Here is a 137,046-nt window from a genome sequence, read left to right on the forward strand (position 1 = left end):
GGCTGTACCAAGAGAGTCTGGAAAGGTTTGAAGATCAGTTTTCATGTGTTCCTGCCCCCCTCCGTTCGTTCGAGAATGTGGATAGTTGCTGTGACAAGAGCAAACCAGATGCTGTCGAACTACGATTGCTTGTGCGGGAAACACTTTGTGCTCGCCAGATGTAGTAGTTGTGTTCCAACATGAACAAGAGAAAACCGCCAAGTTGTCCGGACCACCCGCGGGTTTGGTGCGTCTTCAAATTCACACGGCCGCCTGATCGTTCGAACTTTCGTCTGCTCTTTCGAACTTGTCTGCTTTTTGTCGTCTGCTCGTTCAAACAAAAGCGGCCCGTCGACCAAATTTTGACCCGGTGATTGCAATAAGAAATAATTGCAGGCCTCAAAAGACTTAAGTTGGCTCGGTGTAAACAGTAGATACGAGATGTTGATCACTGGTACCAGTGGCCATCACCGACTTGTTACGCTTGGTCTGTTCCCGCTTCCGATTTTCAGCATCGACGTCGATCATCGCAGCTACCTTCTACACTTTTGCAGCATGAGCGACGTTGCGACCGAAAATAGCTAGAAGAATCTCATCATGGTGTTGGCGTCCACTCTGCGACGTTCATGCGAATAAATCGCCGCACATCAAATTATTTACGTAAAGTTTAGCGGCTTAACGAACCTTGATAGTTTCGCTCAGCCGTTTAATGTGGTAAGACATTGCTATGAGGACGTAGAATCTACAATTCCAACGCGAAAAAGAGTATGCATACTCACACAGATGCCGACGACGTGACATTCCAATGGTTTGTTGACGCGGGACGCGGTGCATCTTGCCCTCACTCTGTTGCGCATCCGCTCGAACTGTCGTCTGCTCTTTCAAACTTGTCTGCTTTTTGTCGACAGCTCGTTCAAACGACAGCGCCCCGTAAACTAAGCGTTGACCCGGTAATTACGATAAGAAGTAAGTGCAGGCCTCAAAACACTTTTGAAGGTTGGTTGGGGTAAGTAGGCTAAGTGTAAACAGTTGATACAAGAAGATGTTGATCACTGTTACCAGTGGCCGTCACCGACTTGTAATGCCCGAATCTACTTGCGGTTTTCAGTATCGACGTCCACCATCTCAGCTACGGTCCACGCTTTTCAACCCGAGCGACGTCGCGACTGAAAATAGCCGGATGAATCTCACCGTGGGAGTCAGGCTTTAGCGCCCATTCTGCGGCGTCCACGTGAAATGAATCGCCGCATGGCACAATATTCACGCAAAGTTTTGCGGTGTAACGAGCCTCGTGAATTTCGCTGAAGCCGCTCAAGTAGTCAGACATTATTAGGAGGACGTAAAATCAACAATTCCAACGTGAAAACAAAAAGCATGGGGACTCACACCGACGCCGACAGCAATGCAATTCAATGCTTTGTTTATGGGTGACGGCGTGCTTCTTGCCCACCGTCCACCGCGCATGCGCAGCACCGGTGGCGTCCGCTAGGGGCGCTCCGGTTTGTTTGTAAACATGAGTTTGTGTATAAAAGTACTAGCAGGGACTGCATACTAAAACTCTCCAGCAAAAAGATATCTACATGGGGCATGTCCATCACAGTTGACAGGTTGAAATTACACTGCATACGTTTGCACGGCAAAAATAACTCGACGTCGCGAAGAGCTCAAACTCCGTCAGAAGGTAGCCGCAGCCGTTCGAGCAAGATGCCAAAGTTTCAGCACCAATCGTTATTGTACTCAGAACTTGTAAGTGATTTTCTGAAATTTTCAATGGAAAAATGGGGCCCACTTTCGCCCATTTTCGGTTATGGCGCCATAGAGCTCCATTATGTGTTCGAGAGCTCCGTGGACCGCCATTTTTTCATTGAAACTTTCGGAAAATCGCTTATGAATATGATAACGGTTGGTGCTCAAACTTTGGAATCTTGCTCGAACGGCTGGGGCTACGTTGTGACGGAGTATGAGCTCTCCGCGACGTCTAGTTAATCTCTGCGGTGCAAAGAGCAGGGGTCGGTGTTCTCGCGGACATCCCGTACAAATGAAAAGCCTGCACCACTCTTGCAGCGGTGAGGGCGAGTTGCTTCAAACACACAGTAGGTCTGTTCGATTCGCCTGAACTGGCTGAACTAGTTCAGCAGTGCAGGTATTGGTGCATTCGATTCAACCGGAAGCTGCACGGCCGCTGCACTGGCGCGTTCGATTCATCCCAGTTCTGAACGAGTTCAGGCCCAGTTCCTCAAAATCTTGCACCGCCTCCAGAGTCAGTTCAGCGTCCGTGCAGAAGCAGACGAAAAGAGCAGAGGGCGATTGCAGACGACACTCCTCGTTCGTCTCTGCTCGCGGTGCCATTTTTCGCAGCTCTTGCTCAAATGTCTGCGATGTTTAACAATAACGCCGATACGACGTTGCATTTCATCTCATTTATGATAATAACGTACCCGCGGTGGACGCGGAATTGATATCATAACTGGGGGTAGGAATTTGATTGACTATGATATTCTGAAAGCGTTTTAGGCACCTGCTCGTGTAGGTTTGGCTACCTGTGGTAAGTGTTGAAATACTGGCTCACGTAAATTGTTTCTTTTTCATGCTGTGTGGGGATCCACAGTGTTGATATTCTCCCTTAGCAACACGGGAAAGGTAGTGCAGTCTTGATAGGCCCCGCCTTCAGTTGCTCTTGGATGCATTCTGACGAATCCAATACACTGCAGAGGTCTGGAATTTAGTATATTGGCCCTCGCATGCAGCTGAGCATAATACCGCATGCTTTGTCCGCTGATATCTGGAAGCCCACTAACGGGTCTGGGAAAAACGGCGCTGAGAATCGGCATTGGCTTGGTAGTTCCATGCAGGTCTTTCTTGAGAATCAGCATAAACGCTTCAGCTTGACGCCAAAGTTACGGTTGATAACTGTATTGGCCAAAACGCTATCGTGAGGCCTTCGTCTTCGAGGTGACCGCTATCGACCGCACGCTGCCGCCAGTGACTCCCGACGCAAAATCATCCTGATGCCGCGAACCTATCGTCGAAATGCGGAACTCGGGAGACTTGGAATGAATCTACTGTAGCTAAATGAATGTGAAGGACACGAGCGCTTATGGAAATGAGATGAACTGAACAGCCGTTAAAAATGCAGACAGAAACACATTTCGTGCAGAAAACGTTTTTAGTAGCCGCGAATAAAAAAATATTCACAGGGAAGATTCCGTTACTATACTTTAAAACTAAGGAAACACGAATGGCCTCATCAAACCGCGACTCAATAAAGGTCGCATCTAACGTGGCGAGGAGAAACAAGAGCCAACAGATGCAGACGACACCCATGCAGCGCTTCCGCTCGGAAAGCCGATCACAGCGCCAGTCCTAGCGCGGCGGCTGCACTGGTTCTGTGCCGCCGCTGCACGACTCCTGCACTCCTCTGAACTCGGACAGAACTAGTTCAGAACTTTCTGGCCGAATCGAACAGACCTAATAACACGCGCGCGGAAATTGCAAACTCGCACCGAAGCATTTCAGACCTCCGTTCGCCGAAAATAAAGAGTTGAGCGCACGATGATGCAGAGCAGACTTTATGACTCGAACGCACTGTAGCCAAAGGCTCAAAAGAGCGCAGCTCGCCGACGTGAACAATTGGACAGAATGCGGTCGCTACTTATAAGTGATCAAGTAAGAAATGAGCCTACAGACAAGCATTTACTGCAAGCAACAAGCGCTGTCAGGATGTCACGATAAGGCACTTCACGAAGAAGCCTGCGGCGAACTACAGTTTTCACTATAGTCTTCGCGTCATGCAACCGAAGCAAACAGCGCGCGCCTGCGTCTACATGTCGAGTAGCCATACCTTGTGGAAGTGTCGTGTGTCGTCGTTCCACCAGTCCGATATGTCGGTGTCACCGAGCGTCTAGTCCGCCACTTGGAGCTAGAGTCAACCCACAGCTTATAGCACAACTAACTGCGCACCAAAAACGGAACAAAAGCAGAAAAGCGTGATTACCGCCACGGCGAAAAACAGCCAGATAATGGATTGGATTGGCTTTGCAGGTATATCAATCATAATCACAATTAAAGTAAATCGTTATATTTTCGTTACGCTATAAATAGTCTAACCACACAAAAATATTTAAAAATCGTATAAAAATTGTATTTAAGTCGGATATAAATTGCGACCGACTAAACTTTCCTTCGACGAGGACTTCGATTTCGGTTTCGGAATGAGAATTTCTGACCTTGGCACGCTTTTCGATTTCGATAGTTCAACAGCAGTTATCACCGTTTGAGACAGATTCTACAAACATTTTATGCCGACGCTGCGAGCTGATAGGACCAACAAGAAAGTGTCAAAAGCACACCATCATGGTGTTCGTCGTGTTCCTGCACGCGTTATGTAGGCGCTGATCCAATCATAAACAGAAAAGGACCAGTGACTTCTGCTTCTGACGCTGCTTGACTGGGCTTATGACCTCGTAGCGTCGGTTGCGTCTGGACTTCAAAGGTCTCCACTGTGCCCCCAGCTGCACGTTTTAAACACACTGGGACGCCACTAGGCGTTGTGCTGTTATGCTGATCGAATTAAATTATGATTCACTAATATCTCATGACTGCTACTTGCTACGTGGCCGGAGACGAGACAAGACTACAGTGTACTAGAATACTTGGGTAGTGTTGGGACCGGGGGAGGGGCTCGCCTGAAGCGCGTGGTATTGATCGCGACAGGTGTCAACACCGGCACGTTATCCAGAAGGTGTGCGCATGCGCGGCGGCACGCGCGAAAATATGAATCTGTGGTGCTTCTTTGGTGGAGTGCACATAGATTTCTGACAGAGCTACGACCTGCCAGCGGTAATACCGCGGCATCAATTACGCGGTGGCACGATCGTTAGCAACATGATGCTTCAATGTATTGGACGATACAAGCTACATTACCCTCCTTTTACATAAAAACAATTGCGACTTTAAAGGGATACTTCAACGAAATTTGAAATATTCCCGTCGTGTTCAAAAATAGGTTGAATATGATCCACAATATCCGTAAATGACAATCGCACGTTTGTATTTTGATCCTGGTGGCTGTATTTTTCGTTATAAACGGCCCACTCTGGCAAGCGCTCGGAGAAGGCCCAGCTTAGAGCACGTGACATCCAACGCAATCATGACGTAGGTCGTCTCAAGACGAGCAAAGCTACGGCGAGGCTGACGTCGAGAGGATGACCTAGTCGTTCCAGCCACCGAAGCGGCTGCTTTTGTACGAATTTTGAGTGACGGGTTAATCTTCTATAATCTTCTAGGGGGACAATAGCGACTTCTGCGACACACAAAGGCATTCTTGGGAAGAGGGGAGTTCCTCCTTCCCCCCTTCTCTCGTCGTGGCCGGAGACGAGACAACCTCCGTCACTAGCTGTCAAGGTTCCTAGACGAGCATTACAAACGAGGCGTTAGCGACATCCACCAGGTGCTCTTTGCTAATCGTTTAATTCGTTTTAAAATTCCTTTTCGAGACTTTTTTACCAAGATATTGGTATGTTCCATGTGATACTGCTTTTTTGAACACATATGGACCAAAAAAATGAGCGCCGAAATTTCGTTGTAGTATCCCTTTAAAGAACCGGATTGCAAGTTGTTTCAGCATAGAATCAGCTGCGACTTTCGGTTTGTCGGATGGTGAGCATTTTAAATGAAATGCCCATTTCCTTGGTCGCAAAGGCCGAACATTAGATATTTAAAAGAAATATCTAAAACTCTGAAGCAGTTTTTTTTTTTTTTTCTATCATATTATAATGGAACGAAACGGCACATACTAAAGTTCAAAATTGTTTTAGTATGTTTTTAATGTCCTAGGTTAACTTCTCTGTCTTCTTTTCTGCCCATCTTCTTTTTCTTGACTATACACGCCTTGCAGCAGCCGTGCATGGACGCCGCCATAACTGACCTTCAGTTTTTGTTTCCTCTTATTTCGTTTATTTCACTTCATCATTACCATAGCAGGCCAGGTTATTGCCATATTAGATTCAACTGTGTCCTTTTTTAAAGCTCGGCCTTTGTGGAGGATCGTCAACTACCGTTTCAGTTGCTCGGCATCTCGGTAAGACAAGAGAAGGTCAGCAATGGCGGTTCTAATTTGGCGCGTGTGTAAAGCGTCTATACGTCGAACCACCCAAGTGACGGTCGCAAAGGGGTGAGAATCTTTTATTTCTTCAAGGCTGCCACAACCATCCGAGGACCACACGACGTTCACTTGTAAGAAATGGATTATAAGCCGTGACAATTTTGATCACGCGTTTGAACATTGAACTTAAAGGGCATCCCCGCCGTAATTTTTATAGTCACCGATTTCTATAAAATTTTCACCGTGTATTTGGATTCACTTCCTGAGCATGTGTACGAAATATCTCAGAAAAATATTAATTTTCTTAGAAGAAAATGAATTTTGAAATTTACACGTCCACACCCAAATCACTTGCTGCCGCCCTACTGGCAACACCGAGGAAGAGCGGCACACGGGGGCTGCCATGATGGCACTGACGTTGCCGTGACGTCACATGTTGGTCAGGGTGCTTGCTTTGGAGCTTGTTGGTGCTAGGACTGTCTGATTTTTGCTTATTTTATCGGTTTATACAGCACACGCGAGCGCGCTGATGAAATGCACGTTCACGAAGCCGAAGCTACATGCGCGAATGTTGTCTCAAACGACGCTTTTACAGCGCGAGAATGGAAATTGAGGTTACGAGGCCCTAAAGATCTTCCGTCCCCGCGCTCGTGCCTTCTGTCCATAGGGAGTTTTAGCAGATAGTTATCAGAGGCCCGCTAACCCTCCGGGCGCGCGCTGGAGCATGCTTGGAAGTGGCGGCGCGAAAACGTCGCCACTTCCAAGGCGTCTCTTGAAAACACGGTCTACTAAAACCGTCTATTGTCAGACACCAAGATATAACAAAAAGTGCCTCCAATTAAAAGGCATAACGTCGATCAGTTTTTCTTGGCGTGCTAGCAACAAAAACTGCCTTACCATTCCGCTTCAGAAGGGGCATCTGGTTCCACATGGCGGCGGATCACGAATGCAGCCGCCGCTGGCTTCCCTCGGAGGCGATGCCGGCGGATCGTATGAAAACGGGTATCGTCATCGTCCTCAAAATCTAGCCGCATATCCTCATCGTTGCTCGATTCAGACGAGCTTGATGAGTCCATTTTCATCCGCGGCACGAACGCAAAACAGTGACCTGCTGCCAGGCTGGCCAGGCTCAAACTGCACACGTGCGAGTGTTTATACCATATGTGACGTCACATCAAAATGGCGGACCAGTCGAGTGGCAATTTAGTTTCGGTTTCGGTTTCAGCGTATTTTAACGATTATAAATTATGTAAACAGTTTTTTAATGATTTAACCGCTGCTATAGGCTAAATTGTTAGTACCCTTTCCGAAAATATGTTTCGATAAAACCGCTCAAATTGACGGCGGAGCTGCCCTTTAAGTCCAAAAACTGAGACAACGTGGGCTGAACAAGCCCGGAGACTAACATTAAAAACGAGCGTGTTGGTGTTTACTCTGCTCGGAGACTAGTTGGGTCTTCTCCCGAAACGAAAAGTTAGCGCCGGCTGACGTGTTCTTTTGAAAAAGGGAAGGGGAAAGAGAAAGTTTGAGTAACTGCAGTAACCACCTCGATAGCTGCTCTCCCGATATGAAGCTCGAGGCATGTTACACTCTTAGAAAAAAGGGTCAGTATAGTCCTCCCTAAAGGGAGGAACGCTCTTGATACATATGTTCCTTCAGAAAGGGAAAACCTTTCGTCCCTTTAGCAGGGGAGCAAAAGTTTCTCCGTTGACTCCATCTCATTGTGGCGGCCACGAATCGAGCAAATCGAGCTCGATAAGGCTTAACGAGAACATTAAGTCTATTGTACAGAGCGAGAGGAGCAGCAAATAAAAACGTAACACGAGCTTTCCGCGAACTGTATTTATTTCCGAAGCCGACTTTCTCCTGCAGATAAAGAAATACGTTTCGAAAGCATGCAGTCACTCAGTCTTCTCATCGTCTGCACTGCGATGTTCAACGGAGACAACCGGCACCCAGTTCGCTTACTTTATGTCTTACCTTTGCTATTCCTCGAGCCACAATTCCTTCGTCAACCGTTGCGTCAACCGCACATCACGGAGGAGTCAAAATCATTCGCCCGCAAAACCAAAAGTCGCTCTAAAAAAAAAAAAAAAAAATCCGAAGCAACCTCTTGGCCTATCTTAGCACGGTAACACGAAATTATGGCGTAGCCGCGTAGCGTAATAGGATGTTAAATCGCTTACAACCAGATGGCAGGGTCAAGCATAGTAATCGCAAGTAGCTAGGTGGCGCTAGGTACCGCCCAATTCATGTTTTACAAAACAATATTTTTATTCTTTTATCCCACGATTGCGTTTCCCTTTCTTCGGGAATCTCTAACATATGTAGACACGTTACGCACACTACAAGCATCAGGTGAACATATATTGAGCGCATACACATGCATCGCACATACAAACATCAATACAACAGCCAACGTTACTAGAACACTTAGTTGGGAAACTCGCCGTCGAAACCTGGGCCGCTGGCGTCCACCGAGACCGAGCTAAATACGACAACAGCGCCACTCTTTGTCATTTGTCTGTACTGCTGTCACCTTGAACTTTTACATAGCATATTTTTGCGTAAACACAAAGGGAAAAGACTCTTTTTGTATGAAATTCATTGGAGTTTAGTACAAAATGATGGGCACGTGATGTTTTTAAAATGTTTAGTTTGCAGGGTTTTGCGGCACAATTAATATTGTTTTTATACAACCATGCCTCAGCGGTGCTTTCAGGTAGCGCGTCCCGACCTAGGTGCATTTTAACCTCGGTAGCAAGACGCGGCGCGTCCGCTGGGGAGACGGGGATGGCACCCCTGTAACCAAGGAGGTTAGAAGTACTAGGAGGGGGCACGTTGCAATATTGGTGACGCCTAGTCATAAAAAGTTTAAACGATTTTGTGGCCAGCGTGACCGCAGATCTCTCTGGCGATTGGTGCGCGTGACATGTCACGTGTAAGATGGATGGTTGATTGTAGAAGGACTCCTTGTAGGCTTGCGCGCGCTCCGTCCAGTACGTTTTATCAGGTCGAAGGCTAGACTGCGGTGTATTCTAGTACACTCTTAGAAAAAAGTGTATGGATAGTCCTCCCTTAGGGGAGGAACGGTCTTGTAACCTATGTTCCTTTAGAAAGGGAGAAACTTTCGTCCCTGAAGCAGGGGAGCAAAGTTCCTCCGTCGCTTGCATCTCAATATGGCGGCCCCGAATCGAGCAAATCGAGCCCAATAAGGCTTGACGAGGACGCTACGTCTCTTGTACGGGACGAGAGGAGCAGCAAATAAAAGCATAACACGAGCTTTCCGCGAACTGTGTTTATTTCCGAAGCCAGATTCCCGCCACAGGCGTTTCGAAAGCAGTTACTCAGTCTTCTCGTCGACAGCACTGCGATGTTAAACGGAGACAACCGATACCCAGTTACTTCGCGCACTTTGCGTCTTACCTTAGGTGTTCCTCGAGTCACAATTCCTTCGTCAACCGTACATCACGGAGAAGGGCAAACTCAATCCGCGAACCAAAAGTTCCAAAAGCCGCTCTCGAAAGAACAAACTCGAAGCCGCTGTTTACCGCATAGCGTGAAAGGTTGAATCGCTAGCCAAAAGATGGCGGGGTCGCGGGGTCAGGATCTTTTACTCGGAGAAGCAACTGGAGATAGCAACCAAACAAATTGAGGAATTAATTTCTGGCGATACCACAGCAGAATGGACTTACACAAATTTAATGAGATTATTTGAGCGAGAGCTATCCAAGGTCCGACCTAGAGAAAAAGGAAAAGGAAGGCATAAACCCAAGAGCTAGTGGGACGGGGAGGTTAAGAACGCCATAGAGAGACGCCAGGAAGCATCCAGGGAACACAGACATTCCAAGCAAAGGGGGGAACCACTGATCTCTATGACAATTGCTGGATCGCGCTTCCCCGCTTGTTCGCTGCAGCGCAACTGAAGCCACCGGGCTTCACTCGCTTGGGATACGATTTGCCGTTTTTGCTAGCCTTTGCTGCGGTTTTCCAGCGTGCTGACGACACGTTTTCTACTCGTTCGTCGTCATTCGCCGAAGAAGTTTTTTGAAGACTCTGTGTATTGTTGAGACTTGCCGTTGTGAACACGTGGAAATTTTTACGAAAGTGCAGTGTCGCAGGAAAAAGGCACAACGCGTCGAAAGGAAGGGCTGGCGGCGTGTTCAAAGCTTCCTTGGCACGCCGAAGTGCCGTGTCTCTGTGCCTTCGCACGCTTGGATACCGACCAAGAACCGACGCCGTGTGTATGTGTTCAGCGAGTTCAATGTGCGTGAAGCTGTTCGTGCCTCTGGATCAGCGTCTTTTCCCCTCGCGGTTTAGGAACGAGCTTAATCCAGCGTCCACTAGCGACGGAAGATGGAGAGAAGGTACGTCTTTTTTTCGTCCTTAGACGATTTACACAATACCGTGCACAACAGCTCCTCATCACTGATCAGTGCTGGCTTATTATCAACCTACTTAATTGCACTTGACGTTTGAGCGCGGCTCGCCTAATTGTAATTGGTCAACAGATTGCACACGACCATATCGGCCGCGCTTCAAAGATTTTCATTCTCGCCGTCTTGTACTTCTGCTTTCGAAAACCCCCCTGGCTCCACAACGTTGCCCTATTCGTGCTCCCACGGAATCTATTAGAGTAGATTTGGGACATAGCCATGGTTAATATAGTACATAAGAACACGTACAGATCTCCCCCTTTTATTGATTGCAACTCACCGGAACAGCTGGACGATCCAGAACTCCGTGGCCGATATATATAAATGATCTAAAGGCATCTACGCGCGACACATGTTCAGAACTTTGGCGCGGCGTCAATTCTTGACCGGTATCCAAGCGTGCGAAGGCACAAAGATGCATCACTCGGCGTGCCAAGGAAGCTTTGATCACGCCGCGACACCGGCGACACGTTTTCGACGAGTTGTACCTTTTGATACAGCTTCACGCACATTGCACTCGCTAAACACATTCACACGGCGTCGGTTCTTGGTCGGTATCCAAGCGCGCGAAGGCACAGAGACACGGCACTTCGGCGTGCCAAGGAAGCTTTGAACACGCCGCCAGCCCTTCCTTTCGACGCGTTGTGCCTTTTTCCTGCGACACTGCACTTTCGTAAAATTTTCCACGTGTTCACAACGGCAAGTCTCAACAATACACAGAGTCTTCAAAAAACTTCTTCGGCGAATGACGACGAACGAGTAGAAAACGTGTCGTCAGCACGCTGGAAAACCGCAGCAAAGGCTAGCAAAAACGGCAAATCGTATCCCAAGCGAGTGAAGCCCGGTGGCTTCACTTGCGGGAGCGGCAAGCGCGATCCAGCAATTGTCATTGAGATCAGTGGGGGGAACCAAAAGCCGAAGTAGACAGAAAATGGGATAATTTCATAATTTATAGAAGGGAAGCATCCTGTTTAATCAGTGAGAAAATGAGAACAAGGGGGTCCCAATGGTTGTCAAAAGTACACAAAAAGGATAAAAAGCAGCCAAGAAATTTTGGAAACATCTGAACTCCATGAGTAATAAGACAAGTTTAGAACAGAGGTTTATAGTTACAGCTCAAGGTACTCGACTGGAAGGGGATAAGGCAATGCAGCATATAGGGACAATGATGGCGTAAAAATTTAAAGACCGAAGGAATGAGGCACATGCTTTATCGCAGGAGAACAGACCGGTAAGTGCTATGGATTGGTTCGGACAAAGAGAATGGGAAAGGGCAGAGAAAAGAGTTCCTAGTAGCACATCGACAGGCCCTGACGGTATTCCCATTATGTTAATCAAGAACTTGGGCCCAAAATCTAAGCAAGCATTAAGAGAGGCAGTGAATAAAATGGTAACGGATGGGAAAGCCCCCGATGAATGGAGACTAAGCAGGATGAGCATGATATATAAACGAAAGGGGGACAAAGCGGACATAAACAACTATCGTCCTATAACGGTGACGTCGGTGATTTACAGGGTGGTGATGCAGATTATAAAGGATAGACTGCAGGCATGGGTGGAGAGCGAGGGGGTGCTGGGGGAGCTGCAGAATGGGTTCCGGAAGCAAAGGAGGTTAGAGGACAATCTGTTCTCTTTAACGCAGTGTATCGAAATAGCAGAAAAGGAACAAAGGCCCCTATGGCTAGCGTTTCTGGATATCAAAGGAGCCTACGACAGTGTAATTCAAGAGAATTTGTGGGGCATACTGGGTACATTAGGGGTAGAAGCTGGAGTAACTAATCTTTTAAAAGATATATATAATAGCAACAAGGTGCGTATAAAATGGGAAACAAATGTATCGGAGCCTATAGAGATAGAGCGGGGGCTTAGGCAAGGCTGCCCTTTGTCGCCTTTGTTGTTCATGTTATACTTACAGGGATTGGAGAACAAACTAGAGCGGAGCGGGTTTGGCTTCAACCTTTCTTTCATCAAGCAAGGTGAATGGATTAAACAATCACTACCGGGGCTGATGTATGCAGATGATATAGTGCTAATGGCCGACAACAAAGAAGATTTGCAGAAATTAATGGATATCTGTGGTACAGAGGGAGATAAACTAGGTCTTAAATTTAGTCAAGAAAAATCGGCAGTGATGGTTTTTAATGATAAAGATGGTGGCGAGCACAGGATACAAGAGGTCATGTTGGAGGTAGTGGATAAGTACAGGTATCTTGGGGTATGGATAAATAATGGTGTTGAGTATCTAACGGAGCATGAAAAACATGTAGCGATGAAAGGTAGCAGGAATGCAGCCGTCATGAAACATAGGGCTCTGTGGAATTACAGTAGGTATGAAGTGGTGAGGGGGATTTGGAAAGGGGTCATGGTTCCCGGCCTGACCTTCGGCAATGCGGTCCTGTGCATGAGACCAGATATTCAAGCAAAGTTAGAAATTAAACAGCGGGGCGTAGGTAGGCTTGCTTTGGGAGCTCATGGAAATACGCCGAATCAGGGGGTACAAGGCGACATGGGATGGACGTCATTCGAGGGCAGGGAAGCTAGCAGCAAGATAGAATTTGAGGAGCGTTTGAGGGAAATGGAGGAAGAGCAGTGGGCTAGGAAAGTTTTCAGTTATTTGTACATGAGGAATGTAGATACCAAATGGAGAAAGCGAACTAGAAAATTATCAAGCAAATATTTGGGCGGCAGTGGGGGCGCCAACCAGGAATTACGGGTTAAGAAAAGGATAAAAGAAACAGAGAAGGGTCTGTGGGAAACGGGTATGCAGACAAAACCAGCACTAGAGACGTACAGAATGTTCAAACAGGAAATTTGCAAAGAAAATATCTACGATAATTCTAGGGGAAGCTCTTTGTTGTTTGAGGCCAGGACAGGAGTATTGCGGACTAAGACGTACCGGGTTAAGTACCAGGAGATGGACACTTTATGTAGTGTGTGTGGGGAGCAGGAGGAAACGGCTGAACACTTAATACTTTTCTGTAAAGGGCTTCACCCAACAGTTAACAGTGACCGGGCGGATTTAATCAAAGCATTGGGTTTTAAAGACAGTGAAGGAAAAATAGAGTTTACACGGGTAGAAATAACCAAGCGGAGGTTATCAGACTGGTGGCTAAAATCGAGGCAGGGGTGAGATTTAATCTTGGAATTCAAAACATATAATTAGATTTATAATGTTGGCTAGGTGGCGCAACCCACCGCCCGATTCACAGGGTTTAGCCAGATCCATCCATCCATCCAGGCGATCTCACCGCCACTCGTACTGAGTTGCGGTGAGCGGACGTGTTTCCTGGTTCTCCTCGAGCATCCGAAGCTAAGTGCCAGTTTTTCTTCTTTTCTCTCTCTTTTTTTGAGAGTTGATTGGAAGTGACTATGCGGTAGCAGTATTAGGTTTGAACAGCAGCAGTTAACGTTAGTTTCGCAAAGTAGGCTCTGTTTGAATTTTTGGCGGGAAGGGACGGTTTGTTCCCGGTCTAGACATGGGTCTAGATTTGGGTCGGCATGACAAGGGTGGGGACGAGTTGGTGCAGTGCGAGGGGTGTGGGAGGTGGTGTTACCTGGAGGAGACGGGTTTCGGGAGCCTGGAGGAGGCGGCGGGGGTGAGTTTCGAGTGTCGGCTTTGTGTGAAGCTTCAGCAGGTAACTGGGGAATGGGAGGGTAGAGATCGGGAGATTGAGGCCCAGCTTAAGGCAGAAGGAGAGAAGCGGGTGGGTCTCGAGGCCCAGGTAGAGGAGCTGACTAGGCAGCTTAATCATGAGAGGGAGCAGCGGGTCGGCCTCGAGAAGCAGGGGGAAGAGCTGGGGGAAGTATGGAAGGCGGGTTTAGAGGAGCGTAAGAGGGAGTGTGACAGTAGGGTAGAGCGCCTGGAAGGGGTAATTCGAGCAAGTGAGAGTAGCGAGGGAAGAAAGGAGGAAGTGTCAGTTCTAGCGGGACGAACCACCAGTCTGCAGGCTGGGGTCCCTGGTGGTCGGGAGTCCGGCCTGTTGGCAGGCGGGCTCGACGACGCTGGAGAGCTGATTGAACCTCAGCTCAATGGCGCCTTCGAGCAGCAGGCGTCGGGCAGTCAGGTGACAGGAGATAAGTCGCAGGACAAAGGCGCGCAGGCACCAGGGGGATCGAGGGTACTGGTAGTGGGGAGCTCTAACGTAGCACGGGTTAGGAGGGGTGTACATAACAGGGTGAAGGGAGACCAGAGGGTAACCGTAGAGGTCCAGCCAGGGAAGTGTATGGTGGATGCTATGACCGCAGCACGTGAGGGGGTGTGGGATAACCGGGAGGGAAGGAACCCAGTAATAGTTCATGCGGGGCTTAATGATGTGCTGAAGGGTAGGAGCCAGAACCTCGGAAAGCAGCTAAACGTGGGAATACGTAAGCTGAGGGACGTGTCTGAGAATGTGCATGTGGTTGTGTGCACCATTCCAGAAGTTCGGGGGCAGTCCGGGTTAACGGAGAGGAGGGTTGTCGAAGCCAACGGAGTAATTAAGGGAATGAGTCGACAGCTTCGGTACGACGTAATGGAAGTAAACAGAGAAGTGTACGAGGCTGGCTCCCGCCCTTTTGCAGATGGCATTCACTACAGTGAGGCCACGGGTTACAGGGTGGGGGATAGGATGGGCCGCACGGTGACTGCTTTTTTGGGGGGACCGAGGGCCCTGGGGGCACTGAAGTAATTGAAAACCCAACGAAGTCAGGAGAGGCACCCAGGGTTAAAAAGAGGAGAAAACGTAAGAACAGGTATAAAAAAACAGCATAATCAGACATTGGATATATTAACATGCAGGGTGGTAGAAATAGGTTAAAATGGGAAGAGGTAGAGGAGCAACTAAGAAAGGAGGATTTAATGGTGTATGGGTTTGTGGAAACACATCTCAGAGACATGGAGCAGCCACCTTGCAACCCTGACTATGTGTGGGAAGAATGCAACAGAATGGAGGGAACGAGGAAGGGAGGTGGAATTGGAGCATTTATTAAGAAGAATATGAACTTTCAAAGGATCAGAAAGGAGTGCGCCGAACATTTGTGGCTGAAAGGAAAAGTCGCTGGGGAATCAACAGTCCTTGGAGTGGTTTACTTATGGACAGGGACAGGTGCTAAAGAGGAAAACAGAAAAATGATTGATTGCATATCAAGAGACATTAGTGAACTAGGGGAAGGCTCCGAAATAATTATTATGGGAGACATGAATGCCCATATTGAGGGTCTGGATGGGTATACGGACTCAACTGGAAGCATATTACTAGAGCTGGTGGAAAAACATGACTTAGTTTTATGTAATACCTGTCAGAAGTGTGACAGGCACATAACTTGGGAAACTGGCAATCTGCATTCAACTATAGATTACGTACTCATGTCACACAAAATATATGGTAAGTTACAAGTAATGAAAATAGATGAAGAAGGTTCCAAAAGTCTTGGTAGTGATCACAAACGTATTAAGCTGAATTTTGCCAGAGAAGTGAATGCTGAAACTAGACAACATAATTCAAAGCAAACTTCCTGCAGCGACAAAGAGTTGGAAATAGTTGTTGAAAGAATAGAGGCAGCAGTTTCAGGGCAACGGCATACAGATTGGACCTATGAGAGCCTAACTAGGCTTTTTGCTCTAGAACTAGACAAAGTTAAGAGTAAACGAAAGGGGAAGCAAGGACATAGACCAAAAAGTTGGTGGGACAAAGAAGTGAAGCAAGCGATACAAAAACGTCAGGAAGCCTCTAGAGAACACAGGTATTCCAAGCGTAGTGGGGAGTCCGAAACGGAAGTAAAAAGAAAATGGGACAATTTTATAACATGTCGCCGAGAGGCATCCAGTTTGATCAATGCGAAAATTCAGAGAAAGGGTGAGGAATGGATGAGTAATGTAAGTAAAAAAGATAGAAACGCTGCCAAGAAGTTTTGGGAGCACTTGAACTCACTCGGTGAAACAACGCAAGCTAGACAGAGGTTCATACTCTCGGATCAGGGAGATCAATTAGAGGGAGATGATGCGATACAATATATATAGGAGCAGTGATGGAGGAGAAATTTTGGGAACGGGTACATGTGGAAGATAGGAGAACCGAAGGAAGTAGCAGTCCAGTTTGTGACATCGCGGATTTTGGACAAAGAGAATGGGAAAAGGCGGAACGAAGAGTCCCTAGTGGCACGTCGACAGGCACAGATGGTATCCCTATCAAGCTGGTGAAGAGTTTGGGCCCTAAATCTAAGGCAAAACTAAGGGAGGTAGTGAGTACCATGATAACAAAAGGAAATTTTCCAGATGAATGGAGGCTTAGTAGGATGAGTATGATATATAAGGGAAAGGGAGATAAGTCTGATATTAGGAATTATCGTCCTATAACCGTGACACCGGTTATTTACAGGTTGGTAATGCAGATTATAAAGAACAGACTGGAGGAATGGGTAGATTGCGAGGGCATACTGGGCGAGTTACAGAACGGGTTTCGAAAACAAAGAAGGTTGGAGGACAATTTATTTTCTCTAACACAGTGTTTAGAAATAGCGCAAAAAGAAAACAGACAGCTCTGGCTGGCATTTCTGGATATCAAGGGTGCCTATGACAATGTGAACCAAAGAAACCTGTGGGACATAATGGAGAACTTAAACCTAGATGAAGGACTAACAGCACTATTAAGGAACATTTACAAAGATAACAAGGTGATTATAACATGGGAAGGAAAGGCGACAGGGAAAATAGAGATAAGACGAGGCCTTAGGCAGGGGTGCCCGTTATCGCCTTTGCTGTTTATGTTGTATCTGAGAGGATTGGAGGATAGACTAGAGAAGAGTGGGCTTGGGTTCAACCTTTCTTACAGTAAGCTAGGCCAAAAAATTCAGCAATCCTTACCGGGATTGATGTATGCGGATGATGTTGTACTAATGGCTAACAACAGGACAGAGTTGCAGGAATTAATGAGCATCTGTGGTAGGGAAGGAGAGGAATTAGGTTTAGAATTCAGTAGCGAAAAATCGGCAGTCATGATTTTTAACGAGGATGAAGTTGAGAGGCTGAAGATACAGAATATTACAGTTGAGAGAGCTAGTAAATACAAGTATCTATAGATATGTGATGGTGCAGAATATCTCAGAGACCATGAAAAGTATATAATAGGTAAGGGTAACAGAAATGCAGCCGTAATGAAAAATAGAGCACTTTGGAATTACAACAGGTATGAGGTGGTGAGAGAGATTTGGAAAGGGGTGGTGCCTGGCTTGACTTTTGGAAACGCAGTGCTATGCATGAAATCCGAAGTGCATGCGAGACTAGAAATAAAACAGCGCGGAGTAGGTAGACTGGCTTTGGGGGCACATTGCAAAACGCCAAACCAGGGAGTACAAGGAGACATGGGATGGGCATCATTTGAGAGCAGGGAAGCGGTGAGCAAGGTAGAATTTGAGGATAGGTTGAGGCAAATGGACGGGGAGCAATGGGCACGAAAGGTTTTCAGCTATTTATACATGAGGAGTGTAGACACAAAGTGGAGACAGTGCACTAGGAAATTAAGAGGAAAGTTTTTGGGCTATAGCGAAGATACGGAAGAGCAAGTCTCAGTTAAGAAGAAAGTTAAGGCCACAGAAAGAGATCGGTGGCTAGAGGGAATGCAGACAAAGACGGCTCTGGAAAGCTAGATTAAACAAAAAAGTTATTGCCAAAGAAAGCATTTATGACAATTCTAGGGGAAGCTCATTGCTGTTTGAGGCAAGAACGGGTGTTCTGCGAACCAGAACATACAGATTGAAGTACCAGGAAATTGATACAGTGTGCACTGCTTGTGGAGAGGAGGATGAGACGGCTGAGCACTTGATACTCTACTGTAAAGGGCTTCACCCTATGCCTACCGAAGACAACATAGATTTAATAAAGTCATTGGGTTTTAGAGACAGCGAAGGGAGAGTGGATTTCAAGACTGTAGAGATTACCAAGCAAAGATTAAGTGAATGGTGGCAGAAATCGAGAGAAAACTAGGTATTTTCTTATTCACTGATGGCAAGGGGGTTTCATAGCCTCACTTTCTTTGCACTGCGGAGTATGCGAGAAATCGTGTGTGGTGGCGCTTCGATACAGTTGGATATTCTTCTATATCCAGAATCATGGTCCCTTGCTTGGTTTTCTCTGCACGAGCTTTCTTCGGAACGCGCACGGCTGCGCCAGTTCTCGTGCAAGGGGGTCAGTTGCCACGCTCCGAACTCACGTCTCCAGCAAATGTAGGCAGAACAAAACGCGAAAATCGTCCTGAACCAAATGGCGAGACACATGCACAACAAAACTACCGACGCGTTGAAAAATATAAACTTGCCTGTGCGCCGTTATCGGAGATTTCAGAGGCCAATGACACATATTACAATGTGATCAGATTTATACTGATACGAATGAAGATGACGAGAGGATGAACAGTGAACTGAAAAAGAAAGGTTTAATCAGCGAACTTGTTCCAAACAAAAAAGAAAGTAAACAAAGAGCGTCGAGGCAGCAGAAAAGCAGGCGGCGATTCAGTAGCGTAACAAAGACCGAGAGCGACACTGACTCGACAAGGTCACTGGCAGCTGCTTATCTAGAGTGCGTCACGTCACCATCTCAAAAGTTCGGCAAAGAAGGTTTGAGCGTCGCGCGTTCGGCGCGAGGATGAACTGGCACTTTCGAGGACAAGAAAACAGGGCGAAAGTTCCGTCTGGTGGAAGAATAAACGCGAATCTTCTAGAAGTCCGTGACCGAGCGTTGCTTTCTCAGCTCTGCGGGCGGCAATATGACGGGCCGGCCCTTTTATCGTGCATGTGTTTGGACCTTTGTGGATTTCCAGCAAAACATGATGACGCCATAGTCTGGTTTCCAAAATTCTAGCTTGAGGAATTAACTACCTAAAAGAAAAGACTATCTTTTGGGCGGTCAGGTGTCTCATTTAGGTAGCTGGGTGTTTATTTTGACGCAAACCTCGAGACTGGAAAACACAAAAAATGACACTCAGGTTTAGATGTTGAGTTTGGTAAACCCAAAGTAGGACCGGTGCGGGGGTCATAATAAAAAAATTCCGAGGTTAAAAATAAACTCACAGCAATAAATAATAATTATTAATTTTAATACGAATACGGTGATAAATGCAATGACTGACCATGCAACGATTCTGGGTCTGTTGATAGCTTTTGCACATAGTTAAGCAACTTGCAGGGTGTCAGAAAAGAAAAAAATACAGGATTTCTTTTTACCGCAAGAATAAACTAGGCATCGCCGAACGCTCATTCTCCGGCCATAGGTAGCGCTAGAGGAACAACCAGATGTCAAAGTTTCAGCCCAATACGATACCTTCTTCAAAAATTATCAGCGATTTTCTGAAAAGTTCAATGGGAAAATAGCGGCCGACGGAGTTTTCGAATACACATGGGGCTCTATGGGCACCAGAAACGAAAAACCGGCAAAAATGGGCTCCATTTTTCCCATTGGAATTTTCAGAAAATCACTTATAACTTTTGAATAAGGTGTCCGTTCGGGATGAAACTTTGGCATCTGGTTGTGACCTAACGCTACCTTTGGGCGGAGAATGAGCGTTAGGCAATGCGTAGTTCATTTTTGCGGTAAAAAAACAACTCTGCAAATTGTTTTTGTGACATCCTTTGCCAGTCTTAATTTGGTGATTCATGCGCGCAAGTAGTGGTGTGCAAAAATGAAAACGATGAAAACGGGTAGGCTTTGACGTTGCATAAAATATAGTGTGAGCACGCACATGATACGCTGATTTAAAATGAAACAGCCCTACGTTTTACACTAGCGTTGAGTGTGTCGAAAGTTAAGGGTGCATCAAAAGCTAAAGCTTGTACACATATACTGCTCAGGCCATTGTGTTTGAATGCTCACAGTAATTTATTACCCTCAGATTTGGTGTAAGTTGTCTCCTGATTGCTTACAACAGAAAGAAGAAAACATTCTAACTCTGGATTGGTAGAAAAACTCCACCTGCTGACGGCCACCAATCATCTCGGCGCCGATTATATATTCACTGCATGCCAACGGTCGCGTGCTAAGAACGAGTTTTTCCCACGTGATTTCATACGATCGCAATTGTTCTTGACAAACAACAATGTTTAGTCAGGCAAGCGGTGATATGTGAAGCTTAGAATATTTTCTATTGATTGTGGCACACGTGGCAAGTTGCATAATTTTTTTTTCTAGAATTCCCGAAAAAGAATGCTCTTGGGTTACCTTGGTCTCTAATCATTCATCATAAAAGAGCACGAACTGAATCGCTGTTTGAAACGAAAACAATAATGATAAACAAGCGTGTAATCACGCGAACACTGAGGGCATTGCACATATACAGAAGGTAAGCTTTGTCTCACTAAATACATTACCAATAAGATATTTGGTTTTATCCTGCGAGCGAAGCGGAACATACAAGTGCGAGCATACTGTCCTCAACTACACTTCCAGTGAACAAGCGCACCATCCAAAGCACCGAGCTCGCTTTTATAGCGTTTGGTGCGCTCAACGATCCCCACTGGAACAAGCGCGCCATCCAAAGCACCCAGCTCGCTTTTATAGCGTTTGGGGCGCTCAAACCTTTGAAAACACAATTATAATCAATTCTCTTATTTCAATTATTTTATTAAGTGCGCCTATGCGTGTTTTCTTTCTTTTTTTTTTTTTTTACTTTTACATTCACGTGCCATTTTCTTAGTTATATATTATTTTCCCAGAAGTCTGACAACTATAGTCTGTTTCATTATAAGTAAGAGCCACATAATCAAAGATGTAGACAGAAAATTAAAAATAAAAAAGAACGCGAACACACAATAAAAATGCGATGTAACGGCGCATTCAAAATTAGTCGTTAGTTTTTTTAGAGAGCAGCAATTTCGTAGGACGACATTGTTACCCGATGAAGGTTATAAAAAGTGCAGTGCAACTGCTAGCTCGGGGTCTTTAACGTGCATTACGCGTATATGTGATACACGATCGCATGACGGTAGTATGCAGATGGGCGACTGAACCCAGGGTCCCTGCTAAAGCCCCTTGATAAAGGCGTTTTTTACAAGTACACTGTTAGCGAAAATGTAATATTTCGCCTGTTTACACCCCATTTTCACTCGTTAGCATATTTTTACACGCTCTGCTAGTGATAAATCGTCAAAAAATTACTTGGGGTCGTAAAAATTGGTGTTTCGGTTTCGGTTTACATGACTAGGCGTGTAAGCAACACTGAAAACACCCCAGCCCAACCACGTGAGCCCAACGAGCCCAACACCCCAACCATACCCCAAGACAAGACGTCGAGCGCCATGTTGCTTCTGCCTTGAAGCGGTACGGCGGACGTAGCAGCCGAAGGTGAGTGTTTGATTTTTTTTATCAAGTTTGTATAGAATGTAGCACGTCTCAGATTTTTATTACATGTCATTCAAGAACGTTAGATTTGCTTTGAGCAAGCCGGCTCAGGCGTTAAGCCCGATTCACACAACCGGCGTTTAGCCACCCCGTCGATTGGAAACGACTCGACTGCTCGCCGGTTCTTTTGCGCGAGCTTTCGCTCGGGCGCTGGGAACCCTATGAACTGTGGTGCTTAAAGCTAGCACAATTAGGCACGGCTAGCGTCCCGGTGGAAGCTGCAGAGAGCGGAAACCGAAGACACCGTCGCATAAGAGTGGCGAAGCCGCGATCCTGCGCTGATCGTTGTCCCGCCGCTCTCTCCGGCAATATCGACACTTCGCTGCTGGGTGTCTCGTATTTCGACGTTTTAGAGAAACTTGGCATTGGCAAGCGCGAGGAGTCTCTATATCGTTTTCTCCGTCGCCTGCGTGGAGGAAACACGGTGGCGATAGAAACATATGCTCATGCAGTCGGTCAACTTAGACAATCCCCCTGTTCCCTCAATCCTATCGCATTCTTTGACTGCGTTTGTGACAACAACGTTTCCCCAGTGTGAAAGCTTTCAGTCACAACGGGCTACAAACTGGGTTGTGCATTGCATGTAGCCCTGAGGGAATTCTTCGCCGGAGACACCAGCACATTAGTTTCATTGGTAAGGTGACCGGCCACTAACGTGTTTGGCAAATGAAGCGATCACGGGTAAGTAGAAATGCAAACAATGTTGAATGAATATTAAGGTGGTTGTAGCCAGAGCCTGCCAGTTGAAATCAACCTTTAACAATATAGTCTGCGGTAACTTCTTTTTGCACTTAGGATTGCAATTTTAAACACAAAGCCACTCCACATAGCTGTCGAAAATCGTGTAAACAACAGCAGTCATCGTCCCCGGTTCGGATGAGCGAAGCCTTAGCTTGATGAAAAGAATGGCGGTCTATAATTCTTGGTTGTTTCAATCACAACCTCGCACAGCTGAACAGACAAACAAATCAAGGAAATATATCCCGCGCTGGCTTGCAAATCACAGCACACAAGCAGGGTACGTAGCAGAGCAGAAAACACTGGCAATGAGCACACGGAGGCATGCAGCTTCCTTTCTTTTTCCCTCGGCGAATGATTGGTTTGCTGCAGCATTCCGTAAGCATGTCGACATTCAAAAGTTGAGCCTGATCTGTCTTGCAGTGCCTTGCGGAACGGCAAGTATCGCCCACCATTCCACAAGGCACTGCAGGACTCGCAAATGTGTGAACAGTGCTTTGCAATAAAGGCCATGATCGGGCAGCAGGTGCCCATCTAAAGACATTTAATATTGATTGGCATTGAACTAACCTTTGGGCTTCATCACGTAGCAAGCATGGGTGAGGTATAATTCAAGAACATTTAATGTTAATACGTTGTGGTGCTTTCCCATATGTTTCGGTGTCACGGAGTGGGGTTCAAATTAATAAAAATAATTCAATGATCCACTCTGAGAATAAACGAGAAATTACGGGAAAAGAACAAGAGAGCTAAGTTCGACCATTGACTAGCGCTAGGTCCACGCCTGGTGTACAATCAGTAGAGAAAGATGATGACACAGGGAGGATAAGCAAACAAAAGATTAGATTTAATAAAGTGAAAAACTAAGCTGTACACGGCAATAGAGCACTCAACACAAACCACACTCCAGCTCAAAGCTATGGAGCCCTGCGAGCCAGAAACTAATACTAAAAAGACTCGACGCTCATAAAACCGGAATGAGCCAACAAAACAGTGACGAAAACCCGACACTAACAACGAGAGCAAACCGAGATGGAGCTCGAACGTTACCGCTACACACATGGGATAATCCCCCAAAACAGTCGCGACAGAAAGTAGCACTGTGTAAAAATCTTCCCAGCATTCAACAATTCGTACTTCAGAGCCAGAGAATGCAGTAGACAAGTCCTAGAAAACCAGGCTTAGCTTTCTGGTAGGTGCCGAGTCCAGAGCAGTCCGTAGTCTGGAGTTGTCGGCCGAAGAACGGCGTCTCGAAGTCCAGCGGTCCAATTAGAGGCTTGATGAGGTCGACACCGCGCACCACACAGCCACACACGCTTCAGCACAACAAACTCAAACACTTGTCCGACAGGCAGGGCAGAAGCCAAAAATTACACGTTCCATGACTCATCTGCAGGGAGTAACCGCGTTGAGTAGCGACCCGGCCAGCTCTGGGGTTGGACTACCTTCTTTGTTCCCGAACCCCCTTTTATAGGCTCGTCTACCGACCAACCTCCCGTTTCCCCGCCTTTCGGGTCAGTCAACTTTCAAGAAAAACAAAGCTACACAGCAACGACCCAAATGGCAAAACCTATTACATTTTTCAGACAACCAAACATATGTGCCCATCCATTCCCCCGTACGAGTCCAAAAACATCAATTATCGCCGATATATAGAACACGACAGGCGGCAGACTGAGCAAAGCCGCCGCCTTCAAAAAGCGTGCTAGCCAGCGTAAACATCTTTGTATCCCGGCGGCGCCCCTGCATGTCAAATCGGCACCATACGCGAGCCAGCATACGCACCCCTCCATCCGCGAGGTCAAAGCCACAAACTGTGACCTGGGATGATCTACGTCGCCCGTTAACAAAAACCCATTCCGCAAACGAGCAAATTCGTTGGGGACTTAGAAAGGAACTACGACGGGACGAACTGAGATTAAAAGTGGCACCACACTCCCCCTTTTTGACCGTACCAAAACTTAAAGTGGTCCAAAAAAAAGATCATAAAAGTATTTAAAAAAATGAAGAGAAGCCTGAATTTGTGACACCCGGTTTCTCCATCCTGTGTTTTTTTTGTGCTTTTTCTATTACGAAGCGAGACATTATTCCAGCCGTAGGCACCAGATGTAATTCCCGTCTGCAATCATAAGATTATAGGATCCTAACTGCCGGCAGCTAAGTGTCAATTACATCCGGCTTGTGCATACAGTGCAACATCTTTTGCTATTCAGCCGATCATCACTTTACAGCCTGGGTATCTGTTCTTGTAAACGACAGTAGTGCTACATGTTAAACGGCTCTAAAGCGATAGAGCAAACTTCGCATCTCATTATCTTTTAGCTGAATAAACTGTTTGTTTGGTTATGCTTGTTATCCAATTTTTGTTTTAAATTTAATTTTCTCATATAAACACCTTACATTATAGAAAAAAATCTTTTTATAGTACGGAGGTGTCCATATTAAGAAGACATGACTGTATCATCTTTGAAACTAGTTTGCCACAGCCAGTGTTATAATATGTATTGATTTTTTATGCAGTGCCTGCCTTTCCTTGCCCCTTGTGAGGACGACTGAGAAAGCGACTTTGCGCCACAACGACGGATGGCAAGTGTCCCAAGTGTTGTCACCTATAGTGGTCATGTGCTATGTGTTCGCAGCATTGTAAGCCGACCGTGGAGCACTTTCAAAAGGGAACTTTCGCCATGTGCACAGTATGGCCGTGTACAATACGGGGCACGTACAGTCAGAAGAATTATGAGAGGGAACATGCGGGCGCGTGTCACTTGGTACAGGCAGAGCAGCCTAGCAAGTGTCATGCTTGTGCACTGAGGGGCCCTGGTTTGAAGAGCCGAGGCAGAAGTTTCAGCGGCGGTGTCACCGCCCTGGCGGCTTGTCGCCGAAGCAGAAACGGGGTTAGCTAGCTTTGCTCGTGGCTGGCTTTGTGTAGTGTGTGTAAACCGGGAACGTAGGCTTATGAACTTCGGCAACAAGAATACTACACGGCTTTGGTGTTTTGGTACGAGCAACAAACGTGACACTATCTGCTACGACTAGCTACGACCACCCACCGCAGCGGTGAAGGCATCGAAGAAGCAGAACCTGTGTATTACGCCGTTGCCGTAACCCAACAGTGCTCATTTGTCATGGAGGGCTTCCCGCCCAGAGACTTTGCTCGTCACTGAGTGTTATTTCCCGTGTTTCTCTTTGTGTGCTCAGTGGCTGGACGGGCCTCATACAGCAGTTCTTCAGGCTCAAAGGTGACTAAAAGTTGAGGGTGGATGGACTTGCAGCAATCCCCTCGGTTGGTGCGTGTGACAGAACCTTTGTACGGCATCATCGGGAGGATGCTGTTGTGAGTTAGCAAGTTGTCCAATTGTATGTTCATTATGCTAATATTTGAAAAAGCTTGTTTAAAAGGATGCTGGACCAAAATTTGGATTTCATAAAATAAGGTCGCGGAAGCTTTGAATGGGAGCTCTACAAACTCCGAAACATCACTCATACATTAATATCGCAAACGGATGGCCGTATTCTTGGAAAGGAAAGGGCACAATCAAACAAGAAATGTGACATCATACTTCTGGTACACTTTAGAATGAGGGGAAGCGGCCTCGCTTCTTTCATTCCCGCTTCGGTTCACCTGCTTAAAGGCCGGCCCGCAAGCAGAGAGAAGGAACCCGACCCTCACTTTCCTTCTCGCCACTGTGAAAGGACGAAATAGCCTCTCGTTTCCTCCTCGCCGTTTTCCGTTTTTTTTTTTCTTTTTTTGCTAACTGCTTGTTTTTTTTTTTTTGTTTTTTTACAAGTTTGGGGTGGAGGAAATGAAAGCTTCGAGGATTTGAAAAGATTATCCAGAAGCCAGCCGGCACACCTGCGACAAGGAGCTGAACCAACCGAGTAACTGTTTTGAGCGAGCTTGGCACTTGCTCTTCCCAACGAGTTGCATTGGCTCTTTTTTAGCATTGGTTTGGAAGACGATTCTTTGCTGTTGTGAGAGCACAAATACCTCGTTCTGCTCAAAGAAGTAGTCATTAAAGTATCAATTTTAATATAAATATCTGATCTGGCATATTTCGTTGTCGGATTCATGGTGACAACGGGAAGTACGAGCGGCGTTTTCTGTATATCAGGGATGGCACTCCATAGACCAGTGGTTCTGAATCATTATGGTTCGTAAACCGCCAGAGGTGACGGAGGACCCCATCCGTAGTGGGTCTAGCAGTTTTCGGCGTGGAGCGTTTTGCTGTAGGGCATTTCGGTGCGGACGTTTCGGTGCACGGACGTTTCAGTGTACGGACTTTTTGCTGCAAAGACTTTTTGGTGTGGGACTTTTCGGTGCGCGGATATTTCGGTGCACGGACATTTTGATACATGGACATTCGACGCTATGGTTTGCTCTCCGGTATCTCTTTTCCAACGTACGCAGACACGCTTCACATTGTGTTTGCGCGTTGAGTTGATAGAGATAGTCTCCTCTATAAGGTTTTTGCTTTATTATTGGTCATACGTGTAGGAAAGGACCCAAACAGCAAGACGTTTGAGGCTGTTTGTGTATTCAGAACAATTTTGAATATCTTCAAATGCGCCGCCTCCGCGTAATCGCACAGCTTCGATTGTTAATAATAAATTGTGATAACCTCGCACGACAAAAAAAACAATGTAATTATCACTTGTAACTCATTAGGGAATACAGGAGGCGTGTGCGGGTACAAGATAAGTGTAATAAAATCAAATATCGATTTGAATCAAGTAAAACAAGTGGAATTTGGTGAATGCTAAATCTATTTTATTTGGTATCAAATGTTTGCTCATTCTCGTACGAAAAAAACAAAACAAAAAAAAAAACAGTGACCATGCACAGAGCATACACAGCGTATGATCTGTGGTCAATGTCTCCTTCCATGCCGTAATGATGTCGCCGGACGTAAAGAACTGCCTTACAATCCTGCTTATTCAGGGCGATCTTTTTTTTTTAACGACTAGACATTTTTCTACAAAAGACGTTCGAGTTACGCAATTTCGGTTTGTGCCTTATCTGTAGTCATCAAAAACACCAAATCATTCATTTTTAAAGAGATGTAGTGCACGTGAAATGGTTCACGGCGTCCTAAAGAGCCTAATTTGGACGCGAATCGTGTTACCGCAATCTTTTCGGCCGCCGCACTCCTCGCCCCTTCTACAGTGGCGTTGTCTCAGCGATGCGCATGATTTGCCGTTTTGGCTTCATGGCGTTAGGCTGTGCCACGCGGAGATGGAGCCCACATAAAATCAGAACTATATTTTCGCGCCCAAATTAGGACGACGCCCTATCAAGACGCCGTATAACAGTGTACGCGCTTTACATCTTTTTAAGGATGGACGGTTTGGTGGCTCGCGATTACGGCCAACAACTTTCTAAATACACGATGTCGTTTTTTTTTTCTAACTAAAAGGTTAATTAGCGAATTTTAGGCAATCGATCGGTTTTAGTTGCGTTCTTTATTGAACCTAATCCTCGCCTGGCCGTATAGCTCACCTACACAAATCGCAATGGCGCTAATTTTCACTGGACAATTTGGTGGCTTTCGATAATGCCCAACAACTTTATGAATCAACTATCCCGTTTTCTTTTATATTCAAAAAGTTAATTAACAAATGTTAGGTAACCAGTCGGTTTTTGTTGCGTTCTTTCTTGAACCCAATCTTCACCTGGCCGTGTAGCTCACATCCACAAAACGTTAATTTGCATGTTTTTTTCTAATATCTTGTAGGTGAAAAAAAAAGAAAGAAAATCAACGCTGTATATAAAACAGAGGGCAGTTCTTTTCTGATATAAATAAAGCGTGAAGCACGTGCCTTGCATGCATCTCTCTTTTTTTTCCCGGCCTCTAAAAACAAATTTCTGGACATTCGAAATTGAGTTTATGATGGGGCGGGCGCTTTATCACAAGGTATTTTGTCATGTTTCATAAGCTTTGTTACAGGTCAGAAGGAAGCCACGGCAGTCGTATCACGTTGCAAACAGCTAATTGGGGTGTTTCTCAAGGAGCTCTAGGACTTTCCAATTAGCATTTCGGTTCTTAATACATTTAAAAAAGTTTGGTACTTAGTCCTAAACATTTAATTTATGAGGCATAATTAAAAATACTGCAACTCTCGCAAGACGTCTGCCCAAAACATAAAGTTCGTTTCATTGGCGTAAAGTGGCTGCGCTCTAATTTCGCGTTACAGAGATTTGCAAGCGTCTTTCATTTTTATGCTTGGTTTTTAAAGATTCGTGAAAAGCATTCTCGAACTTATCTGTCAAGCCGCGTACGCGGACAGCGCGGCCTCCTCGGCAAGTTGTTCGAAGACGACAATGAATAAAAGGTACGATCAAAGTCTTAATTCCTGAAGAAAGCGCAAGTTTAAAATAATTCTAGGAGCGTCAGTTGATTTTATTTCTACTATATTCAAATTTCAACACTCGTCGCAGGCAGCATGAAAAAAAGCACTGCACTCTTGGCGCAAACCAGTGCCCAGCCAATGGTCCTACACTCAAACACGCATCACAACCCGACCTGTTTGAAAAATAAATAATTTCCAGTACCTTGGTACAAAAGGCGACTTTTCTACTGAGCGTGATATTTTGTGGACCCAAAAGTCCTGTAGCCGAGATTTGGTAGTTCATAGCTTCAGGGAGACGAAGAATGACGGATGCATTATTTCCCGCGGAAGTACTGTTTTGACGTTGAATTCCACATAAAATTGTATTTGCACCCATTGGGTGGCACGATACCGATCATGCTTGATTACTTTTCTTTTAGAGACAACATAACAGGCATAATCTACAGATATTGCAGAATTTATTTTAATTCGCGTACAGCGCGAAAGACAAGTATGGACTAAAGACTACAATAGAGCTCTGCATTTTGTACTGCATTTATTTCTGTACTTGTGGACAGTTAGTCCGCATGACTATATTCAAAAATTGCAAAATCGTTTAAACCTACCCCTTTTTATAGTTTTTTTTTTTAGATGAATTGTAGCGAATCCCGTCTGGGGTTCGGGTAAAGATCTCGCACGTGTTCAAGGACGCATTTCGGCATGATTTCCCGCTTGGTGACAACGTTGAGCTGGCCGCTGTTCCGCTTCTTTTCTAACTAGGACGGGCAACGCCAGACGCCTAAATTAGCCAAGCAGCCCCAAAACTTGCGGTAGTACACTTTCCGAACACCTGGGTTTTTTTTGGAGATGGTCGCTGGCCTTCGCCCACCCTGACAGAGCCCCGAACAATTATGATGCAAGGGCTGCAGAGGCTATCTGCGCATTCCATTTCTTAATCAGCGAACAAATCGGAACAGAAGAGAATGAAAACTTCGTAATACCTCCTGTCTTTTAATAAATGGCATAATATGCTACTATTGCTAGTTGCACTATTTTACGTGAAGAAAATTGTGATATTGCGGTTCAATCTCCGTGTTTCCCGTTCTCTTTGCTGATACGCAAGATATTGGTCGGCTGTCGGGTTTTCAGTTACATTTGTTGACAGAAACTAAATGCACCTTTGGCCACGAAGAAATTTTTTTCAAAGGTAGGAAATATACCATAAACCGTTTCACTTTTTATGGAAGTTTGTTTTTACTCTTCTTAGTAGCTTCAACGAGGCGGCCGTCACTCTAGAAAACACCAGTAGTGCGAACCTATATATTATGCCCCAGAAATGGTCAGACTGTGTCCCTCTGACTGCAATATCTTTGATTTGTAGTTACTCATGATTATTACTTTGTAAAAAAACAGAAAAACAAAAACACAATAGTGATACAATCACTCTTCAGTGTGCCGTTGTTAGAACGACCAATATTCAACTCTCTGGGTAGAGCTCAAAGTTCAGATAAAAATACCCATCTTTTTTTCCTTCTGCTGTGATGTTCAAGTTCCGTTCACTCGAGAAAAAATATACCACCGTATACGGTGTTGTAGCGTATGTGGCCGCACGCGGAAGTATCTGAATGTAAAAGAACTTGTTGTTGGGCTAGTTGGTGTGACTATCTGAGTGTGTTTTAGAGCTGCAGACAAAGAGTAGAAAAAAAAAAAAGAGAAAAAAAAAGGAGAAAAGCGAGCCAGCCCGAACCCTTCCGAGCTCATGTCCAGGCTGCCTAACTAATCCCTGATGTTTGGGATTGAAGCAGAGAACCTTGAAGGGATACAGAGATTTTGTCGGGGGGCCGGTAAGCCCATTAGCACTCGTGCGAGAAGGCCAAAAAAAAAAAAAAAAAGCGAGGAGGAAAATGGAGGAGGAAAGGGGAGGAGGAAAAAAAGAAAAGAGGGGGAATTTCTGCCACGCTGAAGAAAATTTTGAGCGCCCGCCTTTAAGGGGATGAAGCCTAGAGGAGAGGGAATGAGAATTGCGACATCACATGTCTCGTCGGCCTTGTTGAATCCCACATGTTTCCAAAAATACGGCCATCCGTTAGAAATAATGCTGTATGTGATGTTTTGGGGGTTTTGCAGCGTCCCGCGTACCGCCCCAGTGTTGTTTTGCAAGCTTCGAATTTCGGTTAAGCATACCTTTTAATATGAATAATTGTGTCATCAGAATGTTAGAACATGTCAGTTCTAGACAGCTACTCTCAAACATTTTCGAGTGGTCTCGCCTGCCAGATTCAAAGGGGGGGGGGGGGGGCAACATGTACATGTTTTTATGTCTACAGCACAAATAGGTCCTATCATGCACTCTAAATAGCTGTCAATCGACAGACTGGGTAAAAGAGTGAGCACAAACAAGTCCAACTACCAACAATGCTGTCCATGGCGAATCTTGAACACCATGTCTTACGTTATGTGACCTCAGCGGTCTTTCTATAGTTCTTTTCATTGTTGCCGGTAGAGCAGCTACCGATAAGGGGGGGTTGCGAGGACATCAACTTTGAAATGCAGTTTCTTCACATAATGTTTGCACTTTGGGAAGTTTCTACACATATACCTTGAAGTCGCTATTGTATGGATGAAACAACTTTGTAAGAGTGTCTATGAAAACTTGGGCAGGGTTCTCTTTAACGTGCCTGACTTACAACAAGGCTGTCCAACTTGAGAAATTTCACTGGTGGGAAGCTTATTTTCATATAAGAATGGTGTACTTCTTCACAGCGCTGTATGTATCCAACAGAAACTCCAGATGTGTTCAATAAAAGTAGCATTTGCTAATATTGTGTTTTCTGTGTATCTGATGCTCTAGGTTGCATTTGTTTTGAACGCTTGCTACGTTTAGGCTATAAAAAATAGTCTAAATTTTATGCCGATAGCTTATTGAAAAAAAAGTGTTCGGTCTGAATAAAAGATTCCAGAAATTACACTAAAATAAATTGCTACTTGGGGTAGCAAAAATGGTGTTTTACAGTCGACTCTCATTATTTCAAACTCCAGGGCCCGTTTGCTCGAAGCGCTAACCGCGGCTGAAGTTAGCCGCAGTACCTAGGAGAGGGATTTTCAAATCACGTGACTGGCTCGGTAGGGATGCGGGGAAGCGTGGCGGTGCCCCGGTGAGTGACCGCCGCACGCTTTGGAACTAATATGTCGTTGTAGCTGCAATACCAGGCGCGTTAGTCAGCAACGAATGGTGCAGGAGGCTTTCGCTTTGCCTTACCTCACTTCATCACAAAGCATGAGCAAGGCTCTTGCCGCATTTTTTAGATAGTCTTTCGACTCTGGCCATTCCTAAGCCTAAATGAATGTGGTAATTGTCGGCTTAGCAACATCTTTGGAAAGCGGATTGTCTTGACTCTATCGGTCGGGTATTGATTGCTCACAAAAGCAAACAGCATCCCTATAGACCTTTTTCTAAATTACCCAAGCATCGAGAAGAACGCTGGAAGTATAATTCTGCGGTCCGCGCGCACTGGCCTTCCTCTTATAAAAGATTCGAAGTAAATAATCATAATAAATATTTGACCAATGCACGTGCAAGACAAAATTTGTTTTAGACTTTTTGCTTTAGAACAGTTACTACTTCAGACGCCAGCACGTGCAACGCGTGTAACTACACTTGTAGCATGCACCTCGGTGCTTGGGAAATTTAGAGAAAGGTCTAATATGGTCTATTGGGACGCTGTCTGCTTTGTGTGCTATTAATACCCGGCCGATTGAGTCAAGGCAATCCACTTTCCAAAGACATTGCCATGCTAACATTTATCGCGTTCATTTAGGCTTAAGAATGGCCAGAATCGAAAGACTATCTAAAAAATGCGGCGAGGTCATATGCTCATGCTTTGCGATTTAAATGAGGTAAGGCAAAGCGAAAGCCTCTGGCACCATTCATTGCTGACTAACGCGCCCAATATTGCAGCTACAACGACATATTAGTTTCAAAGCGAGCGGCGCTCACTCACCGGGGCACCGCCATGTTTCCCTGCATTCCTGCCGAGCCAGTCACGTGATTTCAAAATCCCTCTCCTAGGTACTGCGGTTAACTTTAGCCGCGGTTAGCGCTTGAGCAAACGGGCCCTGGAAGCCACACACTTTAGTTTGAAATATCAGAAGATTGAATTATCAAAATTCATCTAAATATTGTCACGAATAAAAACATACTTCTTTATTAAACTTAAAATCAGTGTGTAATGCGCCGAACTTGTGCTGAGAAACATAAATTAACAAAGACTTTTGATGGTGTCGAAAGGACAACTGCCTCAAGCAGCCAAGCGAAGGTACTTTTGTAAGCGCGTGGGTATCTAGAAGTTTCTGAGCTCGAACAAAAAAAATTTAGAGTCGTCTCATCATTCCAGTTACGCAAACAAAAGAAAGAAGGACATTCGCTGGCGGGGTAAGCGGCATGTTAGTCGATCACGCTGCTGACTCGGCTATTTGCACGTGGCATTACTCCCCTCTTGTGAAAGACTCGTCGTCTTTATGCAACACAAAATTGAATTAACAGCTTAAACAAGACTAGGTCAAAATACAGAGTCTCGTAAATAGCAGATTTTCACAGTCCTACCGAGCATACCTAGTTCAGTTGAGTCGGAAGACGTGAATCGCCTACGGGTCGCAGAGGGCAGCGTGACAATGTTGATGTGCCATTGGCCAACGACTTACAACTTAGGTCTCATGTAGCGAATAACCTTGAGGTCGAAGCACCACTTTAACAGTTCCTTGCTGCGACGATGAATTGGTGTTTAGATTCACAGTGGGTAGCCAGGCTGAAACTGGGCGTCGTGGTGACAAAGATTGTAGCAGTCATCGTCAGGAAGTTGTGGCTTGCATCAAAATGCGACCAAGCTGGCAAACTTCCTCCGTTCGTTGAGCATTCAGATCGCACTTTCTTGTTTTCAGGAAATGCGAAATGAGTAAGGTGGATAAGGTGATAACATGACAGTTGACCAAGAAAGGAGAAAAGACTTGAGACTTTCTCGGACACAGCTGCTTGCCATCTTTATGTGACTAAACCCGAGACGCAGGAGGAGGAAGACACGTAAAGAGGACACACACGGACTGTCCTCGTGCATGTCCTTTTTGTGGGTCTTCCTCCTCTTGTATCTATGTATAGCCATGTTAACTAGTCACTCATTCCTCTATCAGTTTTTGCTATCTTTGCATCTTCTATGCTGCATGCATCCTAGCCCATGCTTTATTTCTTGGCTATACCAGAATGAATGGCACCAGCGGGAGAATGGTGGCCGAGTGAGTGTGTTAACGTGCCGCACCTTGGTGTGCGTGGAGGAATCCTAGGTTCACTCCCCAGCCCTGCCTGTTCGATTGCACCGAGCATCGTACCGTTATGCATTCGTGTACGGTAATCCCTCGTTAGCTCGAACTCGGCTATCTCGAAATATTGGTTAAGTTGGAAGATTTCCTAGCCATAAAATGAACTCACATAGGCACAATTCATTTACTCATTGCTTATCTCAAAAAGGTTTCAGACCCACCTTGGATATCTCGAAATCCTGACAACAAATATTACAAAAAAAAAAAAAGAAAAACAGGCAGAGCACAGCAAATAATGACCTGGTGGCCTAAACATTGGTTCTTGAAGGAAACCCACAAACACACAAAAAAGAAAAAAATTGTGCATCATCGCACGTGTGCAACAACGCACAAAGAAAAAGAAAAAAAGTCCGTGTCATGAGTGCGGCAACGTGCGCAGGTGCAGCAAAGGCACTTCGTGGAGCAACATGTGCCTCAAGGACATTTGTTGTCTCACTTTCTTTTAATACGAAAGCATTAACCGGGTCTCATGGAGTGAACTGACGTCATCAGCTTTGAAACCACGCCAAACGGCATCTTAAATCCTTTCTCCAAGTGAAGCCAACTCCCAGCTGTGAAACCACGCGAAAAGCTAGCCAGCGGCACCAAAATTCTCCAATCCCAAAAGAGTGAAATAAAGCTGATGGATTTTCGGCTTCAATCCCATTGGCTGGCGTGCGTCGACGAGGCTCCCATTGGCCACTGCATGTCAGTTTCAACGACCGCTCACGCGGCGCTGCGTGTCCGTTAGCGTAGCGTTAACACGGAACGTCCAAGGTCAGCGCGCCCAGGTGAGCGCGTGCTGACCCGCAATGAAAAGTATGCAGCAGACGAAACAAGGGAGCGGACAAGCCGCTTGCATGCTTTGGCATTCGCAACTCATAAGAAGTGATTAGGTATACTTTGAGCCTTTTTCTTTCCCTAATATGGCTTGGTGGTTGGTGCCCCTGTTTCTGTCTCCCTCGCACTCAGCGTTATCTTCCAGCTTTATCCTTTCAATCTTTTTTTTTTATTCTTTCAATTTTTTTTTGCATTTTGTTTCTTAGTTTTGCTGTCTCTTCTTATTGATTTTTAATATTAATTTTGTTGCATTTTGTTTTGTTCTCCCCACCGCACCTGCACCTGCCGCATGTGTTAGCGCCAAGTCAATTGGCGCGATTGTTGGAAGGGTTCCATTTGCACAATGCACTATCAGTGTAATGAAAATTCGGTACCTCGCTTATCTCGAAACTGCTCTACTCTCGAATTTCTTTCTAGTTTTTATGACTTCGAGTTAATGAGAACTTGCTGTATAACCACCGCGTAATGCACCAAAAAGACCCCAGATTAGCGGCAGTACTGGCTTAATTTATTAGAAACACCAAGTGCCTGTCGGGGCTCACTAACTTCCCGCCGTTTAGTATACAGTCGAGTTCACTTATAACGATATCCAAGTGCCAAGAAAATACCTTCGTTATAACCGATAATTGTTATAAGCGGGTTGAGGAAAAAAAGACAAAAGAGAGATCAAAACATTTTATTTGCAGGCAAGTAAGGTTGTGCAAGTGCAACTACTTGTTTGCAGAAAAGCCATAGTCTGTCAGCTTTGATTGCTTCACGCGAAGCTGGCGCACATCTTTTTCTAGAGCATCTAGGTGCTCCACGTAGCTTAGCAGGAGGTCCTTCGCGAAAACAAAGTCCCTGAGGGACTGTATTATCCGCTGGGCCTCCTGCGATGACAGTACCTGGGTAGGCTCCTCAACCACGTCGTCGGAGTCGTCGGTCTCACCGTTGTCAGCAGCATGTACACGCGCGACGATCGCCTCATCACTGAGGCACTCGGACGTTTCCACAACATCGTCTGCATGAAGGAAGTCGTCCAGACCCGATCTTGCGTAGAATGCGCCGCAGACAGATCGGCCACGACGCCCCGTCCGCAGTGAAATGTAAAACGAAGTCGGAGAAAGATAATCTAAGCAGCGAGCACACAACAGTCGAGTGAGCGAGCGAGTGGCGCCAGTGCGCCGAGTGCGCGTGTGGTGCGACCGGGTGCGCGGACAAGGCCAAAGCGGCGTCTCTGGGAGGGGAGTTCGGAAGGAAAGCTGCTCCTCCTCTTGCTTCCTTCCTAGCAAGCGGCGCAGTCGACTCATTTTCTGAGGGGTGGAAGGGATGCGTGTCGCGGGGCACAGCATGCCGCGGAGAGCCGGCGGTGGCTGGCATTTTCGGCGCATGCTGTAACCAGAATTAATCGCTATATCCGATATCGCAGCCCTGGAGCATCGTAATAAGCGGTTTATTTTACCATTGAAAGCATATAAAAGTGGACGGTGCTATCGTTGTTCATCGTTATAACCGATATATTGTTGTAAACGGTATCGTTATAAGTGGACTCGACTGTACCCTCATGATTTAATATCACTGAACACTTCAGTTAGTTTTGATATGGGGCCTGGAACGGGCCTCCGACTGGTGCGTTTACCGCGTCCTGGAATGTGGTTCCCCAATTCTCGTGTAATGTGGTGGTAGAAGTGCCATGTTGTTGCCGGCTGTGGGCTTTGCCGTGGTGTGGGAGCGGAGGGTGGGGCAGCAGAATCCTCTTCCGCTGCAGTTCACTCTGCAGCAAGACGGTCCACGCAAACAAAAACGGACTTGAGATGGGACGCGATGACGACAATGGTCCTCGCATCCTGTCCCCTTTCCCGCCTGCATTAAATACTCCTTCTTTCCCAGAACCATAACAGAATGGAACAACCTACCTCATCACCTATTTATATCTGACAATGTTTTGGAGTCGATTGAGCATTTGTTTGATGTGTAACTCTTTGCATTGTGTTTCATTTTCCTGTTCCCCACTACCGCCACCCCTCCCAACTTTGTTGTGAGCTATTACATATGCTTTATTTAAATTTTTGCATAATTTTCCCCTGTTCCCCTCTCCCATTTTACGGATTACCTGGTGTTGCACTTTTTTGACTCCACTTTTGTAACCCCCAATCCTGCTTGGGCCGCAATCGGCCTGCAGTATTCCTAAATAAATAAATAAATAATAAATTTCTAGGACTAACAGCTGGGATAGCAACGCAGCATGATGGTATGCCAGTTCCTGCGATGCTGTCAGTTGCCGGTTCGGTACCGCTTTTGATGCATGAGTGGAATGGCACGCTAAACGCGCCAGTCAAACACTTATTCCAGGCACTGTAGCTTCAGTCAACAAAGGGACTCGAGTGTTCCATGGGTTCTTTATTTGGCGGTTGTCCTTTTGCAGCCTGTGACTGCCACCCGTCGGCGTCCCTAGGCGCTTCGTGCGACGCGGAGAGCGGGCAGTGCACCTGCCGGAACAGCTACGGCGGCCGTCAGTGCCTCCACTGCCAAGTGGGCTTCTACGACTACCCCACCTGCAAACGTGAGTCTGCTCATTTTTGCTTTATGTTGTCTCGGTCGATCGAATGGTTGCCCGATTGACGTACAAGTCGGTCGATTGAATGCTTCATCAAGTGAACGCAGAAGTAACGACGAACAAAGTTGAGGAAATGGATGTATTGCTTGGTGCGTCGATAAATCATTGTCGTAAATCAGCAATCGTCAGTTTGTCACTTACTGTATTTACTCGAAAATAGGTCGACCCCTATTTATTGAGCCCACCGAGAATAAAAAAAAATAATTCAAATATAGGTCGACCTTTCTTTTTTTTTTTAAGGAACAGGGGAAAGTTAGGGCAAAAGAAACAAACCTTTATTTACAGCACTCTCAGCTAAATCACAGGGCGATGTCAAAAAAGCTTCGTCAGCTTGGTAGACATCCTCGCAAATTGGCAACAATACCTCACTGACACCGTTGTAAAATAAATGACAACAAGAAGAAACAAAAGAAGGTGGAGACGGGCGAGCGACGAAAGATCAAACACAAAGACACGAGCAACGCTGCGAGCCCCTTGAGCAACACGCGACCCGCCGAAAAAAAAAAACAACTAAAATACCTCCAATGGTTTTTTTTTTTTTTTTTTTTTTTTGCGCGTTTGCGAGGGAGAGAGGAATGGAGCGCATAGGAGGGTAAAGTGCATGGCGCATCGCGTTCCTCTCCCTCGCCTTCCCCCTTGCCCAGCGAGGGGAACGCTACAGGCGTGATGGCGAAACTCGATGCCCGAGGAATGTGCGCGAGAGCCGTAGCGGGCGGTCACGGACTGTCGGCTGCTGCTGTTCGGTTCTTTTTGTGCATCAAAAGCTTTTTGAAACAAGAAGCCGCGCGGTTCTACCGCGACAACGGCTAGGTGATTGATAGCTCCATACCCTCGGTAGGGTTTCAAATTTTGGTTGCGAATTAGGTCGAAATTCTTTGGTCACGATTATAGGTCGACCCTTAATTTTTGACAACATTTCCGAAAAAAAAAAAGGTCGACCTATATTCGAATAAATACGGTAGGTCCTATCCACGCAGTTCAAAATGATTTCTGGGAGTGTGGTGGATTCGTTCGACTTACGTGCATCGGGCTACGGTGGTGTGGAAAACTGTAACGCGGTGCAGAAAATCGCGGGGCACTGTAGCTCCCCGGTTGAAAATCGGCCCACCTGCAGTTGGATGATGGAACTGGATGGAACAGCAAAGACCAGTTTCGTTATCCAGCTGCTGGTGGGCCGACTTTCGCCTGGGCCAGCAAACGCTTTCAGATACGCTGCACTCGTAAATCGAACACGACAACGTGCATCGAGTGCAGCTGGTGCGGGAGGCGTAGGTATAGATTGAACAAACCTAGTAAACTTTTAAAAAAATGGCGTGTCCTGACAATGGTGCATGCCCGGTGTCCGTACAGTGTGTTCGTGCGACCCGACGGGCACTACGGAGGAGGTGTGCAGCAACCAGACGGGCCAGTGCCTGTGCAAGCCCCAGTACGGGGGCCCACGCTGCGACCAATGTGCCCCGGGATTCTACAACTTCCCCAACTGCATTCGTGAGTACCTCCTGTGCTCCTGCGACTTTGCTCTTCTTTTGGAATGATTGTTGACTGCTTTTATTTTGGTGCTTCATGGTGAAAGCTCTTAAATAGTGTAAGTTGAAAAAGCTATCCAGGACAGACACAAAAATCCAACAAAAACACGCAGGAAAGCTTTGTTTATTGAACGGAGCACTATGGGCGCTTTTATTCATTTGTGGAAACTGTGAGTGTACAGTCACGCAGAAACTAAATAGCTCCAATCAAGTGTGTGTTCTCCCCTTTCAATCAGACCATGCTGAGAAGATGCGGATGATAACAGCGGTTTCTTTGCATTGATGGGCTCCCCCCTTGTCTGTTTCACATGGACGAGTCCTGATGTCAGCGCTAGTATGAAGGAAAACCGGCAGGAAAGCACTCCTCAGAAAAGAAACGCTCGTTCGCTCAGAGCAATTTAGTTTCTGCACGACTGTAGATTAGTCACATCTGCAATCTTTTGCACAAATCTTATTGCACAATCTTGTAGCCTGTTGAAATACAGGATCTGCGGAAAAGCTCTACCTTCTGCATGCACTCGACAACTTCGGCCCCCATCGAGCACGTGGGCTCGATGAGGGCCGAAAAAATGGATGTCACTTTACCTAAACACCAATCGAGCTTCTCCGCTGAATTTAGCGGGGAAAATCAACGTCACTTGACCTGACACCGCATGACCTACAAAAAAATTCAGTTTCCATGCTAAATTTCGCAGGGAAATATAGGCCATATGTCACACAAATTCCCTCTCCCCATTTTTCTCCTCCCTTCCCTCTCCTCCTTCTCCCTCCTCCTTCCTATTTCCATCTCTTCCCCCTTCTCCTAGGGTGCTCTCCCTTCCCCTCCTTCTGCCCCCCCCCCCCCCCTTGGCCATGTGACACCAATTCAGTGTCCCTGTTTTCCCTTCTTTCCCTCTCCCAGTGCCCTTCCTTGCAGTCCTACAGTGCTCCCTCCCCACTTCAGGTTACATGACACACAAATTCTATTTCCCCAAAAGTGATAAAAATATAGGTTCTTCACTGTTGCAACAACTGTTCAATCTCTCCCAAACAATTGAAACAGTCTCTCCTAAATACTGAATTTCACGCATTTTAGGTAGGTTTCCGTGTTTTCAGATAAATCCGAAAAGCTCGGAGAAGCAACCGCCAGCGAAGTTTTCGTCACTTCGGATTTATATTTGATAAACTCAAAATTTCAGTGTCCCAATGTAAAGAAAAAAAGTATCCTACAATTAAGTTTGATCAGTGCACAGGTTCAATGCTGCTGAGAAAATGCCATCTCGGTTTTCTTTCAAATCTAGGAATATTGACAAAAGTTGTTGCACCGTTCATCTCAGCCAAAGGCTCATTCATAACAATGGATCATTGTGCTCCCAAGTCACGACAAAAGTCACTTCCGGTTTCCAGTTTGGACCATATTATCTGGGCTTCTTAGAGGAAGGAGGGTTGTGTTTTTGTAGGAGTGAAATCTACGAACCATAGAGATTTCATGGGAAGCTGAAAGGCAGTTGAAGCATCTATATTTACACCCTTTATCACTCCACCCCGCACAGCCACGGGTAAGGTGATGGAATACGGTGGAATGAAAACAAGCTTTCCAGTGACTACCTCGAAGAATTTAATAATTATAAGGTATCGACGTTTATTAAGGCAACATTGTTTGCACGCTTTGTCTTGGGGCAGGTTAGTATTGCCAATAGCTAGGGTGCCAATGCCAAATCCATCGAAAGAAATATTATTTGATACAAGTGCATTCTCTTGAACCTAGCACAAGTATAGACCCCTATATTATTTATTTTTATTTTTATGTTTAAAAATAAAAGAAACATAATAAAATTAAACTCCAAATTTTGGAGAATTGGAGATCTAACAAAAATAAACTCCGATAAACTCGGACTTTTTGGCAAAAAGTAAACTCCGAAAAACACCCTCATAATTTTAGAAAAATAAACTTTGGAAACACGGAACCCCGATTATAGTAATTTAAAGCTAAAGGTCATTGGCAATTTTTTTTTGCTATTCCTACCAGCAACTTGCTGCCTTAACAGTTTGTTCCAGAGGCAATGTTTGGGCCGAGAAGACTGTGGTGCCTCGCAGTGTTGTGAGCAGCGCAGGGTAGCGCAGTGCACAGATTTTGCTTGCTCGTGTCGACGGTGGTCACACTGTAGCAAGGCCACGGGAGAGAGTGCCAGCAGTGGTCCGTGCTTTATTTGTGCAGCCTGTGAATGCGACAGCAAGGGCTCCCTGGGCAATTCGTGCGACAACGCGGGCAAGTGCCACTGCCTGGCCAGCTTCACGGGCCTGCGATGCGACCAGTGTGCCCCGGGCTACTACAGCTACCCAGACTGCAACCGTGAGTGCTTCTCTGCGATACATATAAGGGTGTAGGGGGGGCTTGAAATGGACTTTGCAAATCATTCTTTGTCGGCTTTGCATTCACATTCAAATTTTGTGAAAATTGAGGTCTTCAGTCTTCTCGCTCTAAATATTACGGACAAACTTCTCCAGCCAAGAGCTTAAGACCCCGGATTTTCTTCACCCTCTACGTAAAGCATTTGATCATCTTTGGCACAATTTAGATATCTTTCGAGCTGTCTCGCTGGAAAAGCATAAAGGTGAAAAGCGGTGCCTAAGAACTAATTGAAAACTTTCGTATAGGTGCCATTCCAAGGATAGGTGGGTTTGACAGGCTATGCCAACCTTTCACGAATGTTTTAGCCCTTTGATGCATAAAAACTATATTCTTTTGTCAGCCCCCGTAAGATTTTGTTTTTAGGGTGTTATATCACACTGGAAAGACAACTTTGAGCTCCACTGAAATAATCTACTGCAACGCAGTGATGGAAGTGCTGCGCCAATTGCGCCAATTTGCGCCAAGGACGCAATCCTGCTACATGTAGCGCCAAATTGTTATTTTACCGAAGAATTGCGCCATGCCTGCGCCGAGATGAGATGTAGCAATAAAAAATAGAAACTGAAGTCTTATCAGAGCGCGTGTCGGTACCACGGTATTTTCCGCGCCGCAACTGTTACGCAAACCGAAACTGCGAGGGCGCATTATCATCATCATTGAAAGGAACGTCAGCAACATCTGAGACCAAAGCCGCAGAGGCTAAGCGAAGAACCATCCCACTGAGCTGCCTATTTAAAAAAAAAAGAAAAAAGGCCGAGCTTGTGAATGTTTTCAATGTTGGCCCGCCCTGTTCCCGAGCGCTAGCTGCAAGCGAAGTCAAAGCTAGCGCGAGCCCAATGCTGTGCATTCCTAAGTCGCGCACAGGCTCGTGCAGTGTGGGCACCGTTACAAGCTTCATGCGCGTGCTTGCAGCTTCAGATGCGCTCGCACTGAAGCTGAAACGAAGTCTAGTTGAGTTGCACCAAACTCTGGATGTAGTGCTGGTAAAGCCTTACCGTCCTTTTCAGAGCACAAAGCACTGCGCGACTGCGGTGTCTGCTCCGCAGGTGTCGCTTCTCTGCACCGCGTCGGTGCATGCCAAGGAGCGCACTCAACGGGTTAACTCGCCATGATCCGATCGTGACTTCGCCAGCACATCGAAAATGAATCGTAATTTTTGAAGCGAATATCAGATACCGCAATATTTGAAGCTGCTGCCCGAAAGATAACTATAATCTGAACTAAAACATTCCACAACAGTAAGGGTCGTTAGATGCTGCTGCAGATACCTTTAAAGAAGTGCAGGGTAATAAAACTAAATATCCTGTACCATCAGAACTCAGTGTGACATATTTAATTGTATTTTTTTTATCTGATGAGCAGATAAACTTTATTTTAAAAAAAAAAGGTTTTTTCTGTTTACTTTGTTGAATTTGATATATCCTGTCTTAAAAAGGCGACAGACGCTGTGTTCCAACAGGGATGGGCTTTAATAGCACAGCAGCATTATTTCAATTTCAAGTAATATGCCAACATATGCCGGACCCTGCTCCAAAAGGGCCACTACCTGCTCCAAAACAACATTTTGCCTGCTACAAGGCCTGCTCCAAAAAGTCAAATGGCACTTCCATCACTGGCAACGCTACGTAGTTCAGTTTAAATGTGACGCTTGCGAAAATGTTGCTTGTTTGCTAAAACTTGATCATCTGTGCCAGGCCCCGTACGTGAAAAATTGCCTGGATGGTTGAACCGGTGTTTTGCAGCACTGGTCTTTATTCAGCATTATGCGGGACATTGTGAACAGACCAGATTGCTCAGCCTGAAGATTGAATGTGTAATAACTTGCGGTTTTGCAATTTGTGATTGATTACGTAAATGAAGAAAAGTGGCTTTCTTTTCAAAAATACAGTGAGTGTGCAAGTGAGCTGGTGGATGTTGGTTGTGTTGAAAATTACCCGGGACTGTGGTGAAAGATGGGAAACCTAAAGGTTTCCCATCTTTCACTCTGTAACAAAGAATGGTGCTGTGAGGTCGGTTATCAAGTGCTAGATTCGTGGCTGTATAGGAATTGGAGGAAATAAACGCAGTAGCTAAGTTTGAGACATTCCTTTTCTTGTGTCGCACAGTCTCATGTAATTTTAATCTTGACTTCCTAATTTTTGGTTTAGGCAATTTTGTCCTTCAACATTTCTGCACCGTCTGAGCTCACACTAGTGAGAAGTTGGCACGAAGGTCCTCTGATGCTTCAAACCTCGTGAGAACTGCTGCGCCCTGGAGTGAATGACCCTCAGTGTGTCCCCTGCAGCCTGTGGCTGCGACTCGTACGGATCCGTGGGACTGTCGTGTGGGAGCGACGGCACCTGCTTCTGCAAGCCCAGCTTCGACGGAGAGAAGTGCGACCGCTGCAAGAAGGGCTTCTACAACTATCCCCTCTGCGAAGGTATCCACACTGTCAACACATAGAAAATTGTCTCGGTTGTGCTTCTCTCGTAGCATCATAATCTGCTTTGCCTCTGTTTGTTGTCATCTTTTTATGTGTCTCATTGGTCTGATATAGCCGTGTACATGGCTGAGGGGGAACGCTACTTCATACCTAGGGTTTGGAGTTTTCGGTTAAAACCGATAAAAAACGATAAAAGTACGCCGAATCCATTTTCTGAAATTCGGTTTTAACCGGAAAAGGTCAGTTTTTTTAGGGCCGCGTCAAGGTGGATGGGGGGAGGGGTGGGGGGGAGAGGGCATTGCAGGGTTCAACATTGTGTGACGTCTTCTAGATTGCCCTCTTCCAAGGTTCAATATTCAACAAAAGAGGTCTTGGATTGGCCTTCACGGGACATCTGTGTCCTTTCTGTGATCGGGCTTAGTGTGTCAAAGTCTCGGTCCCCCAAAAAATGTTTGGATGTGGGCTAGTATAATGTTTTATCGCTTCATGCACTTCAGGGGACATCCAGGAAAGCCGTTAATACCTTTCTTAACACCCTCTCTCAAACTTCCCTGTGGTTGAGAACATAAATAAAATGGATTTGTTTTGCCATTCCGCTGGTCACTGTACGGTCATCACCTCAGACGGTCACGTCGTCAGAATGGGAAGGAGAAAGAAGCGCGCGGAAGGTTATGCCCGCAAATTTCGCGATTTTGAGGTGTATCCTGACGGAAGTTGTAGCGAAGACCAATTATGTATACCGTATTTGCACGAATATAACGCGACCACGAATATAACGCGAGGGCAGGTTTTGATGCCCTCAAAAAGAAAAAAAAATATTATTACTATTATAATGCGAACCGAGGCCGCGTCAATTTCTTGCACTCGGGGGCATGGCAGATGTGAAAAGTCAATGGAAATAGAAGAAGTATCAGTTTATGTTTTGACTGCACTGATCCTCACAGCTCAGGTCCTTCCGTTTACAGTCCACTTGGCGACTACGCAGGTAAGCAGCAGCACGGCACCTGCTTGTCTGGTAGTTCCTTTTTCTTCTGTGCGAGCTCCTCAGCAGCCCACAATCCAAACAAGGCAGAAGCAGAAGCACAAACACACAAACACCGGATCACTCTGGAGCAGAAACTAAACAATGCGCAGCAGAAAAAAAGACTGCTGAATCCTATACACGGTCATACTTCTTGTTATGGTCCCTCTGCATAAACAAATGCCTCGTGTTGCACGACTGCGTAAACCTTGACGTAAACGCGGTTAGTGGTCTTGGCTTGGCTTGTGTTGACTTGACTTGGCCTGGCTGGGCTTGGCTCACATTGGCCGGTGCCCGCATTCCCGCATGGTGTGTGCGCGCGCGCGCGTGCTGAGTTTCTGCGGCGTGCGCGCGTTGTACAAACACAAAAATGATAAAAATGCTTTTTTTTTTTTGTTTTCTATTTGTCCCTTCACGTGGCCCAACAGCTAATAAATTCCCTTCCACACCCCCACTTCTTTTCCCACCGGATATTTTGCATTGAGCCGAAGGGATGGCTTTCTCCTCTGGCTTTCTCCAGACTCGCGCGCCTCGTGGCTGAACTCGATTCCGAATATAACGCGAGGTGCGTTTTGGAGCACGTAATTTCGGAAAAAAACTCGCGTTATATTCGTGCAAATACGGTATGTGCCGTTATTCTTTGAGTGATCACAAGTATCACAGCTACAAGGATCATCTGATCCGGTGTCCGATGGTGTTTTTTTTCATATTCATCGAAAAAAAAAGGTAAACTTTCATATTCACCGAAAAAAAAACGAAAATTAAATTTTAAAATAGACACCGAAAAAAGTATGCCGAATTTTGAAAAAATAAAAACCGTAAACGCGGAACCCTATTCATACTTGTAATGATTTGTGTTTACTTTTACCCCCAATGTTAAAACGCTCGAACATTCTAGGCCGAATGTTTGAGATCCCGAGGGTAATAGATAAGGGGCCCAGCACGGCCTTGCCGACTCCCTCTCGCTCCAGCCAGCTGTCACGCCGACACCTCGATGCTCGCTTCTGCTTTTTCGGCGATCTTTTTTTTTGTTTTATTTTACTTCTGGCGCAAGTTTGCGGATAAATCCTTTATTTTCGGTTTGACGCTTGTCTATCCTTTTTCATCCGTGACAATATCATGTGCTCAAACTCAGTCCATTACTATAACGGACAAATTGGCATAAGGTTTTCACATTCTTGCTATGTATCATGACTGACTTGAACTTGCTTATTGGCATCACTGTAATTGACATTAACACTTTTTTGTTAATTCCACGAGCTAAGGTTTTCGAAAATGCAGTTTTTGTAGTTCTCTAGCTCTTGTTTGTTATCTTTATATTGACATATTCAACAAAAATACACAAAAAACGCATTATTCGTTGTGATGGTGAGAGTGAATGACAGAATGGAGTTCGGACCACGCGCTGTCTCTACATAAAAAAGAGGTGTTGTGGTACGTCTTTTCTTAAAGGAATCTGATTTTTACGGCAGTCATTTTTATCTGTAATGTTGAAAGAGCTTTTATATATCTCTGCTTGTCAAGACCAGTGTTTCAGCGATAAATATTTTGAGCAAATTTAAGACGAAAAACCTAAATATTGCCATTTGGGCTTACGTTCACACTCTGTCGTACCTAGTCACCCATTGCGAGCTTCCCAATACAAACTTCAAAGCCGAATCTTGAATTTTTCATTGTGTACTTTTTCTGCCTTACTAGCTCAGTTTTGTATGAACATAGCGTGTACACTGTGCGACACTGTTAGTGCGAATACACCATCGGCACTTTTTTTGCTTTTCACTTCAATCACGTACCGGCGGCCACTATATTTTGCCGTTAGGTGAGGGCCCCAGACGAGTCCTTTCCACCACACTAGTAATTTGTATCATGCTCTTTCGATTCTAAAAGACAAGAAAAACTGCCAATTCTTTGTTTTCTCTAACAGTATCTTGCAGTGTACATTAAGCTATTTTACGTAACAGTTTGTAAATGTTTTTGCCCCTTCAATCTGTAAGGCATCCCACGGATGTTTTTGAGAATTACTAAGCTTGTTGTCTGCGAGGGTGTCTCAAGGGGAAGGGGGCGTGGCTTCCCGCAGGCTGCAACTGCAACCCGGCGGGGATTCTGGCGACGTTTGGCGGCTGCGGCAGCCTGACGAGCGGGGAGCTGTGCGAGTGCAAGGAGCGCGTCACGGGACGCATCTGCGACCAGTGCCGCCCGCTCTACTGGAACCTCAAGCCGAGCGACCCGCAGGGTTGCGAGGGTGAGGCTCGGGTGTAGTCTGGCATAGAGACACCGTATACACTTTTGGCGTCGAGGTCAAAAGCTTCTGGAGGCGACATGACACCACGCTTGGTCCCCTTCGGGGCCCCGGCGGTGACCAGAACAGCTGTTGGCGCCAAGTCATTTCTCCTTTTCGTACAACGGCGTCTCTTGGTTTTGGTCATCGTTGAGGGCATATCCCTCCACACTTCTGGCGTCACCTCTCGTGGCCTCATGTCGCGTCCAGGAGCTTTCTGCCGCCATAGTTTTTGGAGTGTCGCATCTCTCCTCCCTTTGCCGACAATTGTTTTGTTTGTGTTTTGTTGCGGTTGACAGTGCAGTCGCCATATTGGGTTTCGAGAATTCGGTTCAAATGGCAGCAACTCGCCATTCTGCTGAAGGCATGTCTCATTAATGTTAGCGTCTTTGAATCTGCACGTGGAATTGTCCACTTAGCCATTCTTATCTTTATTGATCTCTGAAAAAGAACTCGTCCTTCCTTCCTTTGTCTTGTTCTCAAAAATGACTTTTCAATACTGCCACCACTGCCTAAATTTGGCATCATGAGTGATGGCATCTGGTGGAGGCAGTGCAAACTCTGTGCACTCATGTGCCTGGCTTTTTCTTTTGTCTAAAACAGCATCATTTTGTTTTTTAGACAAAAGAGGAAAACAGTGTTTGTAACTTCCGCTGTCAGAAATCGGTAAAGAATGGTTGAGGCACCAGGACCACCTGTCATGACGTTCCTTAGGGTCAATGCAAGGAGGTCAGCCTGAACATTAGACAAATGCAAAGAGAGAAAACAAACATACAGACCTCTCTGTGTTTGTCTAATGTTCAAGCTGACTTCCTTGTATTGACAAGTACCAATTAGCTCAACCTAAGCCTGTTATTCAAGCCTTACGGTGTCGGGTATCGGTTAAAGAAAAGCATAAAGAACCCAATTCTGCTTGCTCGCATTTGAGGGGAGGAGATGCACTTGGTCAGGTTGTGGTTTTCTTGGCAACATTATGAAACCATCCAAAATCTGTGCAGCACCCCCATGCTCTTAAAGTTAATCTTGCCTTTTGTTAGAGACTGCACTAGAAGAATGGGGACAAAGTGAAGCACAAGTTCTCAAAACTTTCTGACCTTGAGGAACCTTTATCTGGCTCGACTGAAGACCAAGGAACCCCTCCTTATGCAATAAAGCAGCACAAAAGCCCACAGGCCTTCTAAACAATCATGCACTTACTAGATAGTGCTTGGCTCATAGCTAAGCATCAATCAATGGCTCAAATCTGCCTACTTAATCTGGAAAGGCACTTTACTTTGGGACAAGTGCGGTCGAGGAAATTGGGGAGCTTGAGAGTGCTCTGGGGAACCCTCGAGGGTGCTCTGGAGAACCCTTGGGGGTGCGCCAAGGAACTCTTAAGGGTGCTCTTGAGAACCCTCGAGAGTGCTCTGGAGAACCCTTGGGGGTGCTCCAAGGAACTCTTAAGGGTGCTCTTGGGAACCCTCGAGAGTGCTCTGGAGAACCCTTGGGGGTGCCCCAAGGAACTCTTAAGGGTGCTCTTGGGAACCCTCGAGAGTGCTCTGGAGAACCCTTGGGGGTGCTCCAAGGAACCCTTGAGGCTGCTTCTGGAACCCTTAAGGGTGCTCTGGGGAACCCTGTTTGAGAACCCACGCTTTAAGGTACAATGCCTCAAAACCGGAGCGCTCGAGGTGGTTTGCTAACGCCGCCGTTCCCTCCCCTTGCGCAGACTGCGAGTGCCACTCCCCGGGCACCCTGGGGGGGCTGCGGGTGTGCGACGGCCAGAGCGGCCAGTGCCTGCGCAAGCCCAACGTGGGCCAGCACCAGTGCACAGAGTGCCTCGACGGGACCTTCCACCTCCAGGACCAGGACCTGCTCGGCTGCCAGGGTGGGTCTTGGCCTCTGGGCCTTGGCATTTTACTCCCGTCTTCTGTAGATGGGCATCCAGGGCAGTGGGGTGCTTTCGGTCGCTGACCGGACGGCAACCTTCTTTTCCTCACTGCTTGTCTCATACTGTACTTTCTTTTGTAGTTATCCTCTCTCTATTTCACTGACTGTGCAGGTATTTGCTCGCGAACTTTTTATTACTTGTTTATTTATTTATTGCAATACCCTCGGGGCCGAAAGGGCATTACAGAAGGTAGTGGGCAACTGAACACAGTAAAAAGACATACATATGAGTTGAACGCGGTTACGGGATTTCAAAAGTTATTATTAATGGTAGTTTTAAACAAATCTAACGATGGTATTGATATTATAGATGCAGGCAGGTGGTTCCACTCTGATGATGTTCTAGGTTGGAAGGAATCGTTATAGGCTGAGGCCTGACAGTGAGGAATGCCAACTTTGAACTGATAGTCGAGGAAGAGTGTTTCTTTTAGGAGAGGATTAGTATGATATATTTTGTAGAGAAGACATAGAAACCTATGGCACAATAAAAGAAGAGGTAAAGAGAGGTTAATTTTCATGAATGAAACACTGGGTGTTTGATGATAGTTGGTTATTATAATATGAGCACTGCAATTTTGAAGTGACTCCAGGTTAGCTGTGAGGGTGGTCTAAACAGGACACCAGATTGCAGCAGCATTATTTGAGCACAAAAAGCTTCAGGGAGACGGGGGCTAAAGGAAAGTGATATGTCAAAGAACAAAGCTCTGCCCAGAGGATATACTAATGGGTGTGCAAAAGGAGCATTGTCTGCAAGTTGTAGCAATGACTGCCTTGTTTTTCCTGCGACTGCCAGAGATCCACCAGTTCTTTACAAAGCTGAACTTGGCCTCTGAAACAAATGTACACGCCTAATCATGCTGACAAAAACCTGTGTTCACAGAATGTGCTGCAGAAACCACACTTCCATGTGTGGTTTGTGCTAGATCTTTAAATCCTTTAATCTCTCTTTTTTTTTTTAACCTTTTGTGATGTTAGGTGCTAGCCACCATAAAGGATGCTGTCTGCTGGGGAAAAGTTGGCTGTACACAATTATTTATCCTCACTGTTTTTTGCACCTCCTTTCATATGTGGTAGGAGGCATTTTAGTTGACTTGTTCGCTGTATTTTATTTTTGTGAATTTGGTGGCAATTTGTGTTAGAGGGCAGCTCCACTCAATTCAGAAAATTTCAAAATTATGAGTGATTTCACATTTAAAAGCACCAATAAAAGCCACTACATCATTTGCTTCTCAAGAAATGGGATATATTTTGTGAAATCTTACTTTAAACATGAGCAGACACTGAAACCAAAACTTTGGCTCCGTCAGGCAACATTGGCTTCCGGCCGCCCAAAATATAGCTATTGCGTGGTACGTGCGGTCACATAATCTTCTACGCAACAATGGGCGGGATCAGGGTAAGTAACTTGGGACGGGTGTGTGCAAGGTGCAAGTGTCTTCTGCACTGCAGTCTTCACCACGTTTTGGTGTCTACGATATCTTACAAGGTCTGCATAACTGCGGCATCAGTCTGTGCACGTAGTGTGTACAAAACTCGCGAGAGTCAATAATTGCGGCTGGCGAGGCGATGATGACGACGGTTGAGACGTGTCAGACGGCGGTAACAGCAGGACGGCTGGACGGCTCTCCCAAGGCTGAGAAGCGGGCTGCGCAGGCGTGTTTAGCCAATCACGTGGATACCGCCGAGCACCGAGCAGAGACGCTGGTGACGTCCCCCATTACGCTTGCCGGGGGAAGTAAAAACAAACAAAAAGTAGACTTCGTTTCAGCTTAAGTCCTGATGCAGCCGACGCTACAAGCTTGAGCATGTGGCCCCGAACGGTACTTGCACTGCTTGAGCGTGCGTGCTTGGCAGGAACGCTGAAAGCCTGCCAAGACTTCAGCTTAAACAAAGTATTGCAATATTGATGACGTTTAACTCAATGTCGGCTACGACTGCGCTGTCAACAGTGCCTCAATACGCCCGTTAGAGTCGCCCAATTTTGGCAACTTGGCACTTTCCAAAGTCAGCCAGACCGTTTAAGAAACATTTAGAGAGAACTTGGTCGTAATATTTTACGTGTGGCCTTCGTAGAGAATACTGAAGAGGACTGCATTGTTTTTTCAAAACTGAAGCGTAGTTGTCGTTTAAGCATAGGCATAAGTAATAGTTTGGCAACACTGTGCCGCTCCTTTTGTGTTGCGCAGACTGCCAGTGCGACGTGGGCGGAGCGGTGGGCAGCTCGTGCGACGCCCGGAGCGGGCAGTGCCAGTGCCGGCCCCGCATCACGGGGCGCCGTTGCTCGGAGCCCCTGCAGGCGCACTTCTTCCCCACGCTGCACCAGCACAAGTACGAGGTGGAGGACGGACACACCCCCAGCGGGGTCAACGCCCGCTTTGACTTCGACAGCGGCCTCTTCCCGGGCTTCTCCTGGAAGGGCTACGCCATCTTCTCCAACATTCAGGTGAGAGACAAAAATACTCTACTCGCTACAGTGCAATCCACTTATACCGATACCACATAAAACAATGTACTGCTTATAATGATCAGTTTCTAGGGTTTCTAGTTCAGATACAGTGCTAACCTTTTAAAACGATTGAATTTTCAGGTTTTTTAATTATCGTTATAAGTGGATTGCACTGTACGTTGTACAGTCATGTGTCGTTAATACGAACCCCATTAAAATGGATGCCCCCTTTATATAGGCAAGGTTTTCTAGGATGAATTGGGTAAATACACATTTTTTTGTCTCGTTATAATGAACAACTCGCAATGTTTTGGGGAACGGAGGCGTCCCTATGGACGAGACAGCACTGTTATACCATATAACCTTACAATCTGTTACGGGAGAGTCTGTATAAGAAAAGACACAAAAATGTGCTGGATTATGGAACTGGTCTTAGCTGGATCCGGCTGGGACCAGTTTCATAATGCAGCTGCGGGTGAACTGTTAATATATAATTATAGCAAGAGTGACATTGCAGTGATTCATCAGCATCACATGATATGGTGTGTTGCATCACATGACGCTTCGCATGACGACGTTGTTTGGAGCACCACGCAACACGACATGCAATGTCTTGTTATTATGTCGCCTGACATGTGTGGTCTCAGATGCCTCCAGCTGAAAATCAGACAATCTGAATGGATCCAGCTAAGACTGGTTGCCTAATCCAGCTGAAAGTGGACTGCATGGTTTTCACCTGGGACGGGACCAGCACCTGGGAGCTCTCAACAGCGGTGTTCATCTTAATGTGGGCATTACCCCGATCCTTTAGCACAGTTTTCTCTCGCAGGTATGCGCAAATCACCAAACTTTAGCACTAAAGTTGGTACCGTATTTGAATCTCTGAGAACTAGGAAACTGTCCATTTGCTTGTTGGGTCTGACTGAGTCTTACTCTATACTTGAAATGGAACGGGCCCAAGACCAGGGTGTAAGGTAGACAGGTGGGGAAACGAGAGTCAGATGAGCGACCGGATTGTGTCCCCCTCGGTTTTCTCTTTTTCTGTGGCGCCATCTATGTGGAGCACCGCAAACTCTCACTCCGGGTGGGCGACCGGTGGCGACCAGCTAAACTGACGGAGATGGTTTCTCGTGGATTTTCAATGGGGGACTGTCGTGCTCTCGGTTTATTTTGCGCACTCTCCCGTAGAGTTGCACGCAAATCCGATTCCGACTTTTTTTCCTCTCGCCGCAGCACCATCTGTCGCAAATCGGGGGTACCCGCAAGCAGACAAGTACACAATCCGGTCACGGCGCTGCGGTAGGCTTCTATGGGCCGTTTCCCCACCTGTCTATCTTACACCCTGCCCAAGACTAAGATCGTTTTCCACCTTGCCCTATTCGCACTGCTTAGAGGGCATCTACATCAGTATACAAAGACACAATTCTTGACAGTATAATGCAGGGACTAATCCTAATGCTATCATTTATTGAGCATATAGGGAGTATTCACTGGCGGCCATAGCTGTGTGCGCGACTGCTGAGCGCGTGCTGATTGCGAGCTTCCACAGTCCTTTTGCAACGTGCATTCCGGCCCATGAAGAGTGCCGGTCTTAGCAGCCTATTGATGTGAGCTCGTTCGGAGCATGCGCTCTAAACAGCACCCACAAATGTGGCGTCCAGTGAATACTCCCTATAGGTATACAGTGTAGACCGCATATAACGTATGTCTGGGGAGTCGCGAAAATCCGCACTATAAGCGGTACCGCACTATAACCAAAACATCAATTTTTCAGGCCAAAATACATGCCATGAGACAACTTACCTTTGTAAAAGAATTTATTTTATGTTAGATGAAAAAATAAGCTTAGTTTGAGGAAAGTCTTTATTTCAATAGACTAGTACAGTTATGTCTCAAGTGCGTCACACATTTTAAAAGAAATTAGCGGCTTTTGCCTGGCGCAGCCTTTTAATGGCGTCGCGGGTTGCGGACGGACGTTGCGAGCGTTCAGGATTGCTAACCCTAATCACTTTTCTCCGGAGATGAAAACGCGTGAAAATTCGTATCCTTCATACGCTACGCGCCAGTAATACCTTGAACTTGAGCACCTGCATGAATTGCGCCAAATAAGAAATCCGGGCGATGTTCGAGGACACAAATGCTTAGAAATCACCACTGTAGTCGAAGTAAACAAACACGACGACACGGGCGTTTTTGCCGTCTTGAGAGCGCCGCCACGACATCGCCGCACGAGTAGGTGCTGGTGCTGCCCCCGAGCCGAGAGCCCCGCTTCCAGGGGGTGGTGGGGCAGGACGGGGTCACTGCCCTCCCCTTCGTGCTGAACCCCGGCCGATGGACCCTTTCCATCAAGGCCCCCCGGCCCGTCTTCCTGGTACGTAGCGGATGCGTGGTCCCTGCCTGCCCGGGACGCGTCTTTGGCCGGTGTACTTAGCATCCTGTCCCTCCCACGCAGTGAAGTGGTCCCGAAGTGGCTACAGAGTATGTCGCGGGAGCTGGCATGTCACGTTGTCGGACGTTGCAATCCTGGCAGTTGGTCGTAGAAGTTTTGCAAAAAGAGGCAAGCGAGCGAGGGTGGCGTCGTCGTCGTGGCATGCCAACTCCTGGCTGCTCAAGCGTCTGTGGATTGTCAAGCTCGTGTGCGACCTGCTGTAGAACTCCACGGCTGCGACGCCGCCGGGGGTCACGGCAGGCGATGGCGCGCCACTTCTGCGATGTCCTCAGTCAGAAATTGAGAGAGGACGTGTGAGGATGCAGTAATTACACCAGTCGGAGACACGTTCTGCCACCATACCCACGGGGAGGAAGGCTGCGCGTCGGCCTGCCGCCTTGGTGGTCTTGAGGCAAAGCACCGGCCTACGGATCCCCAAGTGGCAGGTCCGAATCTCGGCCGAGGTCCCTGCAATTTGATGGAGGCTTATTGCTGGGAGCCAACATTTCGGTTGCGTGTAAAAAGGTCCCCGGGCAGTTGAACTCGATCCTCGGTTATTTAGTACGCTTAGGCGTACCGAATGCCCTTCATTGGTTTGGCACGTAAAACTTTGATTTGATTCGCTGGGTCGGCCCCCCGGAACGTGGGAGTGAGTGTGGCCCCGCATTCCCAGGACTACATGGTGCTGCTGCCCGAGGCCTTCTACGAGGCGACGCTGCTGCAGGAGCGGGTGCGCCACCCGTGCCTGCGGGGGGGCAACATGGCGGGCCCTTGCCGCCAACTGCGCTACCCGGCCCTGCCGGACACGGCCGTGCCGGTGGCCGCCGCCCAGGGAGCGGACGGACAGGGTGCCCCCGTGCAAATTCTCGACGACGCGGACGTCCTGGAGGTACGAGAGCTCGGCTCGGGCCGTGGCTTGAAAAGCTTTCTTGTGGATATCTCCAACTCGTGTGCTTTGTCTGAGAACCGTGTGGCAGCACTTCAAATGACGCTTACAATGTAGGTAGGCGTCAATAGTAGGTAGATAGTAGGTAGACCTCAATGTATCTACCGGCCCTGGGCCGGTTTGCTGATCAAGGTGGGTATCGCTCTCGACGGGTTAACCACCCGGAAGAGGAATTTTGAAGTCACTACGCGGGGACAAGAAACCAGGGTATCTAGCGCATAGGTGTACGGCTGCCGTAATTTCCTTCCCTCTTTGAATACTAAAGTTTGATTCCAGGCACAAACACAGGAACGAACTCGATTATGGCCGCCAGTGAAGGTTTCGGTGTCCACGGTCCTCCAGAATCGATTCGACAAACGGCGTCGACCCACACCCTCCTCAACTCTGAGTTTTTGAAGAACCGGTGAAAACACAAGCTTGGGTTGCGCAGCAGGTTGTTTGCACAACCCACAGCTTGGCAAGGAGTGCTCGGCATTGTGCAACGATGCCAGTCCCTTGGGCTCCTCGCACTTCGGCAGCACGACCCGATTGAGCGAGCAGGGAGTCGAGAATCTTTGTGCACGGTCGCTGAGGAGCACTTACAATCAACAACCACTAAAGCGTAACATAACGAGCAGAAATCTTACGCTGGGACAGCTGAAAACAAAGCAGAAAAGCATGGTAAGGGAAGTGGCAATACGAACAAGTAACCTGCTTGAGTGCGGACGTGACGACGGGGCCCAAGGTTTCTTGGGCCCCGACGCCAACTCGCCGAATGCCCGAGGATAAGCTGGTGGTAACATCTTTAATATCGGTTTTAGAGTGGATCGCACTTTCTCATTAGCGTAATATTTTGGCAGTGCTCGTATTTAGTCTCCGTGAATCGATACCAGTCACTTATTTTAGTTCGACAACTAATTCGAGTTACCCTTTAAGGGAAGACATGGGTCTTTGGCACTAAAAACTCCCTAAAATATCATAGTTTTGGAAATTACTATTTTAAAAATGCAGCTATTTTTTTTTGTGATCTACCACTTTTTCATTTTTTAGACCAGTATTTGAGCCATGATATAATTTTATAGTACCGCTGCGGGCTGAATTTGCATTGAAGTTCGTACTAAAACAGTGCTTTCTTAAGAGGGATTCACCGGCAATTTATTTGTAGTCTCTTCCTTCTAGATGGTGCTAAACTTTTCCGGAACAAATGACCTGCTCCCAGTTGGGTATGCAGCTCAGGGTTGGCTTGGGACACAAGTTGTTGACCGTCGATTTAGGCGAGCTGTAGATATTGTTCGCGGAACATGAGCCAGTGATGTAGAACTGGCTCCAAAGTTAGAACCACGTTTCAACCATTTGAATGCACCTATTTAACGTGAACGCCACATTTGTCGATTGCGTTGTGCATTGGTTGTATACGCTGGTTGTCTTCATTTGCAGACAACCTCTGTACTGTCACAAGTTATGGAGTCGCCAGCACAACCGGCACCTTGATTGCATGTACCGGGCTCGTCTGGTGACAACAAATAGGAGGCAGTGCGTTGCGATGGAGTTTAGCAGCGAGAATTTCGCTGTTAAACTTCGCTTCGTGCAATCCATTCTTTAGACGTGGATAAATGATGACTATCGTTTGATCATGTACAAATTGCAATCGTAGGCAGAGAAGGACTTTTGACCGGTACAGTTTTCAATGTTCGTACTTATGCATGCATTACTCGCTTTCTGTTGCAACGAACATGCGCATGCTAGGCCATGAAGATCGCGAGCTGAGCTGTGTGGTGTTCAATAGCCGAGTAGTTTGTAAACAAAGGGCTTAAAGCCGGTGCAGTGCTCAATATTCGTGCGCATGGTGGGTGCTTTGCTCGCTTTCCGAATCAATGAATAAGCGTGTGCTCGGCGGAAAAGATAGCATGCTGGCTGTGATTTTGTAAACATCGGAACGGTATATAAGCATCTGTCAGCGTCTGCTCTTGCACGCTATATGGAGCACAAAAATTTAACGAAAAAGAGAACACATCCTTAGCTTCTTATATCAAAATGATAACAATGCTTTCCTTTTGGCTTTTTATAAATATGCATATAAATGTATATACATACGCAGTTATCCCGTGTTGTAGCTGTGTATGCTTCCATCACTGTTCCGTTCGCAGCAATATAACCTAGTTTGGACACAGTATAGCCTACAAAGCAGTTCTTTTTTGCGTCATAAGACCCGTGATCCCCATCATTGTGGCGGTCGTCCCCAGGAGCTGCACAGCGGGCCCATGGCTCACCTGGACGAAGACCACGGGTCCCTGCGGCTGGACCTGCGAGTGCCCAGGGCCGGGCCGCACGCCCTGGTCTTCTTCTACCACTCGCTGGACAATGACGGCTCTGTGGCCGCAGACCTGGTGCTGTCGGGCGCCGACCGGCTGGCCACGGGCAGGGCAAACTTCCACCACTGCAACTACAACCTGCTCTGCCGACAGGTGCGCTGCACGGGCTGCTTTGCTTCCGCCGCGCTCTGCACACTGCTCAGATGTTGTGTCCATCCCACCCATTCCATGGCTTGGTTCTGGTGCCGAGTAAAAATGGTGCCATCGTTTTTGCGAGATTTGTTTAGATATTTTGTGCCCTTTCAGCCTGTTCTTTCGCCGGGAGATCATCCTCTCATCTTGTTCGATTGATTACACAGTTTTATTTCTAGCACTGGCCTGTTGCACAAGTTCCAATACAACACGTGTCTCTCAGGTCACATGTCATACTAAAAGAATGTGATGTGTAACCTAGTTTGGTGCATTTTGCACCATAAAACGCTTCATCATCAGGTTGCTTTGTTTGGAGGCTAACCTGCGGAGTTGATGGCCTTTCTTAGGGCTAATATGTCATGTGCATAATTCATTCCTTGAACATTGAATGACTACAATTACTTACCTGCATCACTTGTATCAGTTGTTGACTACACACTTTTGTCGTACAGCTATTGCTAACTATCAGTTCCTTATTGTTTAAAAATTGTACAAGGCCTCTCCGAAAAAAACTTTACACTCTTTTTAGTTACGAAAATTACCTATACACTCCGTGCGGGAACTATAGGGGGCGCTTTGAAAAACGCGAGCAGCGCCGCTAGCGGAGGAGCTGGCGTTCGACTGTGAGACGCGTTCAGCAGCCTGCGGCGCCTTTTCGCATGCCAAGCTGTGGCGGCGGAAGCGCGCACAGACGAAACTTTTGCTTTTTGAGCTGATAAGTTGAGGGTGACGTTGCATGAGTGCTGGGGCAGAAGGGCATTTAGCTGTTCTCCACTTCTTATATATTGAGTTTGAGTCGTAATTAGGGGTAATTTCTCTAGTTGCGGCCGAAAAAGGAGTTGGAGTAATTTTCCGAAAAACAAAGAGGGCCGCCACCTTAATTGATCCGAGTGGGAAATTTATTTCGCTCGTCACTGTAAACCTAGGACTGCTGCAAAGATGATATTTGGAGGCGAGTGAGATGTTCACTAAGTTTGTGCACGAAGAGTGCCAAGTTTCTTTAAGACAGCAGGTGTGAAAGTTATGTTTTTAACGAATAAAGAAATAAAGCTGTACGGGATATCCAATATTGGTCCCTAAATGTGCCTACCCGGTTACCACGGGGATGCCACCAGGGGGAACCACGACAACTGCCTCATCTGTGCCTGCCCGATCCCGTTGCCCTCCAACAAGTGAGTTCCAGTGACAGGAAATCGAAGACGACTGCTTGACACCCGCTTCTTTTTATTTCTTTTCCAGCTTCGCCGACAGCTGCGAAGTGTCTCCGAGCGGACAAGAGATTAGCTGCAACTGTAAGAAGGGCTACTACGGACCTCGTTGCGACGTGTAAGCATGACCTGTCTTGTTTTAACCTGTTAATGGGCCGAGGCATCTCGGAGTGTGTTGGAACAACTGCAAACTCGAGCAAAACTTTGGATGGACAAAACTGATGACCTATTGGTCTGTTGATACCTTCTATTGGCATAGGCTCATTGGCTGCTTCGGTCTATCAATGTATCATTCTGCACGTATTTGGTCTTTTGACATACGAGTCCCATGCATAGACGCACGACTGACGTCGCACCACTGCCATGACGCTGCTACGGGCGCAGATACTTTATGCGTGAATCTGGTTTCTGTGCACACGCAGTGCTCACACCTGGCGTTGGCAAACACGGACTTGTTTGTAAACACCCTGATGTTGGTCTATAGGCATTTTACCGAGAGTTTCACGAGAGATTCAGTTTCTCCTGGATATGTGCATTTTTTGAGCCTTAATTATTTTTCTTTCATGCATGCACGCTCTTTGTTGCACAGTCACAAAGCAGGCTCACAGAGTTTTGGCTAAATGAAAAAACCGGTCTTCCATGCAGCTGTGATGCGGGCTACTTTGGCGAGCCCGACGTGATTGGCAGCAGCTGCAAGCCGTGCGAGTGCAGCGGCAACATTGACCCGGCCAACCCGGCCTCTTGTGACTCGGTGACGGGGGAGTGCGTGCTGTGCCTCAACAACACGTCCGGACCCGCCTGCGAACTGTGCGCTCCGGGATTCTACGGCGACGCCATCTCGGTCAAGGACTGTCGCAGTAAGCGCTTGCCTGCTCCAACTGACAGTCCAACTAGGGAATGGAAACATCTTAAATTAAGATGCTTCCCTTCGCTAGGGTGTGAGAATGAAACCTTTGTGCACTGTTACTGTGCAGATATTGTGAAGGATAGCGTATTTGCAGGTTTAGTATCTTACAAAGTGTTCTGTAATAGTGGCATCATCATTGGGTGAGAAGTTGCGGGACTTATGACGCAGGGGGTAATTTTTAGAGGTATCACCATTTAAAAAGAAAGAACCTGCGTAAGGGTTCTTTTATCTTAGAAACTAGGTTGCTCGAAATGTCTGTTGCAGTACATCGTAACGCCCATTGTGGTACATTGTAACATGAAATGTTGTAAAGGGATTACATACGCAGGCATTTACTCGCAACATTGCACTCGATCGTTTATTGTGTAAGAGGGCCCCGTAGCTTTGAAGCAACTGCATCCATTGCCGGCAGTGTAACGGGAGCCTGCGTGCTTTCTCTCGCAGAGTGCTCCTGCAACCAGTGCGGCATGCACTCCTGCAATCCCCTCCAGGGCACCTGCAACTGCCACTCCAACGTGGAAGGGAGCCTCTGCGACCGTTGCGCAGTAAGCTGCCGTAGTTGACCGCTCATCACCGCAATATCGCTGTGTCATCCTGCACCCTCTGGCAGTATGAGTGGTATACGCTGTCTCGTGGTGGCCTCCCATTTGGCCGAGTGAAAACTGTTCTGATGTTAGCCTGAGACTGAGGCAGGAAAAGAGGAAGTTTCAAAGTAGAAGAAAAAGGAACAGTCGAGGATACGTCTCTATGAAAACTGTAGTTTCATTGGAAGCATACAAATAACATTTTATCTTTTGATGGGAAAACAGCTTGGGGGTGACTAGGATCGTAGAAATTTTCAAATAATAGTTTCGATTAATACACTATTCAAAATTTGCTTCCAGGTGACTGTGATATTAATATTTCTTCAGTGTTGATGACGGCGGGTCAATCCCGAGTACTGTGTTTCTTGCCGAGCACTGGTGCTCCGTGGAGAAGCAGCACCCGCAGAAGGTAGCTCCGTGGGTGCTGTTTCTCCGGAGCGTACCGGTGCTCGGTAAGAAACCTGCTCAATGGGGCTATGCTGCCGCGATCAGCGCTTGGAAAAGTAAATATTGGAGTTGCGTGAGCTTTGTGAACGTTATCATCTGTGTAGCGGTAAAATGAAAAGAATTAGACTGTGCTTATTATGCAGGAGCATATATTAGAGGGCAACCTGCGTTTATCATTAGTGACTGCCTTTTCGTTGTACATAAAATACGAGATTGAAGAAAAGATTTTTTTTATGCACAAAGATGTAGTATAAATCCCCTCGATTACCGTAAAATACCGATCAAGCAGGTACTCAAAATTTGAAGATAATCGCGAAAAAATAGGGGATGGGCGCATGTGAGGTCATCAATTTTACATGTAGGGTGGTTCAAGTCACCAGGCTTGATCTAAAATGGACCGTAAAAATCGACTCCTGCACGTAGCCATGTAAACTTTTCGTCAAAGGTGTATTTCACAGGTCGGTTTTTTCTTGTAAAATTACAAAAGCGTAGCTCTCTTTCTGTAAACATTAAGGCCAAGAACCTTGCCAGGGTCTAAGGCAGGCAGCAACGCAGATGACAGAGTTCCGGTAGCGGGGTGTGTTTGGCATTCGTATTGATAGATGGCGCTCCCTCCTGATTGCGACGGCTCGCGACCACCGTGGTTTATTAAAATGAATATAATCTTTTTGAAGTGTACCTTCGGTTAAAAAATAAATGCAAACAATAAAAGCAAAACTTAAGTAAAGAAACGCGTCTGCATAACGGTGGCGCTTTTTCTGCCAACGGATTTCGTCTGCTATCTTTCGCTGGTCGGCTGCACCTTTAGGCACTGCTCTCCGACGCCATCTATCAATACGAACGCAAAACACACCCTGCTACTGGACTTGGTCGTCTGGGTCGCCGTCCGCCATAGACCCTGGCAGGTTTCTTGGCCCAATTTTTTTTACTAAAAGAGAACTACACTTTGTAATTTTACAAGAAAAAACCGACCTGTGAAACAGATACACCTTTGACGAAAAGTTTACATGGCTACATGCAGGCGTTGATTTATATGGCCCATTTTAGGTCGAGCCTGGTCACTTGAACCACCCTTATATATATGTCCTGTGCATATTTTTTTAGATATTTTAAATTTTGAGGGTAGGCGCTTAGTGCGGAATGGGTGGATGCACAGTATTCTACGGTAGGTATTTCGGGGTATCTCTAAAAGTTTAAAACCTTAGGCATTAAACTTTCTGAGGCCGCAGTCCATAAATATAGTTATATATGAATTTAGCTTAGAAATGGACTTCTAAGTGAAAGCTTGGGAACACCCTTATGAGTTCAGCAGGATTTTCGTTTAAGCATGGTGCAGTAGTGAAAGGCTCAGAGAAACTCTTCCATATTCGATTAGAAAATATTCGGCCAAAATCACTATCCGCATCAAATTCGCTTTGAACTCAAAATCCCCTCGTGCCTAGAGTAAACCCATGGAATCGGTATGATGCAAATGAGAAACAGATGTCTTGTGTCATCGTCAACGAGCATATGTATTGGTGCCGTGGCATACTTGTGTCGGAGTGCTTTCCCTAGTGGAGTAATTTTCGAGCTTATCAGCTTCTCATCTTATGACCATAACCTCTCTGTTTGTGGACCATTTAAAAAAATTCAAACGCCAAAAGATTTATCTCGTCGAACTGCATGTGTTAAAAAAAATGTGCTTCAAAAAACTACTTTCTTTTTACAGCGGAGCTGTTAAGGGCTAGTTTCCCCAGCATCGTGTTCGTCAGCAAACAAATGATGACACAAAACTCTGGACAGCTACCACCATCTGTGAGTGACGGTGGCAACCAGACAACTGGCTTGCCGGTTGTCTGGTTGCTACCGCCGCTCATAGATGGCGGCAACGTTTCCAGCCTTTTTACTCTGGTTTTCACCAGAGTGGAAAGGCTGAATTTCTGTAGGCGTCGTCTAAGAAGTCGTCCAACAAGTTGTCCTTGAGGTCGTCTGACCATAGTACAGCTTTGCTGGTCTTCCTTCTTCACCAGAGTGGAAAGGCTGAAAGTTTTTTATGTAACATTTGTTGAGAGCTGAAAAGTTTCTGTTTACGTGCTTCAAGAATGGTCAGTCGTGGCTTGATGGGACATATTTTCGGCCTTTGTTGGCTGCTGAAGATGCTCTCGAGTTGACCGACCGGGTTCTTTCTATTGCACCTCATTTCTGGGTTTCGGCACCAGATGAAAGGACTTCTGGTCGTTATTTTAATCGGCAGTAAACTTTTACGTGTCATTTCTGCAGTGAAGGAAGGATGTCAGCCAGTTGAAATGGTTGAAGCTCATGCTGCTGGTTTTGTTCCCAGTGGCTCTTTCCTCATCGCTGTTTTGCCTAGAAGTTCTAAAGTACCGGCGTGTTCTTCTTGGCCCGCCTTTTAAGGATGCTCAACATTTTGGGCGGACAAACCGCCCTTGGGCTTGCGGTGAGTGAGTGGGCGTGTGTCTGGCCGTGCAGCCCAACCACTGGGGGTTCTCGGAGTGCCGAGGCTGCCGCTCGTGCGACTGCAGCCTGGCCTCTCAGTCCAAGCAGTGTGACCTGAAGACGGGACAGTGCCCCTGCCAGCCGGGGGCTGGAGGGCCGCGCTGCGACGTCTGCGAGCCGGGCTACTGGCGCTATTCGGCCGACGGACGCATCTGTGAGTGGCTCTTTCGCGAGCGCCCACAATACCGGCGCATCTTCAATCGTGGCGTTCATTGCGCCTTTATTTCTGGTTTCCCGATATTCGCCTCTTGGTGCCGCCTCATGTGTTCGTCGTGTCCTCGTTTTTGGCTTTTCAATCCTCGTTTTTGGCTTTTCAATTTCCGCCTCGTGATGTCGCGTTTAGTTGCTGACTGTGATTTAAGCAGGGGTGAAGCGGCAGTTATGGTGGACGTCTGTTTTGCTGTAGGGTCAGTCGACGGAGACTCCGGCAGCCAGGAGTTGAAAGGCTGTGACAGTGGCGACCCGTTCGTAGCTTCGCCTTCTTTGCTCGCACTTTTGAGACCAACAGCGAGAATTGCGACCACTGGCGGACCCTGCCACTGCCTCCTGGGTTGTAATTTCTTGCCGCTTTTGTACCACTTTGCATGCTCGTGCAGTATAGGACATTAAACGCACCTGTTGGAAACTTGTTTCAGTTACTGTAGTGACAAGTCATTTATGGGTGCCTGTAATAGTATTAGAGGAACGCAACTATGAGGGCGTAACTATCGAGAAAAATTGTTTGTGGCCAGTGATTGAACTTTGATTTTGTGCAAAAACCACCTGTGGAGAATCCACTGTTTGGCGCTTCCCCCACTTTTTTTTTCCTCAGTCATGTATGATAACGATGAGGGTGCAGACCTTGTTATATTGTTGGATACTGTAAAGAACTTTATCTTTGCGAGCTCAATATTTAGTCATTTTTGGAGGCACAAAGTTTTGCGATTTGGAGTAAAATGTTATGGGAAAGGGGCGAATATTACCCCTTTCCCCATGGGGTGATATATTCGCGTAAAAGATGTTTTTGGAAATTGTTCAAGTTGCGAAATTGGCAAAAATTAGGTCCTCAAGAAAATCAAGTAATGTGTAGCGTTGAATGCTGAATAGTGACTGCGAGGGATTGTCGTTTGGCTCTAAAAAACAAGGTCAGATGGGTAGAGAGAGCAAGCTGGAGCAAAAAAGGCAGTTAGAGAATGGATTTCGTCGAAGCCAGTCGACCTGGCTTTCGTTAAACAATCTCACCATCACCAACAAAGTCGTCGGCCCAGGGGAGCGCTTCAATTCTCAATATGTATCTTAGAAGTAATAGGCTGCCTGAGTCAGATACATATTCATTAATAAATATATAAAATCCATAACGCACAATTTTATTACCACTGAAATGCAGAAAAACATGTCAATTTAGATAAACTTTCAACAAAAAGGTTCAGGGGACTGAAATGACCCCAAGGACTTCTTGAGTCTGACATCACATTCTTCTCTGTCCTTGTCCTCTGGTTTTGGTTCGAGCTTGCTTTTTATAGAAACTCTATAGAAAAAACATATTTGGGGTAGTGTCCTGGCATCATATTTCAGTGCTTTGCATGGAAAAGTAATTTTTATGGTTCGTCGGAGGGCGTTTCATGTGGCAGATGCTCTCCGAATGTCGTCCAACAATGTGCCTCGTGTTTCAGCGTGCAACTGTGCGGCCAAGTTTTCGGCGGGTGCCGTGTGCAACCAGCAGACGGGCCAGTGCCAGTGCCTGCCCGGCGTGGAAGGGGACAAGTGTGACCGGTGCCCCTACCGATGGGTCTTCGTGGAGCGCGAGGGCTGCAAGGGTGGGCTTCCATTCACCAGCCATGACAGGCTCAAATAGGGCGCCTTAAATGCGTGGTCACATTGTGAGGGTTTTGTGAATGTATGAAGAGTTCGCAATGTCATGTGATGTCATGGTGTGACGTGGCGTCACCTTGTCAAGTGACGTCAGGCTTCCTAATATCTGCACTACTGTTGACAATGTTCTCTAGGCTTGTGCACTGCTTTGTTGTACCACTGCCTCTAGTGGGAGGGGTTTTCTTTGCTGACAGTCAAGAGAGAGGGGGGGTCTGTCACAAAGTTTCAGAATCCTTGAACACAGAAAAGAAAGACGCGTCGTGTTATGTTGCAGAATGACCTCATGTCATCGTCCTAAGACAGATGCCTGCAGATGAATTGCACCCTATAGATTCAAAGAATAAGTGCCAGAAAAAAGGAAGCAAAAGGAGTAGGTGTCCTTCTGTGACAGAACACGTAAACGTTGCAACCAATCGTATAAATCAAAAGGTTAAAAAGATTTTTTTAAGGTTTGTCATAGGCTGACAACCTCTCTGGGTGGCACATATAATTCAACTGCTTTATTTTAATGATTAAAAAGCATGAGAGGACAACGGACACAGAAGGAGACACAGACACAGCGATAAGCACTGTGTCTGTGTCTCCTTCTGTGTCCGTTGTCCTGTCGCGCTTTTTAATCTTTAGGAATCACCAACAAGCCCAACTTTCTACTCTCGTCTGCTTTAGTTTTATTGCGCACATCACGTGTGGTAAAGGAACCGTTGCGCATTACAGCCAGTAGAATTGAAGAAGCAGTTAAAATATTTAGACTGAACTATGCGTGGTGCGATGGATGGCCGAGTGTGTTATTGCATACCGGCTCGTAGCATGAGGAGCGAATGCTCGTGCTGCAGACCCCAGGGATCCCGGGCTCAGTCTCCACCGCTACCCATTTCTATCTTTACAAACATCGTACCGACGTGCGGTCGTCTGTCACCATTGCGCAGTGCACGTTAAAGACCCCAGGTTGGCAGTTGTACTGCACTGGATAAATTTCTCAGCTACAGTTCTAAGAAATCTGAAAAGTCTACATTCCAGTCGTTCTGATTTACAGAGCGAGCTTGGCAAATGATGAGGCTGGATATATGTTAAGACTTAAAAAGCATTGTGCGCTGCGCGACTGGGCATGACGTTTCATCGCACCTACTGTCTCAGCAAAGACAGTTCTTTAAGCCTAAACATAGAGTTTAAGCTGGTTATAACAGACTTTGATTTTGACCGAGATTTCGGTCTGTTGTAAGAGGAGTATGTTGTATCAGATATGAAGTTGAGTCAATGGCATGTAAAGGAAAACCAACCGAACTTCATAGATCGGTATGTTATATCCAAATGTTTGTTGTAACGAGCTTAGACTGTATTTACAGCCTTGTCATTTACCGAGCTCTCTTTATGGATTGCAGCGATTGACTCACCCAAGTGCTTTGCAGGAAAGTAGGGACCAGATGTACATTGGGGCTGTCTTCACTTCTTGCCGTCTAAATGTGCACACAGCACAATTCACCGATGTGCGTTGCTTACGGACGCAGAGTGTGGCGAGTGCGTGCACGCCCTGCTGGATGACACGGACAGCCTGGAGCAGATGATCGACAACATCGGGGACGAGATGCGTGACATCTCCTCCACTTACCTGGCCAACCAGCGGCTGCAGCTCGTCAACCAGACTGCGCACGACCTGAAAGTGAGTCCCTTGTTTTTTTTTCAATTTATGGGATGTACTTGTATTTCCCCAAAGAACTGTAGTCATCAAAATTGGCGGCATGTTTGGTCAACCTCCCAATCGCATTTAAATGCTGTAGCTTTAAAGGTTAAGCGGTGCTTATAGTTTGGATGGTGCCTGGGGCAGGGTTTCTTATGGAAACGAATTGCATCACACCATTGTCTCTTTCTGACACAGAGCGCGCTTCCCTTCAGCACCCCCCGGATGCAAAGCCTTTGCACTGAATTTTCTGGGTCACCTAGAGAAGTGAAGCACGCTTTCTCGCTCTTTCCACCCCTCTGCTCTTCGTGCCACCTTACACCACCTGCTTCTGCTCCTTTCGTTTTTGCGTGCTGGGCTTGTAGCTCGGTCAGCACCGCACTCGGCTTCCACGCCGGTGGCGGGTTCAATCTCTGGCACCGGTCGCCGCTCTTTTTCGGAATCGTCTAGTGGTTAGAAACTGACCTACCTACACATTTTGTGCTTGGGCAGCTCCTGAGGTTGGCTGGCCCTATAACGCTAACGCCTTAAAAGTGCAGCTCCTTGCGGAGCATCAATTATTTTCTTCTTTATGTAGCAAATTAAAATATATCTTGGGGGCATTTAGATTAGCTGTAAATTATTTTATCAATTAAGACATACAAATTCCAAAGGCCAAGAGCATTGTTTCCTTCTTCCACAATCAAATCTTGTAAGAACTACCTCGCGCTACGTATGAACCGTGAGCAAAGCTTACTTTTTTCTTGAGTTATTGAGAGCAATGTTATTAGGTGCACTCAGGTGCGGAAGTTTGCGTAGGCGCTCTGGACCAGTTTCATGTAACATACCGTAAAATACCGAGCAAGTGTCATGCAAAGTTAAAGATAGCAAGTGGTGGTTTGGGCTGGTAGGTCTGTCGTGTACGAGAAAGCGGCACCTAATAAACGTAAGGAAAAAAATAGACAGAAACAGTACAGAGTGCTCCTGTTTTGTCTATCATTGCCCTGGCATTTATTTGGCACTGTTTTCTTGTACGGGAGATCATTTAAAAATATGGGGATGAGTGCTTGTTCGGTTTGAAAGCAGAAAAGCTACGTGGTAGGGCAGGTTTTTGTTTGATCCGATTGAACAGTATAGGAGATATATAGGGGTCTGGCAAAACCCTAATTTTCAAAGCAGACATGGCACTCTCGTCAAGCCTGCTCTACTGCATCGCGCTGTCTTCTTGAAGAGGCATCCAGTGTGGTGAAGCACTTCAGTTAGCTCGGTGGGCTCAGAAGTTTGTTGGGATGGACACTTCATATTTTCTCGGCTTATATTTGAAATGTTTCTGTAGTAAGGGGTGGGCACTTATTGAGACATGGGTGCATACTCGGTTTTGAATGCGAAAGCATTAACTGTCTCATGAAGCGAGCCGACGTCATCACCTTTGAAGCCACGCAAACGGCTCTTAAATGCTCTCCAAATCAAGCTAGCTCCCATTCGCCGGTTAGCCATGGCACCTTTTACGCCGTTTCGATCCCATTGGCTAGCGCACGTCGACCAGGCTCCCATTCGCCGGACACGCAGCGCCAGGTCAGCGCCAGCCGGCGCGCCAACACGCGTAGAGCAAGAATGATGCACATGCTTTCGCACTCACAACTCATAAGAAGTGCTTAGGTGTACCTCAGTTTTTTTTCTTGGTATTTCAGGCTTCAAATCTCACCGGATTTCATGGTGGACACCTATGCTCTGTGTATTATTGGTCACAAAGGCAGTGTTTTCCAGCTCGCTCAAATTTCCTTCTTTTGTAATCGACTGCGTCTGATGGAGCAGCTGATGAGATAAAAGAGCTTCGGGTGGTACTCAGTTTTTATACATACCACTTTTTATTATGGCTAAGACGAGCCGGCGCTCGAGAAGTCGGCTTGTTGAATGAAATGGCTCCGGCATATGCTGCCGATCTAGTTCTCAAGGGGGAAAAAACGGAGTACTGTTGGGTTTAAAGGGATACTTCAACAATATTTGAAAGATTCCCGTTGTGTTCAAAAATAGGTTGAATATGATTCCTAATATCCGTAAATGACAATCGCACGTTTGTATATTGATTCTGGTGGCTGTATTTTTCGTTATAAACGGCCCACTCTGGCAAGCGCTCGGAGAAGGCCCAGCGGAGACCACGTGACATCCAACGCAATCGTGACGTAGGTCGTCTCAAGACGAGCAAAGCTACGGCGAGGCTGACGTCGAGAGGATGGCCTAGTCGTTCCAGCCACCGAAGCGGCTGCTTTTGTACGAATTTTGAGCGACGGGTTAATCTTCTATAATCTTGTAGGGGGACAATAATGACTACTGCGGCACACAAAAGGCATTCTCGGGAAGAGGGGAGTTCCTCCTTTCCCCCTTCTCTCGTCGTGGCCGGAGGCGAGACAACCTCCGTCACTAGCTGTTAAGGTTCCTAGACGGACATTACAAGCGAGGCGTTAGCGACATCCATCAGGTGCTCTTTGCTAATCGTTTAATTAGTCTTAAAATTTCTTTTCGAGCCTTTTTTACAAGATATTGGTATGTTCGATGTGATGCTGCTCCTTTGAACACATATAGACCAAGAAATGAGCGCCGAAATTTTGTTGTAGTACCCCTTTAAGCGACCCAAATACAGCCCCAATTCTTCAGTTCTGTCATTGATCGAGCTAATAAACAATTCCTTACATGCAAACGAGCAGGGAAAATAATGGAAAATGTTCCCAGCTTTATATTTGGATATATATAAATTTTATTATGCTCACAATGGTATGGTCCCTTTGAATATATTATCTGAAATGGGCTCATACTTCCCAAGTACCATGTTGAGGCCGGACTTCATGGAGCAAATACGGTGAAATAACACTCAAACAAACTTTGAGGGACCTAAAAAAAAAGTTTGCTAAAGTGGGAGTTCACTTAATTGGATGCAGTGGACATAGTGCTGTTTTGCTGGGCAAGTTTACAAAATTTTCTTCAGCTGTTTGTTTTAGTGGTGTTTCACCGTATGCCGCAAACAATCAATGAACTTTACCCGACGGCGCGTTCGCTTTGTGCAAAGTCTAACAACTGCCGTTGCGATGCCACGTGCAGAGCAAACGTTGGTGCACCGAATTTGTCGCCTCTTTTTCTCGACAGAGTACTCTCCGTGCTTTGCGAGACTACGAGAAAATAAAATAAGACGCTCTTTCCCTCGACAGGAGCAGCTGATGAGCTTCAGCGGAAAGCCCGCCTCCCTGGACGTGAGCCCCCTGGCGCAGAACGTCAGCGATCTGGAAGCACTGGCCTCGACAGTGCGCAAGGACGTGAGTCATTCTCTCGCCTTCATTACTATGGTGCCTGGAAAGCTTCTCCGTCCACCCACTCACATCATGAAGTGTTGTCGCCTCCCACGATCCACACAAAAGCGGAGGTAGATGCGGTAGGCTGCTCTCTGGCTTGACTCTCCACAAAAGCTTCGGCGGCCATTAGTTGCGATGCGTTCGCTCCTAGTTTTTTGCCAGACCTTGTGGTTCTCCTTTGGGCCACTGCCTTTGGGAGTACCACGTTCGCGGTGAGACGCTCTACCACGAAGCGAGTTCGTACTCGCATGGCATGCTGCTCTTTGAGCGCAATCAGACACCAGTCACGTTGGTGACGGTGATAAACTCTGTTTATTAACAACGGAACAAATAAGAAAACAGCGGCTATCAGCTGGTGAACGCCGTTGGTGTGGAAATCGCCCACGGCCGAACAGTCGTTCACAAAGATACAAAGGACGAGGTAAATGCTCACCGGTGCGCCGGGCGGTTCCCCGTTGTCGCCGCCGCCGAATCCCAGGAAGAAGAGAGAGAAAGATCTCGCTGTTCGCTGGTTTTAAGATAACGGCGGGGCGAAGTGGCTAATCAAGAAGCGACACGTCGATCTCCTTTCTGCGGGGGTTCATTACGAAAATCGCCCCCAGGGGGGAAAGGAGGAAGCCACTCAGTGATAAGCAGTGCCACCTCTCGCTACGTCAGCGCGGCCGCCACGGCGCGCCAAAACGCTGACGCGACAGAATGTTCAGGGATCACGATCCCCACAACCTTCTTCGACAAGCTGTCAGGATCGCGACGTCCGACAGCACGACATGATGGCTTCTGCAACGCCAGTTGCCACTCGGAGCCGCTTTTGATGCATTGCCAGTATGGGATGCGAAGCTCACCGGTCAGAGACGCGTTTCGGGTGCACAACGCCTGGAACACGCCTTTGACTGGTGTGTTTACTGCACTACACTCTCTGTGTGTTGCAAGTGGCTGTGATGTGGCCTCAGATTAAGTCGCAGAAGACAGTCTGTCATGCTGTTGGATGTCGCGATTGTGACGGTTGGTGGTAGAAATGCCGGCAAAAAAGGCGATTGGAAACAACGGTCCCCGCCGTCCCAGTGTCCCATTTCGGGTCTGCTTCGGTTTCCATCGACCGTCTGGCTGCTAAACGAGCTGCAGCGGAACAGGCATCTGCAGCTCATGCCGCTGCTCCGCCACCGCTGGGATCACGCCGGCGCGACAGACGTGCAACGTGATCGGGTGGAAATGGAGGAATCGGCAAACCGAGACGTCGTAAATCACGCCACGCGTAACGGGTGCTGTACCTCTGGGGAGGGCGCGCAACCACCGACGATTTCTGCTCTTTTTCGTGCAGGCTTCGAGCCTGGCGCTCTCGGCTACGGCGAACAACCACACGGCGTACAAGACCAGGCTGGAAGCCGACCGGGAAGAGCTCAACGTGGAGAAGACGGTCCAGGAGATGCGAGGTACCGTTTTGTGCGTTTTAATTTAAAGCTCGGCTGCTTCCGTCGAAGTAGTTGACGACGTGTCACGACGGCCGACGAACGAGGAAGCCAGCGTGGACGAGGGTAGAAAGGAAAGCGGCTGGTGAGATTTAAGGGTCAGCCAGGTGTCTTTTTAATCTTGACAACCGCTTCCTTCTTTCCCTCGTTGGATTTGTGTCTTCCTCACTAGACCCACTGAGTAAGCTACGCTTGGCGTATCGGCACTGTATTCCCCCGATTGTCTTGCGGGCATTGCCATTTTGTTGCCTGTGCAGAGCGGGTGCAATGGGCGGCCATTACGATTTGAAAATGCGGCTTTTCGCACTTTAGATACGGCGTATTTCCTGAAATTTCAGATAATGTGTGTCGTAAGTAGGGCTCGATGTTTTCGATGACGACTGAAACATTGTGAAAAACTGGGCAATTGTGTTGCATGTTAAACGTGTGGCATCTATGCTCTCTTTTTGTGCGTTAGTTTTTGTGAGCTGGCTTAATGCGTGGCATGTGCACTCGATTCCTGGCGCTGACCCGGGTTTTCAAAAGGTGTGACAGGGTGTCCAGTTGACATCTGCCAGACGCAGAGTGGACGCCCTGCAGGGCTTTTCTTCCAAATAGCAGCTCTACTTACGCCGACGTGTTGTGACATGCTGGAAAAACGCCCACTTAATAAATCTTAATGGTCTGGGTGCGATTTTCACTAAGTGCAAACGCACTTTTACTGCCGATGGCCTCTTCCCCCCGCTCAAAACGAATCAGTGTCAAGCCTTACAGCCACACTTTGATCCAGGTTTTACTTTTGGGCTTCACGAAATGCAGAGCTCCTAGCCAAAGAATGTTTTGCACTAAAAATTGGAGGAAACACCAAAGAAACCCTAATTGGAGCTGTCCTTGGATGAGAGAATTCCAGTAAGCTTTGGAGAAAGGAGAGCCTTATGTACAGCTTTATTCTGTACTGACCCGGGACAGCCCCCTGAACTGACCCTCATTGCAGCTGCTTTCGTCAAGAACTGTGCCATGCCAGTTTTCTCCTTTCATCTTCTCATCGGTACTAGGATGTTTTACAAGTATTTGCATCACGCGTTTGTTTCGTTGAGGAGCGAGGAATTCGACGTCCATGTCTTATTTTTTTAACTTAAGCACCCATAAGTGCAGATTTTTTGCCTGACATCCAAAATTTACTATGAAAAACACTGAATCCAAGAAGAAAAATAAACCCAGAAAAAACAGCCCCAAGCTAAGAAAAATAAACCCCCAAAAGTGTGAAGCATAGCTCTTCTAGCTGCTCCATTCTGCCCCGTCTCTTTAGACATTCTGAGCAGCCTGACAGCCTTCTCCGAGGGCCTGGGCTCGACTTCTACCGCCAACGTGGAGCCGCTGCTCGACGAAGCCACCCGCATCGTGGAGCTTCTCAATGCCACCGAGTTCATGAGGCCCTTCGCCGAAGCAGAGGAAGAGCTGGCGCAGGCCGGAGAAGGTGGGTGTTTCGTTCACTTCTCCGCCGCCGCGATGGATCGATCCATTGCTTTGGTTCTAATGGCACTAAGGTTGCCTCCGTCGGCCAACCGGACACGCGCTTCGAAAACCGCGCCGGCGATTTAAGATGGCTCCAAATCTACTGCAAAGATGTGGCACCTGCTATTTTTGTCGTCTTAGCATGTGGTAGACAATTGGCCGAGTTAAAAATTGGCTGTCTCTTTAGTAACCCTGTGCGAAGAGTGAATCTTGAGTTGGAAGCCATTTCGAAGCGAATGGCGATTTTGACCGAATATTTTTAAATCGAATATCGAATAGTTTCTCGAAGTCTTCCACTACCGTGTGCCATGCGTTTAAAGAAAACTCCAGCTCAACTCATAAAGGTTGTTCCTAACCTTCCACTTGTCCGCATCTAAGCTCGGTTAATTTTATTATAGCTATGTTTATTAACTATGTCATGTAAACGACAAAATTGTCACAGCTATCCTAATCGAGGGGTGTTATAAGTCGGCTTGCTATATGCAAATATTATTTTTCCAAGTTCCAATTTGGCAACAAAAAAGGCTTCTTATGAGTTGTGAATGCGAAAGTATGAATGTCGTTCTTGCACACGTCCTCGTGAAGTTGCCGCGCCTCGCTGACACCGGCCGTGCCGCAGTGGCACAGAATCAGCTGCAGGAATCGGCCGGCATGCTCCGGCAGCCGTGCCGCCACCCGAGCGCGCCAGCCGATTCCATTTATTAGTGCGCTGGAGATGCGGGCAGGCAGCGCCATGGATTGGTGCTAATTGAAACTGACGCGCGGCGGCCTCATTTATTGGCCGTTTTGTGTGGCGTTTTATGCGGCTTCAAAGCTGGGATGCCTCAAATCGTGGCTTCACGAATTTATCTGCCATTTCGCACGGCTGATGACATCGGCTCGCTCCATGGGACAGTTAATGCTTCCGCACTAAAAAAAAAAAACGTTCAGCCTTTCCACTTTAGTAAAGAAGGAAGAGCAGCGGAGCTGTAGCTTCTGTTCTCGGTGATGTCTTTCCAGGCGAGCAATCTGCTCTTCTATTCCAAGGGAATCTGAGCCGTTCGACGCGGTGGAACTTTGGGTGATAGCGGCTTCGCAGCAATTGCGAAACCATTCACGCTGTTGCGCACATCGCCGCTCGTTCCACTCCCACTTTTCTTCCTCCGAAAAAAAGGTTGCTGCCATCTACGAGCGACGGCGGCAAGCAGTTGTGTGGTTGCCGCCATCGCTCATAGATGGCAGCAGGTGTCCAGAGTTCGGTGTCATCATTTCTTTGCTGGTGGACACGATCCTGGGGAAACTAGCCCTTAACAGGTCCGCTGTAAAAGCGAGAATATCGCAGTTCATCTCGAAGCAGATATTGAATAGTGTATTGTTAATTGCAACTATTAGAATATTTGTTCAATAGCAGTCTTTGGCATTTACCTAAGGCGTTGTAGCATTTAGAAGCCCCTTTTTTGCTCCCGTCCGTCTAAAACCAGTCTGTCTTGGACGTTATCGCCATACTAAATGGGTTATATATGTAAACTGGCACTTGAACTGCCGGGCGGCCACTAAGAGCGACTGACTTTGTGTCACTACTGGGTCCAGCACTCTCCTTTTGGCAGCCGAGTCCCTCGCTGCTCTTTTTTCACCAAGCTGCACCTGCCGTTGTCGCTCCTGCAGGATTTTGGTGATATACAAAGGCTGCAAGCAAAAGCTTTCATATTGCTTTTGGTCTGCTTTTCTTCTGTTGAGCATTTACCGAGAGAAGTCCTCAGTCCAAGAACAGATGGGCGACTGATCGCTCTTCTCCATCGAGGCTACATCCACGGCGCCAACACGAAGAAAGGGTGACCTTAATAATGCTATCTAGTATTTAAAGAGCAAAATAAAATTGCAATAAAATTTCAGACAGACAATAGGCCAGTGTAAACTGTGATGTCACGTATGCTGCTGCAACCTAGCCTTAATATTATCATTGCAGATTTGTTGAAGTGATGGCTTTTAGGGGCAAAGCTCCTTAGGGTCTAGCCTTGTCCGTCCGGTGTCCGTGCTCACATCGATCTTGCTGGTGCTCGTGCTCGTGAGCTCACGTGCTCACATGCTCGTGCAAAAAAAAAAAAAAAAATGAAAAAAAAAAAAAAAAAAAAAAGTTTGCGCAGTGGACAGGATTCGAACCTGTGCTGGGAGACCCCAATGGATTTCTAGTCCATTGCCTTAACCACTCGGCCACGACTGCGGCACGAGTAGGGGGCTCTGAGATCTGGTAGTAGCTTAAGAGCTGGGGGTGTCATGGATGAAAGGTTGCATGTAGCCGCTCAACGTCTATACAGGAAAGGGCGCTGCGGTCAAATGCGTATATAATTGCGTTAAACTTTGCATGCATTGGCTCAACGTTAATAGACGAGAAGGCGCTGCGGTCAAATGCTCAAATGCGTATATAACCACGTTCCATACTACACATTCTCTTTCTGACATGGATGAAAAGGAACGAAATGCTCGGCATGCTGCGGCTCAGCATCTGCGCAGACAAGCACCACCAGAGCTTTACCCCAATCAACATCATTCACCACGTGGAGATGCAGTCAATTTTTTAGAGCGCAGCTCTTAGGGGCCCGTTCCCGGCTTGAGCGGCGTCGCCGTCGGCGTTGGCGTCGCCGTCGCCGTCGGCGTCGGCGTAACCAAGGTCATCCCAAGGTCACGTGACCCCCAAGGTCACGTGACCCCTCCCAAGGTCATCTCAAGGTCACGTGACCCCACGTGACCCCCTGAAGGTCACGTGACCCCTCAAGGTCACGTGACCCCTTCCAAGGTCATCTCAAGGTCACGTGACCCCAAAATGACCCCACGTGACCCTTTGAAGGTCACGTGACCCCCAAGTCACGTGACCCCTCTGAGGTCACGTGACCCCCGAGGTCACGTGGTCGCCTCCCCAAGGTCACGTGACCCCCAAGGTCACGTGACCCCTTCCAAGGTCATCTCAAGGTCACGTGACCCCTCTGAGGTCACGTGACCCCTCTGAGGTCACGTGACCCCCCGAGGTCACGTGACCCCTCCAGGTCACGTGACCCCAAGGTCACGTGGGGGTCACCTTTGGGGTCACGTGGCCTTGAGGTCACCCCCAGGTCACGCCTCCCCGAGGTCACGTGACCCCCTCCCCGAAGTCACGTGACACCCCCCCCGGAGCATATTAAAGAATGAGGGGAGGAGGAGGAGAAGGGGGAGGGGTCTACCCTTTCTCAGTACCCTTCACTCCTCCTCCTCAAGAGCTGCGCTCCAATTCGGCGTTACAGGGATTTGTAAACGGCTTTCACTTTTTTTTACCCTCCTTTTAGCTCTTCCTTTTGTTTTTATAGAAGGATGAGTGGCCTTGGCCCTGGCTAATCCTCCTTGTAATAAGTCGCCGAGTGCTCGACATCCGTGCCTCTCTACTCTCTGCTGAAGGTGCCCACTGCGTGCCGTTGCAGGCCTGGAGCGTGCGCAGAACTTCTCGCTGCCGGCGGTGCAGAACGACGCAACCCTGGAGGACCTGCGGCAGACGATGGCGGAGGAGCTGGAGGGGCGCCTCTACGAGCTGGCCAACCACACCCAGAGGGTCGAGGACATGGTGCGGGAGGTGGCCCACCTGCAGAACACGGCTAACAGCTCCCCGTTCAGGGTGAGTGCATCTGCCATCCTGAGCCAGAGGCTCTGCTCCATGCTAACGTGCAGTGCACCATATTAAAAATCACGTTGCTCCGAGAGCAGTTGCCCTCCACAGACCTCTCTTTCTCATGTTGGCATTGATCATGGTAACAAGGTCCCTTGTAGTCGGCGCCCATGGTTCCCAACCTTCCGCTTGTCCACTTCTAAGCTCGGTTAATTTTGATATAACTATATTTATTAACTGGGGCATGTAAATGACATATTTGTCGCAGCTATCCTAATTGAGGGGCTTAATAAACCAGCTTGCTGTATGCAAATGTTTTTTTTTTCTATATCATATTTGACAAAAAACACGGAAATCGTAAGTTACTCCACTGTGTGAAGGTGCATGACCTGCGAAGCTGTTGAGCACACAAAACAGACCCGCCCTAAGGAGCTGGAGGAAACTAGACATGCACAACAGGACCACCCCTCCGGGAGACAGGAAGGAAAGGAAACTAGGCAGGCAAGAGCTGAGAACGACGACTAAGAGGGGGGATTCAATGGCCGAGTGGGTTACAGTGCACACCCAGCTTGACGCGCGTAGAGCGAAAGCTCGCGCTGCAGAAGCCAGGGTTCAAGCCCCACCCCTGCCCGTTTCGATCTGGATGAGCATCGTACCGGTGTGTGGTCGTGTATCACTACTGCGTGATGCACGTTAAAGACCCAGGCTAGCAGTCGTACTGTACTGGCAAAATTGCTCATCTACAGTGTAAACTAGTGTCGCCCCCCCCCTGGCAGAGCGACCTTACGCTGTATAAACACTAAACATCCAATTTGGCTTTTTGACTTTGACGACAAATAGAGGGCAGTGCGAGCGTAAACATGGCCGACGCTGGTCGCACAGTGGCAAATCTTCGAGAAACTTTTATTATCTACCTGGGAGTCTACTGATCTTGAAAATGGTGCCTATTGATAACTTATCTACTTAATAGACCTATTGCTAAATTACCCAAGCATCGAGGAGAATGCAGGGAATGGTGTTCCACGCGTTGCATGTGCTGGCGTCTGTAGCAATAACTGTTCTAAAGTAAAAGCCTAAACAAATGGCATCTTGCATGCACGTTTGTCAACGCTGAGGCATTCTGCTACAGATCTAGTGAAGAAAAACGTTTGGTATTACGTTATTTTTCAAACGATAGTTTTCTCAAACAAAGTCAGTGTGTTTCTGATAAAAACGACTATAATTTATTTGACAATTCATGTATGCAGATGAAGCTTTGCACTGCATTCTGCCTCACAACTGCCGGTATATACTGTAAATTTAATTCATAATAAGCAAAAGGTTCAAAAGTTAACTCTTTTGGGTAGTGTCCCCCTTAATGTAACCAGTAATATAATGTGATTTTTGTTTTGTGTTGTATTTTGCAATTTTTTCTAGCTGCATTGTTACTTGTTGTGTAGTGCACTTTCAAACCTTCTTATCTATTTATTTATTCAACATACCCCTAAGGCTCTCCAAGGGAGGATATTATGTAGGGTACAATATAGAATATATTGTATTCACGTCTAACGGGACATTTTGTTTGCTTCTATGTTCACCCACTGTGCAATGCCTCGAATCCCGGAGAAAAGCTCACCGGAGAAAAGCTCACCGGAGATAAGCTCACCGGAGATAAGCTCACCGGAGATAAGCTCACCGGAGAAAAGCTCATCGCAAAACCGGCGGATGCGGAGAAAGCTCACCGGCCATTGAGCGTATGCGAAGAAAAGCTCACCGATTTTTTTTCTTCTTTTTATATGGAGGCTATTGGATCATGCGTAACATATATCAATTTATTATCATTAAAATTTGTCAGCTTTGTAAAAAAGAAAATGTCCTTTTTTTGTATTATTTGTTAAGCTTATTAGGTATATTGCTCCCAAATTAATAATTGCGGGCGAGTGTTTTCTGTGGCTTACTCTGTAGGCAACGAAAACCCAACTCAAATTTGTATGAACTTGAAAAACAGAAAAAAGTTCGAAAACTTAATAATGTCTGCCTAAAACCTAAAAATCAAAACTGTAAATGCCAAAGATCCGAAAGTGCATGCGGACAACAACGCGGTGCTTGAAATTCTCTTTGAAGCTTTTGTTAATTTTTGAAAATAGGACAAAACAGTCAGCAGGATATAAAAACTTTTTTCTTTCACGGAGAAGCACGTTTTCTAGCCGTTCGTGCTGGTGTTTCTACACGTTGCCTTTGTGTGATAGTGCCTTTCTACGGCGAGGCACCAATGACCTTCAGAGCTGCACACTGGCACCGTTGTTACTCGTGACCTATATAAGAAGTAGTCTTCTTTAAGGTGGCGAATAGGGCGAGTTGGTAAACGTTATACATGATAAAAACCGCTCAAACGACGACGACGGAGTGAAGACAACAAACACGACAGGACGAATCTGTTCTCGCAACTAAAGTTTTGTTAGTGAATTTAACAAAAAAAAAAAAACAAAAAAAAACAGCGTAGCCGATACTGATACATCAACAAACACCTACTTACCTATTAGGCACTACACAATATTTGAAACTGAAACGGTTCACCACACCGCTATTCATATTAGCTCACAAAGAACAAACATCTTTATTTGACAGAGCTACCGACGGCACCTTGCCAGTTGCCAATAAATTGTCTTTTTCACCGGTGTACGATGTTATGATTTTGTACTATGCGAATTATGTTAAATTACAACGTTTGATGCAGAATCCGCTAAGTTAAAGAAAAAATTGGTGAGCTTTTTTCCGCATCCGCTCAACAGCCGCGGTGAGCTTTTCTCCGCATCTGCCGGTTTTGCGGTGAGCTTTTCTCCGGTGAGCTTATCTCCGGTGAGCTTTTCTCCGGTGAGCTTTTCTCCGGTGAGCTTTTCTCCGCCGCCCCAATGCCTCACCTCTCTCTCGGATTCAGTCATTCTATAACGCCATTGCTCCACCCCACCTTGATATATCTGCAGCTGTTCAATGTACCGTCGCCATTTGGATAATCTTACATTTGTCTCTTAACTTTATGTGTGTTTAGGATTTTTTGTTTGTTTGCTGGTTTTGCTGTTTGTGTTGGTGCACCAAGGGGAAGACCGATCTGGTTGTTTTTGGGCACCCAAAATAGAGAATATTATTATTATTATAAAGTAACAAATATCTAAACATAACGGCAAAACAAGAAAAATGTACAAAAACAAGTTAAAAGGATTAGTAAGATAGGTAAGACAAGTGAAACACAATTGAGATAAATTGTATGTTATTGTCACTCTACAATGAGTTCATGGAATTTTGTTACCTCGTCTTTGGTGGCTCTGTGTGCTGGCGGATTATTCCAATTGAATATTCTTTGTGGCTTGGTTCAGGGGATCATTGCCCAAAGCGAGGAGCTCAAGTTGCAGTCCGAGGCACTTCAGAAGGAGGCCAGGGAACTCCTTCGGGCCTGCCAGGACTACTACCCGGACGCAGAAAACGCCTATGAGGTGAGCACCCATGCTACCTTACTGAAAGCGATGGCCTTTCACAAGGAGTGTTGGGAAATGCGCTCAGAATCTTACATAATATGCTTGCTAGTGGAGTAAACTTAAATCTTTCTTACTACAGGAAAAGAGGCTGTTATGGGGTGATCTCAAGGAAAAATTGTTTAGCTGCAAATATCCCTACTAGGTATAATTCTGTACAAAGCATACCAAAATGTAGCTAAAGGAATTCTCTTTTCAAAAACGAAAATGTCATTAAGATATTATGTAGCACAAAAAATGTAATGTCAAATTTTGTGTAACCAATGCAGAAGTTATTTTAATTTGATGTACCTTGCAAAGTATTAGGAGTAAAAAAAATTAAAACATATATTTTGTAGCTTACTTTTCTAGAAACAACTCCTGCGAATTTGAACAGTTTCCATGCAAAACCTCTCTTTTTGTGACGACCGTACCATTCCTTAAAGCCCCACCCAACTCGTTCCATGCTACTCCGTAGCCTGATGCCGAGGTCAGGACCGGGCCGCTTTTTCAGAGAAAACTCCACTCGTTTTCCTGCTGACAGCATAAAACCAATTGTACGTAAGGTTGACGCCCTGCAGGTGAAAAATAAAGCGTTTCGAACACACCCACTGTGTCCACAGAAGCTCACGGAGGCAAGAAATGCCTTCAGCGAGCTAACACGAAACGTACCGACAGGCACCTGTGGATAATTCCTGCTGGTTCGACCCACTGCCACAATTGAAACTAAGATCCAATGAAAGTCATCTTCTGACTCACTGCTGCCACTTTTATCCAGAAAACTAATTGCATATGCACCGGAATCACGAGACAGGTGATGTTGCTGAGGGGCGTCGGCGTGCAGCGAAGACGCTGTGCCTGTACGATCACTCACGATCTTGGAACTTTAAAGTCACGCAAAATAACGCCCCCTCGCAGAAGAGAAAAAAAAAAATGAAACGGAAACTTAAAGCAGAGTTCCTTCTTAATATCCCAGATGGCATTGCATGTCTCAAAATGGCGCTGAACATCACCGCGAAGCGACGAGGTGCATTCAGTGTCACTACTGCCCCTGCCAGAATAGTGTGCCCGTCGGTTTCGTGAAGTATAATGCGGGCGAATATGGAATGCACCTTTGACGATGCAACGCACCTCCAGATTATGACCGCCCCGGCCCGTTTTGCCCCCAGGGCCTGCGTGAGAACTCTGCCCGTCTGCGAGACATGGTGGACCAACTGCAGACGTTCCTGGAGAAGCTGAGCCCTGCGACGGAGAAGGCCGTGCCCTACGTGCGGGAGGCGGAGATCCACTCGCACAAGCTCCAGCAGCAGGCCAGGGAGTGCCAGACGTGAGTCCCTTGCGTCGGGAGGGCACGGACAAAGGCGGGAGCACGGTGTAGGAAGGCTCTTTAGGTGTGGAGACTCCTCTCCTCGCCCCGTCGGAACGGCGAACACATCATCTCCCCTCCTTTCCTATGTTTTCTCCGCCTGCCCCTAGAGGGCGCCAAAACGTTCAGGCCATCCGGTCGCCGGCCCTCTGCCGAAACGTGGGCCAAGTCACCCATTGCTTCCGCCCCCTCTAATTGTTTCCAAATTTTTTTTTTTTTTGCAATGGTGAAAAGAGCATAAAAGAAATGTAAAAAACCAAAGATCCGAACTTGGAAATGGCCAAACATTTGAATGAACACGCCGACTGCTCTCCAGCCTGGGGAAACGTGAACATTTTAGAAAGGGAAAACAATGACATGAAAATATTAGTAAAAGAGACGATCAGGATAAAGACGTCTGCCGAATGCATCAGTCACATGCTCGGTTGTTCTTCTTCTCCGAATTGAGGGCGACTAGTATGGGATTGTCTTGCATGCGGTAGACGCAGACACAACAGACTGCCCATCTGTTCAGGGTCGGATTCTGTCTGGCGTTCTCGTGGAATGCAGACACCTCCGTGGAAGGCAGACGCTTCTCTGGTTTCAGTCGAACGTGCAAAAGGGTTCGGATCGCATGAGAATGCAACAGGACTTCAAAGGAAAAAACCGAGATGCAAAGAAGCAGTCTCGAGAGAAGAAGGAAGAGTCCCGACTGTGCGACTCGTAATGTGGAAAAGAACTCCAAAAGCAACTATAGAGTATGTCATACATTAAGCAATGTTTGAACAGCATCTCTTTTTACAGCAATTTTTTTTTTATTTTTTTTTAAGTTTGTGATTGTATTATTATTATACTTATATCAGAAGTGCCATTAATACAACCGGTTTGTTTTCCTTGACGAGTGTGGTGACTATAAACTTTTGTTGCAATCTGCTACATGCCAACGTAAGTGTACTAACAAAGTAAACCTTTCAAAGAAAGCTGCTTTCATTAAACTGCGTGCAAAATGTGTAACTTCGTGCCAGTTCGGTCAGCAGTTCAATTTAGCAGGACTCAAAGGCTGCCTTAATATGTAAAAGAATAATCACGTTAGCTGCCCCGCATGTTGAAAAAAAATTTTTTTTTTATTAGTCCAGTTGAATTAACAGTAATTTGCGAACCCAATATATATATTTTTTTAGAAAAGTCACGCGAACGGAGCTTAAAACAATTCAGTTTATTATCCGCTAACAAGGTTTGTGTTAAACAGTCTTTATTTTTGTGCATTCTTTTTTTTTTCTTTCGGTCGCACTCAAGTTATCGTTTACCTGCGATGCATTCAGAGTTTATTCATTTTACAAACGCTTACCGACGTTAATGTAAGCTAGGCTAGAAATTATCTACAGCAGAGGGATATTTCTTTCTCACTCGTAGACCCCCGCGTCAGCTGGTATTAGGGAGTTACTCTTGTTTGTCCGCCTGCCATTTTTCGGGTTATGTAAACTTCAGTGTGCTGAGAGAGATGATAGTGGCCCCACCTACATACCACATCGTACGCGAACCCGTAGCCACCGAAAGCAAGCTGTACGCCGAGCAGGCAGCTAGCACAAGTAGCCCGGTACGCTGCCGGCCTGAAACTTACGGCGCCATCTAGGGGTGGCTCCGTGAAGTGAAGCGCGCAGGGTGTCATTATCTGGTCGCAGCGGAGAGCGGAGTCTCTACACCTAAAGAGCCTTCTTACACCGGGGGCGGGAGCTAGAGTGTTGCGACAGCAGTGAATGACCACTTCATTACAGTGATACATTCAAACCCGTATATATAGAATTCAAAGGGAAGTGTAAAATATTTTGATATAATGACAATTGACCCGTAAGTGATGACGTCACAACATGGCGTCTGGGTCCAAACAAATCGTTGCTAGGGACGTTGCTATGGACCAATGCATGGAGACTCCAGATGAGGCTAAATGTTTGCTTACGAGTAAGTAAATAATTTTTTGTAAGCAACCTAACTTTTTGATATCTAATTATTAAGATGTTATTGTCGTCTCAGTGTCGTATTCCGACGATGAAAGCCATTTTGGGAGTATTACACTTCGCTTTGCTTTGGTAGCAGACGACACGGTTGCAGCGGGCGTCTATTGCGGCAAAAACAAGTGCATCGCTATGGCAGTAGAGGCCTCCGCATTGTGCGTTTTTTTCTGTGAAGAACCGAGTTTAGTTGAAAGGGGTGAAAATGCCGTTAAGTCCAACCATGTCATGCAAATCAGTTACGACGACGATCTTAAGTGCTTTACCGGCGTAGTGCAGGCCAGCATGAAAAACAGATCGTACGCCGTCGAGGTAAGTCGTTTATTATTATTATTATTAAGGTTGTCAGGTTATTAAAGAATCGCATGTCTATCGCAATTTCGCACTAGTTTGCTTTTTTTTTTTTTTTTTTGTATACATCAAATTTTGTGGATGTGATCTTTTGTTGAAGATCTCCATCGAACCCGCGATGCGAGTACAACCTGTAAAATGCATCGTAATTTTAATAACTGTAGACTAGTGGGCCCCTTTTTAGTGTTGTTAATTTCATTGTAGAAGGCTGATTTTTTAATTGTGTGCAATTAAAAAGACCCCTCTTGTAATCATTGATTTACGTTGAAACCGCGAAAATATATAGTTCAATGTAAAATACATTGTAGTTATAAGAACTTTAGACAACTTAGAAGACCCCTCTTAATTGTTTTCATCTATCGAATTGAGAAAATAACATATAAATACATTTTAGAAAATTAATTGGGATATAGCTATATGTCGCTGTCAAGCTTCAAAGAAGCATGCTCGTGAAGCTGAGTAAGATTTTGCAAACAGGAAATTCTAATGACAGGTACATAGAGCTGAACTAGGGAATTTTATAAAAAAATCTTTTTCTTCAGGTTGAAATGACGAACCCCAAGACTGTGGCCAGGGCCACCTGCAACTGCCCTCGAGGTTCCCTTCGATGCCATCACATGGCAGCTCTCCTCCTCTTTGCTCATAAAAATATTTCCTGCACAGATCGAGCTTGCACATGGACCATGAAGACGACTTCAAAGGACAGACAGGTTGGACCAGTCGAGACTCTGATTCCGAGTCCATGTACTTCCGCTTCACTGAATCGGCCCGTTAGTGAGGAGGACAAAGACTGGATTAGGAGTTGCCTGGATGCTCTTGGGGCCACAGTTGGCTACACATGGCTGTTGTCCAGAGAGCCAGACATGCCCATTCATGTCACTATTGAGGACCTAATATTTAGTGATGAATACACCCAGGCAGCCGACCGAACCGCCTATCTGGTTGAGAAAGCCGCAAAGTCACGTGAAGAGATCCAGCAGCTGGCAGAGTCTACAGCTGGACAACGCACAAATCCGCTGTGGCAAGTGGAGAGAAAGCTACGCCTGACCGCGAGTAACTTTGGAAAAGTCCTCAAGGCGTGTGAGAACGACAGCTTTCCTCCTTCACTCTTTCGTCACCTACTTGGCGAATACTCACTGGAAGGTGTAAAAGCTGTCCAATGGGGCATCATCCATGAACCAGATGCTATCAAGGCATTTAGCGAAGCCACCAGCCTGACGCCAACGCCAACAGGGCTCTGGCTGCACGAGTCGGGCCTGTTAGGTGCATCACCAGATGGTCTTGTTGGAGACGAGGCTGTTCTTGAAGTAAAATGCCCATGGAAATTTCGTGAGGGGTCGTTGCTATGCCACTTGAAGGACGCCAAGGACTACAGCCTACGTTATGATGGCAGCAGCGTGCTTGTGAACAAAGGCCATGACCACTACCACCAACTCCAAGCTCAGATGTATTTTGCGAAGCGAACTAAGGGGTACCTCACGATCTGGAACCCAAAAGGCAGTATCACTGTTGGCATTAAGAAGGATGCAGAGTGGGCAGCTAATCTCGACATTCTACTGCACTTTTATCATGACACTTTTATTCCACACTTATTCACGTACTAGCAATATGTAGATCATGATTAAAGTAATCATGATTCTTGTCTCACGGTTACTACAGTCATGATAGCTGACCAGCTTGCGTGTACTTTAATCAGTGTTGGGAAGTACTTTAAGTACATTGTACTTAAAAGTACTTTTTCAAGTAGGTTTAGGTAACTTGTACTTTACTTGAAGTACATTCTCTGAGCATGTAGTACTTTACTTAAAGTACATTGTATTTATAGTACTTTACTTCAAGTACTGGCCAGTGTACTTACTACTTTACTTAAAGTACATTGTATTTATAGTACTTTACTTCAAGTACATTGCAGCCAGTGTACTTACTACTTTACTTGAAGTACATCACGTCTCATTTACTTTGTACTTTACTTGAAATACTTTTTAGGTGTACTTTACCCAACACTGACTTTCATGCTCATCTTACGTATGTCACTGAACTCGAACACAAAGGCATTTACAGGTGCTGCTCTTCATCATCACACATTTGGTCATTTGTTTACTACTTCTCATGTTAGGAGCATCTTTTTGCCACGAATTGATACAAAACATGTTTACTAGTATTGCTACAGAGGGGAACTATGCACATGCTAGTGTATTTTTAGCTCCACATTCTCAACTCAGGCAGTCTAAACATGACATTGCATTTTCTCGCATTTAACCACAAATATAAAAGCCATTGTTCATTTGTTTATGCCTACTATGTCATGCTCTGTACAGTTTGTTGTCTATAATTATTCATGCAAAATAAAAGAAACTGAAAATGATCCAGTTCAATCTAACGAATCCTGTCTTTTCTACACGAGAGACATGGCTGCATGCATTTCGCACTACTACACATCAAGAGACATCATTCAATGAGTGAAGACGAAGGAAGACATGACCAGCCCAGCTGTTAATCATTACTGCAGCCACATATATTTAGTTTTTGTCTGAAGCATATGACTTCAGTATTTTTTTATACTAGCTGTGTCTTTCAAACAGTTACATCTCTGACCTGTCAAGCTTCCATTGTGAACTATTTAGTGTTCCTCAATAATCTCGCTCTGTATTTTATACTTTGTTTTTTTTTCTACAGAGCTCTCTCCATCAGTGAGCTGAATGCAATGTTAAATAGGTAGGGACTGGAGCAAGCAGTACTCACTGGCACATATTTATAGGAATTCATTTGGAAATATTTATTTACATATACCTCACAGATACAGGGGCTTCCAGTTCCACACTTAAATTCTCAAATATCTTTTAAAATAGCAGAAACCCCCAAGCAACCTTCGCTGAGAACAGAGAATTGAGCATTATTATAATTAAGAGACTTCCAAATCTTGTTAGCCACTATGTAAGCTAGTGAGGAAGCTTATAATCAAAGGCTTAAATGCATGGCTCAGTCATGTCTAAACTGCCTATACACCTTTCTTAGGGTAAAGACAGCCAAGAAACTTTTTTTTGGTCAAAAAATCCTTATGCATTCAGTATTTGAGTAAGGAAATTAGGGAAAGTATGGATGGCAACTGAAATTATACCAAGTTATCCGTGTTTCATTTATTGTAGAACATCCATGGCCTCTCGACTATTGTGTTTGAAATATAGTTTAATAATCAAAAGTTCATCCAAGAAAAGAAGTGCACATAACAACATGCAATGCAACATGCCATGCGAGTTCGGTTGGTGTCCTGAATTACTTTCCTTGTTTCTTAATAACGCAAACCTCTAAAGAGAAACACCTGCCTTTAGTAGGAATACAAGGGTGACTTCCACTTGTGATGACACACACATTTTTCACCAGTACGAGAATTGAACACATAACACAGGGGCCAAACTGGTGAAATGCTGCTGCACCCACAATATATTTACAAGCTGGGTTGCTAAAAAGGCATTTTTCGACATATAGAACAATAGGTGCATGAAAAACGTAAGCTAAGGTGAGGTTTCTGTGCGTTTGGCCTAGAACAGTCTAAACTCGTAATTCAGACCTTGATGATGAACAACATTTTGGTACATTGTAAAAAGAGTGGGCACTATGCAGATCCAAGGTTGAATCACCGGCAGGAAGAAAAACCAGCCAAACCTGGCAAATAAGTATACAAATGTCTGCTTCAACCAGATTACTTGTAATGAGTTTATAGTGGATGTGCACGCTTTACCTGGGAGTAGCTTACCAGTTAGGGGTGCAAAAATCTGCATAATTTTCTAATAAGGGGTCAAATATCGCCCTATTCGATTCAGCGTCTTAAGCATCTGAATCAAATGTTTTCTAAAGTTTCAAATATTTTTCTAATAATTTTCGAAGATTCAGTACCACTCTAAATGATTCATGCCACAAATTTTTCTTCACAGGCCTTTGCCACACACCTATACAGGATGATCGCGAGCAGTACCGGTCAATGTTCGTATGGGGTCATTCTACCTGTCTTCTACTGCGCGTATACTGTTAACTGCACACTTTTTCATGAAATTAATCTTGCATGCTTTGAATTATAAATCTTCAACTACTTCTATCCCAATGTGGCTTGTGGAAAGACGTGTAATTACAAGTTGTATAATTTTTTTCTTGCAATTGTTTCTGCTATCTGAGTTGTGAGCTCACATTCCGCATCTTGACCTTGTTCGTTTCTTCTGTTTTGGGTATGTACTTTGTATTGACTGACTCCGAGTGGCCTCTTGATGTGATTTATATGCTTCTTTTGCACTTTACATTCTGCCAAAATCCTGCTGTGGCAAGAAAACTCGTACAAACTGTTATAGTTTCTGCCTCTATCTAATCACACCTTTTAATTCTAGTAATTTGTATATAGCATTTTGTTCTTTTAATGCTTTCTAAAAAAACATAATAATTTATAGTCTGCACCCAACTCTTCGGTAACTAATAGAAAATTATTCGATTCGCGCTCGATTTGATTTGGAAAATCATTATTCACACCCCTTTTACAAAAGCTACTTCCAGGCTAGTTCTTCGGCCTGTAAAACTGTTCGACTTCCTTCAGAAGTGGATTTTGGAAATTTGTTAGAGCAGCACAGACTTCCCAGACTTTTGAGGCGATGGGAAAAAATGTAACTGGAATGTATTCCAGTATCGTGTAGCCCTTAATGCGACCGATCGCCCTCTCAACGTGCACACGGGCCCTGGCAATTGATTTCGTCAGCAGGACCTGTTGTGGTGTGAATTGTGGCGTTGAGAGGAACGGTGGTATGTTAAGGCTCACTCCAGGAGGGAGGAGGTCTCTGATCAGGAAGCCCTTGTCTGCGAGGACAAGGTCCCCTGGCACCAGTTGTTTTAGCACGCCACAGTCCTTCACGATATCTTTGTCCGTGTTGGATCCTGGGTAGAGTTTGCTGACATACGTCACAACCCCATTTGGCGCCACACCAACCAGGCCTTTCAGAGTAGTGCTGCGCTTGTAGGGGCTGTACAAGATGTTCTGGAGTTTCATCTCCTGTTGCATTGTAGAAAAAAATGAAAACAAAGTTATTGAGGATTTTTGAAAGACAAATGAGCAGATTAGCTCAGACTGTCCTGAAACACAATAGCACTCAAATTATATCTCTTGAAGTGGCACGAGTGGGTCATGTATACTTAACACCCTCCGCCACAAAGTGGGTAAGTAATTATACATTTTAAGGTAGATTATCTTACATTTATAAAATATAAAATTTCACTCAGTGCTCTTCGGAAAACCTGGGCTAAGAGGAAACACATAGGTTTGAGAACTTATATACCAGCTTCTTAAGAGGGAAGTGCGCTTGACTGCAGCAAAGACGTGTGTGATTTTTGTTATGTTTTGATGGAGATCTACCATGATCAAGAAAACCAGCAGATCGAGGCTCAGCCGAACTGCTGCTTTCCCACGGTGCTTCCGCGTGCATTGGGAGAAGCAGAAGTTCCAGGAGTTCATGTAGATATTTATGCACATGTTTTATAAAAGTTTTGAGTTTTTATATGGCATCAATTATTTACTTAGCTATTTCAAACTTGTCTCTCACAAGATTATCATTAATCATCGCACTTTGACGTTCTTCACAAGTTACATCACCACTTGGGCAAAGACAGCATCTGCTTTCATGCAGTCCTGTATGTGTTGGCAACATTTCTTGCCAGCTACATATAGGCTGTTACAAATTTGGGCTGAGGCACCCAATATTACAAGCACTCAAAACACATGTGTTGCGAAACAATTGCTAGAAATATAGGTCAGGCAGGAGAATGTGATATGTGTGAAACATTGAACGGTATGTGAGCTGTGTACGTTCAGGTCCTGTAGCAGCTGCAATTCTTTCTTGTGTTTTTTTTTTTTTCTGACATTTTATATTTGACATTGTATTACTTCTGTAGTTTATAAAGTTAATGATTGCCAAAAAACAAATCGGAGGCAGCACCCTGAGGCCCGTGACCTAAAAATTCACTGCTAGGAAGATAGAGCAGCTGTCCCAAAGGTATTAAATACAACTGAAGTTTTCAGCTTAGCCATATGAAGGAAATATGTATTATATTCTGCCATATCACACAAATACATTTCATTGCCTTAGTATCGAAGAGCATTCTCTTCGATACTAAGGCAATGAAATGTATTTGTGTGATATGGCAGAATATAATACATATTTCCTTCATATGGCTAAGCTGAAAACTTCAGTTGTATTTAATACCTTTGGGACAGCAGCTTCAACCTCTGTGCAGTCGAGGATGATTCTGCAGTTGGTGAAGCTGGCAAAACATGACGGGAGACAGGCCTTGTTCACCGAAGGAATCTGGCCCATCAGCCCATCGCAAAGCACCTTGTGTAATATGTTGACCTATGTGAGCACCACATTTGAGACTGTGGCAGTGCTGCAGCTGAATCGAACAGCAAGGTCAAGGTGGGTGGTGTTCGAGCGCAGCTTGACGAGAGTCATGAATAGCTGGTCAGCCAGCTCAATGGACTGCACCTGCCATCCCGCATGGTAGCTTATGGTGAACCTCTGGCACAGCTCTAGCAAGAGATAAAACATATCTTTGTGTGGCAGCCCCGTGTAGAGAACGACCAGGTTGGTTTTCTCCTCAATTGAACTGAAGGTGAACCGTCTTTGGTGTTCTTTCCCGGAAGCCTCTTCCTCCTGTAATATAATTTAGTGAACCTAATATATATGATATATCATAGCAAAATATGTACTCAAATTACAGTATGTACGACTTGTAACCCCCCTCTGACCTGAATGGAACGAAAAATGTGTGCTATAACTGATGCTGTCAAATTGTAAGCTCGCTTCTCAGTTTATGTATACTTTAAATGCAGAGTTGCATGCTATAATAATATTCTGTGAATGTAGTAGTGCTGACAGTAAATTATGATCGCTGAGGATTAGTTTAGTCTATTTTGTGCCCAATATACATGGGTTTCCCTTAAAATCTGCGGAGGAACTTTGACAAGTCATAATCAGCATACAAACCGGAGAAAAGAAAATATTTATCTTAATTTGGCAACTGACTCAAGTTTGAAGTGCATCAAAAGTTAAGATCAGAGCAAACCCTTCTTTGAAGTTTTTCCCAGTTAAGTCTCTTATTTCTAGTTCTCAATCATTGTTCGCTATACTATATAATCTGCCGTGTTGAAGCAGCTGGTGATATTTGAAGTAATACTAGTAAGATATATTGTGCAAAGGGGGCTGAATCAATCAACCCCACCCCTGTCACCCCCCCCCCTCCACCCCCTCCCCGCACAACTCCTGATGCCACTGTCTTGGATGTGAAAATATGTGCATGTAGGCATGCTAACTTAAACCTTCAGATGAAAAATCATGGTTATGATTCATATGTTAAAGAGGCATGTTTGATGTGACATCTTTTCAATTAAAGAACATATTAAAAGCACACATACTCTCTGCAGGAAGTAATTCTCCGCTTCTAGTACAGCTCTTGACGTGGTAGGTTTGTGTGCCTGCTGTGGTGTGTGGGGTTCTGTTCGCTTCCTGCAAATCACAATGTGTGCAAAGCATACACAAAGGTTATATGCTACATCAAACAATATTTGTTAAATATAAAGAGATAGAAAAAATTAATTGTGTGTTATTAACCTTATAATGAAATATAACGCATATTCAGGTCCTCACCTCCGTCCACATTGGGTTTCTGGAAATTGGAAACGAGTTTCCTTATTCCAAGGGAAAATGGTTGGCATTTTGCTTTTTTTTCCATCCTTGAAATGGCAACTGCAAATGCGTGCTTGTTGCCCCGGCTCGCTGTCTGCTCTCCTAAAAAAATAATAATAGTCAATCAACGTTTTATTGTACCCATGAACAACCTTGCAGTTGTTCCTCAATAAAATAATAATAATAATATATAGTTAAATAAAACACTCAATTAAAAGTATATATAAACAAAGGTGAACAAGGAGAACGCTATCCACCAGTCTTGTACTAAATATGCTAAATTCAAGAGCTAGTCCGTAAAGGGGAACATATGAAGAGCACAATGAAAAAACAACAGCAAAGGTAGATATATAAGCATAAACAAAATAACCGGATAGCGCATGGACACAGACATACTTCTTAACGCTGCTTTACCATAGCAATGTAAGACTACTGCAGGTTTCAGCTGGATTTTACTCTCACTACTACTTGCATGCAACTACTTTATCAATGTTATAGTAATAATATATAAATATAGCGCCATATTTTAAGACATTATGACCGAACAGAATACGGGTTTTACGTGCTCTCGGTTGGTTCGGTCCTTTTTTTTTACACCAAGGCGACTGTCCGCCAGTGCTACATGTACTCACCTTATGTTTTTTATCCAGTACTTTCGCGTTTTGGGGTCTTGCGGAAATCTAAAGAAACTACAAGAATCTTTCTCCACGCGATGGTTACAACCAGGTACGAAGCACCCTCCCATAGCGCGAGTCCTCAAACAAAATTTGGGAAGTCAACCGATCGCCTGAAGTGCTTTTCTCACGGGTGCAAATGTGATCTTTGAGCAGACGATCATCTCGATCGACGCCAGGACTTTCGAAAAACCATATTTTGCATCTTATCCCACTATGAATTCTTGTAAGTGTCTGAAACTCATTATATTTCAAACAAATGCAATATCAGAATATCGTCTTTATTCACGCGATTCAAACGACTGCGCCGGCTTCGCCGGCCGGCGTGTGGCAGACGGCATACTTCTTGCATTCGTCGTCTGCTGCAGGCATCTTAAGGGGAGACACTGCCCAGAAAAAAAAATTTCTGCAAAAAGAGTTGATTTTGAAAAATTACATTTTTACATCCACCAACATCTACAGAGTATTCCCAAAAAGTTTCATTAATTTTCACTATATAGTTAATTTTTTATAAATTATTTTCTGTCCACCAAAGCTATAGAAAAGGTAGGGTTTGGAGCACTTTGAACACATTTTTCTCCGTTCCACTTTTTGGTATAAATTCCATTTTAGTCAATCTATCGTTTGATAATGGCAAAACAGGGAAAGCTCATTCTTCCCTTTTCCTGACTGAAATTTAATAAGGAGTGCGGCTATGGAACTTTTTCGTCACTTTACGGATGTCTTTTGTAAAAAATGTTGACATTTTGTCGAAGGCACAGAAGACCAAAACGTTGACCAATTTTGCAGAAGAGAAAATTTATAGAAATAAATTACTTTTTAGAAAAAAATGTTCCATAGCCGCATCCTCTATGCATTCTGCTACATATCTAGCAAATAAAAATTTTTAATATCGCAACAGTTTTCTGACGATAGATTAACTAAACAACGTAGGCGTGTTGCTGATAGAAGCTACCCTTATTTCCTTCTCACTTAACCGACAGACCTGAAATTTTGTTATACACCCTCTAGCATGACCACCAGCCTACCCTGTAAATTTCATTAATTATAAGACAAGGGTTCGAAAGTTGACCCCCCTAGGGGGTGTGCCCCCTTAAGGACCGGAAGTTGCAGTCGTAAATATTTCAGAAAGTAGCGATTACCGGCACACTTCTGTCGAAGCATATATGACATTCAAGCTTTGTATATATGTGATTTTTAGAAGTTTGAATCCTACTCCTGATTTTTGAACGCTCAAGTTTTCGCAGCGAAACCGAGCCACATGTATTTGTCCATAACAACGACCCTAGCAACGATTTGTTTGGACCCATGACGTCACACTTACGGAGTCAATTTGATATACGAAGACACATTAACTTAAGCTCCAGTTTCCGTGCATCTCTACTAATGCTGGAAAAAATATAGGAAGATACAATGTGTGATAGCAGTATACCGTAAAATTCCGAGAGATGCCCCACCCCCGAAAAATAGCCCTCCCCCTACTTTTGGCTTGATTTCCTATGTTTTATTAAACACCGTGAGATAGCCCAGTCTAGTACAAGTAGTGTTGGGATCAATGATGGCCTCAGCATAAATGCGGCTGGTTAGCTTTGGCGAGGTATAAGCGAACGTTGCTGACTGGGAAGTACAGTCATTTTTGCTTTGTTGTCCCTCCCACCATAAGAAAGCTTGGAAGGGACACAACCTAAATATAGCAATTTTTTCAAACTTTTCTCGATCGTACTCCGAAAGTTGGCCCACTCCTATATTTTCACCCGCTCTCAATGTTAGGTGGGCTATCTCGGAATTTACGGTAGTTATCTCATTTTATTTTCGGCATGTCCTAACCCCTTAAAGAAATGTGTTTAGAAGACATTTTTTAATAAAAAATGAGAAACATTATATTTGGGTTTTATTAACTTCAGATGCACGGTTTCAGCAAGTTTCATTTATAATCATGTAGGATTTATTTCCCCAAAAGTTTTTACCATGCCAGTGGCTTGCTGAGCAAGCAGGCCATGAAGTTTTACTTTTTCTAGCTGGGACTACCCTGTGCATGCTCAACAGAGCTAAAACATGTTAACCCTCGTTAGAAGTGGCATTTATTCTAGTCTTCACCTCGGGAAGCTTTCCACAATCGAAGAGTGTCAGCGTCCGAGGAAAACTGATACATCCAAACAGGAAAAATGTGGCAAACATGATTTTAGCGAGCTAATTGGTTGTCATCCAAAACAAGGCTTTCAGTTTACCCCGTCCAGTGACACTGTATTGCGTCATCTTCATCCGCGAGTTTTTGACAGCACCATTCACTTCAGGCCACTAAGTGTGCAACCTGCTTAGAACCTTTAATGCGAGCAACACAAATATTGGAGAATTTCTGTTCTGGTTGTAGTTGGCCAATTCATGGGCAGACAGATCTGAATTGTATTTGGCCGAGGGTGTTTTGCTGTTATTACCAGACGTTCTGGTGGACGTCCAAATGCTTTTATGCGTGGCTCCGTGTGGGAGACGACGAGGGTACCTACTGAACAAGTACTGCTTTGCAGAATCCTGAACTCCACGCAGCAGACGTCTTCTTCGGCCCTGGCCTACGACGAGATTGCCAAGATCATTGACGAGGCTCAGAACATCTCGGAGGCGGCCCTTGCTACTTCGAACGAAGCCCACGACAATGTATGTTCTATTTGAATGTACTTGCATGTGCTCCTTCTCCAGAGCGCACTCCTTGTAGAACAGCTGAGACCTTTATTCTTTTACTTTCGTGTTCCAGAGGTAGGACTTTTTATGAGGCTTAACTTTGTGTAGTTCAGTATATGTGCGCTGTACTGTTCAACTATGAAAGCTATAAAATATATACCGTAATATCCCGAGTCAACGCCCCCCCCCCCCCCCCCCCCCCCCACCGCCTGAAATTCTCAAAAATTGTGGGGTGGGCCATGACTCGGGTACCGAGCTCGAAAAGTTTCACAAAAGTTTAAAAATGTGATTTTTTTTGGTCTGTGTATAGCGAAGCTAGACAGGAGATTAACTGAACTCAAATCTCGGGTTGGTATCTTACTTGCGACTCATTTTACTGTCGAGCAAAATCCACTGCTTCACGGGTAGCTCGTTTCCGCCTCCTCCGAGCAAGCGCAATTCGAAGCCACGACCGCTGCAGCCTTCGGTCCAACGTGAACGGAAAAAAAAAAAAAAGAAGAGAATCATTGAAAAAAAGAAAAAGAAAAGAAAAATCACAAGAAGCCATTGTGACCGAGCAAAGGTGACGAAAGCTGAAAGGAAAGCGGGTCCCGCTTCCTTTTCGACTTCGGAACCAAGCAAACCGGCAGCCTTTAACCGACGCCTAAAACAAACCCAGTACAAAAGCAAAAATAAGATAACAAAAGCGAAAACCATAAAAAGGCTCTCTCCGCGGGCGCGACCGTTGCCGCGGAAAGCGCGCGCACGCACAAACTCAATGACCTTCCAGTTTGTGGGTGCGCGCGCGCGGCTCCAGGACAACTTTTTCATAAAGTGCAGTAGCCACCACGGGGCTGCACTTTGCGGCCCCACAAAGGCACTCACAGTGACTCTCTAAAATGTCGCCTTTATCGGAGAGCGTCATTTTTACTGCGTAGCTACAATTCTTAAACGACGCCTGTATATTCGCTACTAGAGTGAAGCTCTTCGCCTCAAAAGAAAGGACGTATCCTACAAGGTATTTTCCTTCGCCTTTTTCGAAGGCCGCATTCTTGTCTGTGAAAAAGCGGTGAATCTCCGACAGACGCAGGAAAGATAAAACAGCCATTGCTTTGACTAACAGACGTAAAGCAGACGATGTAAACTGCGTCAACCGCGCCAACCCGCTGAAGCCGTTAAAGGGTGAGGAGTCTCGCCGTACACGAAAAGAGGGAACTTGCGGACGGTAACCTCCCTCGTTCTCGGTTCTTAGCAAACAATCCTTGGCGCGTCAGCCATCTCGGCCGCGAGTCCTTTGGCTTCACTCCTTGATGTGTGTCTGCTAGTTGTTAGACAAGAACACATCTTACCTCTCAAGTTATTTCGTCTGCCCTCTCTGAAAGGTGAAGTCGAGCTCGCTCGTAAAGGTAAGACAGCTGTTGATTAGCAGACGACGTTGCAAAGGAGCAGACGACGTTTAGATAGTGGGTCGTGGCGACCCACTATTTTTTCATTCGAGCCAATCAGAGCTCGGCGTTCTGACGTTACTGCAACCCCTGCACAAGAAGCAGACGAACTTGCTCTCCGCATACTTCAAAGAGCAGTCGACAGGAGGCCCTGATAGTACCACGGGCCACGCAGAGATATGTTCGCACTAATGTAGATAGTTATAGTACAAGCATGGCGTCTATGTAACGCAGCATCGTGTTGGTAGTACTCAAGTGGTCTGGGGAATGCGAGATGTCCCAGGGGGCTGGAAAACCAATTGCTACACGGCATCTCGTTGTCTTTCCCGTGTAGATTATCTGGGGAGGCAGAACGGCTCCTCCCAGTGCAATGGACTTCTTCCAAAACCGACGCACCCCATTGCGGCGAAATACCACGCAGTGCACTCTGGGAACTAGTTGGCCACTCAGTTTCGGTTTCGACTGAGCAGCTCCATCTCATGCTATCACGCCGCGACCGAACGCGCTGCTTGCGTTTTCGATTATCTGACTTGTCACGAACGTACAATACACTCATTCTGGAGCGATACAAAACAAAGACCGGGGCAATTTCCTTGGTTCCCGAAACACCGGATATTGTGCGTGCGTATGTGAACGTAGTAAGTCGTGGCTTAGTCACCTCACCCCACGAGTGCATCTTTGAGCTAAATGTCAGTAATCCCGTCTAGTACCAGTGAGCTACAACTGAAATTTGTTCGTCTGGAGCCTTACACGCATTTTGTTTGCCAAACGTCCGCTTCTTGTTACTTCATTGGGCGAAAAGCAAGCCGCATCCTCACAGGATATCAAAGTTGAGGCCAGCGTTTACGCATGAACTTTTAAGGAAACGCAATAAATTCGACCTCACTACTGCACAAAAGTTACTATGATGTCTTCCTCATGACATCATGTATCTCCCACTCAAATTTTATGCTGATAGAAGATTAACTTTTCGCAAACGCTGAGATCGGCTAGCTACGACGGAGGCCCTAACAAGCGTTTCCTACTCCTCGCTAAGCCTTTTTGGACAAGCTTTTACTGACGTCCGAGATCTGTGCCGGGAACGGTGTGTCTGAAATTATCTCGGCATAGTCAGGCAGGAAGAAAGCAAACACATAACAAATATTATGGCCATTAGCAACCGTCAAATGCGCTTTGAATTCGTTCGAGCACTTGTCTGAAGAATGTCGCACCGTGCGCCGGACGGGCATGAACTCCAATGCGGACCGCATAGGGGTTCATGCCCGTCTGACGCACTTCCGGCGAACGGTGCGACATTCGTCACACAAGTGCTCGACTTTTGCATTCTTAAAACGGTCTGTATGCGCGAATGTGCTTATATGATTGCAGGATAACTTTATGCGCATACGCGATGTTGAATATTAGTGAAATGCAAGCGGGTGGGGACTTCACTTCGTGCAGTGCTGCGGGTCAGTACAGATAAGAGGTAAGTAGTGTGTTCAAATTGAGCTTTTCAATGGCACCTCCGAGTTTTACCTCGCATACTCAGGCACATTAAGAAAAACAGTAGTTGCAAAAAGAAATATTTCGTCTATGGACGCACGAAGCAAACAAACTTCCTGATCAACAACACTAATGTAAAGGCGCGAGCTCGATGTATGCATACTTATTGTTTGCTACAGCTTGTTGGTTCGTACACAAGCAAGATCCCCGAGCACCCGAGCTTCGCAGCGTCGAGACTCCCAGCACTGGCTCGTCCACATACCTCGATTGGAGCGCTAACAGGAAGGCTCAAGTACAAAAATAAAACAAGCATGTGTTAAGACAAGCTATACGTCTCGGGCTTGTGCTAAAGCTTCGAGGTCTGGCCATTTAGGTTAGTTTAGAGACCACAAATGACGCTCTCGGGACCAGAAAACAATCTCTTGTCGACGTGTCGATCGAAACCGAAACCATGCCACCCTCCTCCCTGGCCAACTAGTTCCCAGAGTGCAACGCGCGCCGTGTTGCATGCAGGGCTTTATGGAAGTAGTCTATTGCGATCAGGACAGTAATCACTCTCTTGTTGTCACGTCCAACCAAGGAGATTTGTGGAGATCCTGTGGAGATCCAGTGGCTTACCAGGCTTAGCTTCGAGCCAGTTTGGTCCCAGTTAAGTACCATGTCTTTCGGAATCTAATTTTCGCGCACCACGTCTTCAACTCTTGCTAGAAACTCGCTCTTGATGTCTTCGAAATCAGTTGGAACTTTCCTGGCTGTCCGCGTTACTTTCCTACGGACGAGGTTCACTCTTCTTATCATGGATTTTGCCCATTTTGCCGCAGCAGAATGCCTGGAGAGCGCAGCTGTGAAAGGAAAATTTCCATAAAGTAATTTACTTTATACTAACATTGCAGTGAAAAATCAAATAAATTTTTTTGCCTTTTATGTCATCCACAAAACCTTAACATCTTTTATAAAAGACATCCACAAAGTCAAAAAACAATTCCATAGTTGCACTGCCCATAAAATTCCACTTAGGTAAAACAATAAGCGAGTCTTTCCTCTTGTCCCATTAACAAACAATAGTTTTCCTAAAATGAAATTTATGCCAAAATGTGGAACGGAGAAAAATGTGTTCAAAGTAAAAAATTTCTCTCCAGATGGTGGTGGATGTAAATATGACATTTTTCAAAAATCAACTTTTTTTGCAGAAAAAAAATTTTTTTTTTTTGAGTAGTGTCCCCTCTTAACAATTCCCCAACCAGTGACAATGGTGGTCGTCTGGTTAATGATGCCTCCCTTCTATCGGAGCTTTTGAATGTAATCTTGCACGTCCTGATCCAGATTCCCCAATTTCACATTTGTTTTCCCATGCTGCATGCAGTAGGACTTCAAGGGATGACTTGCTATACTTGTTTTTACGTGAATCTGCATGCAAAAATACTCTAGAAGCCGGGCGAAGACATGATAACCAGTAACAAAGTCGGCTTGACACAACGGAAATAATAATTTAGCTAAACGTTTCACCTCCCTTGTGGGAGGCATCTTCAGTAATGCAAAGAGCAAATGAGAGTTGCTTGGAAAGTTTGGCTATTTAGGCACGAGGTATTTAGATTAAAAAGTTAAAAGGCGCGAACGAACAGGACGAAAAAAGAGACACATACGACACGGACAGGCGCATTCCAGGTATTTAGGTTCTTGCATGGCTTGGGGTGTCTCGTGAGGTGGGCAGCACCCACTGGACCAAGAACCATGACACATACCTAGCTGGTGAGGCTGTCGCTGCATTGCAAGGCAGCTGAGAGTGACGAATGCCTCATGCATTAACTTAACAGAAGCAACAGAATATGAGTTATTGAATTTCGACTTACATTTCCATGAGGCGGGGCTTTGTGCTGCGTCAGGCTGCAACACTGACTGATGGTGTCTCATGCACCCTTGCACAAGGACCACTCCAAATTAAAAAAAGGTCTCTGGCATGGAACAGAGATGTCAACAGCACACCAAGTCCACAATATTATAGGTCACCTGTGCCTCTTTCAAATCATGTCAGTAAAAACATCTTAACACAAGATAAATTATTGCTTTTAATTTACTCTCATAATCTTGGTAATTACCAAAGGAACAAAAATCTCACTTATCCTCGTTACACGCACTCACTTGACTTTCAGAATGTAGAAACAAGCTTGGAACTGCTGGTGGCTTTCTGTCTCCTCCAGTCGTCAGAGCACCTCGTCTGGAACTGGGAGGGTTGGAAGTGGTCCTGCAGCGAATAACGTTTTGGTAGACGTCAAAGCTGTGTATTCAGCGGCTCAAGTCATAGTACAGTTATTCCGCTGATGAGAGGCTCATGCTTTCAAAATATGCGGTCTTACAAATCCATCATCGCACGACGCCACAGGCCTGAACCACTCGTCTTTCTGCGGTGAAGCGAAAGTACACAGGACGCTTCCACGGCAGTAGAGAAAAGATCACAAAATACGCGGTTTGGTCGCAGTGCACTTGTGTCCACCGTGTTCGCGTCACAATATTAACAATGAACAATACCTCGCCTCGCAGAGGTACGTCCAGTTGGGAGGTTTCCCCCCCGTGCCACGCTTGATTCTCAAAAGCCACAGTTTCCGTCTCCTCTGGGATTCCGGCAGCTTCAACAAGCTAATTCCCCTGGAAGCTCTGTTCCGGCACTTCAACGCACAAGAACTACCCATTTTTCAGACAAGACCGCAACTCCCGCGGCTACACAAACTTTTTTTTACGTCATTTAAACGCACATGTCCGCGTGTTCGGTCCTCTTCGATTTGGTTGGCAGGGTTTCGAGTGCACATTCATTTATTCTACCATTAAAGAATGCTATGACGAAAAGCTCACATGCACCAAGTTTTCAGTCACCAGGCACTTAACTTTTCTAACTCTAGCGACGCTAAAATGAATTTACCGAACCCTGCTTTACCTGTAACGCTCACGACCACCGCTAGGGGAGGTTTTGCGGCTTCTGATTGGTGACGAGTGGCCTGCCAATCAACTTTCCGGCCAATAGCGCTCCCCGATTTTCACCCCATTGATACCAATGAATGGCCAAACTCCTAATATATGGCTCTGGTTTCACAGAGTGTACATGATTGTACACAGTGTGTCTTCAGGGGTACAAACCACATTTGAAGAGTAGATAAATTTGCTAAGTCCCGTACACAAATGTGTACACCATGTCTGGAGGGGATATTTTGGTTTTTGTTTCGTGGCTTAAAGAAGAAAAAAAATGTTTTTCTCTCTTCCATGTCTCCAGACCGCTAATGGCTGCCGCGAGCCACCGTGCATATTTTTTACGCAGCGAATCTACAATGGACCGGTTGAAATACATAGAGCGCCAGCAGCAGGGGATTGTGGGAACCCTTCGCACAGATCACACACTTTCTCGTTGCGTCTCTGTGACTGCGCGTGATTCATGGCAGTTTCACACACCCCAACCCCACAATTAGTGGTACCGTGAGACCACGTGAGCAAACGAAATGCTGACGACGTTTTTTCTCGTTAAACCCGATCTGTAACCTCACGGCATGACTCGTGAGCATTTCTGGTCCTGACGCCAGCTCTAGGCGCACGTTAGTCTTGTGCAGGTTAGCTTTCTGCTCTTTGCATCGTTCAATCAGGTAGGCCCCACTAAGCGACAGACTCGCACTGGTATCAATCAGTGCTGCCACAGCTATTCCGAGCACTGTAACTGCCATACGAGGCTCAATTAACTCAGGGTCAGGATGGATTAGACATACCAATTGAAGTTTTGCCAGGTTGTCCATGGTCTCTCTTTTTGTGATCACATCTCTTTTTGTGTCAACATCTCTCTTCTTGTGATCAGCATTATGTTTGCATCTTTCCAAGCTTGCGGTACCTTTGAGGTTCTTAGGCATCCCGAGATCTCTGCCAGCTTTTTTAGTACAATAGCAGTAATTAATTACCAACCACACTTGAAGCATACAGCTGATCAGCTAAAAAGTGGACCGGACAGTTGTACATTTGGTATAGCTTGCCAATGAGAAAAAATAAATAGCTTGAGCAACTATAAATAGCTGGTATTGCTGGACCAGTCCTTTTAGTGTTGAGTTTACCTCGCCTGTTTGTACCCACATTTCAGCATCAACTCACTTCCACCTTTAGGAAATACCAGGGGGTAGGACGTTCATCCCGAACAAGTTCCCACCTTGAACAGAACGTCTGTAATTGGGCTTCAAGGCGGGACAATGATCACTGAAAGCATTGCATGCCAACGCTTGCAATCCGAAGTCAAGTAAAAAGGAGGCTATTTCTTTGCATTTTTCATTTTTTTACTTTTGGGGTTTAGATTTTAGGAACTGCAGGAAATCCCACTGCAGATCATTGGACTCCTGCACAATTGCAAACTGACGCTGCCTTTCCCTGTGTGTCCTTCCTCTTGCTTCACGAAGCTCTTGCCTCTGTGCCCTTGTTCCTCAAGGACCAACATGAGAAGGTCCACCTGCTTGCAGGAGGACTTTTTTTTTTGGGTGGTTTCTCTTGCGGTTTTTCAGGAAGATCCACCGTCTCATTCACATCCTGTAATTCCTCAGGGGAGTTGTCTTCAAGTTCCAGATAATAGCCATGTGCTTATCAGAAGGGCCCATGATACATGCATAACTTAAAAGGGTCATGCAGCGGTATTGGGTTTGAATGTTTCTCACCTTGCACCTAAATATTGTACCTAGCACGACCCAAGCATACTCGAACGCGATGCCATGAATCCAGAACTTGTGTTGTCGCGTTTTAATTGTAATGTAAACAGCATACTACTGTTTTCAGTCTCCGGTTCGAAAAGCTTGATGATTCGGACGTACCCTTTGCTTGTGATGACAATTGGAGACGACTCAACTTCAGCTCGTGACAGTGAAAGCCTCGGCGAGCATTCGGGCAGTGACTCGTTTTTAATCAAAGAATGATGAAAATAGTCAAACTTTAACAATGTGTTGAGCTCAGCACATTGTTAAAACTAAAACAGGATAGAAGAAACAGAACGTGCATGAATGGCGCAGACTAACGAGTCTAATTTCTTTCTCCTCTTTCTCCCCCACACCATATTTTGAAAAATTATTGTGGCTAGAAAACCCCATTATTTGGTGCCTTGCTTTTTTCTGCTTCCGATCTCACTGGTGTTCGCAATAGCCGCCATAGACATATGAACCTGATGGTGAGCCAGTCTCCGCTGCATTTACCTAGGAGCTGTGTTTTGTTCCAACATGCTGTGGTACCTTCTTTAGTAGCTCTACTTTTTGTTTCAAAGCTGTTGATGGCACGCTGACGCACGTTTTGTGTTGTTCTGAAACCATATGTAAAGCCTCGATGGTTTTGCGTGTCGTCCTATCTTAAGATCTGGCCAAAATAAAGTGGCTTTAGCGGAGCTTCGCAGCTGCATTTTGTAGAATGCCCGGCTAGGTTGCCTGGTGCTTGCAGTTGACCGCATGCCTGTTTGTGTTCTCCGAGTCGTTCGTTTACACATCTTCCGGTCTGCCCGATGTAGGATTTGCCGCACGTCAGTGCTATCTTGTGTATCACCCCTTCAGCACATTCAACAAATTTGCGTTTGTGTTTCACTTGACACAATGTCTTGCCCTTCGTTTCGTCCTCCAGTTTATTTGCTTCTTTGCATAATCCTTTGAGCTTGAAAGGGGCAGATAATGCCACCCTAACTTCAAAATTTTCGGCGATCTTTATTTAATGTCAGAAATTGTGTATGTACGGCAGTACCACCAGTGGCCTTTTGTCCACAATCTGCTCCATAGTTTTGCTTTTTCTGTGAGATTGGAAATGTATTTTTCTGCGTCGGCGACCAGTGAGGGTTTAGGGTAACCGCTTGCACTTAGTCTGCGTGTCTGGCTCCCGAGGTTTTTTAAGACTCCGTGGTGACATGATATTTTTTGTATAGCTTGCCAGATGCGTCCTGATCCAACACTTTTCTTGACTAACTTGGTGTGTCCGGAGTCATACAGCAGTACTCCTTTCTCACCTCTTGTTTTTGTACACCCAGCACATCTGTGTGTTCTCGAAAGTCGTGTTCATGTCCAAGCATTGTTGGCTACCTCCCTCAAGTAATTCAGAGGTGAATTCAAGTCCTTTGTGCGCCTCTCGGAACTTCTTTATGATCGTAAATATATAATTATGACAGTGCGAACTCTGTTTTAACTATATGTTAACTATGCACCGCCGACTAGCCCACGTCCAAATATTACTTCTCCATGATCTTTGAGCATGATGTGTCTGTCATTTGGTGTATTGGGAAACAAACCAAAAAATAGACAACATATCGGAAGCACCTGCTGACTCCATTCTCCTGGAAAAACTGCTGTAACTCCGTTTCCTTTTACTATAAACAGGTCACATAAAGCTGGTGCTATGCAGGACCCTATGCAGATCCCTTCTTTTTGAGTGTATACATTATCTTTCAACGTGACATTTAGAGAACTTAAATAGGTCTGTAAGAGACTTAGCAAATCCCTAATGCTGATTCCGCACTCGTTTTGAAAACTTGAAGCCGAAAGCGTCGAAGCTCTTTTCCACTGCCTGTGTTGCTTTTTCCTGTGGAATGTTGTAAAACATGTCTTTCGTTTCTACCGAAAAAGCTGTGATGGGCTGGTGTTTTTTCCAAAATTCAATTACTTCATCGGAATTATGGACCTAGATTGGATCTTCAACTTGAAGTGGTACATGTTCCTGTATTTCCCTTGCTGTTACATGTGGCCAGGTTCCTTTGTCTTCCACTTTGACTTGTAATGGTCTGCCTTCCTTATGGGTTTTTACCACAATGAAAGGTGTCAGAAAAGGATTCTAGCTGCCTTTAACTTTAGCAATCTTAGTGAGGCCGATTGTTTCACAGTGTCGTGCCACTTGTTCTCTTGCGTTTTGCGATTTATTTTGCGATAGTATGTAAAGTCTTTACTACATCTAACTTGCAGAGTGCCCTTCTCATCGAGCCTACAAGGAGCTGACCGCTGGGATTTGTAAACGAATCTTAGCAAATGCTAAATTTCAGACAGCCTTTTTGACTAAATTATGTTATCTGCATAGCCACTTGTAATGTTATGCTTCGCCTGCTTGTGATCATTTCCCAGTTTGTATCCCACTTTATGAAGTGGGATGAAGATTAAGGAAAACAATAGATTATATTTTCTATTGGCAAGAGCTCACTTCGATAATTAAAAATATAAAGATTCACACAGATGTGCAAGGTACAGTTTGGTGACCATTTGTCTACATACCTCCTTGTTAGTTTTGTTTTGGTAATTATTACCGAAGATAGAAGACCCCTGTATTACACACAGTGTGGCGGCCTCACCATTGACCCCACCGTCAAATACAGTTGTGAAATGTTTAATTTCCTACTTAGCAGAATTCACCAGGCTGAAGGATGCCGCTTTCCATTGCCCTTCGAAGGGATGATAATGATAATGATAATATTTATTTGCACTCAGAAAGAGATGCCGGTGAGAGCAGAAAGACCGAGGTTCCATGCCAGAAGCCTGCAGCACCAAAAGGAGAAAAAAAAAAAAATAAAGGAAAAGAAGGACGACTGGGAAATCCCTATTGTGAGTCGTGGCCGACACCGCGGAAGCCCCAAAACTAGTCAGCGGCGCAGGCGCCCCACTGCACCCTACAGTCAGTGGTCACGTAGGGCGCTCTGCAACACCAACCTGCTCGATGGTCCGCAGCCTCCGCCACAACCCACCCCAGGGCAAACCGGGATGCTACATTACACTTTCGGTTCATTCAGCACGCAGGTGTCTGGCGATGGCACTGCAGAACGTCCTACATTCATCCTTATTGTGGGGATGACCGCTTCCAGACATAGCTGTCATGGGCCCCACCAGTCATGCTGGAGTCAATGTAGCTTATGCGTGACTTTGGATCACACACCTGCAGAAGGCAGCACCGCAAGTTTTCTATATCATTCACATAGAATTCTAACACACTGATGTAATTATTATAGATTCAGCAATCCAAGGCAAAGCCTTTTCCATATTGCACATGCAGAAGGGAGGAATACCTTTTTCTATCAGTGCAAGCATTGTTGGTCCAAGTTAATATTGTGCTTTTCGTTCTAAATGACCTGTGTCTTCACCTGCGTATTTCTGTCTCGCATTTCATTTGCTCTACTGTAAATGACTATTTTTGTGGGCTCGATATTGAACATTGAGCATTGATTTTATTCCCGCCTTGAACGATGGGGGGATGCCAAGGAAAAAAGCTGTTTGCACAGCTTGAGGGCTGCAAAGTCAAGAAATTAAATAACAAATAATAAGATGTACACTATGAAAACTTTTATATAATGTTAGATGTACTAGAATTTTGTACACACAAGACAAAAATAATTAGGCGCAGATTTTTACAATGTTGGGTATGTCGCTTTTATTTAGTGAAGTGATGTGGAATCTCATTGATGCGATATGATTCAACAATTCAGGAAGTATTTGCTTGATTCTCTGATGTCCAAAATTAGTTCTTGATTGAGGAATTCGCCAAGGATGAATGAGACGGGTATGGTACAATGAGATGTATGGACGAAAGTCAGACAGTGTGAAGAATGTTAATGCTTACCACAAGTTGCAGCTTGGTATGTGAATATTAAATGCTGAAAGTAGATATCCGATACATCAGTTATAGAATATTTTTCAAAAAGAGGTAGCGATGGAGACATCCCAGAGACATTCGCAACAGCTCGAATAGCTTTCTTTCGTAAAACACTAAGTGTGTTTAAATTCGTCAAACCAGTAGATCTCCAGACAAGATGGTGGTTGTACAATAAATGTGCGTACAAAAGGGACCTTTAAAGTTGAAGTTTAACACTGGTGGGTAAAATATTCCCATATTTAGTTAGCACACTTGCTCTCTTGAAACTTTATTACGAATGTGTTGCACATGATCATTCCAGGACATATAAGAAAGAAACACTCCCAAAGTTTTAACATTATCTGTGTAAGGATTAACACCAGGGCCATAATTCAAAGCAAGGTGTAAGTCAAGCCGACTACCTCAATAAAGTTGAAATATTACGGCCTTACTTTTGTCTGTATTTAGGCAAGAGACTTATTTTCGCATCACAACTTAAACTTGCACAGAACATTGTTTGTCTTAGAAATAACAGTTTCAGAATTTGTGCCGGAAATTATCATAGCCGTATCATCTATATAAATAATGAATTTGACTTCGGTGCCAATAGTAACTATGTCATTAATATAAAAAGAAATAAAAGAGGTCCTAGAATGCTGCCTTGTGGCACTTCACAAGAAATTTCAACTAAAGATGACTTATGACTAGGGTTTCATGTTTTCGGAGTTTATTTTTTGTCAAATTTGGAGGGTGTTTTTCAAAGTTAATTTTTTGCCGAAAATTAAGAGTTTATCGGAGTTTATTTTTGTTTGATTCCCAATTCTCCGAAATTCGGAATTTGATTTCGCTGTGTTTCTTATTGAAAATAAATAAATAATATGTGGGTGTAAACGTCTCGTCCCGGCTCAGCTTGGCTACCGAGAGCTGGGACCGCATTGAACCCATATCGCGTCTTGCTCACGCCATGAGGTCCCCCTCGAGGGGCGAGACCAGAATCCAGGGCGGACTGCACCGGCCGTCCCGGGCCCAGCATTGGGCAACGCTGCATCCTGTTCACGCTTTAGCTGAGGTGTCACAACATAGACAGCGACGTTTCGCTAATGGGGGCCCTGTCTCCTAGAAAGGTCACGGCGCAGCTCTCTGGAATATGCTGTATTCAAGTCATCACGGCATTCGTGCAGTTAGACTGCGTCATGTGCCACTGTATCTTCCTCATGCTCATCGCACTGTGGATGTTCATCAAGTAAGTGTCCAAGCGGATAAGACTGCTGACTGGGCGAGTTGGTAGTTCATGCTGATTAACGTTACAGTGCACCAAGCGGTCTGTGGTTCGATGGAACGCCTGGTACGGGGACCTACAGCATAGGAGACACACCGCAATATCATTTGATTTTGAAGCTCTTTATGTGCCGGTGATGATGCCAAGACCAACTTCCTTTGACGTTCCTGCAGCTCGTTTCGAATTGGTATACAACAATCCGCCAGAAACGTGCCTTGAGGAAGTGAAACAGACTTTGGCAAGTTCAGTCCGGTTTACTGATATTGAGCCCAGCATCACAGAAGCCAAGGGTAGTCCGCCAGCTTTCCGGCAAAGCGACATGAATGAAACAAAGAACAGGTCCCCTCTGCTCACCCCTCTTTCCGACAACGTTAAGATCGACGACTAGTCACACCCACGTCCCCGACCATATCTCCACACACGTCCTCAACACAGCGTTGGCACGACGAAACACGTGAGAAGCAGATGACAGTGCGAATGAAGCTCGCCCAACACCAGGGGCTGTGGTCTCCCCACTACCTGAGCCCGAGTCATGCCTTCAAACCTTTCCTGGGCCCTCCGGGCTTCTTCGCCGCTCCCCCGGTACCTACGTTGGGGCCCTGCACGGTCTCGGGTCCCCCCAATTAGTTGTGCCGACACTTGAGCCTAGGCTCATTGCGGAATCACGGGGACGACGAGGACAGTTCCGCCGAGGACAAGAAGTAGTGCGAAGGTTGTCTGTTTTCCTTTCATGATCGGACATGTCTTATGCAAGGCCGAACACTGGAGCAGGACCAGTCCTCGATGGACCTTGCACACTGCGGTGATATTCGTGAGTGCTTGTCCGACTGTTTGTGTGTGAGATTGCGACAGTGAGTGGGGATTGACTTTCGGACGGAGAGCAGTTGATCTCGTCGTCTGTGTTGGAAGTGGTGCATCCTCCGAGACGAAAGAAGTTAGTGTCAAAATCTGGACGTGTAAGGCGATCGTACAGGGTTCTTCCAAAGGAAAGGATGCAGGATGCCCTGATTAACTACTTCAGTCGTTTTGGCGGAGCAGTGGACACCATGGTGATTTGCAACGAAGCTTGAACACACGCTTCCCCCCACACTAGCTCACGCGGCCGCGTGAGGTAGTGTAGTAAATGATGTAATAGAGAAGTTTCAAATGTCCCTCTTCCCCACTTCATGCAATCTCTATGGTCCACAGCTTTCACTCTTACAAAAACACAACCTCTCCTTCCTCTAAAGCTTAAATATTATGACCCAAACTGGAAACATAAACAGTGACTTTTGTAGTGACCCGAAAGTGCAATGACCTGTTTTGTGCTGACCGAAATTTGAAACAGAAGTGTGTTGGCATATTCCCAAGACCATTGACTCTACGCGCTGATCAAACCATTGATTGTAATATACTTTTATGTATGTCTGTGTGTTTGGGAGGGGAGGATTGGCACATCGAAATTGTTAGTTTATCGGATAACTCCAAATTGACCAAAATTTTACCGGCGGATGTTTTCAGAGTTTTTCGGTATTATCTGAAAACACTGAACCCTACTTATGATTATTTACGGAAACATATTGTTGCCGGAACTGCAAAGACCTTAACAAGGAAAACGAAACTCCTCGAAAGCCATATGAATACAATTTGTCTAAAAGAATGTCGTGATTGATACAGTGAAGGCTTTGCTAAAGTCTAAAAATTTTAGACACCAACAGTTGCTAACTTTTTTTCTAATCTGTCAAGTATAGTCTCCTGGTGTAAAAGTGCGGTCTTGGTTGATCTAAGTTTTCTAAATCCAAACTAACATTGTGTTAAAAGATCATGTCTTGCTGAAAATTTATAATTCTGGAGTACATAATCTTTTCTAAGCCTTTTGAAAAAACAAGAAGTATAGATATATGGTGATCGTTCCCCAAACTGTTTCCATCTCCTGATTTGAACAATGCAGCGACTTTAGCGATTTGCATTTTATGGGAAATATGCCCAGATGAAAGAGCAAACTTCTTAGTGAGCGCGTTGGTAATGATGTAGGTTTAGAAAGAGTTATATAGGTAAAAACAGGGGACGGGACAACACATCTTTCAACTTTCAACAAACAAATGAATTTATTGCCGTACGCTTCGCCTTCGGAGCTCCACTATAGGAGAGGGAAAGTTAAAAGGAGGTTAAAAGTTGAAAGATGTGTTGTCCCGTCCCCTGTTTTTACGTATATAACTCTTTCTAAACCTACATGAAAGAGCAAGATTATGAAGATCTGTTACAAAAAACAAAATGAGGTCAGGAACAAATTTTATTGGTTTAATATTATGACTATCAACATCGGTACTAAAATTGTTTCGTAAATTTAATATGGTTGAGTATACTTCACGTTCGTCGGGAGGATGAAAAAAGATAGATTTGCGAATTCTTGGTATGTTTTTAGCTGCACCACTACAATAAGTTCCCGTGCCAGTGCGAACAAAGTATTTATTAAGCTCATCTGATAATGCAGAGCCACACTTTTCTCTACCATAATAATAAGCTTTCCTATATATTTTAGGCGTCTTGCCTAAAAGAGCAGGAAGTTTCTTCCAAAGCAAGTCGGAGTGCTTCATGAATTCAGTCAAACTGTTGCATGTAGTAGACGCGCTTTCCACGTCTTAAATCCGCATTTAGGCGGTTCCTGAAGGATTTGAATTCCGCTATCTTATCAAGGTTCCTTGTTTTTGAAAATGCAATGTATAGGCTACTTTTCATACGCATCGATTTCAGATGATCCTCAGTCACCCAAGGCTTACAGGCTCGTTTGTTGGTTCTCAATGTTTTTAAATGGAAAGATTATGTATACAGATTTATGACAATTTTAATGAATATATCGTAAGCTTCATTAACATCAGTTTTTCTTGTATGTTACTACAGTCTGCGCTTTTGATATGTCTCCTAAAAGTCTCCTAGATGTCAAGCCGTAAGATTTTCTAGCTTTGTTTTTGCGTATTGCACATATTTCGAGTCGTGCGCGGCCGAAAATAATTTTGCTATAACCAATATCGCATCGGATCTTGTGCTTTCGGTTTCATTTTAAAGGTGGAACTTCCATTGAAATAAAGCATATAACCCACCAAAATTCGTATTTACTTCGCTATATCCGGTACTTCGCTATATTAGTGTTTGTAATAATGAAGTTTGACTTCATTGGGTCCCGTGCGAAAATTAAATCGTTTCTAGTACTTGTTGAACAAGCTTATTCTGTGCTGAAGTATCCTAAAATATATATCTGAGTTCAACAAGATAGCTTATGCGTGTCATTGTGTGTCAAGGCCTTGAGAAGTCAACAAGCTATAGAATACTCTTTGCATAGACTCATGAAGAGATGGTCTTGTCTACTAGAAACACTACAATCAGAAACATGTTGGCAGACAAACACAAGAACTTTAATGTGCACTTCCTCTTTTCACTCACTGAAGACACAAAAAATGCTCTGTACAAAGTTGCTCGCAAGTTTACCTATTGCACCGATTTTCAGAGAAAAATGCTTGTTTTAACTTGCATTATATTGCTTTCGCGACAAAACTATACGGCCATACTCATATTAGAAGGATATGATCCAACAAACTCCAGTGCAAATGCATACAAGTCCGTTTTTCACGCACCACAGCGGGTATGATGCGGCAACGACCTCGATAAAGACCACTTTTGTCAAGCTTCGAGATCCTGACTCGAAGAGTTTTTTTGTATTTATTTTGCTCCTTTTAAACAGAATAAGTGGTCGCTCAATGAACATGTGCTTTTATTATCAACTTGACAGATCAAAGTACGAGCAATAATTTGACAACGTTTTGACTAGATAAACAAGGTGCAAGCATGGGACAAGGTCGTATAGTTAAAAAAAAAAAAAAAAAGAAGACAGAGGAAGATGTTTACTCTGACACGGTAACCCTGGAGCCGGGGAAAAGAAGGAAAGTAGGAGGGACACAAAACCCCGAAGCATATAAAGAGGACAGAAAAAGGAGAACTGTAAACGACCCAAATTTTAAACATTTCGTGACCTGAATAATTTTGCGAAAAATGGGTCCCACGAATATATTTTCTTATGGTAACAAGTGCACAGCACTCCACCCTGATTCTCAAGATTTCGTGCCCGCGAAATATTGACGTAAACCACACTTTGCCGAATTTACGAAAGATAGAGCCCGCAAAAATAAAGTTGTTTACAGCATGTATTCTTTATGTAGAACCCCTCTCACTGTCTGGCTAGACATTGTCTTTTCTAGTCAATGTGAACGAGTGAACAGCATAAAAACACTGTGACGTATCGGAGAGGAATCATTAGTTTCTACTGAATTGATTGCCAAATGCGACTACACAGTTCATAAAAAGAGAGGACAGCAAGAGATGAACACCACCACTTAAGAACATTCAGAGCGTAGTTGTGCTTTCGGCACCAGTAGGTTGCCTTGGTGACGGTCTACGTGTCTCGCGGGCCCAGCATTACGACCAGAGTCCCATCTACGCACCCAACGAAGCCACCAAGCATGCAGCCGACTCGGCCGAAGCGCTCCTTGGTGGTGGCCTTGCTTTCCGCATGGAAGTTGATCCAACAGCTGCCGAGGCACTCGACGATGTTAGCCGCAACAGCTCTGACCGCCCGGCTCACAGTTGTCCGGGTGACTGAAGGGTGGTTGTCAGTCGCCACCGTGCTTCGGGACCAGGGCACGCAAAGGACTTGCTGTTCAACAGTCATCGTGGACGCGATTGTCCGTCGCCTCCCTAGTCTGGGCGCCGAGCGAAGCTCGTCGCATAGCCAACGCACAACGGCCTTCGATAACTGCATCTGTCGCCAAACGTCCTCATAGGGGAGTTCAAAAGCTTTCCGGTTGTCCCAGTAGGGACGTCGACGGTGGCGGTAGATAAGATTGACCGCAGTGTACGGCATCGCTATGTTTAAAAAGTTTAACTTTGCCTCGGTCCAAAGCGAAGATCTCGGGCTCAGACCACGGCTCTCGCAAAGTTCTGAAACGTCGCACTGTTGTCAATGATAGCTTCAACAAACAAAGTTTCTAATTGCTTTTTTTTTTTACACAAAGTTTGGATGGATTTGGCGTGTCAGCAGGCCGCCTTGGGACAATCCTCAAAGCATTAATTGTAGCGTGGCATAGGGGTGTAGGGACAAACGGGCGCTGCATTGTCGGCGCAACCGTTCAATCAACACGCTGCACGCGCACCTCAATGAACTTTGCTACATTTGACAAAGTTTGCCGATTTCGAAGAAATGAGGAAGATCTAATGATTGGCATTTCGCTTGGCGCAACGTCATCGTCGCAAGATTCCAATTAGCGCATTCTGCAAACTTCGAGCTCAACTTTGCGTTCGACGAGTTTGGCGACCCTACCCTGGGGGAGCTTGCTGGAAGTGGGGTGGAAAATGTCATTCCAATCCTTTTGAATATGCAACATCCTCTCTCCTGCACAAAGGAGTCACGAAGGTTTTATTCGCTCGGACAGTTCAAAGGGGGTAGAGGAGCTGCACGGGGCGTTGAAGCGTAACATCGTAGGTGCATCAAACACAAATTCACGTCTCGGCCCCGCTAAACTTCTTCGATCCTTCCCATTCTCCACATGAACGGGGATTTCTTGTCCTCACATACGAGAACAGGGTCCCCGTTCCACAGGTTGTTTGTACGTGTCTTGGTCGACCGGTGCGCAGAGCGGAGTTGGAGGAGGTATCCTTTTTGCCACCTCCTCCAGAACTGATCTGTGTCTCTTGTAGAACTTCTCTTCCTGTCTGTTTCTGCCCGTGCAGCTAATATCTGGGGACTTGCCCTCTTCTAGAACTTGGCATGTTTTCCACACTGGCTGATGGAAGCGCTGTCAGTTGCAATCCCGACATGAAGGGTACAGGCTTTAAAGCCTCTGTCTCGTGTGGAGTGTCGTGAGCCGGAGCCAAGTGTCTAGAGTTCACGATGGCTTCGACCTCTTGTAGAATAGTTGGCATTTCTTCAAAGCCAAACTTTTTTTTTTTTTTTTTTTCAAGTATAACTTGTAAGCTGCACTTCACTGTCTTTTCTATTCTTTCCCAGAAGATGCCAACGACACTTCTCCCTCTGCAATAAACTTCCACTTGAAGCAATGTTGTGTGCAGTGGCCCTGGAAACGTAGATCTTTCTGCACGTTCCTTATGCCACGCAAGTCCTTTGAAGTCCTTTAGAATGTGAGGGCATTGTTTATGTACACAACGCTTGGCAGTCCCTGACGACCAGTGAAACGCATACCTCGGCGAAGTCACTCACGAACTCGCTCACTCACACTCACTCACGCTCACCGCGTCATGGTGAAGGGCTGTGAATGACTTCGTGAACTCGGACCAAGTCGTGATGTGAAGGGGATGTGACTTCGTGAATACGGAAGGAGTCGTGATGTGAACAGGCGTGACTCCGTGAACGCGAAAGAACCCGTGATGTGAAGGGGATGTGACTTCGTGAACGCGGAAGGAGTCGTGATGTGAACAGGCGTGACTCCGTGAACGCGAAAGAAGCCGTGATGTGAAGTGGATGTGACTTCGTGAACGCGGAACGAGTCGTGATGCGAAGGGGAGTGACTTCATGAACTCGGAAGGAGCCGTGATGTGACGGGGAGTGATTTCGTGAACTCTGACGTACCCGTGATGCAGTGGTGAAGGATTTCGTGACTCTGGTGTATACGTGATGTGATGGTGAATGAGTTCGTGAACTGAATTTGTGATGTGATGGGGACTGAGTTCGTGAACTAGGAGTCAGGACTCAGGAGATGTTGGTATGGATTTGCTTGCGTGTGCGTACTCTTCGCGACTGATAGCCAACTTGACATTTGGTAGTGTCTGCAGCATGTTGGTGCCCTTAAACGCACAAACATGCTGTGGTGGTTAGTATAGAGTGCAGACGGAGCAGAAACTTGGAAGGAACTTCTGTTAGAGGCCAGAACGAGATTCGTAGGGGCGGTCTGGTAACGTTTGGGGGAAGCAACTGCAGGGGGCGTTTGCTTTGGAGGACTTTGAGAGAGGGTCTGGCATTTTGCGTGTGCGACTGTGCGCGGCTTAAGCGCGAAATCGGAAATGGGGAGGGGACTGTGTATTGCAGACGAAGCGGCACCAGCGCTTCCCAGATGGGGATTGGGGGGGAGGGGGGGGGATGTTTGGACCGGCACAGACTCAGCGGCGGCTCCAACGAGTTTGGCGGGCCTCCGCTCCTCTGCCCCGATACTGCGGGCGTGCGTACCCGCGTCGCGTAGTACACGTGCAGCTTGGCGAACGTTAGGGGGCTTTGTCTGTGCGCGGCAGACGTTTGAGCCTCCTGCATGGCCGTGGGGTTCCCTTTGCGCGGCGCGGCTTGGCGGCTCCTCCTTTCGGTGTGTGTGTGTCTGTGTGTGTCATTGTGTGTGGGGGGGCCGGAGAAGGTGTCGTTTTGCCACTGTGCTATTCTGCCACGGGAGGGTTTCTCTTCGCGTTGATTGCATCTGCGTGCGTCCGTGCGCCCATGTTTTTGTCTTTTGCAAGTGCGTGCGTGCGCGCACCCCTCAAGGAAACACAAATAAAACCGCCTTCCCGGAGCTTTTACGCGAGTACTGGTGTGACCCTAACTGGACTATACAATGTTTGTTTTCTCGCTCTCGCTTAATAATGCTTACGAATATTCTGATGCTGGTAATATGCGGCATACGCTCGTTTTTATTCGTCCACACGAAAAAGTGTGCGCCGGATTTGATCTGTTTCGGCCGCTTCCGGATTTTTTCAAACGCTATTTAGCATCTAAGATCTCGGCAAGGCTTGACGCTATTCTAGAAAAATCACGGAAGTTTACGGGCTTTATTCATATGCCAGAGAATTATGATAATTTTAAAAATGTGAGGAAGCAGCCGATTGGCATCACGGTTCGTCGCCCACGTTTCCTAAAAAGCGCGCGGACGTGTCCGTTGCAATAACAGGCGGAGAGGATTTTACGTGCTCTCAGGCGTTTAGGTGGGGGCTTCGCTTGGCTGTTGCCGATAATAGTTTTCATCACAGCCGTGCATATGCCTGAGTTCTTGAATTCCAGGAATACGAACAGAGTTCTTCGATCTCCGTTGAACGTGAATATTGACTAAAGAGGTTTTTGTTTCTGTTTATTTGAGCAAAAGTCAGCTACTGGCACGATACTTGTGTGTAAAAGCCGGACCCCATCAGAAAATATGCGACGAACACGTGGCGAAACTCAATCCACTAAGCAGCCTAGCCTTACTCCGTGAACAGCGCTTCGAACGCGAAGGCGGGGTACGAGTGTTCAAAGATTCTTGATAAAATGACATAAATCTTTTCCAAGGGGGGAGACGATAGACCGTCCCCATTTCTGAATTTATCTCTTTTTTTATGCTAGCTAGTTTTGCATACGAACCATATCGGCCACATTTTGCTGGAGTGATTTTTATTTGAAATCGAGACCACTCTTCTTACATAAGCGCTTAGACATTCGTCTCCTCGTTATTTTCGTGAGCAAGTGACTCATTCAAAGGTATGCTGAGTTTTTTCAACAGCGTCGGAGCGATACGAATGGCTCTCACTTCGATCGGAAGTGAGAGCCCATCACACAGGACCACAAGCAAACCGCGATTACGTTGTCATCACCGTCATCTTTCTGTTGCAAGCAGGCTACCAATGAAAAACAAGGTGCGCGGTCGAGGTCAAAGTCAAATTCGAAGTAAGTGTTTATACGACGTGCAAGTAGGGGTACCAAAACGTGTCTTCCGCGCTTGCGAACGTTATCGTGACCCATTGAAAATAAGTAAATACGAAGAATGGCACAACAATCAGCGGGAAACATAAAGGGGGCGCACAGAACGCGCGAAGACGAGACAGAAAAGCGCGCGCCGTCATTGGTCAAAACGAGGTGTAAATAGCGGTACGTCAGAGCGTCTGAGAGGTAAACAAACACACGAGGTGTGCAAAAAGCTGAATAAGCCTGTTATTTTTAAAACATGGAAAACTATTGAACCGGGCTTGCCGCGTTCCTTTAAACTTTTTTCATGCACATTGCCGTGCTGTTCTGGGGCACGTATCGTCGGTTCACTCAAAGAGCTTTTACTTTCCCACGCTCTTTAGAGCCTGACATTTCACCTTTTTGTCAGATGAGCTGGCGATGTCCAGTTTTTCTGACAGGCTGTGTTCCCCGTCTAGAAGTGTGGACGAGCTGTTTACCCGTCCTCCCATCTTGCATTTCCCACCAGACCTTGTTTCAAAATGACCCTTCTTTTGTAACAAAAACAAAATTAAGAACCTGCCTCTATTCATCTCAAAGACTATGTTTGATGTTCGCTGAAGGCGTCCTCACTGGCTCTGTCTGCTTGAAGAAATCACCGGTTACCAAGGGGAGCTGAAGGAGCGAAGACGACCTCTTCCCTTCGAGATTAGTTAGCTTTCTTCTCCTTGCCAACGTCGTCTTTAATTTCACTAGAAAAACGATAAACGGTAGGGAGTTCTTGTAGACGGTTTTTGTGCTCGGTAACGATACCCAATAACGATACTATGCATGCACAAAGACGACAAAGGAGTATCGGGTATCCTTACAGGAATTATGGGAACAATACACAAAACTCCCTAGTTTCTTAGACGTGTAAACAGGAAGTATAAGCACTTACTTAATTTGTCCCCAACACGCTCGTTTGTGATTGGTGCTTTTGTGTTTCAAGCTTGAGGTAACCTGTAGGTACAAAGTTTGACCTTGCCAGGTGTAAGGAAAAGTTCGCTGTTCGGGTTTTTCCTTTTAAGTCCTTTGTCGACTCGTTGTGACCTGTTCTTCTTTGTTACGAGTTACGTGTGGAGTCTGTCGGTTTTGGTTTTAAGGAGCCTTTTGGTGTTTGTTTTAAGGAGCATCTCTGTTACGCCCGACGCGCCACCACCGCGCCGTGACGTAACAGAGATGAGTTCATGTATAGGCAAATAGGTCGCCGAAATTATGTTCTGGCTATACACGAACCAACGAACTCATCTCTGTTACGTCACGGCGCGGTGTTCGCGCGTCGGGCGTACTTCCGGTCTGGGGCTGAAGGCGGAAGTCCCTATGTGAGACGTGTATTCTAGCGTTGTATTAAAAAAAACCTGACAAAAACTTGCCTTCTCGTCAAAACGCCGCGACTGGGGCTGCACCAAAAGAGTCGAGAAAGGTTTGAAGATCAGTTTTCATGTGCTCGGTTCGTCCGAGAACGTGGATATGTGCCGTGAAAATGGAAAACCAGTCGCCGTCGGACCACGATTGCTTGGGCGGGAGGCAGTTTGGGTTAAATTCACGGATATTTGTTGTCATCAGATTTATTTGTTTTGTTCCGTCATGAAAGCGGGAATACCGCCAAGTTGTTGGGACCGCCTGCATGCGGACGTTCAGTGCGTCTTCAAGATCGAACGGCCGCCTGATCGCTCGAACTGTCGTCTGCTCTTTCAAACGCTTCTGCTCGTCGTCTGCTCTTTTAGACGACACCGGCCGTGGACCAAATGTTGGCCCGGTACTTGCGATAAGAAGTGAGTGCAGGCCTCAAAATGCTTAAGTTTGAAAATTTGTAAGCAGGCTCGATGTAAACAGTGGATACAGGGAGATGTTGATCGTTGTTACCAGTGACAATCAACGACTTGGTCCGATTCTGCTTGCGATTTTCAGTATCGATGTTGAACATCTCAGCTACGGTTCGCGCTGTTGTAACCCGAGCGACGTCATGACTTAAAATTGCGACCGAAATTTCATCATGCGAATCAGGCTTTAGCGTACCCTCTGCGGCGTCCACGCGGAATGAATCGCTGCATGTCACATTATTCACGCGAAGTTTTGTGGTGTAGCGAGCCTCAGTAATTTCGCTGAGGCTGTTCAAGTAGTCAGGCAATGCCCAGGAAGACGTAGAATCAACAATTCCAACGCAGAAAAGTGCACGGGGACTCACACCACCGCCGACAACAACGCAATTCAATGGTTTGTTTATCGGCGACGCGGCGAGCTTCTTGCCCACACCCCATCGCGCATGCGCGGCGCCGGTGGCGTCGGCTAGGAGCGCTCCAGTTTGTTTGTAAACATGAGTTGGTGTATAAAATACAGTGGAAAAATGATGTGAAATGAGGTGCCACTGAGCACCGCGTTTTACATGCTCACGTCACGTCATGTGAGTATAACGTTAGAAAATTTATTTTTAAGTCTAGATACTTTAGACCTTGTCATTCGCAGTTTTCTCCGTAGGTAGCAGCCGCCTGCATTACTGGTGTTCTCGCGGAAAGTGGCGCACTAGCTCCCAATCAATCGCACAGCGTGCCATTCTGACTGAAAGCAATGCCAAGGGGTGAAACTGGAAGACCCGGTCCTCTAATAAAACGCTTCGTAGAGATTCCCGCTTCAAGAACTTGCGTCCCATCAAGCTTCCGAGTCTATTATATTCGCGAACACCGCCCCGTCGGACTTTAGCAAATGATTGAATCTTTGTCCAACAGATGTTTAGTCGAACTGTGGTAAAGTTTGAAGGTGGGCCAGTCGGTGCTGACACGTGTGACGTCACTGCTTCTCGCGCATACGCAGCACGGCTCGCGAGAAGCCACGCGAAACTTCTCAACCTCGGCCAGTGTAAACTACGCTACAAAATAAACTCCGAAAAACACGCTCCGATTCTATTCAAAAATGAACTCCGAAAACACAGTACGCTACCTATAATACGAGTCTATGCGCAGCCAAACCCCAACGTAAAACAACGAGCGTGAGGCGCGCGAGCGTGAGGCGCGCGTGCCTTGGTTCAAAGCTGAGAAAAGTGGAGTCGACCGCCATCATTAGTTACCTCGACTGCATTTCGCTCAAAGTACAGGGTGTCACAAATGAAAATTTACGCGGTCTTTTTTACCGCAAAAATAAACTAGGCGTCGCCGAACGCTCATTCTCCGCCCAAAGGTAGAGCTAGAGGTCACAATCAGATGCCAAAGTTTCAGCCCAATGCAATAACCGAGTCAAAAGTTATAAGTGATTTTCTGAAATTTTCAATGGGAAAATGGCGGCCGACGGCGTTTTCAAACACATGGGGCTGTATGGCACCAGAAACCGAAAACGGGCGAAAATGGGCTCCATTTTCCCATTGAACTTTTCAGAAAATCACTTTTAACTTTTGATTGAGTTATCGGATCGGGCTGAAACTTCGGCATCTGGTTGTGACCTCTAGCTCTACCTTTGGGCGGAGAATGAGCGATCGGCGATGCCTAGTTTATTTTTACGGTGAAAAAGACCGTGTAAATTTTCTTTTGTGACACCCTGTGGGTTGAGCGACACGAACACGCTCACAAGTAAACATATTGCTTTTAAGGTGAATGATCCAATGAGTGGTTTAATTAATGATGAGGTGTACCCTGACCAACGGGTTCGAATAAAACACAGATTTCATTGCTTCGGCAAGCTGCAGGTCGCCTCTTTAAGAGGTTTTTCAGGGGAGGCACTTACTTTTTTTTATTTATTTGTTTAACTGACATACCCTCAGGGCCATCAGCATTACAGAGGTGAGCGGGAGTTAGAAGAAAACAGAACAAAGCTGTACATTTTGGAGCTTAGCCTGAGCTGTATAGATTATTTGCGGCAATTTTAAACATATAGTAAGTGGCAATTGTGGCAACAGATGTGGGAAGATAGTTCCAGTCCACTGAAATTTTCGGGAATGGATGACTCTTGTTTTGGAATGTCTACTTTATATATATATATGATGAAATCCGTGACAAAATATTAGACGGGTGATTCAGCGGTTGGTTGTGAAGTATTGCGTTATCATGGTATCTCTTATGAAAGTGGCATTAACGCGCTATTTTACGACGTAAAGTGAGATAGGCAACGATAGGCTGGTTTCCATGGATCATAATTATTAAGATAAAATACACAGAACAATTTTGTACTGATCGAACGACGGTTTAGCGAGCGAAACCTGGCCCACGACGTTTCATTGAATGCCACTTTAGCGAATGGCGGCGTTCATTTGACCGAATAGATAAAATGGAGGCCGCCGCTGTCCTGTTTTCGAGCTTGCCGAACCTTTGGCGATTGACGCTCGAACTTGAGTTCATATCCCTTGCTATCGTTCCGAACAGACCGCCTGGCGCGGTCTGTTTGGATGCCCAGTTTGCCGCCCCTACAAATGCCTAAACGTCGACTCGCGTATCTGATCTCTATTCGCTAAAATATAATTCGCTAAAACGTCTTCGTTCATATAATATGAACTCGTATTAATGTTTGTAAGATGTTTCACAAAAATCGTGCACGCAGGTTCGTGTCTGTCTCTCCTTTTTGCCCCCTCGGCGAGCGGTCGTGGGCAAAAATATAAGCGCCTTCTTTTTTTTTTTTTTTGTGGAAAAAATTGTGTGCAACGAAAGTTTAAAAAAAAATAAGACAGACCAGAAGGTTTTGAGGTGGGGTCGCCTCCACAATCACAATGCCGACAACCAGGCGAAGTCTAGGGAGCCTTCATGTGCGCTTTGCTAGGATGATGCCACCCTTTGTAATACCGCTCGCCCACAAACCAGCAGTCATTTTGGTTCTGGGCATTCGTGGGGCTTATAACTCTCCCGGAAACAAGCACCTTATCTCACAAGTTCGAAGCAGGGAAGTCAAGAAGCCGCTCGCTCTCCACAGCATGCGCACACGATGAAGAAAGCGCGAAACAAAACGAAAATAAAAGAAACGGGACAACAAAACTGAAAGCCAGAGGGAACAAGCTAAACCAAGAAAATGACAAGTGCAGGGTGCGTTGCTCGGCACAGCCCAATACCACCCCCCCCCCCCCCCACACACACACACACACACAGACACACACTGACACACACATCTGGAGCCGTCAGCGCCGCTGCGAAAGAACTTCGACGATGGCTGAGAGCCGGAGGCAGTGGCGGTGGCCGCGGCTGCAGGGGCCGACGCCGCTTTCCGTGACCTCGGTGACTCGGTGAATGGCTGTGACTCGGTGAATGACTGTGACTCGGTGAAGGGCCATGAAGTCGAACCGGTCGAACGACTTCATGAACGGGATCAGTTCACGGACGTGAGGGGAACGACTTGCTGAACTCGATGAGCTCGTGATGGGACGGTGAGCGACTTCGTGAATTCAGAGTTGGCGGTGATGGGATGGGGAATGCTTCATGAACTCTGTCGGATTCGTGATGTGACGGTGAGCGACTTTGTGAATTCAGAGTTGGTGGTGATGGGATGGGGAATGCTTCATGAACTCTATAGGATTCGTGATGTGACGGTGAAGTACTTCGTGAACTTGACGGATTCGTGAAGTGACGGTGAATGACTTTGTGAGTTCAGAGATCGCGGTGACGTGATGGGGATGAGTTTGTTGTCCGGTTGAACTCCGTGATGTGAATGGCCGTGACTTTTGGACGTCGGTGTACTTTGTGATGTGAAGGGCCGTGAATATTAGACATCGGTGTACTCTGTGATGTGAAGGGCTGTGGCTTTTGGACGTAGGTGTACTTTGTGATGTGAAAGGCCGTGACTTTTAGACGTCGGTGTACTCTGTGATATGAAAGGCTGTGACTTTTGGACGTCAATGTACTTTGTGATGTGAAGGGCTGTGACTTTTGGATGTTGCTGTAATTAGTGATGTGATGGTGAGTGAGTGGGTTCGGAAATGCCGACCTATGGTGAAACGTTGGAACGCCATAATGAAGGCCTGGGTTGGACGCCTAACAGATTGTAATGATGCATCAATTGCTATAGCACCCCACCTCCCATCTTTTTCCTAGTAGAGAATTTGCGATCACATTGATACACTGTAAAATTAGGTCAGAAGAAATCAGTCAAGAAATATTAGAACGAAGCCAGGTCTCAGTTAGCACAATAATAGACGCATCAGTTATTGTTACGTTACCCCGCAGGGGGCAGCTGTGAAAGCAGGTGTTTGGAGAGTGGCGTCTCCACGGACCCCGAGCCATGCGGGTTCACCCGCCCACGTCTGGCTGTGCGTGGCTTTCCCGTGTCCGGGGAAAAGGGCATCCTGGTGGTTGAGTCGAACCCGGGGTAGGTTTGGACCCTTCGGGGCCCCCCGGGTGAGGCAATACACCACTTCGGCCCCCGCTTCCCGTAGACGGGTGTCCTGGCTTGGCCCGACCAGGATGATTCAGTCAGTCGCCACTTCTACTATCCCCTCCCTTCTTTTACCTTTGTCTTCTCCTTCTTTTCACTCTTCTCATTTTCTCTTCTTTCGTTTTTTCATTTCCTTTGGCGGCAAGGGCTAACCTTGGGTGGCGACAGACTCCTCGTCCAAAACCACACTTGGTTATAGTACCTGGGCAGTGCTAATAGTCTAACGGTTCCAGCAAAGCCCTTTTTGTTATGGTCCGTTAACTATTCCCTTGTTGGGCTCCGTGGTGGGCGGCACACCACAGGTTCTGAACACTTTCCGCCTCTTATGGCTCCCTCTCTCTCTAAACCCGGTTCCAGGCAGGCATCCAAACGGCCCTGTCCGGAACAAGTCATCGCCAAAGCACCAGAAACAGAACACTTTGTTAAGTTTTTTGTAGTTCACTCTGAAGACAATCAACGCCCTGCCGCCAAGCTGTCTCCGTTCATTGTTGCCAAGGTTCTTGAGCATTTGATCGGACACTCCTACCAAGCAAAAAAGTTGCATTCTGGGGACCTCCTGGTTGAGGTCACCACACAAGAGCAAAGTGTGGCCATTCAGAAGATGAAGAGCATCGTGGAGACCTCAGTCACGGTAACACCGCACAGGACTTTGAACACTGTGCGTGGTGTCATCTCCGAAGAGGACCTGCTAGATGTAAGTGAGGATGAGATCCTTGAAGGCCTACGAAACTCGGGTGTCATTGCAGTAAAGCGGATTATAATTCGCCGCGAGGGTCAGGAGATTCCCTCAAAACATCTTATTCTTTCTTTTGAACGGCACTGTCTCCCAGCAACAGTAAAGGCAGGCTATCTGAACTGCCGTGTCCGTCCTTATGTGCCGAACCCCCAAAGGTGTTTCAGGTGCCAAAGGTTCGGGCATGGGTCCAGGAGCTGCCGTGGAAGAGAGATCTGCGCCAAGTGTGGCAGCAACGAACATGTCGCAGACGTCTGTGAAAGCACTGTGTGCTGCTCCAACTGCAAAAACACCCATGCAGCGTACTCCCGTGCCTGTCCCCTGTGGAAGCAGGAAAAGGAGATACTGAGTTTAAAGGCTAAAGAGAACATTACATACCTTGAGGCCAAGAAACGCTGGTCATTCCTTGCACAAGGCTCGTATGCCGACGTGGCGCGCCGGGGTCCTGCGCCGCGTATGGAGTCGAGGGCAACCCAGGTCTTGCTCGAAGACCTGGCTGCCGCCCTCAGGACCCCAAAGCCTACCCAGGGGCAGCAGGCTCCCTCTCTTCGCGGAGAGGGTTCGCAGGCTGCTCCCACATCCCAAGACAGGCCAGCGCCTGCTGTGCCTGTACAGTCTGCACGGTCTCCTACCAGGGAGAAAAAGCGAGGCCCTCGGCCTCACTCCCTGGAGAGACCGCCTGCAACCAAGGAGCTGCATGGCCCTCATGCAGCTTCTGTAGCACAGAAGGAGGTGGAGAAGATGGACGGGGTTGAATCCCTCCCCAGTACATCTGCCACCCTCCCGTCAGGTTCTGGTCGTGGCCGCAGGTTAAGATCTCGCAACTCCGACCCTCCCAAGTCGGCAGGCAAGCCTGCTTGCGGAGCTCAGGAGAGCGGTGCTCCTGCCCTATCCACCTCCCCATCTACCCCTGAGTCTGACCAGGAGGAGATGGAGTGGCAGAATCCGAAAACCAAGCAAAAAACTAAAAAACCTGTGATACAGTCATGTCTCGTTAATATGGACGCCTCCGTTCCCCAGAAAAATCGTCCATAATGTGAATCGTCCATAATAACGAATCAAGGTCAAAAACACAAACATTAGGTAATAATTGTTAAAAAAAAAGCATTGTTTATTTCGCAAAGAACGAGGAGATATGAGTTTGCACTGACGCTTTCGATCCCACTTTAGTGTCCAAAAAGCGCAACACTTCGGCCACTTGAAGTGCACGTTCTCCGTCCCCCTTCTGCTCAAGGTAGGCGATTGCTGTCTCCAAGCCACGGCGAGCTTCACATCGAGTAACGGTTGGTCTCTCTTCTTCATCGTCTGTTTCTGTCGACGCAAAGTTTTCGACAAGTTGATGGCCCTGTTGAGCGGATTCACCGACAAGCTCCATGATCTGCTCGTCGCTCATAGGCTCCCAGCTGTTAGTCTCTTCGTCTATATCCAAGAATGCCGATGCCTCTTCATCTGGGTTTTTCTCCCCGAGTTGTCGAAGAGCTTCACGAAGGGCCGCGAGCGGAAGTTCATCTATCGGATCCTCCACCTCCATAGCAGAGCTGTTAACAAGAATACCTGCGTGACGCCAGCAGTTCACAATGGTTTGAGGCCTTACCGCGTCCCACGCCCTCTTCAGCTTTTGAAGGCACCACCTCAAGTCAACAGTTTGCGGTTCGTTGTCTTCCGCGCAAGCGATGTAGTGCCGCACAAGTTCACCTCTGTAGTGTGCCTTAACCGCGCGAATAATTCCTGCGTCCAAGGGCTGTATTTTGGCAGTCATGTTGGGTGGAAAGAACTTCAAGGTAAGGTTTTCATAGTCCGCACGAACAGAATGGCATGATGCGTTATCAACCAACAAAACAGCCCTCCTCTTCTCAGCCTTCAAGAAGCGGTCGAATTTCGCCAAGAAGATTTCATATATCTTTCCTGTCATCCATGCTTGCTTGTTACAATTGTAGGAGCAATACATGTTCGGGTCAAATGTCTTTCCAAAACATCGTGGTCGCTCCGCTTTTGCCACGACAATGGGCTTCCACTTGTGGGTGCCGCTTGCGTTGCACAAAAATCCCACCGTGATTCTCTCTGCTTCGCTTGTTTCCAGCCACAGGTTCGGATGCCAGAGTCGAAGATGGGCCCAACTTGTAAAAAAAGCCAGTCTCGTCGAAGTTGTAAATATCATCTGGAGAATACTGAGCAAGAAATTCCGCAAGCTGTTTCCGAGCACTGGCAACGGCGGCTGTATCCACGCTTCCACTCTCTCCATGAATACGGTGGCTTGAAATTCCATGCCTTCTCTTAAACCTGCTGAGCCAACCCCTTGAGTAGTTCAGGTCATGAATGTCAGCATAAAGACGTGAAGATTGCAGACATTAAAATAAAACCACTGAAGAGAGAGCAGTTATTTTAACGTAGATGCGTAATTGCACAAGAACGAGCAACTAGAAAAATCATTAGAAGAAACAACATTTTTGGGGAGGAATGCGTAACACTTTGAGAAAACATTTTCAAACTCGGCGCTTAAAAAGATACGCTCAGAACTGACTTACCCATCGTTGTGCCGAACTCCTTCGCCTTTTCTTGCAGCATCTCGTCGCTGACGGCGGCCCCTCTGGAGCGCATTTCCGTAAACCAGATGTTGACGGCCTCCTCCAACTTCTCAAACTTTGGGGGTCGCTGCCGGCAGGAACTGGAGCTGGCTGTGGGAACGCTCATCCATTTCTTTGATTCTTTTAGAATTGCGTGCACTGTTGATTTTCCGAGATCAACGCCAAGGTTTTTTCCACTCCACTCTTTCACGTCCTGAACAGACGCTGAAGGCGTTTCAATTTTGAATTTGCATATCTCCTTTTTCAGCTGAGCAGAAAGCTCTGTCCGTTTACGCTTAACACCTGTCATCGTCTCCACCTCCGAAATGACCGGAGAAGCGTCCAGCCTTGCCTCTTGCCTCTTATGCACAACGAATGTGATTCATCACGTATGCCAACCCGGAAGGAGATGGCATACGTTTAAGCTTGAAAGACAAGAAACAAACAAAAAAAAAAAAAAAAAAGACCACCTTCAGGCGCGCAGCTCTTATCTCAAGGGCGGAGGACAATAGTGAATTCCGGGTACAAACTGTGACCTCTACGATTCACTAACCTTTTCTTCTGTCGGGTATGTGGACTCGCCTTCAAAGTAACCAGGCGGGGAACAAAAAGGCAATGGTGAATTCCGAGTAGTACACACTGGGGTCACTAATATTTTTTTTTCGTGGACACGTGTCCATATTAACGAGACAAAAATGCCTGTATTTTCCCGTTTCGTCCCCAAAATAGCCGTCCATAGTCCGGACTGCGGGTTTCTCTATTAACGGGACAGAATTGCATGGCGGGAGACCGGTCGCCGAAAATTTCGTCCATATTGCGGGGTGTCCCGATTAACGGGGTCCATATTAACGAGACATGACTGTACCTTTGAAGGGATGATTTTTATTTTTTTTACTGTTCATCCATGTGCTCATAATTTCATATCTTAATAATGGTTTCAGTGCTAATGCAGTGGAACTGTCGAGGGCTACTACATAACTTGGATGATGTGGAGTTTTTGCTGGAGGAACACAAGCCACGTGTGCTTTGCTTACAGGAGACTCATTTAAATCCCAGCCATACCAACTTCCTCAGACGGTACCAGGTATTCCGAAAGGATCGTCCGTGCTGTCAGTTCTTCTGGAGGAGTTGCGGTGGTTCTCCCGAGAGAAGTGCCCTGCGTACAGGTCTCACTGTCTACCTCACTAGAAGCAGTGGCTGTACGGTTCATGCTTCACAAAGCTCTGACAGTGTGCTCTTTGTATCTACCACCGTCCTTTACTTTGAAATCCTCAGATTTTAATTCGTTTTTAGACCAGCTTCCTGAGCCATTCCTTTTGATGGGCGATTTTAATTGTCACAACCCTCTATGGGGGAGTACACGTCGTGACATCCGAGGAAAAATTATTGAGTCTGTGTTATTCTCTCGAACACTTTGTCTTTTTAACACTGGTGAGCCTACCTTTTTTAGCTGTCAACACCTTTCTTCATCATGCATTGATCTCTCCATTGGGACTGCCACACTTTTCCCTAACTTCTCATGGCATGTGCATCCTAACCCATATGGTAGCGACCATTTCCCCATTATTTTAAAGTGCACTGCTCCTTCATGCTCTCTTATGACACGTTCACCACGCTGGAAAGTAGACCAGGCAGACTGGGCCATGTTTGAAAGTGCATCTGAGATCAACCCTGAAACTTTAGTTGGCTTGGATGTAAATGATGCCTGCAAATGCCTTACTGCCTCTATAATTGAGGCAGCTCATAAAGCTATTCCGCAGTCTTCTACACGCCTTCCTGCTAAGCCAAAACCTTGGTGGACTAAGGAGTGCAGTGAGACTCGAAAAAAAACAAAATTGTTCATGGGATGTGCTACGCCGGTACCCGACCCCTCCAAATGTTTTAGCCTTCAAACAGGCTCGGGCGAAGGCTCGATATGTCCGTCGTCAATCAAAAAAGACGACATGGAAGAAATACACCTCCTCCGTTAATAGTCACACCAGTGTAAAAGTTGTCTGGGAAAAAGTGCACAAGATTAATGGGGATTATCGAGCCTTCTCCATACCGCTTTTTGTTCTGCCAGGTGGTGTACTGCCTAGTCTTGAGCAGCAGGCCAATATTCTAGGGGAGCACTTCGCATCAGTATCAGGTTCATCGCATTACTCGGCTGCATTTTTAAAGCATACAAGTGTTATAGAGAAAAAGAGAATAAATTGCTCTGGAGGACTACGAGAACCCTATAATAGACCTTTTACTTTTCGAGAGTTACAGGCAGCATTAAATAAAAGTAAAAATACGTCCCCGGGACCAGATCGAATTCACTACTGTATGCTCAAGCATTTGCATTCCAATACCCTGCAGGTTCTTTTAAGCTTTTTTAACCAGATCTGGAGAGAAGGGGTCTTCCCAGATTCTTGGAAAAGAGCTGAAGTTATCCCGCTCCTCAAGCATGGAAATGATCCTTCATTACCCTCAAGTTACCGGCCCATAGCCCTCACAAGTTCCTTAGGGAAAACCTTTGAACGAATGGTAAACTCAAGATTGGTCCATTTTTTAGAGGAAAATAACCTCCTCGACAAGTTTCAGTGCGGTTTCCGTGCCCACAGATCAACGGTGGACCACCTCGTACGACTTGAGAAAACTATTCGTGAGGCTTTTGTTAATAGACAGCATTGTGTTTCTGTCTTCTTTGATATAGAGAAGGCTTATGACACAACATGGAGGTATGGAATTTTGAACGATCTTGTCTCGTACGGAATTCGTGGCCGAATGCTCTCACTCATCAAAAGCTTTTTGGAAGACAGATACTTTCATGTCAAGCTTGGTACAACCTTCTCTCGTAGTTTCGTCCAAGAGAATGGAGTTCCACAAGGTGGTGTTCTTAGCGTAACACTATTTTTAATAAAAATGAACTCTATTGGAAAGTCTATCCCACAATCACTTTCCTATTCTCTTTACGTGGATGACTTGCAGATCTCTTGCTGTTCGTGTAACATTTCGGTCTGCGAGAGACAACTTCAGCTGGGAATTAATAGTCTGATGAGGTGGGCTGATGCCAATGGGTTTAGTTTTTCACCAGAGAAGTCAGTATGTGTCAACTTTTCTTTACGTAGGGGCATGATCCTAGAGCCTAGTCTGACCTTAAGGGGGCAGGCAATTCCTGTTCGTAATGAACACAAATTTCTAGGAGTGATATTTGATAAAAAGTTAAATTTCCGTAGTCATGTACTTTACCTGAAACAGAAATGCTCAAAGTCAATGAACCTCCTCAAGGTGCTTTCACACAAGTCTTGGGGTAGCGATCGGGAATGTCTCCTTCGTCTCTATCGCTGCTTGGTTCTTTCAAAATTGGATTATGGATGCGTAGTGTATGGATCCGCACGTCAATCTACCCTTCAGGTGTTGGACCCGATTCACCATCAAGGTCTGAGGCTTTCCACTGGTGCTTTTCGGACGTCCCCTATTCCTAGCCTATATGCTGAGAGTAATGAATATTCACTTGAAAAAAGACGGTTTTATTTAGGCTTTCAGTATGCATTAGGAATTCGCTCTATCCCTTCTCATCCGATCCAGGAAGCAATTCAGGATTCTCGCTATGAAACTACATTCCAGAACAAGCCATCTGTCGTACCCCCTTTTACGCAGAGAATTAAAACATATTCACAGGCTTACAACCTTGACAGTTTCAGCCTAGTTGCCCAACTTCCACTGGCAGTGGCTCCTTGGGAGTGCGTGGCACCCATAATCAATTTTACTCTGATCAAATATAATAAGCGGCAAACTGCTGTTGCTGCCCTGCAGCAGGAGTTTTTCCAGGTTGCTTATACGTACAGTAACTGTAGGAGTTTCTTCACAGATGGTACTAAGAGTGACTCTGCTGTTGGTTGTGCTGTTATAAGCGAGACATGGAAGGTTGTTAGGCGTCTTGATGCCAGAGCTTCAATATTTACTGCAGAATTATATGCTCTAACTTTAGCTGTTGAATTCATTATAGAAAACGCTATCGAGCATTCTGTTATCTACTCTGATTCTCTCAGCGCTTTAAAGGCACTTGCTTCTTTGGAAGTACCAAAGAATACCTTCGTTACTAGGCTCCGGAACATTGTCCACACTGCAGCAAAATCAGATTTACACATCAATTTCTGTTGGGTGCCTAGTCACGTCGGTATTCAGGGAAATGAGGATGCTGATAGAGCTGCCAGTACGTGCATTGAGAGGCAAGTGGATATCAAGGACATTCCGTACACTGATTACAAACACAGTCTTAAAAAAGCAATCCAGAAAAAGTGGCAGTTAGAATGGGACACGGAAATACACAACAAGCTTCATTGTGTGAAACCTACCCTGCGGGAATGGGCAAGTTGCCGACACAGGGAGCGCTTCTTTGAGGTTGTGCTCTGTCGTCTGAGACTGGGACACACCCATCTCACGCATGGGTACCTCCTACGGGCAGAGGCAGCTCCGAAATGTGAACACTGTAACGAGTCTTTGAGCGTCTTGCATATTCTTATCGTATGTCCTAAGTATCATCACGAACGCACCACTTTTTTCTCTACCTTTTTCCGGAATCGCGTCCCGTTCCACCCGGCATTATTATTGGGTGACGAACCTCTTGTGCCGCACCGTCAAGTTTTTAAGTTTTTAGATCGCATTGACATCCTACATCGGCTATGAAATTTAGTTTGTTTTCTTTTCTGTTACGTTTACCTGAAAATTAGTGGTGGCAGAGAGCCGGCGATCTTGTATTGTCGGCACATTTTCCATACTTCCTTGCGTGAAGGAAATTCCTTTAGAGTGCCTCTGGTTAGTGGAGCATTGGTTAAAATTTCTGGAGGCCTTAATAGGCCTGTATCTTGTAAGGTTTTAATCATTCATTTTCCATAGTTTTAAGATAGAACTACCTACTATAGGTCTTTTCAGTATTGCCTTTAACTTACCTTGTGTTTGGCACACTATGGCCTTAGTTGTCGCTGTGCCATTAAACACCTAAGTTTCTTCTTCTTCTTATTGTTACGTTAGAAAAAAATTTGTTATCTTTCGTGCGGAGACCTCAGATGTTCTGATATCGGACATTCTGCATTATCGAAGAGAGGCGCTTGGAATACCGCTTGATATGTGCGGCTCTCAGTCAGCTGGCCTGTAAATTCTTTGAAAAGGCTTCCCTCTGGCCTGAGAAGGGGATAGAAAAGTTTTTCATATATAATAATAATAATTAATAATAATAATAAGATTAAGAAGACGACAAAGAAGAAAAAAAATGGCGTGCCAGGACGGGGACGTTGGTACACAAAGATATATGTTGTATACGTATAACTGATTTTAAAGATGCAACCAGCTGCTCTTTAGCGGGCGGCAAGTAGGTTAGCAGTTATTCAAGGAACACTGGTGCTGCACCCCCGTGACATCACATCATGGTTAGCTTAGATTAGCTCAGTTGCGTAACTGCTGATAGACGGTGCTTTCACAAACACTGATCCCCTCTGCCTTCAAGACTCTCCTCCTGTCGTTTTCAAAGCACTGGGCGGCTGCTATGGTAACTGCAGTGTATTCTATGGAATACAGACGTTTCGGAGCGCACCGTCTAGATGGCATTCCTATAGTCCGTTGCAACCTAAGAACGAAGGGCGAGGGTAAGACGGGCCGGGGAGGAGGAAGCAGACAGAACGCTAAAGAGAGAAGGAGGTTTCCCCCTCTCTTCTCCAGCGTTCCGTCTGCTTCCTCCTCCCCGGCCCGTTTTACCCTCACCCTTCGTTCTTAGGTTGCAACGGACTATAGTGTTCTTTATGGAGCACACAGTTTTGGAAAATAAATTTAGATGGTGCTTCAAACGACGGGAGGCAGACTGAAGTGAGTGAGAGAGGGGAAACCCCCTCCGCGGGAGCTCCTCAACTGAGGTAATTAGTAAAGTTGGGTGGAGCTGCGGTTGATTGGTTGTACTGCATACCGCAGCATCACGGTGACGGCATGTCGAGGCTGTACGGCTGATGATCAGTGTTGCCATTCCTCTAGCAGATAGTGTTGGTTTTGCCGTAGACACCCGAAACCAAACTTTGAGCCGTGATATCTATGAAACTACATGAAATATTGAAAGTAAAATTAGGCCTTTTAATTTAAGGGTAACGGTGCCTTAGCTAAAAAAGTCATAATTTTCAATTAAAAAGATGTTGACAAGAGTTGCCCTTAAAGTTGCTCTTCGTGAGAGCCCCAGCGGAAAAGACACACTCTGTTTCTGCATTTGATAGTGGCAAGACTAGGAGTGTCATTGCACCTTCTGCACCATCTCGCATAGGATTTGCATCGCCGAATCGTTGTAGATATGCCATGACTCTAAATAGAATCGTTTTTTTTCCAGTTTCTTTCGGTGTCTAGGACGGAACTGCTGTTGAAGTTGATGACATGGTTGTTCTTTTCTGCATGTTTCGCTAGAGCGTTTCCTTGCACGTCCTTCTTTTTTACATTTTATTTTTGTCTGCATGGACGTTCGGGGAAATTTTTGATTTCTCCCACATATGAAGTGTTGCAGTCAGCGCAAGGATATACAAGGCAGTCGGCGCAGTCGGCGCAAGGATATACAAGGCTTTTTCTTTTTGTTGTGGACGACAATCTTTTGGAAGAGGAAGATGTTGGCCAATGGTTGAGATGGGCTTTTGTGTCACTGCTATGCCGTATGGTTTGAGAGCACGGGTGAGAACTTCGCTCGTGCCTCTGAGGTACGGGACGCACATGCGGCTGGAGGGATGGGTTTTCTCGGCTGCAGATGGGTGAGAAGTTTCTTGTAGATATTGTTGACGAATCTTGTTGGGTATGCGTTTTTTTTCGAAGGTCCCGTTCTGTGGAAACGGTTGCCCGTTTTTTTCACGTAGTGTAGTGTACACGTGAAAACCTTGGCCACCATAAATACCCTGTCAGTGTCCCTTCAAGAGTGTTGTGACGTCATGGAACAAGACTGCCTGCCACTTCTTATTGCAATTCGCAAGTTTCACCGAGTATAGGCGCTGCTGCGGAATTCAAAGATGGCGGTCTAGAGGGGGATTGTTTCGCCGTGGGCATCGCAATTCATAGAAATCAATGTGTTTTGAAACAGATAATATTGCGCGATCAACTTCAGTATCTCGTTAATCCGTTTCTTAACATGCACTGGCAGCTAGTCAAACACTTGAAAAACAGCTTGTAGCTTCAAGCCACACGACGTAAGGTTGCAAAAATCGGCTCTGGCACGGTCGAAAGGGTTATTGTTTCTCAGTGGGCACTGCGTCTCAGCAAGACCAGTCTTCCGGCACAAAGTGTGATGCGATGGGCTGCCGGTTTTTGTTTTATGATGCATGGGCAGCCAGAACATATGAGGACCACCACTGATTGGTCATGCAACGTAAGCGTGAAAAAACGAGCGCCGCGACCACTTTGATACGCTGCTAACATGTCTCGCACGGAGGGACGGCGCCAGGTTTTTCATAATGGGGGCAGTGGGGAGACCAATTTTTTGGGGAGGCTTTCAGTTCGTTGACTGTCACAATATGACTAAAAGAAAAAAAATCCGTGGCGACGCCTTGGTAGACTTTAAGTCGCTTTCGTCGATGTCGACTGCTGGCACCGAGCCTCTTGGTGCATTTATGATATATATTGGCTCAGTTTATTTCATTATTTTACAATGTATCTATAACTCTGCTTGTTGTAGCATTTCACATGCAAGATATTCACATATTTACATTATGCGTTACTAAATAATAGTGATGGACCGAATCTGCCCAACTTCAGATTCGGCAAAGTTCGGCAAATGCCAAACTTTTGAAAGTAAGTTCGGCAAAGATTTGGCAAAAATTCGGCAAATGTTTGCGCACGCGCGAGGACGCGACGGAGCCATGGATTGCAAATGGACGCCGTGCAGTCGTGCGGTTACCATCGTGCAGTGTGGTACAACCAGCGGTTACGGCGCGGTGTGGAGCAGGCAATGCGGTAACTTTGCGTTTGTGAGCAAGTGTGGTCCTCTTCAATATTTTCTGCCTCAAGAATAGAAGATCGACCAGTGAAGTGACAAATGATGTGGTGCATTCTGAAACATTGGCCGACAATTACTTTAAAGCACTCCTCGCAATTATAACAATTCTGTTTTCGGCTCAGAAGTACTGTGTTCTAAAACAAAATAATATTGCTTTTTCAGTTAGTGTTAATTCACGATTTCCATGTATCTGCATAAAACTAAACACAGAACTATAATGCTCGACGTTGCACATCCGACCATTCCTAACTCTCCCTATCTTTCAAAACGTTTGTGTGTGTCCTAACACCAGAAACTGGCATTTTAAAGGTTAAAAATGAGACGTTGCGAATATGGGACGCACACTTTCATGCAAAGACGTCAAGTGACTCAAATCGAAAAACATGCATATTTACAATATTATTATTATCTCTTCCAGTGAAGGCTCAGCAACCATTGCATTCGTTTTCGCGCACAAAACGGTGACTCCCAGAGAAAGCAAGAGCGCAGCGTTATTGCCTTTATTTTAGCAATGTACACCAAGGAGTAGGGGTGTCGCGAACCGGTCGAGGTTCCAGTTCGACCATGTTCGACTTTTTCTAAATTTTAGTGGAAAGTTCGACAAACCTTGTATTGAGGTACGACTCGTGTGCTCATGCGCGACAGGCTGACCAGTTGACTTTGGATTGGGTGGTGAAGGCTAAGGGATGAATCAAGGGCAGTGCTGATTGGTTATTTCAGTTAATATAGTTACAAAAAATTAAGTTATTAACTTCTTTTGTGATTAGAATTAGTTTCTTTTAATTGCAGTTGTTCACAAAATTAAAATAACCCTTTGCAAAAAAAAAACTTCTCCAAACCTAGACATGCTTATATCAAGGTCTGGCCACACTGTCCACAAAGTCGAAGCGGTCGAATTTGGTGAAAAGTTGGAAGGTTCATCGAAACGGTTCGACCCAGTCGAACCCCGAAAGTTCGACCTAAAAATCCGGTTCGACAGAAGTTCGCGACACCCCTACCAAGGAGTTTGATTTTCCACATACATGCAGGCTTGCGCTGATGATGCCTCAAAACCGAAACTCTCGTAGCATAATTCGTGACAGTGCCACGCTCGCTTTTACCCGACCTTGTTGTCATGCCACTTCTGCAAGGAGTCACTAAAATTGCCAGTAAACACAAAAACGTCACCGATACAATTATCTTGCAGAATATCACCTTATTTAGTAATAACTATGTCAATATGTATTACATGTTGCATTTAAGCTAAGACGAAAAAACGAAATATCAACGTTAAGTCTGGTAACAATGTATTTTTGCCGAATCTTTAAAAAAGTTTGGCAAAAGTTCGGCTTTGCCGAATCCCAAGATTCGGCGCCGAACTTTCGATTTGGCAAAAGTTCAGCCCATCACTACTTAATAAGCACGTTTACACTCGTGATCCAAAGTTCACTGAAGGCAAATCCATCTGTTATGATGGGAAGCATCGGAAGCATGATGTCAGTGACGCGTCACTCGTCTGCTCTATAGGCAGTTCCCTGCACCGCGGAAAACCGGAGGACGTGAGTGATCACGGAGACGTAGTGATGGTTTTCTTTTACCTTTGCTGAATTCGCTTGGCTGAGGTGCACGGCGACTAATTTATCTTTGCCGCTTTTCTTCAGCTGCTTGAGGGAAGCCGATTTGGGACATCTTGTATGGCGCGCTGTTAGAGTGGAGTCATAGTCCGCCTTCCCTTTGAAGAGCTTTTCCAGTTTCTATTGCCCTCTGTCAAAATACAGCACTTCCACTGTTCTGTCCGTTAATAGTAGAAAACGTTGCACCACTCATGGCGACATTGAAGCTCCTGGATGTGATCAGTCTAAACCAGTGGTCCACCATCTCCAAGAACCAAGCTGTCGTGAAGGCCTTGCATGAGAGCTGTCCCATCTGTACTAACAACCTGATGGCTGAAGCCACAGCATGATTGAAGACTGCCACTGCACTGGCAGCATTTATTTTCTCGAAATGGTTGGTTTCCAAATACTTTTCCTTCAGATGAGGTGCAATTTTCAGGTCTTGGCGGGCATCAATTGCAGCCAGCAAATGTCATTAAATGCTGCCGTGGGACAGCAAATGAATGACATTTTGGGGCTAATGTGATTTGCTTTGATTGGCATTATTATGAAATAAGCGTGATGTGAAGTATTGTTGCAATATTACACACTGCTGTACCACGGAGCAGCTCGTGCCACATAGCAGATGGCTGCACACTTAGCCGACACTCATGCATTTTGCTGCGACCAACCAGGTGGCACAAGCTGCCGTCTAAAACACGCAGGTGCTCATTCGCGCACATTCCATCAAATAATGCTGTCACGCCCGCTGGCTGCTGGTTTGAAGTTGTTCATGACAACATTTTTAAAGCCGTCTCCAAGCCAAGAAAAAGCACTGTAGAAGATGAGCATGCATTGTTGGCAATTTACTGCATGAGATGGTAGCAAATTTCAGTCCTCTTCCCCCTTCCAAGGAGGGATTGCAGAATTCTTTCTTTTTTTAGCTTTCATGCCTCGTGAGCTTGCTTACTCTATATTTTTCACGTTTCTTTTTCACCAAGGTTGGCCGTGCTTTCAACTCCTGGCAATGTTTACACATTTCTTTTAGATTTGAGTATCCTTTTAGTTTTTCCATCAGAACATCAGTATGATCAAAATGGATGCAGGATCACTATCTACATAGAGTGTACTAAGCAAACCGCATTTACCCTTTTCAAGCATTTTTGCACAAAGTGCGAGCTGCAGCTCGCTGTTTAGATTTAGCAGGCCCTCCTTCTCGGCGTTCAGACGGAGAATCTTGGCTGCCCGCCTGTTGAGCTCAACCTTCATTCACCTCTTGGTGCTCCTTCTCCTCCTCAGAGCCACCTAGATGCTCCAGCAGCTTCCTTTCAACTTGTCTTTTTACAGTGCCCTCAGTCTTTTTTTAACTTTCCTGAAATGAAAAGCATGATTTACTAAACAAACACAAACGTGTATTAGTTTGTTTCATTTGCAAGATTTCCATTAAAGGAAAACTGAAATACAAA

General features: G+C 45.9%; 1 protein-coding gene across 1 annotated transcript; it reads left to right on the forward strand.

Annotated features, from left to right (window-relative positions):
- Positions 1-25,173: 25,173 nt before the first annotated feature.
- Positions 25,174-109,740, forward strand: LOC121833992 (laminin subunit alpha-like; the record flags this gene model as incomplete). Its single annotated transcript, XM_042287725.1, has 27 exons — positions 25,174-25,207; positions 37,542-37,679; positions 39,084-39,221; positions 41,457-41,591; positions 43,936-44,070; positions 47,172-47,336; positions 49,078-49,236; positions 51,485-51,741; positions 53,981-54,115; positions 54,846-55,061; positions 57,341-57,637; positions 57,902-57,909; positions 58,717-58,773; positions 58,841-58,927; positions 59,455-59,666; positions 60,161-60,261; positions 63,217-63,397; positions 64,896-65,039; positions 66,600-66,751; positions 69,952-70,056; positions 71,411-71,522; positions 72,847-73,014; positions 76,481-76,671; positions 80,016-80,132; positions 81,320-81,477; positions 94,770-94,896; positions 105,278-109,740. Coding segments are annotated over 27 exons (4,230 nt in total), but the record flags the coding sequence as incomplete, so codon positions are not given.
- Between the last annotated feature and the right edge of the window lie 27,306 nt (positions 109,741-137,046).

Source organism: Ixodes scapularis, unplaced genomic scaffold (genome assembly GCF_016920785.2).
Source record: "Ixodes scapularis isolate PalLabHiFi unplaced genomic scaffold, ASM1692078v2 ptg000247l_1___fragment_3__unscaffolded, whole genome shotgun sequence".
NCBI lineage: Eukaryota > Metazoa > Arthropoda > Arachnida > Ixodida > Ixodidae > Ixodes > Ixodes scapularis.